This window comes from Zingiber officinale, chromosome 1B (genome assembly GCF_018446385.1).
Source record: "Zingiber officinale cultivar Zhangliang chromosome 1B, Zo_v1.1, whole genome shotgun sequence".
In the NCBI taxonomy this organism is placed as follows: Eukaryota; Viridiplantae; Streptophyta; class Magnoliopsida; order Zingiberales; family Zingiberaceae; genus Zingiber; species Zingiber officinale.
This window is the reverse complement of record NC_055986.1, coordinates 5,132,746-5,276,924: the sequence shown is the minus strand read 5'-3', so window position 1 is coordinate 5,276,924 and position 144,179 is coordinate 5,132,746. Positions and strand designations below refer to the sequence as shown.

General features: G+C 36.4%; 10 protein-coding genes and 2 pseudogenes across 13 annotated transcripts; 8 read left to right on the top strand and 4 right to left on the bottom strand.

Annotated features, from left to right (window-relative positions):
* Window positions 1–6,337: 6,337 nt before the first annotated feature.
* On the top strand, window positions 6,338–7,248 carry LOC122023297 (chaperone protein dnaJ 20, chloroplastic-like). Its single transcript, XM_042581718.1, has one exon. The coding sequence runs from the start codon at window positions 6,406–6,408 to the stop codon at window positions 6,958–6,960; it is 555 nt and encodes a 184-aa protein (XP_042437652.1). The 5' UTR covers window positions 6,338–6,405; the 3' UTR covers window positions 6,961–7,248.
* Window positions 7,249–25,927: 18,679 nt separating this feature from the next.
* LOC122021881 (chaperone protein dnaJ 20, chloroplastic-like) lies at window positions 25,928–26,455 on the top strand. Its single transcript, XM_042580082.1, has one exon. The coding sequence runs from the start codon at window positions 25,928–25,930 to the stop codon at window positions 26,453–26,455; it is 528 nt and encodes a 175-aa protein (XP_042436016.1).
* A 6,520-nt stretch (window positions 26,456–32,975) lies between these two features.
* Window positions 32,976–33,094, top strand: LOC121995235 (annotated as a pseudogene).
* Window position 33,095: 1 nt separating this feature from the next.
* LOC121995219 lies at window positions 33,096–33,209 on the top strand (annotated as a pseudogene).
* A 3,607-nt stretch (window positions 33,210–36,816) lies between these two features.
* LOC122021794 (dnaJ homolog subfamily C member 30, mitochondrial-like) lies at window positions 36,817–37,335 on the top strand. The gene has a single exon (XM_042579986.1). It carries the CDS (start codon window positions 36,817–36,819, stop codon window positions 37,333–37,335), a length of 519 nt encoding a protein of 172 aa, XP_042435920.1.
* A 10,908-nt stretch (window positions 37,336–48,243) lies between these two features.
* On the top strand, window positions 48,244–48,762 carry LOC122021699 (dnaJ homolog subfamily B member 8-like). Its single transcript, XM_042579887.1, has one exon. It carries the CDS (start codon window positions 48,244–48,246, stop codon window positions 48,760–48,762), a length of 519 nt encoding a protein of 172 aa, XP_042435821.1.
* Window positions 48,763–67,785: 19,023 nt separating this feature from the next.
* On the top strand, window positions 67,786–70,998 carry LOC122047907 (protein ETHYLENE-INSENSITIVE 3-like 1a). 2 transcript variants are annotated; one of them, XM_042609447.1, is made up of 2 exons: window positions 67,786–68,107; window positions 68,880–70,998. In XM_042609447.1, the coding sequence occupies exon 2, from the start codon at window positions 68,883–68,885 to the stop codon at window positions 70,653–70,655; it is 1,773 nt and encodes a 590-aa protein (XP_042465381.1). In that variant the 5' UTR covers window positions 67,786–68,107; window positions 68,880–68,882; the 3' UTR covers window positions 70,656–70,998. The 2 variants fall into 2 exon arrangements, with proteins under 2 accessions (XP_042465381.1, XP_042465375.1); XM_042609441.1 differs by having other exon boundaries at window positions 67,787–68,114.
* Window positions 70,999–73,928: 2,930 nt separating this feature from the next.
* LOC122047896 (thioredoxin-like 1-2, chloroplastic) lies at window positions 73,929–75,354 on the bottom strand. Its single transcript, XM_042609431.1, has 4 exons — window positions 75,020–75,354; window positions 74,710–74,886; window positions 74,453–74,617; window positions 73,929–74,345 (listed from the first exon to the last, which is right to left on the bottom strand). The coding sequence occupies exons 1-4, from the start codon at window positions 75,221–75,223 to the stop codon at window positions 74,103–74,105; spliced, it is 789 nt and encodes a 262-aa protein (XP_042465365.1). The 5' UTR covers window positions 75,224–75,354; the 3' UTR covers window positions 73,929–74,102.
* A 6,122-nt stretch (window positions 75,355–81,476) lies between these two features.
* LOC122047888 (NAC domain-containing protein 2-like) lies at window positions 81,477–82,753 on the bottom strand. The gene is made up of 3 exons (XM_042609420.1): window positions 82,506–82,753; window positions 82,128–82,414; window positions 81,477–82,048 (listed from the first exon to the last, which is right to left on the bottom strand). The coding sequence occupies exons 1-3, from the start codon at window positions 82,690–82,692 to the stop codon at window positions 81,677–81,679; spliced, it is 846 nt and encodes a 281-aa protein (XP_042465354.1). The 5' UTR covers window positions 82,693–82,753; the 3' UTR covers window positions 81,477–81,676.
* Window positions 82,754–84,863: 2,110 nt separating this feature from the next.
* Window positions 84,864–86,946, top strand: LOC122022413 (L-ascorbate oxidase homolog). The gene is made up of 3 exons (XM_042580758.1): window positions 84,864–85,240; window positions 85,323–86,438; window positions 86,534–86,946. Exons 1-3 carry the CDS (start codon window positions 84,975–84,977, stop codon window positions 86,829–86,831), a joined length of 1,680 nt encoding a protein of 559 aa, XP_042436692.1. The 5' UTR covers window positions 84,864–84,974; the 3' UTR covers window positions 86,832–86,946.
* A 235-nt stretch (window positions 86,947–87,181) lies between these two features.
* On the bottom strand, window positions 87,182–90,027 carry LOC122047881 (cytochrome P450 714B3-like). The gene is made up of 6 exons (XM_042609407.1): window positions 89,897–90,027; window positions 89,373–89,789; window positions 88,575–88,801; window positions 88,253–88,500; window positions 87,809–88,172; window positions 87,182–87,748 (listed from the first exon to the last, which is right to left on the bottom strand). The coding sequence occupies exons 2-6, from the start codon at window positions 89,674–89,676 to the stop codon at window positions 87,287–87,289; spliced, it is 1,605 nt and encodes a 534-aa protein (XP_042465341.1). The 5' UTR covers window positions 89,677–89,789; window positions 89,897–90,027; the 3' UTR covers window positions 87,182–87,286.
* Window positions 90,028–100,881: 10,854 nt separating this feature from the next.
* LOC122047865 (probable LRR receptor-like serine/threonine-protein kinase At1g06840) lies at window positions 100,882–139,446 on the bottom strand. Of its 3 annotated transcripts, none has more exons than XM_042609383.1 (21): window positions 139,191–139,446; window positions 138,310–138,496; window positions 137,809–137,959; window positions 133,464–133,535; window positions 133,222–133,293; window positions 132,256–132,399; window positions 132,106–132,177; window positions 131,900–131,971; window positions 130,410–130,484; window positions 128,115–128,183; window positions 127,925–127,993; window positions 127,740–127,811; window positions 127,455–127,541; window positions 127,264–127,332; window positions 124,714–125,192; window positions 112,481–112,636; window positions 110,356–110,639; window positions 109,475–109,526; window positions 103,229–103,479; window positions 102,283–102,417; window positions 100,882–101,387 (listed from the first exon to the last, which is right to left on the bottom strand). In XM_042609383.1, exons 2-21 carry the CDS (start codon window positions 138,404–138,406, stop codon window positions 101,043–101,045), a joined length of 2,823 nt encoding a protein of 940 aa, XP_042465317.1. In that variant the 5' UTR covers window positions 138,407–138,496; window positions 139,191–139,446; the 3' UTR covers window positions 100,882–101,042. The 3 variants fall into 3 exon arrangements, with proteins under 3 accessions (XP_042465317.1, XP_042465324.1, XP_042465329.1); XM_042609390.1 differs by having other exon boundaries at window positions 139,201–139,446; XM_042609395.1 differs by having other exon boundaries at window positions 139,102–139,200.
* Window positions 139,447–144,179: the final 4,733 nt, after the last annotated feature.

Genomic DNA, 144,179 nt, shown 5'->3' with positions numbered 1-144,179 from the left:
GTCATCGAGAAAGGCCCCACGATATCCATACCCCATTGGTCGAAAGGGCAGGATACTGTGGAAGTTCTCAGCAACTCTGTAGGTCTGTGCGTCAGGCTCTGGTACTTCTGGCATGATAGACAAGTATTCACCAACCTCTGTGCGTCCTTCTGCAAGGTAGGCCAGAAATAACCAGCCAGCAATACCTTCCGAGCCAGCGTTCTTCCCCCAACGTGATTACCACAGCACCCCGAATGTATCTCTTGCAAGGCCTGGTCCGCTTCCTCCATATTCAGGCACTTGAGTAGAGGTCTGGAGAAAGACTTTTTGTACAGCTGATCCCCAATCATTGCATAAGAGTGGGCTTGCCTCCTGATCATACGCGCTTCCTCGGGATTAGTGGATATGGCTCCTTGCTGAAGAAAGCTCATTATGGGCGCTCTCCAATCAATTACTTCTCCCGCGTTATTCTGTAAATCTATCTGGGCTACAAGGAAGGTCTGCGCTATAGATCGGTCGAGCGTCCATGTACTCAGGGAACTAGCCATTTTAGCCAACTCATCCGCTTTTTCATTTTCAGCTCTAGGAATCTTCGTGACTGCGACCTCCTTGAATTCTCCCTTCATCTTTTCATAAGCCTCCTTATAAACTTGCATCCTCTCGCTATTCACCCCAAATTGCCCGGCTGTCTGCTGCGTTACCAGCTGGGAATCGGAATATATGATGACTCGGCTCGCCCCCACATGCCGAGCTGCTTGCAGGCCTGTTAGTAGATCTTCCTATTCTGCCTCATTGTTGGTGGCTCTGAAATTTAACCGCACGACCAACTGCATGATATCTCCCTGTGGGGATATGAGTAGTGCTCCTACGCCACTCCCCCGATGGGTAGCCGACCCGTCCACGTAGATTTTCCAGACCTCTCTTGAGTCCGCTGGGTATACTTCTGTCAGGAAATCTGCCAGAGCCTGTGCTTTTATTGCGGTTCGAGGCTGATATTGTATGTCATACTCCCCTAGCTCAGTTGCCCACTTGATAAGCCGACCCGCCACTTCCACCTTGGTGAGAGCTCGGCCCATTGTACTATTCGTCAAGACGGTAATGGGGTGCGCCAAGAAATACGGTCGGAGCCGCCGAGCCATGAGAACAAGTCCATAGACCAACTTTTCCAGGGCCGTATACCGAGATTCGGCCCCCTTCAATAGATGACTGAAGAAATACATCGGCCGTTGTACATGATCCTGCTCCTTAACTAGCACAGCCCCCACGGCCTCGGGGGTGGCCGACAAGTAAACCCAAAGGGGCTCTCCCACAACAGGTTTGAACAGTGATGGCAAAGATTCTAGGTACTGCTTCAGTTCTTCAAGGCCTGTGTGCATTCTTCCGTCCATTGAAACTTGGCCGCTTTCCTTAGCACTTTGAAGAAGGGCGCCGCTCTATCTGCAGATTTGGAGATAAATCGGGACAGGGCTGTTATCCTGCCGACCAGCTTCTGCGTCTCCTTCAAATTCTGAGGGATCTGCATGTTCCGAAGTGCTTGCACCTTCTCAGGGTTGGCCTCTATCCCTCGTTCGGTCACCAGATAGCCCAGAAACTTCCCTCCTTTGGCCCCGAATAGACATTTCAAGGGATTCAGCTTCACCCCATATTGCCTCAGAGTCTCACAGGTTTCTTCTACATCTTTTATCAGACTAGACGCCAGAGGGGACTTGATCAGGATGTCATCAACATAAACCTCTACGTTCCGCCCGATCTGAGCCCGAAAGACTTTGTCCATCATCCTTTGGTAGGTAGCTCCAGCGTTCCTGAGTCCGAATGGCATGACGGTATAGCAGAACGTTATGAAGCTTACTTTCTCCTGGTCTTCCTGGGCTAAGGGTATTTGATGATATCCCTGATAAGCGTCCATCATGCATATCCTTTCACAACTAGCCGTTGAGTCTACCACCTGATCGATACGCGGGAGAGGATAACAGTCTTTGGGAGTGGCTTTGTTGAGGTCGCGAAAGTCTATGCACACCCTCCACTTGTTGTTTGTCTTTTTTACCAACACGACGTTAGAGAGCCAAGACGGGAATTGCACCTCTCAGACGTGTCCAGCCTTCAGGAGCTGCTCTACTTCAGCTCGGATGATTCTATTCTGCTCGGCAGGGAAGTTTCTCTTCTTCTGCTTGACTGGCTTAGCCTCGGGTATAATATGCAATTTGTGTTCGGCCACTTCTGGTCTGACCCCGGGCAACTCCTCTGGCGACCAAGCAAAGACGTCTCGGTTGCGGCTCAGACACTGTATCAGCTCCGCTTTAAACTCCGGAGGTAAGTCACTGGCGATGCGAGTGATGCTCTCTGATCTGTCGGGGTGTAGCCGGACCTCCTCCCAAGAGATCGATTCTTCCGTAATAGATAGCGGTTCCTCTTGGATAGCGTGTACTTCCCCATCTTGCGTCCTCCGACTTTTGCGCGCCTCTACTCGGACCATGTCTATATAGCAGTTACGAGACGCTTTCTGCTCCCCCTTGACCTCTCCGACCTGCTCGCCGACCGGGAACTTAATCTTCTGGTGAAAGGTGGAAACGGCAGCCCGGAACTCATGCAGGGCAGGCCTTCCCAGGATAACGTTGTAGAAGGAAGGCGAATCCACCACAATGAAAGTGCTCCTCCGCGTGCGCACCAATGGCTCAGTGCCCATGGAAATGGCCAGCTTGATCTGACCCATGGGCTTGACTTCATTACCTGTAAATCCGTACAAGGAAGTGGTTACAGGTTGTAGCTCAGCGGCGTCGATCTGCATCTCCTCAAACGCAGCCCTGAATAAAATGTTAACCGAGCTCCCGGTATCCACAAAGAGCCGAGCCACTCGGCTATTAGCAATAACGGCCCTGATTATGAGGGCGTCATCGTGGGGCAGCTCTAAACCCTCCAAGTCTTGGGGCCCGAAGCTGAGGACAGGGCCAGATGCCTGTTCGTAGCTGCATCCCACGGCCCCCACATATAGTCGCCGGCTATGTGCTTTACGAGCCCTGCCTGAGTCCCCGTCAGTGGGCCCTCCTGAGATCATACCAATCTCTCGCACAGCCACGTTGCCCCGATTATCAAGTTCTCCGGCGTCTCTTCGGTCTTCGCCGGGGCCTGCTTGGCTAGATGGGCCAGCTAGGTCGGGCCGGGCCTGCCGAGCACGTCCAGCTGCAGCCCGTTCTTCCTCCATTCTCTGTATTTGGGGCGCCAGCGCCGGGGGGGGGCAAGCCTTGCTCCGCAGCTCGCCTGGAATCCCGGGCGAATTGGAAGCAGTTGCTGAGATCGTGTGTCATGGACCGATGATATGTGCAATATGGTGCTCCCCTCGGTCCAGGCCTGGGCGCTTGTATGGCGGCGACTCGCGGAGCTGGTCTGGCTCCCTGGGCGGGCTGGGGGGCAGGCCTGGGTTGAATGCGCTGATAGGGCTGGGGTGGCTGGGGTGCTCTTCTTTCAGGTCGGTTGCCTGGTGCCACCGTCTTCTCGGCTTTCCGCCTAGCGGCCTGCGCTTCTTCCACTTTGATGTAGCACGAAGCTTTCTCTACCATATCGTCAAAACTCCGGGCGGGGTTTTTGATGAGATCCCTGAAGAATTCCCCTTCTCGCAATCTGTGGGAGAAGGCGCTCGTCAGTATCTCAGAGGTGGCAGAGGGGACGTCGTTGGCCACTTGACTGAATCGATTGATGTAGCTTCGCAGGGGTTCAGTTGACTCCTGCTTGAGAGCAAAAAGACAGTGGTCGGTTTTCTGGTACTTACGACTGCTGGCGAAACGGCGTAGGAAGGCTGTTTTGAAGTCCCTGAAGCGGCCGATGGATTCTGGGGGCAATCCATCGAACCACTTTTGCGCCGACCCAGACAGAGTGTGCAGGAAGACTCGGCATTTGACGGCATCGCTATATTGATACAATATAGCCGCGTTCTTGAACTTTCTCAGATGCTCTTCTGGGTCCTTGCCCCCATCATATTCTCTAATGTTTGGGGCTCGGTAACCCCTCGGCAGGCTTTCTTTCAAGATCTAGGCAGAGAAAGGTACCTTATCGTCAGGATCTTCGGGCAGATCTTCAGCCAGGATCACGGCCTTCCCCTTTCCTGAATCCCGAGGCGGGTGTAGAGAGCTTTTCGCCACTGAGGCTGGCGGCTCCTCCTTCTTTGGACTACGCCCGCGAGGTCCGGCCCGATGATAATCGCGACGGGGCTCTCGGAATGAAGCACGTGGAATTTCTTCCGGCTGCTTCCTCTTTGAGCTCCTGTCGGAAGCGGGAGCTAGCTCTTTGGATGTCTCAGGGGCTAGGCGGGGTCGTGAAACTGTGCCTTGTCTTTCGGGCCGTGCCTTCCTAACCTCCTTGAAAAGCTCGTACTCCCCTAATCATAGTTACGTTGATCCTCCGGCTAGAGCTTCACGAGTCCTCCATCTTCACGCTCCGGAACAGTGTTGTGTTCCCACAGACGCGCCAATTTGATCCGTCCGAACAGACAGAGGCCGGTCGCGGTGGACTGGTCGTTGACGGAAAGTCGCGGGCGGTGCAGGCTCCCCACGGGTGGCTGACCGGCTGCAGGACCTGCGCACACTCGGACGATCCCCTCACGTTAGAGACCAAAACCAGGAAAAAGTCCCGGATCAGGCCCTCCGGCGCTCAGTCGGTCCTTTTCCCCGAGCGAAGGAGAAAAGCGATTGCGGAAAAAGTGGCGGGGGTGTGCGGCGTACTGCGTCGAGATTTCTCCTTTATGCCTCCTCTGCTAGAACACGCCTTACAGCCGAGCGTTAGGCGCCGGCTTTGTCCTCTAGTCTGGACACTGTCGGCTGCTATTTGTTGTAAGCATCTTTCATTGGAACCTCCACCTTCGCACTTGGGTTTTGTCCTGTAATGAGGGACATCTGGCAGGCTACTACTGGCTATGAGGGCATCTTTTCGTTTAGAAACCTTCGCCCGCATCGTTGGTATGTAATGATTACCCCGACGGACCATTGAGATTCTCCGCTCCGTATTACTTAGCTCCTCCGATCCATTGTGTCCCCGCCCGCACCTGTGGTTCACATTTCGAGGCCTCGACTTCCAGTTCTGGGCCTCTGCTTAGCTCTGCCGATCTCGACCCGCATCCTGCGCTTTGTACTTCACGGCCCTCAACGCAGTCTGTGCTCGGGCGCCCGATCAGCTCTGCGCTTAGACCCATTGGCCTATACTTCGATTCGGACCTCGCTTAGCTCTGCCGTCTGAGCTTGCATCCTGCGCTTTGTACTTCCGGCCTCAACCGCAGTCTGTGGCTCGGGCTGCCGATCGGCTACTGTCGCTTGAGCCCATTGGCCAATACTTCCGGTTCTTGGCCTCTTGCTTCTGCCGTCTGAGCTTGCATCCTGCGCTTTGTACTTCCTGGCCCTCAACCGCAGTCTGTAGCTCGGGCTACTTGATCGGCTCTGTCGCTTGACCCATTGGCCTATACTTCGATTCGGGCCTCGCTTAGCTCTGCCGTCTGAGCTTGCATCCTGCGCTTTGTACTTCGGCCCTCAACGCGGGTCTATAGCTCGGGCTGCCGATCGGCTGGCCATTGGCCTATACTTCGATTACGGGCCTGCCTTAGCTCTGCCGTCTGAGCTTGCATCCTGCGCTTTGTACTTCCGTTGGCGAAGTCACACGCTCTTGATTACTTCCCTGTCGCTTCCGACCCATTGGCCTATACTTCCAGTTCTTGGCCTCTGCTTAGCTCTGCTGATACCGACTTGCATCCTGCGCTTTGTACTTCCTGGCCCTCAACCGCAGGTCTGTAGCTCGGGCTACTTCTGATCATTTCTGTCGCTTCCGACCCATTGGCCTATACTTCCAGTTCTTGGCCTCTGCTTAGCTCTGCCGATACCGACTTGCATCCTGCGCTTTGTACTTCCTGGCCCTCAACCGCAGGTCTGTAGCTCGGGCTGACTCCGCTCAGCTCCGACGACCCTGACCGGCCTATGTGTTCTGTATTTCCGGGCCCTCTACTGCAGGCCTGTGGATCGAGCTGACTCCTCTCAGCTCTGCCGATCCCAACCCGCTTCTGCCTATGCTGAGCCCTGACTGCCCTGTCAGCCTTCCTTTTTGACCGCCAAGTCGCCATGACTGTTGACCGCCACCTCCTCGTGACTTTTGACCGTCACATAGCCTGGACTTTTCTAATCCTTTCCTCTTGGGGCCCTCCATCACTAACCGTATCAGGATCCAACCGTCACGCACACATGACAGTGACACGTGCACTCGATCGGATAAACTCTTGTTGTCTCTAATTTAATTTAATTTTTTTATTTTTTATTTTCGAATAACAAAGGAGTCATTCTAGAAACCGTGAAGAGCGCATGGTTTTGCCCTTTTCGGTCTTAATTCAATCTCTATAAATCTCCATGCCATCTCTGAACCCCAAATAGCAACAAGATCTAGATTCTCTCAAAGAAAATGGCAGCTTTGGCTCTTTCATGTCCCTCTAACTCCTTGTACAGATCTTCCTTCTCCCCAATCCCTGCCAAATCAACAGTAGCCCCTGCTCCTCGACTCAGGGTCTCGGCCTCCGCCGCCGCCGCCGCTCCGGCGATGGCCACGATGTACGATCTTCTCTCCGTGTCCCGGACCGCCGGGCCCAGCGAGATCCGCACGGCGTACCGACGGGTGGCCCTTCGGTGGCACCCGGACGCGTGCCGCTCCGCCGGGGAGGAGCGCCGCTACGCGGAGCGCTTCATGGAGGCGCGGGAGGCCTACGAGGTGCTCTCCGACCCCGTCCGCCGCCGCGACTACGACCTGGCCCTCTCCGGGGGCCGCTGGGCCTCTGCCGTCGGCGCCGCCACGGTCTTCCGCGAGGGGCGCCCTCGCGGGCGAGGAGGCGACGCGGTGGCGTTTGGGAACTGGGAAACCCAACTGGACGGGCTCCGGCGGCGGTCGGACGTGGCGGATGCCGGCGGGAAGGAGGAGACGTGGGGCGGCCGCGTGCGCCGGGCCCGCAGCGCCGCCGTCTAGTGGATTGAGTCTGTGGCGGCGCGATTGGCGTCAATATATTGGAAGGCTCCGATCGAACGAGTGATTCGAGAATTGATTTGCTGGAGGCGACTCGATCGAAGAATCGACCTACAAATCTACAAAACGATCTTCAAATATTCAACAGATTCAAGACCATGAATCTACCAGTTTTTAGTTCTTTTTGGGTGTAATTTCCATCACCGAACAGATCAATCGATATGTAACTTCGTAATTTCCAGTGATCGAGAGGCTAATGGCCTTACATTAACTGAAGTTTTTTTTTTTTGGCCATAATTAAACTTTTTCGATCTTTTATTGTAGATTTTTGGCCTGAGTTTCATCGCCAAAAATTATCACCACTTTGCAAGGCAGCCAAACCAGACCAAGTGAATAAAAAAGGGAATTTTACAACAACATAAATAAATAAAATTAACAACTATATAAATATGTTAATTAATATATTAAATAAGCAAAGATTATTTTTTCCCCCATCTAAACAAATGTTTAGAAAATAGATTGGACTAGCCAACCGTGTTGTGTTGGGAATTTCAGCTCAATCGGGTCTAGCTACTTCTAATGTTATGGGTGCAGATTAGAATCACGAATCGGGTCAAGTTCATGGTACCTCAACTCTCATTTAACCATGGAGAAGGGCAAACCTTAGTATCTCTTTTTACAAGCCACCTTTTCTTCCTAATTTAACACAAAGAAGGATTAAACTGATCAAGCTTGGTGACTCGGCAGTCCACAAGTGAATGTGATTATATGAAACGTCCTTGTTAGGTGGCTTAGTGGTCCAAGACAACTCGGCCATGAAGGGATACTGGACTTTTGGACCGTTAGTCGTGAGCGTTTTTTAATTTACCTTAGTAGCGGATGAGAAACTTCTGTGGACAGATTGATCATCTCAAATTTAGCATTATCTGACTTTATTAATTAATTTTTTTAGTGATCCATGACAAATACGAATACACGACCATGGTTTAAGCTTGTTAAACTAGGGAAAGAGGTTGCGACTTTTGTTCACGACTTGGAGTGGTAGGATAGGAATAATTGCCCTTGGTCATGGTTCCTCCTTTGGCGTAATACTACCACTATTAAGAAATTAAATGTTTGTAAATCAAAATTAAAACAATTTATTTTTCACATTTCACGTGTATGCATTGAATTCAATTGATACGAAAACAACTAAATTCGATCAAACTATTTTGTTGGTACTTTTGAGATCTATATTTACCCTTTCATTGTCGTGATCTTTTTCCTTAGTCGAGTCTTCCTTAGTGCCACCGTCATCCTCGACTACTTTTAGTTTGTTGGGTTGATAAAGTAAACTTAGCCCCAAATATATTGGCCGAACTAAATTCACACTATTCATTAATTGCACATTTGACAAATTACACTTCCTTTTATTTTTATTTTTTTTTATGGTTGTGATTATTGTTGTTATTGTTGAGACTGCGACATCCAATAAAAAGTTTTTTAAATTTATTATTCTTGTCTGAAAACATGAAGTTAAAAAACTAGAGAGATACAATTCTGTTGATTTACCGTAAAAATTGATTTATTATTTTAATTAGAGTGAAGTTAAAAGACCTCGCTTCTCTATGTAAAAATAAAATTAAATCAGGGAAGAACTCCCTAACGTTGATCGTCTAACGCTCAAATTAGAAACAAAAAAAGAGAAAGTGAAAACATTAAGGATCGAGATCAATCTTGTATGTTTTCATACCTATCATATTCTTTTATACATGTTTTGGTGACTCTTCATATGTCTCTGTTTAATAATATTAATTGTAATGATGTCTCCACATTCAATGATAGATGGAGTGTTCTCTTTTATTTTCTCTTTCCCTTATTAAGTATCCATCTTTTCCTCTCTTATTATATCGGTCCATTACTCTCTTAATTGCATACCCCGAGCCGGACGGGTGGCCCGCTCAACCTACTCTCTGGTCGATCAGGCTGACCAGACGTTGTTTCATTCAAACAGTCGATCGGACATCGATTCCTCCGATCGGCCTACATAGCCCCCTTCGCTCAGGCGACACGGTTGAGCCTATGAGTCCTGACGTTAACCGTTTTAACTTTGACCTCCACCGTGATCGTTGATTCGTGCCAGGTGAGCTCCCTTTATTGCCGCATCATCTATTATACAAATTAATTTGGTTTTAGATTTTCTTAAGAATTGATTGTATTTCTAATTGTTAAAATGTAGGAGGAAACATCAATTATATTAGTAGAAATTATTATCAATTATTTTTGCATTTTGTGGAGAAATTGCAATAACAAAAAGGTGAAGTTGTCGACCTTAGTACCCATCTAGGATGGCTCCACGTATTCTCAAAAGAGTGAATCAACTCTTCTTTGTATGGAAAAGTCAAATATCTATCAAGATATTTTTGTACCGACTAAGAATTGATAGATCTATTATAATAAATACATATGTATACATATATTAGCTACGTCAATGTCAATAGGTAGGGGCACATATTTTGCGGAGAAATTGAATGCGCATTTGGCGGACTTTGTGGAGTACAACTTGACATCTTGTCTTACATATGGAAAATAAGTGTTTAGTACTACGTTGGATTTATATCATAATAATTGTCCTAAAAATAATTTCCATTGTTATTTTATATTTCTTTTTTTTTTTCTCTTTTTCCTTGACCAATAAAATTCATACAGACCACACAATCATAATGAGCAGGATAAGAAATTTCAACGACTTGTATTGTGCTTTTACTAGGATCACGTTTACAACGAAACAGTGCGTTGTCTAATTAATTAATGCTTCAAATAATTTAAATCTGATATAATATCGACAATAAAAACAATTTAATTGCCTAGGCATAACACAAATTTCAATTAATAAAACTGTTAACTTAGTAACCATGGTCTTAAAACGAAACTCTAGTCATAAACAAAGTTTCGATCGACTACTTGAACGTTTTTGTCATGATTTGAGTAGAAAATTAGACTAGTCGAAGAGAAAGTTACAATTTCAAATAATTTGAAATGGTTTCATTGTTAGGACCTTGAGAATTAGAGGAAGGAGTGAATAACTCACTTTGCTTCTTTAAAGTTGATTGGTAGCGGAAAATTTGAAGTAGAACATAATACCATCAATTTTACTTGATATATGTCTCTTTGAGACGATTAATCCAAGGGCCATTTTGAGCTATCTATTTCTACTATTACTTCTACTTCTTGGACCATAACTGATGGTGAAGAAATCTTTTTACAGGGAGATTACAAAATTATATAAATGAAATAGTAAATTTTTTGCTTAACTCTTGTTTGAAGATCTTGCAGATGGAAGCTTGATATTGAGATGAGCAGAGACTCATCATAGAATGGGTTGTACTGGGCTATAGCCCAGTCCTGTTTCCCAGCATTTTTTTATATAAAGATTTTAGCCCTTTTTTTTTTTAAAGGTTTTAGTTTCGGTAAATTAGAGAAAAACATCTCCAAGCAACGTCGCGACGGGCACAATTACGAGTCTCGAATCTCGAATCTCAAGTACTTCTTCAGTTCTTCTCCTCTCTATCTAACCTCTTGAGATCGAGCACAGATCTCTTGGACCACTTTTTTGTGATCCAGAGAATGTATCACTCCTATTTACGGTCATGATCCGCCTGTAAATGGTTGTGATATCGTAAATAGTTGTAATCTCTTCTTGTATTCATCGTCTTCATCAGGCTATAATTTTTGTTCAAAACAAATGATCGGAGGTTAAGATCCTGCCTCCTTGAGATCGCCTCTCTTGTCGCGTCCGTCAACGCAAGCACGATTGAATCGCACGGCCATTACTGCTCGCGTGAGTCGGTGTGACCAACTCGTATGTCCCGCCCCCTGCGCGCGGCTAGCGGCTTGCTCCTACCTGGCTACCTTGCCATCGTGCCACGCAAAGCTTTGGTTGTGACTCGCCACTAGAGGCTCCTGCTTTTCCACGATCATGGCGCATCCACTGCCGTGGCCAAAGCATTGCAAGGTAGGTCTGACAAATCACATATAAACGAATATGTGAAACATTGAGTGGCTGTGGTTTGTTTCATTGTTTTGGTAATCTTAATCTATTAAACAAATATGTAAAACACAGAAACAATGATTGATTTTTTTCTTTCTTTTTTCTTTTTCATTTTTAATCTTTTACCAATATGTGAAACGGTGAGGGGTTTGATTTGAAACAGTGAGCGGTTTGTTTTGAAATACTGAGATATGTGAAACAGTGAGAATGCATGAGATATGTGAAACAATGAGTGATTTGTTTTACCAATAGGAGATATGCTGTCAATTTTTTTTTTAACTGTACTGGGTGGAGAACGGAGATGCTGTGAAATGAAAAAGCTAAGGAAGTTATATTGAAATTATTATTATGTCTTATTATTCATTTAAATTTTTATTTCTTACCCTTATTTTTGTCTCTTGCATTCTATGTTTAAAATTATGAACTGTGTGATCTTAGTTGGGCATCGAGGCTTGTTTACTTTGGATTTTAATCTCAAAAAAGTAAGTTCTTTTTTTTTTTAATTTGTTATTTTCTAGTATGAGTTATGATCAATTATTATTTTAAAGTTGTTTTATCCATAAATTATGTTATTTTTTGGGCTCTCTATTTGTTTTTGAATAAGATTGTAATTTATATCTTATCTCAAGATATTCTCATACAATTCATTATACTTTTGAGCCATTAATTATTATTACTTATTTATTTATATGACTGTTATTTTATTACTTATTTAGGAATATAACTTGAACTATTTTAAAATTAAACATTAGTCTACGGTAAAAAAAAATGAAAGATATCCTCTTTCTTTAAAAAAGAGAAGATCATCAAATTAGTGAAAACACTTCAATTTCTACCCTACAATGCAACATCAATCTAGTAACAGTGTTCCAATTTCTAGTGTCCAAATTCCTACTATTTTCTCTCCTAGTAACTACCATTAGTCATCTTCTACTTGTATTGAACGAAATTCAAGAAAAAAAAAACAGATATGTGAATATCATGTTAATGCACAAGATGAAATAAGGTGTTCATATCTAAAGATGAGCCTTATCAACCAAATATGTTAGAATATTTAGTTACAAAATTTGGAAGTCAAAATCATCGATTTCAGAAAAAATAGTTCTAGAAATTTCATTCGTTGAAGTATTCGTCTTTAACAAATAAGACATATTGCTTTTATTATTTTCTTTTTTTGAATGAAGTTAATTCGTCTAATATCTCGACATTGATCAATGAAGGATTTGACAATTGAAAAAGAATAAATCAAGGAAAAACATGTGCACTTCTTGCCCATATTGATTCTGCAGCCTCTTCGCCTCATACTATGTGCGAGAGAAGACTGAAAATTTGCTGAAACCCTCACAACATATTGATAATGTGATGCATGTTCAATCTCAAGAGGAAAAGGAGAAAAATTTGTTGCATTAAGTACCTTAATTATAATTGTTCACTGGCTATCACTTCAAGGTTGTGCCTTTAGATGTAACGATGAATCTCTATCTTCATCTAATTGTGAAAATTTTCTTGAATTGATAAAAGTTTTTGCAAAAATGAGTACAAAAATTAATGAAGTTATATTTAAGAATGCTCCCAAAAATGCTCTATATATCGCTCCAAAAATTCAGAAAGAGATTTTACATATTATGGCCAATAGAATAAGAAAGAAGGTTCATGAAGAAATTGGAGATAAATGCTCTGTATTCTTGTTGATGAAGCATGAGATATATCTTAACATGAGCAAATGACCATTATCTTGAGGTTTGTGAATAATCATGGGATTTTGATAGAAAGATTTTTTTTACCATGAAAAGTGCTAGTGATACTACCTCATTGAACTTGAAAAAAAAAAATATCAAATGTTCTTGTTCATCATGATCTCCAGGTTAAGAAAATTAGAGGCCAAGGATATGATGACGCTAACAATATGCGTGGTGCATGGAATGAACTTCAGACATTATTTCTCAAAGATTGTCCCTATGCATAATATGTCCATTGTTTTACCCATCGACTACAACTAACATTAGTTTCTGCAACTAAGGATGTCAGTACTATTTGGGAATTCTTTTCTCATTTGGATAATATTATCAATAGTATCACTTCTTCTACTAAGCACATTGTTGAGTTACATGCTGCACAGAGAAATGAATGTTGGGTTCGTCGGGCCGCGAAAATCGCTTTTTCGCGTCGCGGAAACCCCGAGTCACCCAAAGCCGTAGATCCGTGCAAAGATTCGTAAACAAAACTTTTCGAAAAACATTTTCTTGTACGAGTTTGTAAAACCTTTAGATCTACACTAGATAAGGGTTATACCTTCGAAGCGTGCCTTTCGCTTATCCCGCTCGTCCAAGGAGTTGCCGGATCTCTAGACCGTCAAGCGCCGGCCCTCTAGAAGTATCCACACGGACACGTAGGTGGAGAAAACCTCACACAAAGGTGTGCTAGCACCTTGGTGAGATTCGGCCAAGCAAGGAGGAGAGGGAGAGGGAGAGCTTGAGAGGAAGAAGGAAGAAGATGCACCACACTTGAATGAAAATGAATTCACCTCAATTCACAAAGTGGCCGGCCACTTTCTTCACAAGAGTAACTCCCCATTAAATGCAATTAATGTGGAGTTAATAAGAAAATGACTTTGTAACTTCCATGAGGTGGCACACCATGATGATGTGGAACATCATCATTGGTCCACCTAATGCCAACTCACCAATGAGGTGGCAAAAGGTCAAGTCAAAATTGACCTTTGGTCTTCCTTCTCTAGTCAAGTCCAACTTGACCCAATCTCTACCATGGTTGATCTAATCCAACCATTTGATTCGAACCAACTTAATATAATGAATCTAATTCATTAAATTAAATTGATTTAATAAGTCATAATCTAAATTAGACTCATTAAATACATGAATCAACTTGAGTCGAACTCAAGTTAGCCCAATTAGGATTACTCTTAATCCAATTTGATTCATCAAATGAATCTAATCCTCTTGGTTCATCATATGAACCTAATCTCCATCTAATTGTCCTAAGTGTGTGACCCTATAGGTTCTTGTAACGTTGGCAATGCCCTAAACCAATTTAGGAGCATAAGTAATGAGCGGTATCTAGCAACACATCATTACTACCCAAGTTACAAGAATGTCGAGATCCGACATCACCTTGTGACTACTAATTGTGACTCCTCACAATATGTGGCATTGTCCTTCTATCCTAGACATCTAGATTGATCAATGTGAGGCATAGACCGTGTCATCCTCTAATCAATCTAAATCTTGAACTCCAAGTAGACTCACTCGATCAAATGAGCTCAACATCTAATGTTGACTCATTTGGGCATGGTCATGCACTTAGTGGTCTCACTCTATCAAGAATAGCGATGTCGCTCCCGTCATATGGGAGGGATAGATCCCATCTACATCACTCACATCCCTCTGCATAATTCGTTACATACCCAATAATCGCCTTTATAGTCCACCCAGTTACGGGTGACGTTTGACGAAACTAAAGTACATAACTCCTTATGTAGGGATCCATGGTGACTTCAGGTCTAAGGACTAATAGTCATACTAATAGCCACATGAGAAAGTATATGACACTCATATAACGATCCATGATACTTTCTCATGGCGGGTCATTCAGTATACATTCTCCAATGTATACCCATGTGTCAGCTTGATATCTCTATATCCATGACTTGTGAGATCAAGTCATCGAACTGACCTACATGCTAGTCTTATTGCATTAACATTGTCCCTGAATGTTAATACTCGACTAGGAATGATTTAGAGTAGTGTTCCCTATATCATCTCACTATCGATTCAACTAATCGATTGATATAGGTATGAACCCTCTACTCAAGGACGCTATTATACTTAGTCTATTTGGCACTAATACAAATAAGTATAATAACCAAACAAATGCCTTTATTAATATACAAGAATATGATATACATGAGTCCATACAATCATCAAATGATTGGCTCTAGGGCTCTAACTAACAATGAAATTACGTATATGTTGGCAATTGGAGAATGTGATTTTGGAAGTGGGGTCAATCAGATTGCTAATTTGCAACGAGTAGGAAATACTTGTTGGAGTTCTCACTATGACTTTGTAAAAAGTTTGATAGGTAAGTATGCTGCAACTTGTAAAGTTTTTGAAGTTCTTAGTAACCATTCACAAAATGGAAGAGCTAAGGCTTAAGTTCGGGAGATATATAGAAACATGGCAAGCTTTGAATTTGTGTCCATTTTATACTTAATGCATAAAATTCTGAGAACAACAGATACTCTTTGTCAAATTCTTCCAAAAAAATCTCAAAATATTTTGATTGATATTACATTTATCTCTAGTACCAAACTATCTTTCAAGAACTTAGAGAATGTGGGTGGAAAGAATTTCTTTATGAAGTGAAAGTTTTTTGTTCAAGAAATGAAATTGATGTACTTGACCTTGATTGTCCATATAAGATTGATCGTTTCTGTCAACGACCTACAATTGAGTATCATTACCATTTTGATGTATTTAATGCAGTAGTAGATTTCATATTGATGGAGTTAAATACTTGGTTCAATGAGTCATCAGTGGAACTTCTTTCTCTTAGTACAACTTTAGATTATAAAAATTCATTTGACTCAATTAACAATGATGATATTTACAAGCTTGCAATGAAATTTTATCCTGAAGATTTTAGAGATCAAGACATCGTTGCTTTGGAGTATGAATTGGTACATTATAAACTTGATGGGATGAAGAATTTGAAGGTTTATACACTTTTTGAGTTGTGTTAGCAATTAAGTGAGAGTGTACGATCAAAATTTTATGTTATGTTGACTAGATTGATTCATCTTATTTTAACGTTACTTGTTTCTACCGCCACTACTGAGTGAGCCTTTTCAGCAATGAAACATGTGAAGATGTCACTTCGCAATAAAATGGTTGATGACTTTCTTGAAGATTGTTTGATTATATATATATAAAGTTAAGCCCCTCCTAATTCTAATTCCTAGATCCGCCCTTGGAGATGAGTAGAAGAATAGCAATGGAATAGTATTGTATTTTCATGCCTTAAGCCCCTTTTTAAACACTTCAAAATCGGACCGTTTCTCTGCTTTTTGGTCACCATCAATCAATTGGCAAAAACCCTCAATCGATTACTAATCGTCTAACTATTCGTTGAATGGCCACTAACTCCAAATCAACGGTTGAGATTTTCTCATTTTGAATCCCAATTGATTGGTGAGAATATTCAATTGATTTGACAAGCTTAATCCATTGATTAATTGATTCGGTAGTCTTCTTTCCTCATGAAAGAAAGCCTGCCCACCAATCGATTGGGCAATCAATTTGCAACTTTTTGTGAGCTCGAAGAAAGCCTGCCAATCGATTGCCCAATCGATATGGCAATTGTCTGTGCTCTTGAAGAAAGCAGCAGAAAGCTTGCTAATTGATTACACCAATTGATTAGCCAATGCCTAATCGATTTGGGAAGTTACTGTGCACTCAGAATTGATTACCAATATAGAATTTTGGATTTACACAAACTTTATGTCATTTTCAACTATTAACATATCATCAATATATAATGTTAAGATGACTAATTTTCCTTTTTTCCTTTCTTAGGTAAACATAATGATCCTCATTGATTATTTTGAAACCATAAAATAAAATGACTTTATTAAATCTTATGTTCCATTGTCTTGACACTTGTTTTAGCCTATATAGAGACTTTTTAAGTCTACATACTTTATTCTCTTGGCTTTCAGCAATATAACCCTCTAACTGTATTATATAGATTTTCTCGTCAAAATTACTATTATGGAGAGACATTTTTACATCCATCCAATGTAATTCCAAGTCAAACTATACTATTATAGCTACAATGACATGTATTGAGATAAATTTCATAACAGGGGAAAATGTCTCTTCAAAATTAATACCCTCCATTTGGGTATATTCTTTTGTAACTAGAAGAGCTTTGTATCAATTAATCATCCACTTTCCTCTTAATTTTGAGAATTCATTTATTCTAAATAGCCCTTCGGCCTAGAGGATGATCGACTAAATCCTAAACTCAATTCTTTCTCATAGATTACATTTCCTCATCCAGTGCAATTTTCTATTTTTCTCTAGCTGAGTATCTCAATGCTTCCTCAATCATTCGAGGTTCCTCATCATCAACTGGGAAAATTATTAATGCCTTATTCTTAATGTCAAACATTCTCTGAGGAAGACTAGAATGCAAGATAAGAGAAGTCCAAGAAGATCGAGTATCAGATTCTTGGCAAAATGTGAGAACTCAAGCAGATCGGATGATAGGGTAGATGTGTTGGGATATGCCCGATGCGGGTGCGTGCTAGAACATGTTTCGTAAACATGCGCAATAGAAAATAAAATAATAATAATTCCTAATTATTACATCACACACACCACATGCATACAAGGATACAACATGCCGAAAATGATCGTATAATTAAAATTTTACAAGAAGTAAATTTATGCTAGGTATATCTTATGGATGACCTATAACGAGAAGGGCATCAACCGTAGCGATGATGTTGAACCTCGCCTTTATTCGTATCCATGCTGAGTTCCTCAAGATAACTCCTTAAGTACAAGCCTCTCCTTCGAAAGTTACTAGCCATGAGCAAAGAAGAGGGATCAAGAGAAAAAAAAAGATAAGCACACAAAGGAGAGTTTTTCTCCCTTGTAGTGGTCACGACAACAAGGAGGGGAGCCTCCTTGTTGTTGGTGGTGGGAAAGTGAGGAGAGGGAGAGGAGAGGTAGATTTGGTTTCCCAAAACCTAATCAACCAAATAATGAAAATTGTATATAATTCTCTCTCAATTACATCTATATATAATCTTCTTTAATGAGTTGGATTAGAAAGTCTAAATCTAGCTCATTATCCCTTAACAAAAAAATTAGCCCATTAATCCCTTGGTTTGGTTCACAACTAAATCAAGTTGGTTTATAACTAATTCATTATTAAACCAAATATGATCCAACTCTACTATAAGAGATATAGTCCATCCGCGCTTCCATTATGACAAATATTTCCATATTTACCTTATGTATTGTACAACCAAATATTTATCTCTTGACCTAAGAATCATATTCTTTAACTTGTTTTACGTCTTTTAAAGACTCGTTAGTGTTGGTACAACAAGGCCAGCAAGAGGGGAGGGGTGAATTGCCTGCAATTCAAAGATACCCTCCTTAAACTTTTCAACTCTAAAATAATAGCAACAATAATAATAAGAAAATAAAATAAAGAAAAGCAGGAAGACTTAGCGAGTTGACTTGGTTACAACCAAGAAGGTTGTTAATCCAAGGCGGTTAAAAGAGCGCACTAAGAAAGTCTCATTCTCTGAAGGCAGAGAAGCCTTTTACACATTTGAAGCTCAGATAGTTGCTTAATATAGAGTTGATTCAAGAGATGATTGAAGCTTCTGGACCAAGACTATATTTATCCCCTACGCACGGATCGCGGTTTGACCGCGATCTGGATTAAATTCGGGTCTGGGCGCCCGGAAGGGTTCTGGGCGTCCCGGACTGTTCCGAGCGCTCGGAATGGTTTCGGGCGCCCAGACCCATAAAGTCAACTCCAGTTGACTTTTTTGTCAGGGACCTCTGCTCCGGTTCAGCTCACCTCGGTCCGGGTCTTCTACTCCGGCTCCGCTCGTTTGGGTGATCTCGACCATCCGGAATAGGGCTCACCCGAACCCAACTTCCGTCCTTTTCCTCGAGGAGGCTTCCGTCCGGCTTCTCATCCCTCAAACATTGCGCGCGTTCTTCTCGTCCACCGGTGTACTCTTCCGTAGCTTTTTCGTCCTTCGGACGCACTGAGCCCGTCATCTCCCTTCCCATGTCGTCCTTCTCGCTAGCTGCATCTTCCGCTCGACTTCCTGCGCTCTTAAGCTCCTGCACACTTAGACACAGAGATCAAATAACAAGCAGGATCTAACATAACTTGGTTGATCACATCAAAATAATCACGGGGTCCAACAGTTAGTGCGTGTGACCCAATAGGTTCCTGATTTATTTTGATCGTCCATAATTAACTACTTAATTATAGAACGATCATGAGTGACACCTAGTAGTACATCATGATCCCCAATTAGTCGAAAAATCATAGTTGATCTTAGAACTAATTCTAAACCCCTTCAACAGTTATAGTGAATCGTACCTTGTTCCTTTCACTCGTCTTGTACCCACTTGGTTTAGGGCATGGTCTGTGTGTTTGTCCCCACTAAACTGACTACATCACACCTAGTCCAGGTAATACTTCCTTGTTCTACGGATTTAAATTACTCGTACATGTGTACAAGAGTCTCACACTCTTAACATGTGATGCTTTGGCCAAATATTTTAATAATCCAAACGAGTGGTCATAGGGTATACGTCTCCTCACAAGGAGCGATGAATCCTCCGTGGGCTATCCAAACATCTTCAGACATTTTGACTTATATCCAATCATCCCGGGTCCACGCTTCAATGAGGTGCTTACTTAAGATGTCAAAGTATAAGTCTCCATGACCAAGATGATTTGTATATCTCAAGTCGAAGGAAACTTGCACTCGTGCTGCAATAAGAACTTCACAGACATATCCATATATATAGATAACCATATGAAGTCTTACAGCGAGTCACTCTAATTAACTAGTTATCATAATTAACATCCAAATTTAACTCTCGACATCCCAATATCTCCAATCAGTGAGAAAATAGCTGCTTGGCAAACCAAGGAGTATAACCCGTGCTAGTCTTACAAAATTGATGATGTTCAAATGCATCAATTCGATGACTAGGGAAATTTCAATATGTTCATAATTGCACATGTAGAGATAATCACTAGTTATGATCCAATCACAAATTCTCTCATGCGAATTATATTGCGAATATTCAGTAAATAAGTTTAAGATAATCAAGCATATAATATATACTCAAATAGTGAATCTATATTTAATAAGAATTGTAAGGCAATTGCTTTAAAATATCCCTCAAAATCTAACAAGATGAAGGCATAGAGATGATGAAGCTTCGGGCACAAAGTCCAGGGAACAGGAAGTTCATTAGGCTCAGGTAATTGGTTTCAATTGGTACATTAAACAGAATATGTGCTTGGGGGTTTAGGGATTGAAAAATCCTATTTTAGGGTTTACCAATCAATTGGTGACCTAAAACCTAAATCTCAAATTCTGGGCTTTGCATCACCAATCGATTAACACAATAGATATGAGAGAAACTGAGTACATCTTAGCAGTAAAGATTATTAAAGATTGAACAAAAAGGATTTTGGGTTTGTCTCAAAAGATTTATATCACTAAAATGCTACAACACTTCAATATATTATTCTGAGTAAAAGTATATATCTCAAGACTCTTGAAAAAATAACTGACATGATGAAAAAAGCTATATGCTAGTGTCATTGGTAATTTAATATACAATATGTTGTATACACATCCTGATATAAGTTATGTTGTTGGCTTAGTTAGCAGTTTCCAGTCAAATCCAGTATCGAGACACTGGAAAGTGATGAAAAGGATATTTTGATATCTCAAAGTGACAATAAATTATTGTCTTTGTTTTCAAAGATCTAAGATGAGCCTGAAGGGCTACACAAATGCAGATCAGGCAGGGGACCTTGATAATAGAAAATCCACATCTAGCTATATCTTATTGTTGAATGGTGGCGCTATCTCATGAAATAGTAAAAAACAGGCTTGTGTAGTATTGTCGATAATGAAAGCTAAGTATATGGCTTGTGTAGTGGCTATGCAAGAAGTTATCTGGTTAAAAAAGTTTCCTAAAATATTTAAAAATTACTGAGGATAATGAGAGTATTGTTACAGTGTACTGTGACAATCAAGCTGCTATAGTTTTTTCTAAAGATCTCAAATATCATAGCAAAAGTAAGCATATAAAAATTAAATATAATTTTATAAGGAATATTGTTGACAAGAAAAAGATAATTCTTAAGTATATCCCTACACATGCTATGCTTGTAGATCTTTTTACTAATCCATTGACTAAAGAATCATTTCAAGGACATGTGAAATCTTTAGGACTTCATAAAATGTAACACATTGTAAAGATAATTAGATATATGAAATATCATGATCTATTCAATGTAAATATCTTTGTTACATTTGGATAAAGTCTCGATGAATATATTGGTAGGTTGAGATTGACCCACTCACATGGACAATCATCTCTATTTTGTTAAGTACAAATAAAGGTAAGACTATTACTTATGGGACAACTAATAAAGCTGTGCATGGAGACATACCTAAAACTTGGGATCGTCTTAATTGATGATCGGAGTAAATGTGCCCATCATTTGCAAAATCTGTTGAATGCCAGATTTGAATTCATGAGTTGAATTCAGGATTAGATATTGAGAATGTCTAGATCAAAAATTTTATAATATTGAAATTGAGAAAAACATACACTCTTTATTAGTAAAGAGGAAAACATCATAGCATATGATTTTTATCACATGTGCTATAGCGACAATAAGGATAGTAAGAGAATGAATTCCTACTTCTTTATTATATGAGATATCCTTGAGATTATAAGTTAATCTCAATTTTTCCCTAAGTGATTATTTAGTTGTCTACTTAATGTTCTAATCAGTATTTGCTACTTTAGCATGTATCCTATTGACTATAGATGATTCGGTCTATGTAGCATAACTAGAAAGGGATTAATTAGAAAAAATAGATTATAACTAAAGATAAAGATTAAAATAAATTTACATCTTTGACATTTATTCATTGGTCGACCAATTATATTTTTTTGTTGAGTACATAAAATATGATTGTGAATAATTGTATTGATTGGAGATATTGAGCATATTCTCAACATAATAGTTATTACAAGGAATTAGAGATATTCATATTGATATAAATAATTTAATCTAGGGTAAATGTAAAATATTGATATCTCCAATTTATATTGATGAGCAGTTATGCAAAGTGTGATAACTTTCTTATCTTCAATTACTCAATATGCTTGTTGTCACATGAACTATTTTTCTTCAAGTATGAAATAAATGGTCTTATATATTTTTGTGACCTGATTCTTATTTGTCTTTGTGATTTAACTTGGATAAGTGGGAGATATTGGAGATAACTCTCACGTCTTCATGTTGTGTAGGCGTGGCAACCACCCACATTTGCATGTTGTGCATATGCATGTGGTTGTGGTTTGCTTTAAAGGTGCATCCAAGTTGAAGATAAGGAGAGAGGTGCTGTGAAAAGTTTTTTTTCCAAAGGCTGCGTGTCTTGTGAAGACCTCTTCGGAAGAGAAATATCCATTGCGAAGGGGAATTTGATTTGTAGAACTTTGTAGGGCGGTTCGATCTATAATAATTCTTCCAACAACAAGTTCAAAGAAAAGGATTTGCAAAATTCGGTGTAAGTATTTACTGTTTACAGTTTTTCCAATTATTCATGCATTCAATCAACAATTCTCTTTGTATCCTAGACCACCGGGCCCAACGAAATCCGCACGACATACTGACAAGTGGCCCTTCGGTGGCACTCAGACATATACCACTCCGCTGAGGAGGAGCCCCGCTACGCAGAGCACTTCATGGAGGCACGAGATGTTAGGAGATTGTTGGTGCAATCATCCTCGGGTTAAGGTTGACTAATTTGACTAAGCTTGAGTAGATTCAAGTTTGAGTTTCGAAGTTTGAACAATATATGAGAAGATGTCAAGTAGGTTAAGGTTGATCAAATACTTAAAAATGTGTGAGAGAAAAGTCAAGTAGGTCATGAAGGATTGGATACTTGACTGGGAAAAGTCTTAATTGAAGGTTTGGCAAAGGAAAGCTCTAACTAGAGGTTAAGCGAAGAAAAGTACTAACTAGAGATTAGGCAAGGCAAAGTCCTAACTCGAGGTTAAGCAAAAGAAAATCTAAGTGTGTCAAGGAGGATCGCACGTTGGCAAAGGTAGCCTTAATTGCAGTTAGGCAAGAAAAGCCCTAACTGAGGATAGGTAGGGTGGAAACCTTCCGGGTAACTAGTCCTACATAGAGGTTAGACAAAAGAAAAATCCAAGTGGGTCAAGGAAGACTACATTTGGTGATCAGAAGTCCAATGAAAGTTGGTAAAGAGAAAGCCCAAGTGGGTAAAAGTTGACCAGACACTTGGCGGTTGAAAGCCCAATAGGAAGTTGACATGAAACGAAGAAGTTTTAACATAGCAAAGTTTCGAATGTCATATCTTTTGACTCGAATATCGGAACGAGATGATCTCGGATGTGAAACGAAACTCATTTAGAGCTCTACACTTTTTACTACTTAGCAATTAATTGGGTAATCAATTGGGCAATGGATTAGGTTATCAATTGGTTCGTAAAGAACATTACAGAAGATGTGTTAATTGATTGGATAATCGATTAAGATCAATCCAATCGATTGGGAGCTAGTTTTTCATGAAGCACATTATTTTGAATTGATTGGAAAGGTTCTCAATCTATTGAGATATTTGCAAAGAGGTCAATCGATCAGGTGATCGATTGGGAGAAAATGCGAGCGAATAGTGGATTTATGAATCAATCGGGTGATCGATTAAAGTTGTTTAATCGATTAGGTAATCAATTGGGAAGAGCATAAAAGAGCTGTTATGAGGTTTGAATGGACGGATATGACGTGGCAATCGATTGGGAATAAGACCAATAGATTGGGAACCCTAATTAATGGGATAAAAGGTGTTTTCGTGAAGGATTCGATAGCTCTTCTTCTTCGCCATTCTCCATTGGTTTCTTGAGTGATTGGAGACAAAGTGTTACTATATTTTCCACCACTAAGAGGCAAATCTAAGCAAAAAGAAAGCAAGCTAAACAAGAGTTCATTATTTTAAATCGTGTTTGATTTTCTTTGTAATTTGCTTGTGCTTTTTCTTGTTATATTTCTTGTATTGTGCTTGTACGAGGCTTCATCGTCTCCGAGAATGAGGTTTTCATAATGTACTATGAGTAAGGGGAGTGCACCCTTGAATTAGTCATCTCAAGGAGGTAGATATCAAATAAAATTAAGGGTGTTAGCATTGCTTCAAGTTTCCGTTACAACAATTCAATAAGACGAAGCGATTGGAGCTAATCACCCTCCTCTAGCTAGCTCCTGGAGTGTCCTAACATGGGAGGTCTACGAGTTGCTCTCCAACCCGGTCCACCGCCACAACTATACGACCTTGCCCTCTCCGGCGGCCGCTAGGCCTCCGTCGTCGGTGTTGCCCCGGCCTCCCGCGAGGGGTGCCCTCGCCAGCGAGGAGGCGCCACGGTGATGTTTGGGAACTGGGAAACACAGCTGGATGGGTCCAATGGCGGTCGACCATGGTGGATGCCGGCAGGAAGGAGGAGACGTGGGCGGCCATGTGCACCGGGCCCGCAATGCCGCCATCTAGTGGATTGAGTCTCTGGCGGTCGGATTGGCATCAATTGGAACTTGAAAGGCTCCGTTCAAACGATTGGCATCGATTTGCCGGAGGTGACTGGATCGAAGAGTCAGCCTACAAACCTACAAAAAAAGGTCTTCAAATGTCCAATAGATTCAAATTCAAGACCATGAATCTTTCGGTTTTTGGTTCTTTCTACGTGTAATTTCCATCGCCAAACAGATCAATCGATATGTAACTTTTGTGAAACCAGTGATCGATCGGCCTTTGGCCTTCCATTAGCTGATTTTTTTTTTTTTTTTGGATATAATGAAAAAATTATCACCGCTTTGTAAGGCAGCAAGCCAGACCGAAGTGAAAAAAAGAAGGAAATTTTACACACACACACAAAAATGTAAATAAAGTCGATCAAAATATTTTGTTGATACTTTTGAGATCTAGATTTATCCTTTCATTGTCGCAATCTTTTTCCCTAGTCGAGTCTTCCTTAGTGCCACCGTCATCCTCGACTACTTTTAATTTATTGGGATGATGAAGTAAACTTAGCTACAAATACATTGGGCGAACTGTTTTCACACAATTAATTAATAACACATCTTTTAAATTTATTGTGGTGGTGATTATTGTTGTTGTCGTTGTTAAGATTGACCTCCAATAAAAGTATTTTAAATCAATTATACAAATTAATTTGGTTTTACATTTCCTTAAGAATTGATTGTATTCCCACTTGCCAAACTGTGGAAGGATGAGAATTGATGGTATTCCCACTTGCGTAGAAGGAAATTTGGTGGAAATTATTATCTGTTTTTTTTTTTTTTTTGCATTTTTATGGAGAAAATTTTAATGCGTTTTTAGTTGACTTTGATTTTCCAGAAAAAAAGTGTTCCGTACAACGTTGAATTTTTTAAAATAATAATTACACAAAAAATAATTTCCGTTGTTATTTTATATTTCTTTTTCTTTTGTCTCTTTCTTTGTTCTATAGAATTCATCCAGACCACACGATCATAATTGGCAGGATATGAAATTTCAACGACTTTGTATCGTTTGAAAATGATAGAATATAACGTTTTAGTTTACTTCATATTGTTTATCTTTTAATTGATAAGTACATGTGATGACTTTATAAGATTATTGACAAATAATAAGATACAACTAAATTATAAAAAGATATAAGAAAGCGGGTTATTATTTTCAATATACAAGTATTATACTAAACCTTGAACTAAGTTATAAAACATAAATAAAAAATCAAAATCATTAAGATTATATTTAGCTTATTGATGAATTAATCAGTCATCTACTTATTTAAAATCAATCAGCAATTAATTAGTGGGACTAGAAGTGTTTTAATTACTATTATCGATTTAATTTTTATTTTAATAAGTTAGGTGTCTTTTAATTCGGTTGTCTATTAAATAAATTGAGTATAATTTATGTATCTTTGCCCTCTTTATGATCTCGGAAACTCTATAAATCTCCAACCACCTTCCTAGCAATCCACTTCATCTACTCAATTCAATTGTTTCCTTTTTATTCAATAGAGAAGTAATTAATTAATAATGTTTGCTCTCTCTTCTCCCATCTCCCCCACCTCCATCACCACCACTACAAGAACAAGAGCCCCACGGTTCAGGCTCAAGGCCACCCCCATCGCCGCCGCCTTCGCCGCACCTCCCTCCACTATGTATGAACTTCTCTCTATCCCCCACACCGCCGGACCCGAAGAGATCCGCCCCGCCTACCGCCGCCAAGCCCTCCGCTGGCACCCAGACGCCTGCCGCTCCGCCGCCGACCAGGGCCGCTACGCCGAGCGCTTCATGCAGGCGCACGAGGCCTACGAGGTGCTCTCAGACTCCACTCGCCGCCGCAACTACGACCTCTCCCTCTCCGGCGACCGCTGGGCCGCTGCTGTCGGCGCCGCCCCCGCCTTCCGCGAGGGCCGCCATCAGAGGCGTGAGGGAGGCGTGACGGCGTTCGGGAACTGGGACGCACAGCTCGAAGGGCTCTTCCGGCGGTCCGCCGTGACGGAGGCCGGCGGGGAGGATACGTGGGGCGGCCGGGTGCGCCGGGCGCGACAAGCCATTTAACGGTTTGGGTTTCTTGGATCGATTGGAGATTTGGACGGATGTGATTGAGTGATTTAAGATCATGATCGTGTTTTTGTAAATGTAGAATCGAGATGTACGCGATGCCGAAGGATGTATATATAATAAATATTAGCTTTTCAGACCATAAAAACGAAGTATTCTCAGGGACAACAAAATACGTAATATAGATATATATTATTTATAGGAAATACAATATTATGTTCATTTCCAATAACAAGATTTTTTTTATTAGAAATAAAAAAAAATAACTATAAATTACCGAACCGCATATCTAAATTTCATGAAAATTCAAATCACGTGTATCCAATACATATTTTACCTCTTCGAATCAATTTCTATACTGCATCAATCAATTGTGACATAATTTTTTTTTTAAACGATTAAAAATATTTTCTAGGATAAAAAATTTATTATTTTTATTACGATGTATCGAATTCATATTTAAAAATATAGATATAATTAAAAAAATTAAACAAACACATAAGACTTTTATTTCGTGTCATTTCAAACTTTCTAAATAATCAATTTTAATTAAAAGCTCGAAATGGAAATCAAATTTTCTTAAAAATTGATCTTTTCCCGTCCTCTTCAAGACAAGAGACGTGCTTCACTAAGCTTCTGATTAAGTATTCGATTAACATAACATAAATACTGATTAATTATAATTAGTTATTAATCCAAGCTTGTAAAAAATTATTATTTTTAATCTTATTGGACCTACTAAACACGCAAGGTTGCTTTGTGCATGATATACAGATCCATGCTTGCAGTCCCATTTCCTTCCTAGTTTGACATAAACGAAGGATTGGATCGATCAAACTTGATGACTAGGCAGTTCACAAGTGAATGTGATTATATTAGACGGCCTTGTTAGGTACGTAGCTTACTGGTCTAGGACAAACACAATCACGGTTTAAACTTGTTAACGGCCCTTGGGAGATGTTCGATCAAACTATAGAAAAGAGTACTCTTGGTGATGGCCCTTATTCATGGTTACGTTGTTCCTCTTTTGTGTGAGACTGCCACTACTAAGAAAGATTAGCAACAAAAAAAAATTGTTTATAAAAAAAGGGAGTGAGAGAGATGCACAATCAAAATCAAAATAATTTATTTTTCACGTTTCACATGTATATCCTTGAATACAATTGATACTATAGTTTTTTATTGAACCATATAAATAAGAATTACCAAATCACTTAGGGTAATTTTAAAATTACTAAATTAGGTATCTATTTCTGAATTTATCCTTATCAATCGACTGATATTTTAAAACAATCTAATTAATTTGACTATGTGACGAAACATTAAAATGTTAATCAAATTAGTTCACTTATTTTTTAAACCAGTTAACTAATTTATTTTTTTTAATCAAAATCAATTTTAGATAAAATTGGTTTATAGATTAAATGATATCGGATTGATATAAAACTAGTTCATATGTATTTGTTTATTTCTCCTGATTATATTCATGTCCTTAAACGTTAATTTGATGTTTAACTAGTTTTACCTAAAATCGGCTGATTAATCAAATGATCTGACATGAAACTAGTTCCTATATGTTTCTCTATCTCTCTTGATTATATACATGCCCTCAAATATTAATTTGACTCAATATATTGAGAGCAGTGATTTTTTAAACACGAATATATTTGAAAATTTTAATTTGTGTTCAAAAGATCTAGTTGATAGACCAAACGACCTCGGATTGATATGAAACTAGATTCTATGTGTTCGACTAGTTCTCCTAATTATATTCATGCCATCAAACCTCAATTTGATACAATATCTTGAGAGCAATGCTTTTTTGAATACGAATTAAATTTTTTAAATATATTCATGTTTAAAAAATTATCGATTTCAATAATTAGGTCAAATTAAAGTTTAAAGAGATAGATATAATCAGAAGATATAGATGAACATATAAGAACTATCAGTCCAAAATCAACTGATGGATCAAATGACTTCGAATTGACATGAAACAAGTTTCTATATATTCGTCTACCTCTCCTGATTATATCTATACCCTCAAACTTAAATTTGACCAAATATATTGAAAGTGATAATTTTTTAAATATGAATATATTTGAAAATTTTAATTCGTGTTCAAAAAATCATTGCTCTTAATATATTAGGTCAAATTAAAATTTGAGGGCATGAATATAATCAAGAGAACTAGCCAAACATATAGGATCTTGTTTCATGTCAATCCGAGGTCGTTTGGGCCATCAGCCGATTTGGGGCAAAATCGGTTACTTGATCAAACGACATCGGATTAACATGAGACTAGTTGTTGTGTGTTCGTCTACCTCTTCTTATTATATTTGTATCCTTAAACATCAATGTAAGTCAATATATTGAGAGCAATAATTTTCTGAACATAAAAATATTTAAAAATTTAAATTTAAAAAATCTGGCTGATGGACCAAATGATCTCTAATTGACATGAAACTAAATTCTATGAGTTTGGCGAGTTCTCCTAATTATATCTATGCCCTTAAACATTAATTTAACATAATATATTGAAAGCAATAATTTTTTGAATATGAATTAAATTTTTTAAACATATTCAAAAAAATTATTACTCTCAATATATTAAGTCAAATTGATATTTGAGGGGATTAATATAATCAGGAGAACTAGTTGAACACATAGAATGTAGTTTTATGTTAATCCGATGTTGTTTGGTTCATCAACCAATTTTGCCTAAAATCGGTTGATGGACTAAATGATCTCGGATTGACATAAAACTAATATCTATGTGTTTGTCTTCCTTTCTTGATTATATCTGTGCCCTTAAACCTTAATGTAACTCAATATATTGAGAGCAATAATTTTTTGAATATGAATTAAATTTTTAAATATGTTCATATTAAAAAAATCATTGATCTCAATATATTAGGCTAAATTGATATTTGAAGGTATGAATATAATTAGGAGAACGAGTCGAAGATATAAAATCTAGTTTTATGTCAATATGAGGTTATTTGGTCCATCAGTCGATTTTAGGTAAAATTGGTTAATGGATCGAACGATCTCGAATTGACATGAAACTAATTTCTATGTATTCGTCTACCTCTCTTTATTATATCTATGCTCTTATACTTCAATTTGACTCAATATATTAAGAGCAATGATTTTTTGAATATGAATATATTTAAAAATTTTAATTCTTATTTAAAAATCATAGCTCTAGATATATTGGGTTAAATTGAAGTTGGAGGGTAAGGATATAATCAGGAGAACTAGTTGAACATAAGATCTAGTTTAATATTAATCCGAGGTAGTTTGGTCCATTAGTCAAATTTTTTTAACACAAATTAAAATTTTCAAACATACTCATGTTCAAAAAATCATTGCTCTAAATATATTGAGTCAAATTGACGTTTGAGATTATAGATATAATCAGGAGAGGTAGAGAAACACACAGGAACAAGCTTCATATCAATATGAGGTCATTTAGGCAATCAACCGGTTTTAAGCAAAACCAGCTGAGGTATCATAGTCAAGTTGACGTTTTAGGTATGAATATAATCAGTAGAGATAGATAAATACATACGAACTAGTTTCATGTCAATATAAAATTATTTGTTATATCAACTGATTTTATTTAAAATTAATTTTGATTTAAAAAAAGTAAATCATTCGTAAAATCAGTTGATTAATTTGATTAAAATTTTAACGTTTCGATAAAGAACCAAATCGATTCAACTGATTAAAATATCGATTTATAAGGATAAATTAAAAATAGATACATGATTTAGTAATTTAAAAATTAAACTATATATTTTGATAATTTTAAAAATTTATCTATATCATTTGATAAAAAAAATTGAATAAAATAATTATAAAAGTCAATCAAAATATTTTTTTTAATACTTTTGAGATTTGTATTTATCTTTCATTGTCACAATCTTTTTCCTTAATCAAGTCTTCCTCGGTGTCATCATATCCTCGACTACTTTTAGTTTATTAGTTTGATGAAATAAACTTAGCCACAAATATATTGGAGGAATTAATTTCCCATAATTCATTTATTATGCATTTGACAAATTACACATCCTTTTCCTATTTTTAAATCGGTTATATTTTACTTTTTTCTTCTTGTTGTTGTTATTATTGTTGTTGTTATTGTTATTGTCGTTGAGATTGAAATAAATTTTCAAAAATTTAAATTTATTATACAAATTAATTTGATTTTAGATTTCCTTAATAATTGAGTGTATTCCCATTTGCCAAACTGTAAAAGGAAATATCAATTTGGCAACTTGGCAACTACTTTTGTTGCGCGTGGAAAAAAAAAAGTGTTCCGTACAACGTTGGATTTATCGTAATAATAATTGCACTAAAAATAATTTCCATTGTTTTTTCATATTTCTTTTTTTTTTTTGTCTCTTTTCTTTGACCAAGAGAATTCATCCAGACCACACAATCATAATTATCACGATAAGAAATATTGCAACGACTTGTATTGTACATTTATTACTAGCACATATTCAACTAAACATTTCGTTGTCTAATTAATTAAAGGTTCAAATAATATATAGACAATAAAAACAACTTAATTGCCTATGGATAAGTTTTATTAACTCATAACCTCAATAAGTAAACTGTAAACTCAGTAACCATGTGAAAGTTTTATTAATCATGGTCTTAAAAGGATTTTCAAGCCTTAAACAAAGTCTTCGATTGACTGCTTGAATGTCTCTGTCATAATTTGAGTAGCAAATTAGACTAGTCGAAGAGAAAGTTACAAACACCTTCAAATAATTTTAAATGGTTTCCATATATTTGAAAAACTTTTTTCATAAATTTCAATCGAAGTTTGCTTTCACGAGTAACGAGTGCTAATTTCAAGCACAAATGATTAAGAATGATAAAAAATTGGCAAGTGGCTTATGACCTTAAAATGGGTTGAAAATGATAGAATATAACGTTTTAGTTTACTTTCTATTGTCACAATTCAAATTGATTAAACTTTTTAGGAAGTACAAATCACACATGGATGACTTTATAAGTAGGACTTCTTCTATATTTTTTGGATAAATTTATTCAACTAAATTGGAAGATCTACTAGGATGTAAATAAATGGATAGCTATACTAATGATTGTTTATCTCATATATTAATCAACAATAATTAACTTATGTGATTCAGAATTTAACACTCATTAATTTTTAAAGAGTAACATGTGTAAGAAGGCCTACACTATATTTCATTTGAAAATTAGAGCTGAATTAATAAAAGACGAGATATTTTAAGAAAGTTAGATAGAAATGTTTACAAGTTAACACAATATATGGAGATATATATGCTAATGATGAATGAATTTTGTTACATGTATAGTAGTGATATCACTTTCCTTGGTATTGAAAAAGTGTAATTAAGAAAGAATTGTATTACGTATTGAACTAGGCATCTTGGACGTCCAACAACCCCTTGTTGTTAAATTTACAGAAAATGAGAAATATAGACATTATAGACAAATAAAAAGATAAAACTAAATTATAAAAAGAAATAAGAAAGTTAGTTATTTGTTTAAATATACAAGTATTATACTAAACCTTGAACGAAGCTAAAATATCAATAAAAAAATCAAAATCATTAAGATTATATTTAGCTTGATGAATTAATCACCCATCTACTTATTTGATTGTATTTGATGATTACTCATTTTCAATTTTATCTCTACTAATTATACTTTGTTTTGAATCAAATAGTGTTTGTAATACTTGAGTTAACTTGATCAGTACTACTAACTTTATCTAAAATCAATCAATATTAATTAGTGGTCCTAGAAGTCTTATAAATTGCAAAGATGATGGGACCATTATTCCTTTTATCTATTTATTTTTTTCTTTTTTAATTATTATTTAATTTAAAAGGCACCCTAATATATATATAGAGAGGGGCTTGTTATCCTAGTTATCTTATGGTGCTCACCTTGTGAGCTCCATAGGTATTTTTTAAATTTATTTTGCTTAAATATTATAACTTAAATCTTAAACTTTAAAAGATAATATAAATAGTGCACAAAAGATGAGCACTATAAGATAAGTTGAGTAAAAAAATCTTTTATATATATCTTACTATTTTATTAAGAATATTCCTCTTTACTAACTTTGGTGAAACCAAAATGAAATTACATTAATATCTTTTTTTCACATAAAAAATAATTTCAAGATTTATTAATAATTTCTACAAATACATCAATCAAGGATATAAAATTCAAGACTCAGTTGTTGTGTATTATTAAAAAAATTTCTCATTAATTAATTAGTGATCTAAAGTTCGAAACTCAATTGTGGTGTATTATTGAATTTTTTTCATTAATCAATTAGGAATCTAGAGTTCGAAACTCAGCTGTGACATATTATTAAGAATTTTTCTCATTAATCAATTAGAAATCTAAAGTTCTCTTTAGTCCCACATCTTAGAATTGACAATACTACGAGTAAAGAAACTTCTATAAATATCTTGGGCTGACGATATTAGAAAGCATACTTTTTTTTTAGTTTTTTAGCTAAGATCATGTATGATATTAAATTAATTTTTTATAAAGGAGAGTCTGTTACAGCGTTACCCTAGCATTGCACTATTGCATGGGTCTAGCGCACTCTTACCCAATTTATGGGCGACCTTTTAGATAAGATTAAGTATAGTATTTGTTCTTATCAGTTTAATATCTGATATAAAAAATTAAATTAATTTTTATGAAAGAGACTCCGCTACCTGCACACATATTACACACTCAATCAGGGGTATAGCTTTGATGGAGTAGTTACCTCACCTTAATTTATTGTAAGTACCTCTAGAGGTGTATAAAATTATAAAAATATTAGAGTTTTGACATATTAAAAAAATAAAAGTAGGGTAATACTAAAAAATTAAAACTATTTTCTATATGACAATTCTTCTTCCCTCAAATCTCTCCCTGCATTGTCTCACCTGGGATAAGAGGTTTCTTCGCCTTTATCAAAGGAGATACTTTTAGTAGAGTTTTGCAACCCCCTTGAATTAACAACCACCAGATTGTAACCAAGTAAAAAATCCTAGTCTCTTACTTAGTTCTTTTAAAGTTGTTATTTATTATGTCATATTTGGTTAACTAATATTATATCCCTGCTAAAACTAGCTCGAGATTATTCTAATTTATTTTCAAGGCAATTTACTTTCCCTTTTGCGAGTCCAACAACACTAACAATGACTATTCAAGATTTATATGGGTAAAATTTTTAAAAACTAAAAATGAAACCTTTGAAACTTTCAACAATTTCTATAAATTAATAGAAAATGAAAAAGATATAAAAATTAAAAAGAATAAGAGGTGATCATTGGGGGGGATTTGAAAATCATAGGTTTACCGAATTTTACCAAACTAATGGATATCACCATGAATTTTCATGTCTTAAAACCCCTCAACAAAATGGACTAGTGGAAAGAAAAAATAGGACATTACAAGAAGACACTAGAACCATAGTTTGCAAAATCGCGATCCGGATCGTAGGATCGTACGATCCTACGATCCTAAGACCCAAAATCGATCCAGGATCGTGCAGAATCGAGTTTTGCAGCAGGATCGGTAGGATCGGTAGGATCGGAACAGGATCGGTAGGATCGTAACAGAATCGGAGCAGAATCGGAGCAGGATCGGTGGAAGCTTTGAGAGGTCATAACTTTTGACTCGGATTGAACCACGGGGCCTATAATATATCAAATCAAAGCTCGTTCAGAGATCTTTAATAAATTTCAAAGTTTATCCTTAACCACCCTATTTCAAACCCAAAAAATATTATTTAAATCCTTTTCGGATGCCTAGAAGATTTTATTTTTTATTATTATATTTTTTCATCTTGTTAGGGTTTTAAATTATTTAAACATATATTTAATTATTTTTGAGTTAGCTTTTTATCAATAATATTCTGTCATTTTCCCCCCAAAATGATGAATTTTCGGATGTCTATTGTCTAGTATTGTGTGACATCAACCAATCTTTAGAAGATTATTTTCGACGTTCATATTTGAATCAAAGGATCTAATAACTTTTGTTATGTACGTTAGGTGCTTTATTGGCCTTTAAATTGGATCATCTTATAAACCAAGGAAATATTTTTGACGTTGAATGTGTTATTATTATTGTGTTAATAGAAATTTTATATTCTTTCATTTTATGATATGAAAATATAAATATTATTACTATGTGAGAATAGTAGTTAAATTACTAATTAATTTAAATTTGTACATGTAGTAATGTAATCTAAGGTGTTGAGTGTAAATGATTGCATATATATGTAAAATTAGTTATCTATTTATATGTAAATGAGTTTTTTAAGTATTTTTTCTAATTATTAATCATGTATGATAAGATTTTAAGGGGTTTTGGTAGGATCGTACGATTCTACGATCCGATCCTGACCGATCCGATCCTGACCCTAAATCGATTCTACGTAGGATCGCGATTCTACAAACTATGACTAGAACCATATTGAATGGATATAACTTAAGTAATCAATTTTGGGCAGAAGCAATAAACACTACATATTATATTCAAAATAGAATTTTACTCAATAAATTTTATAATAAAACCCCTTATGAAATATATTATTATAAAATACCGAACTTAAGTTATTTAAAAGTATTTGGGTGTAAAGTACACATATTAAACACTGAAAATTATTTAAGTAAATTTACATCCAAATCAACAACTAGTATTTTCCTAGAGTATTCCACAACTAGTAGGGCCTATAGAGTCTACAATAGAGTCCCCTCGAGGTGGTGCGATGGCTAAGGTATGGGGTCTTGCCATATCAGATATTGGGATCGAAACTTGCCATGTTCGAGCATGCCCTCCCCCATGCCTTGACCACTTGCACTAATGGCCAATAGTCACTCGTGATTTACCTCATCCGTGTTGGCCTAGGGATGGGTTGGCGAAGGCGCTGGGGCCGAGCGAATCACCTTTTGCCACATATAAAGTCTACAATAAAAGTACTCTACGTTGAAGAAATAACCAATTTAATCTTTGATGAAAAAAATAATCAACCTAACAATATTAACCATGAACAAAGTGTTACAAATTTGAAAGATGATGAACCTAGACCTCAATCTACCATAAGTGAAACAGAAGAACTAATTATTAATCTTGAAATAAGAACAACTAGATTAAGATCTAATCACTCAGCAGATCAAATTAAATTTTAGATGATTCAACTCTAGGAGTCAGAACTCAATCATCATACAGAAATCTAAGTCAAATAGCTCTAATATCTAAAATTGAACCTAAATCAATAGAAGAAGTCTTACCTGACCTTGATTAGATTATAACAATATAAGAAGAACTAGCACAATTTTACAGAAATTAAGTATGAGACTTAGTACTAAATAAGATAATAAATCAATTATTGACATAAAATCGATATTTAGGAATAAATTAGATGATGAAAAAAAAAATTGTTATATATGAAACCTGATTGACCGAACTAATTTCACACTATTCATTAATTACACATTTGACAAATTATACATTTTTTTAATTTGGTGTGGTGGTGATTATTGTTGTTGTTATTGTTGAGATGGACCTCCAATAAAAAAAAATTTTAAATCAATTATACAAATTAATTTGGTTTTACATTTCCTCAAGAATTGATTGTATTCCCACTTGCCCAACCGTAGAAGGAAATTAACATCAATTAGTGGAAATTATTATCCTTTTTGTTGCATTTTTATGGAGAAAAATTTAATGCGCTTTTAGTTGACTTTGATTTTTTAGAATACAACTTGGCAGCTACTTTAGTTGCGCGTGGAACAAAACGCGTACCGTACAACGTTGGATTTATCAAAATAATAATTGCACTAAAAATAATTTCCATTGTTATTTTATATTTTCCCAATAGAATTCATCCAGACGACACGATCATAATTGGCTGGATATGAAATTTCAACGACTTTGTATTGTACATTTATAACACATATATAATCTCTATTAGTAAATTGTTACGACTTACGTGGAAGTTTTATTAACCACGACCTTGAAACGAAACTCAAGCCATAAACAAAGTCTTCAGTTGACTATTTGGACATCTTTATCTTGATTTAAGTGGCAATTTCGAAGAGAAACTTACAACTTCAAATAATTTGAATTTAATTTTTATTTTAATAATTTAGGTGTCTTTTTAATTCGATCGTCTATTAATATTAAATAAATTTAGAGTATAATTTATGTATCTTCGCCCTCTTTATGATATCAGAAACTCTATAAATCTCCAACCACCTTCCTAGCAATTCACTTCATCTGCTCAATTCAATTGTTTCCTTTTTCTTCAATAGAGAAGCAATTAATTAATAATGTTTGCTCTCTCTTCTCCCATCTCTCCCATCTCCATCACCACCACTACAAGAACAAGAGCCCCTCGGTTCAGGCTCAAGGCCACTCCCATCGCCGCCGCCGCCTTCGCCGCACCTCCCTCCACTATGTATGAACTTCTCTCTATCCCCCACACCGCCGGACCCGAAGAGATCCGCGCCGCCTACCGCCGCCAAGCCCTCCGCTGGCACCCAGACGCCTGCCGCTCCGCCGCCGACCAGGGCCACTACGCCGAGCGCTTCATGCAGGCGCACGAGGCCTACGAGGTGCTCTCAGACTCCACTCTCCGCCGCAACTACGACCTCTCCCTCTCCGGGGACCGCTGGGCCGCTGCTGTCGGTGCCGCCCCCGCCTTCCGCGAGGGCCGTGATCGGAGGCGCAAGGGAATCGTGACGGAGTTCGGGAACTGGGACGCGCAGCTCGAAGGGCTCTTCCGGCGGTCCGCTGTGACGGAGGCCGGCAGGGAGGATACGTGGGGCGGCCGCGTGCGCCGGGCGTGACAAACCGTTTAACGGTTTGGGTTTCTCGGATCGATTGGAGATTTGGACGGCTGTGATTGAGTGATTTAAGATCATGATCGTGTTTTTGTAAATGTAGAATCGAGATGTACGCGATGCCGAAGGATGTATATATAATAAATATTAGCTTTTTCACAGAGACAACAAAATACGTAATATAGATATATATTATTTATAGGAAATACAATATTATGTTCATTTCCAATAACAAGATTATTTTTATTAGAAATAAAAAAAAACTACAAATTATCGAACCACGTATCGAAATTTTTAGAATATCTAAATCACATACCTAATATCTATTTTGTCCCTAATTTTTTTTAATAATTAAAATATTTCTATGATAAAATATTGTTCTCAATATGATATATCGAATTGATATTTGATAATATACATATAATTAAGAGAATTAGATGAGACTTTAATTTCTATCCTCAACTGTTCAATGTTAATTTGACCTATTATTGTAAGAACAATGATTTTCTTAATACAAATAAAATTTTCTTAATCATACAAACAAAATTAACATATAATTGGTTGCTATGCTGTAGATTCATGCTCATCCCAGCTTGAGGTATCTTCAATATATTGGAGGTATCTTCGTCAATTGTTTTTTTTTTATAGAGTTGGCGTCAGGATCAAATCCAGCTATCTCAATTCAATTTTTAAAAATTAATATTTTCTAAATTTTAAAGACAAAATCTAATTAACTTAATCCAAATCTAAAATAAATAAAAATATACCTAAAAAAACAAATTGAATTGAGGCGCCTAGGTTATTTTACTAAGGCGCCTCCAATTGAATTGGAGGCGCCTCGAGTTGGGTCATGCACAAATCCATCGCGACGGTCCACAATATGACAATTCTTTATTTTTATTAGAGAAAAAAAATTCTTGGTTTTCTTATTAAAAAATTGATCTTTTACCGTCCTCTTCAAGAGTAGAGACGCGGTTCACTAAGCTTCTGATTAAGTATTCATTTATCATGACATAAATACTGATTAATTATAATTAATTTTTAATCCAAGCTGGTAGACAATTATTATCTTTATTCTTATTAGACCTACTAAACGCACAAGGTTGCTTTGTGCATGATATATATATAGAACCATCCTTGCAGTCCCTAGTTTGACACATACGAAGGATTGGATCAATCAAACTTGATGACTAGTTAGTTCACGAGTGAATGTGGTTATATTAGACGGCCTTGTTAGGTACGTAGCTTACTGGTCTAGGACAAAGACAATCACGGTTCAAACTTGTTAATGACCCTTGGGAGATGTTCGACCAAACTACGAAAAGAGGTTGCTACTCTTGGTAGTGACTCGAAGTAAGTTGCAGGACGGACAAAGATATAAGTTGAGAAAATAATGGCCCTTGGTCATGGTTGTTCCTCTTGTTGTGTGAGACTGCCACTAATAAGGAAGATTAGCAAACACATAAATTTTGTATAAAAAGGGGAGTGAAAGAGATGCAAAATCAAAATCAAAATAATTTATTTTCCGCCTTTCACATGTGTATCTTTGAATTCAATTGAGACTAAAAACAACTATAAAGTCAATCAAACAATCTTTTTGGTACTTTTGAGATTTATATTTATCCTTTCATTGTCACAAACTTTTGCCATAATCAAGTCTTCCTTGGTGCCATCATTTTAATTTTCCACAATTCATTAATTATGCATTTGAAAAATTACACATCCTTGTCCTATTTTCAAATAGGTTATATTTTACTTTTTCGTCTTGTTTTTGTTATTGCGTTGTTGTTGAGATTGACATCCAATAAAAAAAATATTTTAAATTTATTATACAAATTAATTTGATTTTAGATTTCCTTAATAATTGAGTGTATTCCCATTTGCCAAACTGTAAAAGGAAATATCAATTTGGCAACTTGGCAACTACCTTTGTTGCGTGTGGAACAAAAGTGTTCCGTACAACGTTGGATTTATCGTAATAATAATTGCACTAAAAATAATTTTCATTGTTTTTTCATATTTCTTGTTTTCCCTCTTTTCATTGACCAAGTGAATTCATCCAGACCACACAATCATAATTATCCAATAAGAAATTTCAACAACTTGTATTGTTCATGTATTAATATCACATTTTCAACTAAACATTTCGTTGTCTAATTAATTAAGGGTTCAAATAATATATAGACATTAAAAATAACTTCATTACCTATGAATAAGTTATATTAAACAAAAAGAGATCCTCTAGACCATAAATATTGAATCAACCTCTGATTCAATATTTATATTAGTGGAAGATAATAATCCCTATCTATTTAACAGATAGAGATCATTGTCTCCCATCTATCCACCTGTCCTGATCCAAAATAGACGGTCCAGAGAATCCTATTCCTTATTAAGCTCATAACCTTAATTAGTAAACTGTAAACTCAGTAACCATGTGAAAGTTTTATTAATCAGTCTTTAAGGATACTCAAGCCTTAAACAAAGGCTTCTATTGACTTCTTGAATGTCTCTGTCATAATTTGGGTAGCAAATTAGACTAGTCTGAAGAGAAAGTTACAACTTCAAATAATTTTAAATGGTTTCCATATGTTTGAAAAACTTTTTTCATAAATTTTAATAGAAGTTTGCTTTCACGAGTAACTAGTGCTAATTTCAAGCACAATGACTAAGAATGATCAAAAATTGGCAACTGACTTATGACCTTAAAATGGTTTGAAAATGATAGAATATAACGTTTTAGTTTACTTTCTATTGTCACAATTCAAATTGATTAAACTTTCTTTTTAGGAAGTACAAGTGGCACATGAATGACTTTAAATAAGTAGGTCTTCTTCTATATTTTTTGGATAAATTTATTCAACTAAATTGGAAGATCTACTAGGATGTAAATAAATGGATAGATATACTAATGAATATTGATTATCTCATATATTAATCAACAATAATTAACTTATGTGATTCAGAATTTAACACTCAATACTTTTTAAAGAAAAAAAAGATAATTTCAGTTAGTATTATTGATTATCTCTGGATGACCGGTCTGGTCTTACGGAAGTTTTTCATCGGTCACCAGAGTAAATCGGGAAGCGCACGTGACAGCCAACTCAAAAACTCAGTATCCTTTAATTATACCTCTTATTTGAAAAAAAAAAATTTCTTATAAATACATCGTATCTGAGGTTTGAACTCTCGTTAATTTTTAAAGAGTAACATGTGTAAGAAGGCTTGCACTATATTTCATTTGAAAATTAGAGCTGAATTAATAAAAGACAAGAAGATATTTTAAGAAAGTTAGATAGAAATGTTGACAAGTTAACACAGTATATGGAGATATGCTAATGATGAATGAATTTTGTTACATGTATAGTAGTGATATCACTTTCCTTGGCATTGAAAAAGTGTAAAAAAGAAAGAATCGTATTAGGTATTGAACTAGGCATCTTGGGCGTCCAACAAACCCTTTAGTCAAATTTACAGAAAATGAGAAATATAGACATTATAGACAAATAAAAAGATAAAACTAAATTCTAAAAAGCAATAATTGAAAGTGAGTTATTTGTTTCAATATACAAGTATTATACTAAACCTTGAACGAAGCTAAAATATCAATAAAAAATCAAAGTCATTAAGATTTTATTTAGCTCGATGAATTAGTCACCCATCTACTTATTTGATTATATTGGATGATTACTCATTTTCAATTTTTCTCTACTAATTATACTTTGATTTGAATCAAATAGTGTTTGTAATACTTGAGTTACATTGATCAGTACTACTAACTTTATTTAAAATCAATCAATATTAATTAGTGGTCCTAGAAGTCTTATAAATTGCAAAGATGATGGGACCATTATTCCTCTGATCTATTTATTTTTTATTTTTTATTATTATTTAATTTAAAAGATGCCATAATATATATAGAAAGAGGGGCTTGTTATCCTAGTTACCCACCTTGAGAGCTCCATAGGTATTTCTTTTTTTAAATTTATTTAGCTTAAATATTATAACTTTAATCCTAAATTCTTAAAAAATATATATAAATGGTGCACACAAGATGAGTACCATAAAGTAAATTGAGTAAAAAAAAATCTTTTATATATATTTTATAATTTTATTAAGAATATGTCCCTTTAGTAACAACTTTGGTGAAACCCAAAATAAAATTATATTAATGTCTTTTTTTTTTCTTTTCATAATGAAAAAAAATCAAGATTTATTAGTAATTTCCACAAATGCATTAATTAGGGATCTAAAGTTCATGACTCAACTGTAGTTTCTCATTAATCAACATGACAAGTTTTATTCGTGCAAAGATAAAACTTTATCTTCACTAACGGTCACTAGAAGGCGCCTTTAATAACTTGGAAGGCTCCTTCGCACTATTCATCGAAGGCGCCTTCCATGGCTTAGAAAGTGTCTTCCATAAGGCAGATCACCTCCTTAGCTAATCTCTTCGCGTGGGTGATACGGTTTTACCGGAGTTGAGTTCACCTGAACTCAACTCTGATCTTCTCTTCGAGCAGCCTTCCTCCCTGGCTTCTCATCCCTCGGACTGTCGCGTACGTCTTTCTTGTTCGCTGGTGTACTCTTCTGCAGCACATCGTCTTTCAGATGCACCGAGCCCGTTGACTCCCTTCCTATGCCATCCTTTTCGCTAGTTGCATCTTCCGCTTGACTTCTTATGTTCCTAAGTTCCTGCACACTTAGACACAAGGATCAAATACATAGGACCTAACTTAACTTGGTTGACTACATCAAAACTATCACAGGGTACTTACAATCTCTCCCTTTTTGATGTGCATCGACCCAGGTTAAAGTTAGGGTTTAATAAGAAGTAATAACATGATTATGTAAACAAGTTGCAATTCAATGAAATAACTAAGTTAAGATTTTTGTAATGATGAGTACAAAAATTCCTAACTCCCCCTTAATTTACATATTTCTCCCCCTTTGATCACATCAAAAAAATAGAAAAATACACTAATAGTTAAAATATTTGAAAAACATGTCGAGGAGTACATAACAACGATTATCAGTAAGTTAAAACAAGTTTTAAAAAAATATTCTACTTTTACTAATTAATCTTCTGTTTGACAAAAATAAAGTTAAAAATTATTTATCAGTTTTGAAAAATCTTGAAAAGTTTTGTTAAACTCAACTAGACAATGTTAGATTAATATAAAAAATCACACGAAGAAATACTTTTTATTTGAACAAAAATAAATTATTTCATTACATAAACTAATTTTTAAAAATAAATATTTAAAAATTTCAATATTTTTCTAACTCTAAAAATTCTACTATTTTTCCTGGTTGTGTAAATTTATATTTTCTTGAATTTTTAATAATAATAATTATCTTTTTAGAAAATAATTTATAATAATTCAAACATTATTCGAAAAAATTTGAAAATATTTATAATGATAGAGAATATCATGTTTCATCACAGAAAAATAAAAGTTATCAAAAAGTCTTCACAAAAATATTTTGACTATTCATAGTATCATTTTCGTTAATAAATTCATAAGAAATAACTCAACAATAAAAAAAATTGAAAAAAAATTATTTGTAGATTAAATCATTAGATAGCATAAGAAAATTTTCAATATGAAAATATAAATAGAAAAATTTTAAAAAAAAATATTTTTCTACTTAGAGACAATTTCTATCCTAATATTAATTTTAATCTAAAAGAGATTTTGGAACCAATAAAGGTTTCTGCCTACTGGATTTATTAAAAATTTTGGAAATACATAGTTTCTAAAGATTTTCCTAATTTATCCTTGGTGATTTCTTATGTACTAGCTGATTTTACCATAATTTCTAAATTTAAAATCATTTGAACATGCATGGTCATTTTTCAATTTTTCGATTTGTATTTTTAATTTTTAATTTTTTATTTTTAAATTATCATACATTTCTAAGAGGCATAAATTGGCTAAAGTTATTTTTATCTTAACATTTTATTTTTCCTAGTTGTACTATATTCTTTGAGAGCATTTTAATAAGATTGAAAGACTGCTTGGGAAATAGTGTACGTATCTCACTTACCTCGTGTTGTAATGCTCCCCCTTCATCGCTACTTTCTTCTAAGAATCTTCCCCCTTCATCAATGCTCATTTCTGAGCTGCTTTCCTCTTCTCTTTGATGGTATGCCAATAGGGCTAGTCCGACGTTTCATCCCACGTCGCCTTCAAGGTTTTGAGCTTCGATTGTATTGGCCTTTTCCCTTGTTTTTCAATTTAAGGCAGTCGTTCTTGATGTGCTCTTCTTCATTACAGTTGTAACACCAGACCTTCCTTTTGCTCTAAGATTGTTTCTTAGCCTATGTCTTAAATGTATTATATTTAATAAATTTATTAAATTTTCTTACCATTAGGGTCGTTTCGTCTTCATCGATTGATGCTTCGGAGTCTAAATCTTCCTTCTTGGCTTTCAATGCAAGATTGTTGTTCGACTTTTCGATTTCTTTAGGATCTGCACATCGCGTTACGTGAAGTTCAAAAGTAGAAAATAAATTATCTAGTGTACTTACCTCGAAATTCTTAGAGATGTAGTATGCATCTACTAAGGATGATCATTCTGGAGTCCTCAGAAAAGCGTTGAGCATGTACCAGATTGAATCTCGGTTCGTTACTGATTCTTCGAAATTATTGAGTTGAGTGATGAGTTCTTTGATTCGTGCTTGAAGTTGCGCTACCTTTTTTCCATTGTTCATCTAAAGGTTCGTTAGCTAGATTCGGAGGATGCCCCGCTTTGTCAACTTTGCTTTCGAAGTACCTTCATGGAGTTTTAGGAATTTCTCCTATAGCTCTTTGGCAGAGTCATAGCTGCCGATTCGATTGACCTCCTGGGGCGAAGAATGCTCAGTAGATGTAACTCTGATTTACCGTTCGTCATGAAGTCAACATGTTATTTCTTTGTCCATAAGTACTCTTCTTTTTCAACTCCATGTTGGTCCTTGGGGGCTACAAAACCATATTTCATAATTAAAATAATTTCAAAGTCCATTTTAAAAAACACCTCCATCCGATATTTTCATTGCGCGAGTCTCCCTCGAATTTCAATGGATGAATGCTTTTACCGACCATCATTTTGTTGCTTCAGTGGTGATCAATCCTTTTTGAAGCGTTCTGGCTCTGATACCACTTGTGATACAACGGGGCCAACAAGAGGGGGTGAATTACCTTCAAAATAAAATTAACCCTTTCTCATATTTTGGACTTGATTAGTAGCACAATTACAGTAACAATAATAAAATTGAACTAAATAATTTAAAAGAAAAACGTAAGAAGGTTAGAAATTAACTTGGTTATAACCTAAATGATTGTTAATCCAAGACAGTTGAAGGCACTAGAAGATCTCCTTTATTGCAGGCGGAGAAGCCTCTTACAGACATTGACAGCTCAAGAAATAGACTAGGAAAGAGTACAAAAGTTATAGTTCAAGTTGTTTTTTATTTCCTAACTCTAGGGGTCTTTTTATAGCCCCTGAAAAATTCTACCCAAGGCTGGAAGACACCTTCAATAGGCTGAAAGGCGCCTCCAACGTGGCAAGTTTTATCCGTGCGAAGATAAAACTTTTGTTGGGACTGAAATGTATCTAGAGGGGGGTGAATAGCTCGTCGCGATCTCATGCTCGTCGTTGCTTGCTTCTTGTGGTGAAATGCAGTGAAAAATACAAAGAAACAACACTCAACGCTAATACTAGGGATTTACTTGGTATCCACCTCAAGAAGAGGTGACTAATCCAAGGATCACACACTCACGCACCCTCCACTATGTAAACACTCCTTTTCGGTAACTACCGAAGGCGGAGAAACCCTACAATACTCTCAATACAACAAGAAACAAAGAGAAGCAAATACAAGGGAAAGCTTGCACGGTTTGCATAATAAACCCTAACCCTAACTTCTTCTTTTTGCTGTAGATTCGCCTCTTGACTTGGAAATGCCTCCAAGAACTTTCAAGATCTGGCGCGAGAGTGACTATGTAGAAGCTCTGTGGTCGTTGGAGAAGAAAGCCGAGAGTTCTACCGAGAGAAACGCTCGCCAACAGCTAAATACGACACCAACGGTCGAATCTCAATCGATTGGATTGCTCCCAATCGATTGGGGAGGCTTTGGATCGATCGGTTGATCGATCTAGAGTGCCTCTGTGCTCCTGGGAATTGCCTGGATCGATCGATTGATCGATCTAGGGCTTATCGCGCAAAATCGCAGCTCCCAATCGATCAGACGATCGATTAGAGGCTCTGAATCGATCAGCCGATCGATCCAGAGCTGTTCTGTGCCATCGCGCGCTTCTCCCAATCGATCGATTGGGAGGAGACTTGTCGCGGGGACTCACCCAATCGATCAGCCGATCGATTGGCCCAATCGATCGGCTGATCGATCCAACTCATGGTTTTTGCCCAAAACTAAGTCTAAAGTCCCCTAAACCAACATCCGGTCAACCATGACTTGTTGGTACATCATGCCTAGCATCCGGTCACCCTCGACCTACTAGGACTCCCTCACCAAGTGTCCAGTCAATCTCTTTGACCCACTTGGACTTCTCTCCTCGTACCAAGTGTCCGGTCATCCTTGATCCACTTGGACTTATCTCCACCAGATGTTCTATCAACCTTGATTCACCTGGATTTCTCGTGCCTGGCTTTACTCACCAGGACTTCCTTTCTGCCTAGCTTCACTCACTAGGACTTTTCATCTGCCTGGCTTCACTGACCAGAACTTTCCTTCTGCCTAGCTTCACTCACTATGACTTCTCATCTGCCTGACTTCACTCACCAGGACTTTCCTTCTGCCTAGCTTCACTCACTAGGACTTCCCATCTGTCTGGCTTCACTCACCAGGACTTTCCTTCTGCCTAGCTTCACTCACTAGGACTTCCCTTCTGTCTGGCTTCACTCACCAGGACTTTCATTCTGCCTAGCTTCATTCACTAGGACTTTCCATTTGCCTGACTTCACTCACTAGGACTTTCCAATCAAGTATCCAGTCAACCTTGACCTACTTGACTCTCCTTCACATCTGAACTGGTCAACCTTGACCAAACAGGGAATTGTACCAACAATCTTCCCACATGAACAATTGCACCTGCAATCTCCATGTATTTTCAAACATCGAAACTCAAACATCAAGACTCGAGCTTGAACCAATTCAAGCTTAATCAACCAAGTCAACCTTGACCTAGGGAATATTGCACCAACAACTTTATCTTCACTAATGATCACTGGAAGGCGCCTTCGCACTATTCATCGAAGGTACCTTGCATAAGGTAGATTAGCTCCTTAGCTAATCTCTCTGCGTGGGTGATGCTTCGACTTTACCGGACCCAAACCCAACTCCAATCTTCTCCTCAAGCAGCCTACCTCCCCAGCTTCTCGTCCCTCGGACCGCCACGCGTGTCCATCTCGTGCGATGATGTATTCTTCCGCAACACCTCATCCTTCGAATGCACCGAGCCCGTCGACTCCCTTCCTATGACATCTTTCTCGCTCGCTGCATCTTCTGCTCGACTTCTTGTGTTTCTTAACTCCTGGACACTTAAACATAAGGATCAAATACACATGACCTAATTTAACTTGGTTGACCACATCAAAACTACTACGGGATACTTATAATTATTATGTCAACATTTACAAACATTGGGTGAACAAACAACATACAATATTTTTGATAATTTTTACCTAAAACTAAAGGTCTACACAAACACATGCCAACCAAGGTTGCACGGTCGACTGGCCAAGGCTGCATAGGCAGCTAGCCTCCTAGCCAAGGATGCACACATGCCTAGCCGCCTAGCCAGGGCGACACGTGCACCATACCGCCTAGCTAAGGTTGCACGGACAATCACCCGCCCACAGATGCATGACCATCTGAATAGACCTGAGATCAAGGTCGGGCTTGAGCTCACAGTCGACCAAGGCTGAGAAGCAAGGGTCAAGGATGTGGTCATTGTCGCAAGCACAAGGCACAACCGGCCTCATGAGCATAGCACAAGGTTGATTGACACTGGTCAACACGAGCACACGGTGTAGTTGGCCTCGCGAGCACTACTCTAGGTCGGCAATCTGGCACGAGCATAGGGCGCACAGGCCTCATGAGCACAACACAAGGTCGGCCTCACGAGCATAGCACAAGGTCGACCGCGTGAGCATAGCATGAGGTCGACCTCCCCGAGTATAGGCCACAACTAGCCTAGTGAGCACAACGCGAGACTGCGACCAACCTCGTGAGCATAGCATGAGGCTGTGATGACCTGGCGAGCATAGTGCTAGGCTGCGACCGACCTCGCGAGCACACGACCTCAATGAGAGCCTGCGGTCTCACCGAGGTCAAAGGGGAGAGGAAAGAGGAGTGAAGAGTGGAGTGCTTTACCTCGCGCCGGAGATCACTCATGTAAGATGCCTGGTATCGGAGGAGATGAGATTTAAAGAGGATAAAGCGATTGGGAGAAATTGACTGGATCCATAATTTTATCCCAAATTAGTGAAGGATCCCAAAGTGATTTTTTAAAAATAAAATTAATACTAGGTGCTCATGACCTAGCAAAGATAAATATGTAGGGTAATAAAATTATATATATTATAATCTAAGTATTTGAGTTTGTCCCAACTAATTTTAAAGTAGACATATCTTTATTTTTAATAGCCTATTAAATAAAATTCAGAGCAAGCTTAGGGATCATCTCACTCTGTGTGAACACCTTCCCTCAAAGCAAACTTAGGGACCATCTCACTCTGTGTGAACACCTTCCCTCAAAACAAACTTAGGGGCAATCTCACTCTTTGTGAACAGCTTTCCTTCTTGCTCGGAAACTCTATAAATCTCCACCCACCTCCCTAGCAATTCATTTCATCAACTCAATTCAATTGTTTCCTTTTTTTTCAATAGGGAAGCAATTAATAATGTTTGCTATCTCTTCTCCCATCTCTCCCATCTCCATCACCACCACTACAAGAACAAGAGCCCCTCGGTTCAGGCTCAAGGCCACCCCCATCACCGCCGCCTTCGCCGCACCTCCCTCCACTATGTATGAACTTCTCTCTATCCCCCACACCGCCGGACCCGAAGAGATCCGCGCCGCCTACCGCCGCCAAGCCCTCCGCTGGCACCCCGACGCCTGCCGCTCCTCCGCCGACCAGGGCCGCTACGCCGAGCGCTTCATGCAGGCGCACGAGGCCTACGAGGTGCTCTCAGACTCCACTCGCCGCCGAAACTACGACCTCTCACTCTCCGGCGACCGCTGGGCCGCTGCCGTCGGCGCCGCCCCCGCCTTCGGCGAGGGCCGAACTCGGAGGCGCGAGGGAGGCGTGACGGCGTTCGGGAACTGGGACGCGCAGCTCGAAGGGCTCTTCCGGCGGTCCGCCGTGACGGAGGCCGGCGGGGAGGATACGTGGGGCGGCCGCGTGCGCCGGGCTGCGTAACGGTTTGGGTTTCGGGGACGATTGTACGGCTGCGATTGAGTGATTTAAGATCAAAATCGTGTTTTTATAAATGTACGATTGAGATCTACGCGATGCCAGATTATGTATGTATAATAAATATTAGCCATAAAAAGAATTATTCACAGACAACAAAAATACGTAATATAAATATTATTTATAGTAAATAATATTGTGTTTATTTCTAAAAACAATACTTTTTAATTAGAAATAAAAAAAAATACTGCTGATCAAAATTCTAATAGTTTAAATTTTCATATATATAATTTTAAGAAAATATAATAAGATTTAAAATAGATTCTTCAGAACTTAGATGACATGAAATCTAAGTTAAGAAATATCGAATAAAACAATTGGTTTATTAAAAAAACCCAAATATTTTAGTGATTTTCTTCTTATTAAATTGATCTTTTGCAGGCTCTTCGAAGAGAAGAGATGTGCTTCACTAATTAAGCTTCTGATTAAGAATTCGATTGCTATAACATAAATACTGATTAATTATAATTAGTTCTTAATCCAAGTTTGCAGACAATTATTATTTCATCTAATTTTATTGGACCTTTTAACACATACAAGGTTGCTTTGTGAAGTACTATAGAACCATCTCATGATATTAGATTTTTTTTCTATTTTTTTTCAGCTTAATAGGAGTTTAAAGTTAAGTAATTAGCTACACAAATACAAATATTATCTCTTCCAATCTAAAGTAGTCTTCTTACATTTAACTAACATTTTATATGCGTCTTTTGATAAAATAATATAATATAGTTTGACTTTCTATATAATAATTTATATAGTCCGTCTTTTGGAAAAATAATATAATATGGTCTGATTTTTATAAATAGTATATTTATATAGTCGTTGACTAATTATATTTTTATATATATTCTTTTCTTCTTCTTATGTCATCTTGAAATTCCTCAAATAAAAAAAATTACATAAAAATCACTTTTTGTTATATACAATTGACAGTTAAACTAATATAGATTGTTAGGGTGAGTGGTCGAATAGAATGTTTTATAATCAATCATTCCTAAAATTAATTAATATAAATTAATTACCTAACATAAATTGAATACTTACTATTAATTGAAAAAAAACTATTTCAAGAATATGAGAAAAGTCCTTGAATAATTGAAGACCCTGAATAATTGGACACAAATATACACAATTGTTGGGTGGGCAGTCCAAATCAAGCTATTAAAATATACAAATTTAATTAATAAAAGGTAAAAAAATGTTGTGTTTTTCGACCAAACTTTAAAGGCATGGACAGATCACTGAGAAATAAGTTCGATAAGGAAAGCACACCATTGTTGACAAAATGCATGAGAACAATAATGAAAGTTGTACGTAAATTTGAAGGTGATAGAAATTATGTAATTAGCTAGCATTGACGTGTAAGTAACGACTGACATGATGTCCCAATTTACATGTAAATAAGACCTATATGAAAGCATCAAATTGAGTTTGATACATATGTTGAAGATAAATTAGGGATTGAATTTAATTTTTAAAAGTAACCATAAACCCCAAAAACTATACTAATGTTTTTAATTTTATTTGGGGATGAGCAATGAGTTAATAATTGAACCGACCAAATTGATTAAATCAAAATAAAAGAAACCAAATTTTTTTTTTTTTTTTTGACAAACTGAACCAATCAAGTTTCTCTACGAAAATTGAACAGATAAAAAATTAATTGTTTCTGTCAAAAATTGAAATATTTGAATTTTCAAATAGCCAACTCCACCAATAGATCATTAGCCGAATAATCAAGTTTAGCAATCAATTGTTAGTCAAATAATCAATTGATCAACTGCTCTTCGAGCCTGAGCAAAGCATGTGAGTCATGAATTTGGAAGTTTAAACTCAGTTTAAACATAATAGTCTATTACTATATATTTATCAATCGAGCTATATCACTTGATTGTTAATAATATAGCTAATATGTTTGATTTAATATGTTTAATTGAATTTCAATTTTTAAAATCGAAACTGAATTGATATTGTTTTATTAAAAAAATGAACGTCTGAGTTCGATGGATTAATTGAAGTTGATTGACGTTTTAATCACCTTTAGTTTTAATCAATGAGTAGAATGTTATTATGTCTGCATTTACTTTTAACGTGATTCTAATGGCTTCTTTCTTATACGCTACTATGGAGAGATATTAAAACATATTTTATAACAGCAGTTAACACTGGGGAAGGTAATTTCAGAGAGGATATGGAGGAAATTTTTATACTCTAAATGGATATTCAGGTATAGGTATAGATATAATGATAAATATGATAAAATCTTATCCATATCTTATCCGATATCCGATATATTGATAGATATATAAGAATAAGTATAAATATAAATATAAATATAATAAATAGAAATATAAACGAAAGATATGAAATCATATTTAAATCCTACCTATTATTATTATTACTAGTTGACACAATCAGTAATATGTGTTTTATCGACCATTGTTATAAAATATGTTTTTTGCCATTTAAGTTTTATCTTTAGGGTTGATTGTATTGGGAGTAATGGACTGAGAGTAACTTGATTTGGTACTACAATCTATTATAATTTTTGGTGGCATAGGAGGTATGCTTTAATTTTTTATTGGTTGAAATCTAAGTATTTATTCTAAGCTACCAAACTATTGTTAATAATCTTGTTCTTATTACTAATTTATTATTGTATTGTACCTCTCTTTGTTTTTTTCCTTTCCTTTTTCCTTGCTGATGGGCTACAGGGCCTTTATTTGCAATATCAGCCTTTTTCAATTGGAGATAATATAAAGGTATTTAGTTATATTTTAATATTTACTATTTAATTTTGGTTTTCATCTATAACATTTATTAATTTTTATTGATAGGGTCATAGTTATTTTAGAATGGGAACATGATGCATCAAATAAATCCTAGAAACCACATTAATATTTTTAATGTCGGTTAGACTGACTAATCTATTAATAATCGAACCAATCGAATAGAATGAATCGAAATCAAATGAATTAAATTATTTTTTGACAAATCGAATTGATCGAATTTTTCTATAAAAATTAAATAAACTGAACAAACTGAACTGATAAAAAAATTAATTACTTCAATCGAAAATTAAAATAATTAAATTTTCAAACAGTCAAGTCCAACGAATAGTAGATGATCAACTGCTCTTTGGGCACGAGTTATGAGCGAGAGTCATGGATTAAGAATTTTAAACTTAGTTTGAATATAATATAACAGTAGATTACTATATATTTATCAGTCGATTGCTAAATCAATTGATTACTAATAGTATTGCTAAATCAATTGATTACTAATAGTATAGCAATCGATTGATTTATTCAACTTAATCTGTTGAATAGAATTTGAATTTTAAAATAGAGGTCGAACTAATTAAATCGAATTAATTAATATTTTTTATATAACAAAATAAACTTCAACTGAAATTTTAAATTCTATCTGTTTAATCGATTAATTTAATTTTACTGACCTTCTCTAATAAATGAACATAATTTTTGTCATCCAAGACTAGTCATGAGATTGCTATATCATCAACAATTAATAATATAGCAATTAATTAGTACATTTGATTTAATCTGTTTAATTAAATTTAAATTTTTAAAATCTAAACTGAATGGACATCTGAATTAAGAGAGCCGAACTTTCAAATTCAATTGGTTCAACTGATTAATTTAAGTTAACTGACGTTTTACTCACCTTTAGTTCTAATCAATGATTATAATTTTATTATGTTTGCATTTGCTTTTAAAGACATTCCAATGGCTTTTCTTATGCTACTATGTAGAGATATTATAACATATTTTATAAACAGCGGTTGACACAATTAGTACTATATCTACCATTGTTATAAAATATATTATGTAGATCAAGTTATGCTTTTTGCCATTTGATTTCTTTACTAATGGAAAACTATTTTTTTTCTCAAAAGTCTTGATGGAGCTTCATGAAGACAAACTTATAAATTGTCATCTTTAAGCTTTATTGTACTAGGAGTAATGGACTTGGAGAGGAACTTGATTTTGTCACTACAATATATTATAAATTTTGGTGGCATAGGAGATATGCTTTAATTTTTTTATTGGATGAAATCTCAGTATTTATTCTAAGCTATCAAACTATTGTTAATAATATTGATCTTATTGCTAAATTTATTATTGTATGGTACTTTTCTTTTTTTTTTCTTTTTTTTTTCCTTTTTACCTTTTTCTTGCTGGTGTGACTACAAGACCTTTATTTACAATTTGCAAAGTCTTTTTCAATTGGAGAGAACATAAAGGTATTTAATCCTAAAAATCATATTAATATTTTTAATGTCGTTTAGGATGACCAATTTATTAATAATTGAAATCCAACAAATTAAATTGATTTTTGACAAATTAAATTGATTTTTGACAAATCGAATTGATTGAACTTTGCTATGAAAACTGAATAAATTGAACTAATAAAGAAATTAATTACTTTAATCAAAAACTAAAATAATTAAATTTTTAAAGAGTCAACACAGTGGGTGATCAACTGCTCTTCTGGCACAAGTGATGGGCTTAGACATAAATTAAGAATTTTAAACTCAGTTTGAATATAACAGTAAATTACTATGTATTTATTAGTCGGCTACTAAATCAATTGACTACTAATAATATAGCAATCGATTGATTTATTCAATTTAATCTGTTTAATAGAATTTGAATTTTTAAAATTAAGATAGAATCAATTAAATTAAATTAATTAATATTTTTATATAAAAATAAACTTCCAAATTAACTGAATTAAAATTTTAAATTCTATTAATTTAATTTATTAATTTAGTTTTACCGACCTTGTTTTCTGAGTAGTTCTAATAAATGAACATAATTTTATTATGTCTACATTTAAAGATATTTCAATAAAGATATTCCAATCTTTCTCAAGCTACGACTCTCCGAGACTATGGTATTATGGTAAGATATTAAGGTTATCATTTAGAAACCGATGATTCGATTCCTTGCTATGACGTATTTGTAGAAATTTTTCTTTTAAATAAGACGGGCGATTAAATAATACTAGACTTCTGAGTTGACCGTTGCGCGCACTGACTTATTTTAATGGCTAGTAGATAAAATTTATAGGGCTAAATCGGTCATCTAAGGTTAGTGATAAGACTACCTGAGTTTATTAATTTTTTTAATTTTTTTTTTATTATACAGAGGTGTTTTAATTGTGTCGGCCACTGTTAAATTTCATTTCATAATCATGGGATAGTTGTGCTTTCTGTAATTTGGTATCTTTAGATATGGAAAATCAATTCTTTCTCAAAAAGGGCTTTGATGGGGCTTCATGAAGACAAGCTAATGACATTTGATAAACTGTCATGTTTAAGCTTGATTGTACTGGGAGTAATAGGACTTGATTTACCACTATGATATATTATAACTTTTGGTGTCACAGGAGGTATGCTTTAATTTTTTTGTTGGATCAAATCTCATTATTTATTATAAGTTACCAAGCTACGGATAATATTCATAATGTCCTTGTTGCCGATATTTTATTGTACCTTTCTTTTTTGTTACCGGTGTGAGTACAACTTTTGCTGCTAGAGACGTCTTTAGCAATTTCCTCAACAACCTTTATGTGAAATTTGCAAAGCCTATTGCTATGGAAGAGAATATAAAGATATTTAATCATATACATGTCTTTGTTGAAGACAAATATTGTGTTATGTTACAATAGTATAATAATTTTAGTTGTATTTAAATATGTTAGGATACTTTGAGAGCTAGAGAAGGATGATTAACTAATTCCATCACTTTATTGGTAATTTATTATAGTGAAAATTTCGAAGTAATCGGTAATATTCGGATTTATTTGATATCAACCTTCTTGAAGTGACTAATCTAAGGATCCACACAGTGCACACACTCCACTAAAAAAAAACACTCCTTGGAAATAATCCAAAGGTAGAGAAACTTCATACAAGCTCGAATACAAGAAATGTAAACAAGAAACGTAAACTAGATTACAAAAAAATTGAAACGACTTTACAACATGAATATTTACTTAGCTTTCTTTCTTCTTGCTTGGAATAACTTCTTGGTAGTGGAAAATGCAGCAACACTTGTTCTCCCAAACACCTAAGAACCGACAACCCAGATATATGTAAGTGTTGCCTTCAAACCTTTGTGAAAACCCTTTTCTAGGGTTTACTCGACGCCTCTAATCGATTAGGTTTTTCCCTAATTGATTGTCATGTCATCCGACCGTTCAAGGACTTGCAGAAAGGTTCTTTTTTTGAACCCTAATTAATTGGTGAGTCATCTCAGTCGATTCAGAAAGCCTTAATTGATTCCCCAAACTCTCTGTTCTCTTATGAAAGACCTTAATCGATTAGCCTAATCGATTAAGAAATCTTAATCGATTGCCTCAATCGATTCCTTCTCTCGCAATGAAAACACTACCTAATCAATTCGCAGTGGCTGGATCGATTGGGTCAATCAATTCAACCCTTGTTTTTGTGAATTCCTCTTTTCCAAACTCTTGGCCTAATCAATTGCTCTAATCGATTAAAAGGTGATGAATCGATTACCCAATCAATTCCAGCACATTCTGTGCTCTCGCAAAAATAACCTCAATCAATTCTCCAATCGATTAACACAACCAAATCAATTGCTCTAATCGATTGGCTTAGGACTAATTGATTGCTCAATTGATTACTCAATCCTAACTTGCTTAATCCAAGTCTAGGGTTCTCTTGTTCAACATCTAGTCAACCATAACCTGTTGAGACTTCCTCACCAAATTTCCGGTCAACCTTTGCTCCACTTGAACTTTCCATCTCGTGCTAACTTTTCGTTAGACTTTTGATCACTAAGTGTGATTCTCCTTGACCCACTTGGATTTTCCTCTTACCTAACTACAGTTACGACCTTTCTCTTGTTAATGTGTGGCCCTCTTAGACCCACTTGGACTTTCATTTCTACGTGCGGTCTTCCTTAACCCACCTGGGCTTTTCCTTTGACAATGTACAGTTATCCTTGACCAACTTGGACTTTTATTTTGTCAACATATGGTCCTCCTTGACCCACTTGGGTTTTCATTTACCTAACTATAGTTAGGACTTTCCTAATCAAGTATCAGATCCTCCATGACTTACTTAACTTCTCTCACATATTGTCTAAACATCAAAACTTAAGCTTGAATCCACTCGAGCTTAATCAAACTGATCAGCCTTGACCCAAGAATGATTGAACCAATAATCTCCCTTTTTTATATTTGATAATATGTTTAAGTTAGACTAACCCATATTTGCCCAACTCCATTCTTCATCTCATGCCAAAGCATGAATGTGAGTTTCTAACTTAACCCTACATTTTCTCCCCCTTTGACACACATAAAAAACTCTTCACCTTAAGAGTCAATTTTGTCAAAGGAACTCAATTAAAGTCGTATACCTTCCATTGCATCCTATGCTCACCCGTGAGTATATATCATATGCTCACCCTAAAACATTCATTCATTCTAATGAAGATTTCCAATCTTCCATTGTCTCTAATGCTCAACCTTAAGCATTTATTACAATAAAGGTTCTCGACCTTCTAAAAAAAAGTAAATCATGCTTTTAAGGAGAAACTCCCTCTCAAAATATGATCCAAATTTCTATCATTGCACTAACAATGATTTTGAGTTCATCAACCTTTAGGAAATCCAAAATTGAAGCTATGAGGTTGAAAAATTCAACGTTGAATCTAACCTCCTCCTAAACTTCACATTAGTCCCCTTTAACCATTCCTTTTTTATTTTTATCAAGAAAATTACCCTTAAATACTTATCAAAGCACTTTGGAGGGTTAGAAATGGTTAACTCGACTAAACATAGTGATGTGACGATAAAGAGGAGCCCACCTAGTAAGGTCAACGACCACGGTGAAAGTCAAAGTCAAAATAGTCAACGTTAGGGTCAGAGGCTTAACCGCGTCACCCGACCGAGAGGGGGCTACATAGGCCGATCGGAGGAATCGCTGTCCGGTCGACCGTCTGGATGAAGCAATGTATGGTCAGCCCGATCGACAGGAGAGCGGGTCAAGCGGGTCACTCGTCCGACTCGGGGTATGCCATTGACAGTGTAATGAATCGATATAATAAAAGAGGAAAAGATGGATACTTAATAAGGGGAAGAGAAAACGAAAGAGAACACTCCATCTATCATTAAATGCGGAGAAGCCAAGATAAAAATGTCTTCTGTTTACAATTAATATCATTAAATAAAGGCATATGAAAGGTCACTAAGACAGGTATAAAAGAGTATGATAAGTATGAAGAAAGGTAAGAATTCATCTCTGTCCCTATTATTTTCGATTTCTCTCCTTCTGTTTCTAACTTGAGCGTCGGAGGGTCAATGTCAGGGATCCCCTTCCTTGGTTTAGTTTATTTAGCAGATAGGAGCGAGGTGTTCATCCAGTCAGCGGAACTTCCACATCCCCGGCTTTCCAGCTTCACGCCTTTGGATAGGAACATGTAGCTTAATGGATTGAAATCAGACTATTTAAACTAAGAACAGTATTCTTAATCGATTGATTTTAGCTATTAATCGATTACAGTCTCTCTGAATCGATTGAAGCTAGGATTCAATCGATTACGCCCATGTTAATTGATTAATAATTGATTCCATGATTTTCTATGCTCATGGAAAAACATTCTAATCGATTGAACCATGCTTAATTGATTACTATTTTTGAATTTTTTTATTTCAATTTTAGACCATAATTCAGAAATCCCTAAATAATTCTATGATTTTCTAAAAAATATGAAATTTTATGTAAACATTATTTATATCATATACTATAATGAAAAAAATAGTTTTTTTTATGAAAATAACCCTCATTTTCAAAAATTGATACAAAATTAGAAACCATTGAAAACTTCAATGTTCACTCTACTTTGTATCTAACTAATCAATGGGGATTCCTATTAAAAAGTAGATTTCACTAAGGTTTTCTAAAATGATTTTAAAATGGTTTTCAAAACTAAATTTTCAACCATGATTTTTGGCCTAGATGCACGTGACTTGTATATTATCTTTCCCCATAATTGGACTTCACATGATCTATGTTTTGATGATACTAAAACTCCAAAAAGATGCACTAAATCAACATCTTAAGTTTGATTCATCTTTCTAACATCTCACTTGTATCTAATGTATCTCAATACATAAACAAGTCAACTTTATGATTTTTGTGATATTTAGATTAGATTTTCCCTAACTAAGGGATCATACATATCTAACTAGATAATTTAACTTTGATCATCCAACCTAGGATGTCAATTGATGTTATTGCCCTTAATTATAAGGAATTAAAATTTATGCATGAAAATGATCATGACATACATTAAAATGTATATTTCTAAAAAAAAAATATCATATCTAAATGATGCATGTATTATATATAGCATGACATATGATATTTTTATAAAAATATGAATGCAAAAGCAATAATGTCATGACATATAATACGATATATAATCATAACAATTTTAGAATAAAGAAAATACCTAGACTATCTATCTAAGCATTACTAACAAATCGGTAGGTTTAAAAATAAATCTAATTTTTTCCTTTTCTCCCAAGAAAATATCAAAATCCCAACTTGACATTTCTTTGACTTCTATTCTATTTATGCCAATTTAATTAAGCCCAAATCTTTAAATTTTGGCACATTTTACTCTTTTAAGAGTAAAATAACTTTTCATTTTCAAGATATTATAATATCTTAAAAATGTCCTAAAGTGTCAACTTCATCATGGTTGAGTTAACTACTCTTCCAATTTAAGTTGGTACACTTTAAACACATCTAGAATGTAAAGAACATACTCTTAGAAACTCAAAATTTATTTGTGCTCCTTGGGTATTCTAGGTATTCATTAGAGATATTTTTTCCTTGATACCTTCCTAATGATCTTCCTAGACTTCTTAGAAATCTTGGTCACACTAGTCTCCTTAAGGTCAACTATAGGGATAACATCCCTTATAACCTTGGCTTGACTCCTAAACCAAGAATTAGTTTCGTAACTTTATGGAACTCTATGATAAGAGACCACCATTATTAGGACACTCCGGTGAGCTAGAGGGGGTGATTAGCTCCAATCGCTTCGTCGGTGATTTATTGCAACGGAAAACTAGAAGTAAACGCTAACACCCTTGATTTTGTAAGTACCCTGTGTTGGTTTTGATGTGGTCAACCAAGTTAAGTTAGGCTCTGCATATTTGATGTCTTGCGTCTAAGTGTGCATGGACTTAGGAACGTAAGAATTCGAGCGAAAGACGTAGTGGATGAGAAGGATGGCATAGGAATCGAGTCGACGGGCTCGGTGCATCCGAGGGACGAGAAGCTACAGAAGAGTATGCCAGTGGAGCGAGAAGGATACGCGCGGTGGTTCCGAGGAATGAGAAGCCAGAGCAAAAGACTGCTCGAGGGAAAAAGGCCAAAGTTGGATTCAGGTGAGGTCAACTTTGGATGGCCAGGAAATCACCCAAGCGACCGAAGCAAAAAATCAGACAAAGTCAACATAGAGTTAACTTTCTCTGGTAGCCTGGACCATATCCAGGTGCCCGGAGTCCGGGCACTCGGACTAATTTAGTGTCGAAAGGGCGCCTCGACAAGTGGATTAACTTTGGGTCTACATCAGCAGCGATCCAGGTGCTCGGAGCAGGTCCGAGCCCTCAGGAGTAGATAAATTCTTATCACTTCATCATTGCATGGCCATTGTGTGAAGATAGAAATTATAGGCTCGTGTCAATTTCCCAAAGTTTGAAATTTTCTAAATCTTATAAGCAATGTTAGAAATCTTTTACAATGATAACGGAGGGCACATTTAGACTCCTGGGCACTGCAGAAACCTACATGAGTTGGAATGAGCTAACTCAAAGCTCTCTAAGTTCATCAATAGATTTTGACTAAAACTCAATGATGGATCTAGATTAATTGGATTTCTGAAATTTTATAATGAGATGGAAGTGCGGAGTGTGTAGAAGATAAATATAGTGAGAAATCTTGATTCTGAGTTTCTTACATGAAGTTATAGGGTTTTGCCAATTTGTACAAAGACTCTTAGGTATTGTAGAAACCTACATGATGTTGGTGCTAGAAGCATCAACTAATCAAACCTGTGTTTTGATATTGACAAATATTCAAGTTAAGGATTGTTTGATGTAACAAGGTTACCTGAGTGTACAAAAAAGTCCTAGTTGAGGCTAGGTAAAGAAGTTCTGGTCAAATGGATTCAGCTTGAAGTCCTGGTCGAGTGGACTGAGCAGAATTCTTGGCAAATCGAGGACAATGGGCAGAAGCCTTGGGGGTCGCGGAGACCAAGCAAACATTTAGGATGATCGAGGATCAAACGTCTAGCTGGAAGTCCTCAGGTCAAAGATTGAATGCTAAGTAAAAATTTAAATAGGTATGGAGGATTGGGTGTTTGGCAAAAAGGTAAACTCTCTTGAGAGGAGTAGGTGATGACGCGTTCCTTGTTAAGGGAATAGTAGGCGTTGGTTCAACCTAGAATTTTAGTGAAATCTAAAGTCAAAATTGGATAGTCCTGAAACTGCCCAAATCATTATATTATATCTATTTTTCTAACATCGTGATGCAAGAAATTGAAGCTGTAAGTTGGCGGGAAAAGGGACTTCTAGGCACCCGAAGTTCAGACCCCCTCAGAGGGTCCAAGCGCCCGGGTGAGTCAGCATCCAATTACGCAAGCATATGAGTTGGTACACTCCTGCTGACACACATTAGAGTCTAGGTGCCTGAGAGTGGTCCAGGCGCTCGGATCAAGATAAACTTTGGCAGATAGAGTTTCACAGGGGGGGGCACTCGGGGACCAGTCCAAGCACTCGAATGAACCTATAAAAAGAGCCTTCAACAACAGCTTTAGTACATCATTCTCTATGACTTCCGTGGTTGCGTGCTGCTCTGAAAAGCTCTCCATAACGCCGAAATATTCCTCCGATGACAACACTCAAGTGTATATCCTTTGCAAGTTATCGATATAATTGTTCGTTAATTTTCATTTCATTATTTGTCATCAATGGTTTTTGTAATTGACGAATCTTTAGTGAATTGTCCAACGAAAGTACTTAACGAGTGTGGGTCTTGGACTAGCAATCGTTGGGTGTGAACTAAGTAAAAATAAAGTGTTAGTATTGCTTTCTTTGCCCTTATCTTAATTCTATTTCCGCTGCATTTTCTCAATCGTTTTACAAAAAAGTAAAAAAAGTGGCTCATGTTATTCACCCCCTCCCCCCCCCCCCCTCTAGCGTACTTTTCAATTCTACAATTAGTATCAGAGCAGAGTCGCTTTAAATTAATGAAACCACCATAAGAGCATTTCATTTCTTTTTTTGGTTTTGCATTTTATTTTTTTTTGTCATTAGTCAAAAGTAGTGTAATAATCTTTTCTAACAAATATGTCATTATTTTTTTTATTTTTTTCTCAAAATTGGTGCAATACTACTCGAGCAATATTTTTTTGAATACATTATTCTCTTCCCACGCTACTAATCCAAGACCAAGTCTTGGTATATTTTTCATGTTTTTGTCATACAAGATATTTTAATAGCCTATCAAGAAGAGAACAGTACCGTACGATCGCCTCTTTTCTTCGACGAAGACTATGGTTATTGGAAAGGTCAAATGGAGTTCCATGTCAAGACCCAAGTGGAGATTTGGATCGTGATCCAAATAGAATTCACACTTCCCATTGAAGACGAATTACCCATCGCCTATGACAAGTGGGATACACCAACAAGAAAGCAAATCGAGGCTGATGCTAAAGCCACTCAGACCTTACAATGCAGCTTGACCAAAGAGGAGATGAATCGAGTTGGATCATTCAACAGCACAAAGGATCTTTGGCAAAAATTTATCAAGTTTCATGAAGGAACCTCTGACGCTAAGATATGTAAGAAAGATTTATTTTTGAATAAATTATATAACAACAAAATGTAGAATGGAGAATCGGTGAGTCAATCCAAGATTTGCTTAACGGACTCCACTTGATCGGACGGAAAGTAGAGAACCGCGATATTATAAGGTATACTCTAATTAAACACTTTTCTAAGGAATAATTTGTAGGCATCTATGATAGATGCTTACAAAGTTTTTAAGAATCTTTCATTAATTAGATTAGATTAGATGAACTATTTTTTGAATTTGAACTTCATAAATGAACTAATGCTACTCTAGCCGAGAAATTAAGATATTGCGTTGCTTGCAAGAAAACTCACAAATAAGAAGTTGAAGCCCAAGTAACTCACAAATAAGAAGTTGAAGCCCAAGTAACTCACAAATAAGAAGTTGAAGCCCAAGTACCAACCCAAACCCGAATCTGAAGACAAATCTGATTATGAAGATGACGAGAAGCTCACCTCCAAACTAGTCAACCTAGTTTGGAAAATGCTAAAGAAGAAGAGGATGATCTAATCAAAGGACAACCAAACAGGTATGAATCAAACCATGAAGCCCAAGTTTGAAGTGACATGTTACGAGTGTTATAAGAAAGGACACTTCAAGTCGGAGTGCCCGAACATTAAGCAAAGAAGAAGGAAGACATTGAAAGCAACATGGTTAGAGTCTTCGGGCAAAAAGTATGAGGAAGAACAAGCAAGTTTTCTGGTACTACTTGTGCAAGAACTGGTGGCCAAGACCGAATCCAAGTCCAAAACTGGATTCGACTCCAAAGCTGAGTCCGAGAGAAGCCACGGATCCGTATCTATTTCAAACGATCCAAACAATGAGGTATACTCTCTTTCAGTCGAAAGATTGCATATGTTAATTAATTATTTGACGTGAAAATTAGCTAAATTGAATGTTCGATTCAAGTCACTCCAAAAGGAGGTAATAGCACTTAAGAAGAAAATTATCCCAAGTTCTTTGACTGAGCAAGTTCAAAGTGAAACTTCAACTCAAGTTTAACAATTTGAGGAAGAAAATTTCACATTAAAAACTTAAGTCAAAGAACTAAGGATTCATTGGAAGGATTTACTTTGGGCTCCAAAAATCTTGATATGATTCTTGAAAAATAAAGAGAGGTATACAATCGATCTGAACTAGGATAGAAGACTAAGTCTCGTTTCAAATCTTACTTGTCAATTAATAATCGAAATAGAAACCAAGTCCAAGCATGAGTCCCTAAATCAAACTTGACTAATTAAGTTGGACCAAATTAATATTGGATCCCCAAGGGTCAAATTCATTACCTAGATAGACCTTATCGAGTTATCTCGGTTACGATCTAGGAGGAATCAATAAAAAAACTATTTTTATTAATAAATAAACTTGCATGCTTGTTTGATTTACCGCTTTATTATTTTATTTTATTTTTTGTTTAACTTAGAATAGTTAGATAAGGACTTAGGCTTGATTGAGATTTGCTTAACCTAGTACCAAGGTGGGACGAGATGATAGTATGTTAGAAAAGCTTGGTCTAGGAGTCAAGTAGGGTAAGATGTACCCTATTTGGTCTATTTAGCTAAGTGAAACTAACTGAAACTATTTCGTCATATCCTAAATTAGTTAGACTAAGATTTTTTTAATAGAAAATTTAAATATATATTTTCTTTAAAAAAAAAATATAAATTCGCTACCTTAACGACCCTCTAGTGTCAGCCCTATAGATATGGAGGGAGGTAAATATGGTATACAGGTATTAAACAAAAGGTGGAGTAAATCCCAAGTCATTAGTTTCTGAGAATCGACTTCTGACTATTACGTCAGATATGTCATACACCCACCATTTACACTATGCCCTGGGGGCTACATTTTCTTAGAAAAGATTTGTCTAGAAATAGTCGTTGCTCCGATACAAAAGAAAGTTCCTATGTCTCACCACAGTTTGGAAGCTAATTTTTAAAATGTGTACTTAACTAATTGACGGTTAAACTTGAATCTAACTCAAATGATAATCAATTCTTAGATTTTAAATTAAATTAATAAATATAAAATTAATAACTAACTCATAAAATCTATAAGATCCATTGTTTGAAAATCTAGAAAAGTGTAAGATGAATTTAGGTTAAATTGAGTATTAGGTCAAAAATTAAACTCAACTAAAATTAAACTCAATTAAAATTAAACTTAACTCAAATTAATCAAACTCAAATTAATTAAACTTAACTTAAATTAAACTCAACTTAAATTAAACTTAACTTAAATCAAACTCAAATTAAATCTATCTTCTACCCACTCTACACTTTCATCTCATTATAAAATTTTAGAAATCCAAGTCATTTAGATCCATCAATGGATTTCAGTTAAAACTCATTAATGAACTTAGAGAGCTCTGATCTGGCTCATTCCAACTCATGTAGATTTCTGCAGTGCCTAGGAATCCAAATGTGTCCTCCGTTATCATCATAAAGGATTTTCAGTATTACTCAAAAGGTTTAAAAAGTTTAAGACTTGGTGTAAATTGGCATGGACGTATAACTTTAAGTTAGAGACTTAGGATCAAGATTTTTCACTATATTTACCTTCTACACATTATGCATTTTCATCTCATTATAAAATTTCAGAAATCCAAGTCGTCTAGGTCCATCAATAGATTTTGATCGAAATTTATTGATAAACCTAAAGAGTTCTAATCGGGCTCATTCCAACTTCAATGCATTTATTAGGTAAGAATGAGTCTAAATAATCTCTCTTTTATTGTTTTAAAGTCCTCCCAATAGTATTCAAAATAATTTGAAACTTTTAGAATACTGTGGTACTAATTTCTGATGACCAGTACCAAAGTGATTTTTTTATTATTTTTATTAATAAAATTAATGCTTGCTATTATTTTTATTTTTTACTCTTTTATAATTACATATTAAAAATTGAAGATACTTAAAAACACAAAAAAAATATTTTTAATGGTTTATTAACCTTCTTTTTATATTTTTTATTAAAATTTTAAAATTAAAAATAAAAATATAATAAATAAATAAATTTAGAGGACTATTTACTAAAGTTTAAATGGTGTTTAAATTAATTTAATTTAATTTAGAATGAAGATAAGTGGTATGTAAAGAGAGAAAAAACAGTTGCCTGCGTGAAAAGGGGTAAAATTGTAATTGGAATGTCTTTTTTGGGAATAATGAAACATTGGCACGCTTTTTAGAAATTCTGAAACTTCACGTGAGCCTTTGGGAATTTGATGTACTATTTTCGTTCAATTATATCAACGGTAATTTTTGTTGGCTAAAATTTGATCATCTAGAATTTTTTATCCTCTAATTAGAATGTATATAATTAATGTACACATATGATATTACTAAAATACCCATGTGTACACTTACATGTATTGATTCTAGTTGATCAGATTCTGATCATTTAGCATTATCCTTATATCAAACCCGGAGTGAACAATCAAGGAGTGAACAATCAATCAGTAGTTGAATCGTTTAAATATTTTTTTTACATAATTAAATTGAATTGATAAAATATTAATTAAATGTAAAAAATTGAAATAACTAAACTTTCTGTTAAACCATGACTCAAGAGGGAAGGGAATTTATGAATTACGGAATTACTGATTTTAAACTCGATTTCCGATTTAGATATAGCCAAATTCAGTTTAATTAATTTAATCATATTCAGATTTTAAAATTAAGACCGAACAGATTTAGCTGAAATAACTAATATTTTAAGGGAAAATATGAATTTCCTAATTAATTGAATCAAACTTTTAATTTTAGTAGGTTCATTCAATTTAACCAACCATTTACCGTTCCTATTGAATAGAATTAACCGAAGGTATTTTTTTTTTTATTTTTAGCTTCTTCTTTTTTAATGAAAATTTTGAGCTATTTTGCCTTCTTATTGCTGGTGGAAATAGATTTACCGGTTGAAGTTAAAACCTAGCGATATCATTTTTTTTTTGGCCGCTCATGTGATCAATGTTACTGACTGCATCAAAAGGAACTCTATCAAGATTGTTTTTTGTTTCTGCTTTATAGCATGCAAGATTGTTGGGCATGGAGAAGAATGGGCAAATGCATGAATATTTTTAAGTAAGTGGATGTTTCCGAAGCATTTGATATTAGTAAATATTAATTCTTGTATGCAACGGGTGTGGTTAAAAGAATCAATTGTGATAAAAAGACGAATACGCTCGCCCCAGCGCCCTCCAACCCGTCTCAGGGTCAACACGGATGGTTAAAAGAATCAAGCAATATCAGCAAATGGAGTAAGTCGTACATATCTTCCTGCATTTGTAAATGCACTCTGCACTCTGCAGTGTCCCAGAAACAAAAGATTTTTAAGGGATTTAGGTTTGACTTAGAATACAATGAAATAATCAAAGTCTTCCATACAATCCACAGTTTGGTTATATTACAGTTGATAGCTTTTAGGTGTCTTCCATGCAATCCACCTGCCAACTTTCCTAGATTGTTCTCATAGGATTTATGAGGTTTATTCAGTCTTCCAAAAGCCAAATTGAGAAACAAAAACCTAACCGAATTGTCAAAATTTAGTTTATCAGTTTGAAAAGATAAAACTATTTCATATTTTGGTGGATTTAGAATTGGGATGATGGAACCAAACTTATGTAGGTTACTCTTTATCTGGACAGAACCAAACAATTGATCGGGTTCAATTCGTAAGTTTATCTTCTTCACTTCAGTTTCATGAGGATTGAACTTGGACACATTGGATTTGGCGTCCACTAGATTCTTTTTACTTTTAAACAACGCAATGAGAAATAAAATATTTTTCTTTAAAAAAAAAATTCCTCAAGTCTTGGTATTACCTCAAAGTTCATCCAAATCTCGAAGTTTTTGTTTTCTTATATAGCTTGAAAGGATAAAGATTCAAGGACATGATCATAAAGTGAGGAGCATGTGATTTTTTCCTTTTTTTTTTTGTGTAATTGGTATATGATCATGGTAGGGTATGGCTTTTGATTTTATCCCTTCACCTTTACCAATCATTACAAGTCATATTGTAGGCATCCAAGGCTCTCATTTATTGGGTTCCCTTTCCTCAACCACTTAAACCTCCTCCCCTCTCTTGTCGTATCTTTATTATCACATGGAGATCTCTATTCTCGCTTTCCTTCTCTTCTTTCTCGTGGCTATATCGTATTGTCACTCTCCTTTTAAGTTCCTAATTACTCATGAATCACCTTCACTAGCTCTTCTACAAATCCTCTTCTTGCTCCATTTATTGCGGCGGCTTCTTTTCTCTCTTTACAAATTAGTATGTATACACTTACGTTTCACATAGAGACCCTTAAAACTAATATTTTAAAATTTTAAGCTAATTAATTATACTTAATTTGTCCAAAATCGGATCTAGAATTTGTATTTTTTTTTCTTAAAAAAAACAATACACATAAAAAGTATCAAAGAGCACCTCACTCAACGTGAGTTAGGTAGGGGTCTTGTTTCAAATAGTAGCAAAAGAAAGGAAAAGAAAAAAAACATTATCTTAATAAATTAAATATTTTTTCTTAAATTATTTAAGCATATGTATCTATCAAGCCAGTTGGAGTCCACCTCATCTGATTTTTACAAAAACCCATCAATAATTAATTATCACATACAAGTTAAATTAGCACCAAAGTTGTGCACGTTTTCATCTCCTGGAATAAATAAATAATTATTTAATTTTATCATTTTGTTTTTTATGCTTGATTATATCAAAAACATACATGCTTCTCTGATTCACTCTTCTTTGATTCATTTATTTACTGATGATACGAGGATTAATTATTATTTTTATGATAGTATTGTTTTTTTAGGACATGAAATCTACAAAATAAATATTATATTTATTACCGTAGCACGCTCTATTTTTTTTTTTCATAAATGTTGATATGGAAAATCTTTTTTTTTTAAAAAAAAATCATCTAAACGCATGCGGTGATTTTATATTACCAATGGGTAAAGGAGTAATTGCAACCGTCACGTGCTCGGGAGCATCCCGGCAGTCCGTATGGCCATGGCGAATAATAACTGAGACCGGGGAAAGCAACAGAGTCATGGGGGCAAGGAGGAGAGGAGGCAGAGTTGACTGTGGATAGGACCACCACCTTCGCTCCCCCTTCCTTTTATTTTTTTTCTCGATTCTTGTTTTATTAATCATTCCTTTAACTTTTCTCGCCGGTCTCAATCTCCCTCCCCCTCCACTTTGCGAGCCCCATCATCCATTATCTTTTGCGGTGATACTTCGCTGATTATTCTGCTTCTCTCACCTTCTCCAGCACTCCGCTCCTTGAATCCCCGCTGAAGCAGAGGAATCGTCGGCGAGTCGCGAGGAGGCGGCGCTTACTGCGCTTGTGCACGCCGGCGGAAGGTAAAAGGTGCGATTTTTGCCCTAAAGGTTCCTCTTTTTTTTTATTTTGCTGAACGTTACTGTGCTCAGTGTGGATCTATGGGATTTTTCCCTTGGTTTCCGCGCTTTGGCTCCGGGATGTCTTTTTGAGCTTTTGGCGGCGCCGTCTGAGATGTGTTTGCTTGCTAAATGCTTATAGCGCGTAGAGAGAGAGTGAGAGGCCTTTTCGCTGCCGTAAGGTGAAAAAAGTTTCGATTTTTCTGGGGTTTTGGTGAGACTACTGTTACAGGAAAGAATCCGCCTTCAACACACTCGGTTTTAAAGATTTTTCACGCGTTGCGGAAGCGTGTGCAGTTTGATTAGGCTAAAGAAGATCTGGTTACTTTATAGGGAGATAATAAGATGATGACTTTTTGCGACTGGATCTGCTCACTTCGTCTAGGAATTTGTCCCATTTAACAACTGGAGCTTATAGTTTTTGTTCTATTCATTCAAATCCTCGTTCTTTCCTGTTTGAAAAGCTTAATTAAGATCTGGTCTCGTTAGCTGCCAAAAAAAAAATATTAATGTTTGATGCTTTCTTTGTTCTCTGGAGATTTATTTATTTTAGATTCCATAATTGGGCAAACAGCCTGTATCTGGTGCTTCAGTTTGATTAATCTAAAATAGCATTAAGTGTTGCTTCTTTTAAGATTTTGATTTGGATTAATCTGGTTTTGGTTATGCTTGTTTAGTCTTCCTTTTCTTCATACATTAGTTTTCTATTACTGAGGTGGATCTGTTGCTTCTGTAGATTATGGGAGGCTTATTAGTTGAAGAAATGGCCTATCCTTGTGGCCCAAATTATGCACAAATTTTCCCCTCCAATAACGAGAAGAGCATCAGTTATGGTAGCTTCCTTCAGCCTTTGATGGGCGATTGCATGATTGGAGAAGGAGACCTCGTTGAGAATCCACCAGAAAAATTTGCTGAGGCTGGTGATGAAGAGAGTGATGAGGATTTAGACATAGAAGAGCTTGAGCGGCGTATGTGGAGGGACCGTATGCGGTTAAAGCGCTTAAAGGAGCAGCAATATAGCAAAACCAAGGATCTTGGTGATGCGGCTAAGCAATTCCAGTCCCAAGAACAGGCTCGTCGGAAGAAGATGTCTCGGGCACAGGATGGAATTCTCAAGTACATGCTGAAAATGATGGAGGTTTGCAAGGCTCAGGGCTTTGTTTATGGAATAATTCCTGAGAAAGGCAAGCCAGTCAGTGGTGCTTCTGATAATCTGAGGGGTTGGTGGAAAGAAAAGGTCAGATTCGATCGCAACGGACCAGCTGCTATAGACAAGTACCAGATCGAGAATGGGGTTCCTGTGTCCGGCAGTGATTCGAACTCTGGAGCCGTCGGCACTCATTCGTTGCAGGAACTTCAAGACACAACATTGGGTTCTCTCCTGTCGGCTCTAATGCAGCACTGTGATCCACCACAGCGGCGGTTTCCTCTTGAAAAAGGAATCCCACCGCCGTGGTGGCCGACTGGGAGGGAGGAATGGTGGGCTCAGTTAGGCATTCCAAATGAACAAGGGCCACCCCCTTACAAGAAGCCGCATGATCTTAAAAAGGCTTGGAAGGTTAGTGTCTTGACCGCGGTGATCAAGCACATGTCTCCGGATATTGAGAAGATCCGCAGGCTTGTTAGGCAGTCCAAATGCCTGCAAGACAAGATGACCGCTAAGGAGAGTGCGACATGGCTTGTAGTCCTTAAGAAGGAAGAGGAAACATATATCAAGCTGCATCCAGATGCTCGTACACCCCCATCAGCAGGGGTTGGTATTGCCGGAGCATTCTCCTTCAACGAATGCGGCAGTGAGTATGATGTGGAAGGTGTTGGAGAAGGCAAAAGTGACTCTTTCAAACTAGGAGTCAGTGCAGCTAATGCAAACTTTGTTAAACCTGTTCCGATGAAGGAAGAAACTGAAATGGAGTTATTCCAGAAGAGAACTTCTGTGGAGCATGAGCTTGATGTGAACCAGAGGATCTACACTTGCGAAAATGTGGTATGCCCACACAACAATGTCTGCCATGGATTTCTCGATAGAAATTCTAGAAATACTCACCAATACTTCTGTAAGTATCAAAACACTCTTCCTCCTGGCGTTGGGATGACAAACAACAGCCTTCAGGCAATTGAGAACAAACCTCAGCCAAATCCTTTTGCAATTGTATCGAGTGAGAATCCAATTGACATATCTGACTTGGGTATTCCTACTGATGGTCAAAAATCAATCGATGAATTGATGAACTTCTATGAAACCAATATTACTGGTAGCAAGAACTTGAACTTGGGAGGTTACATTCATCCTCGGCATAAAATGGAATACAGCTTATTTGAACAGGGTCCAGGAATTGGTGCAGAACTTTTTGAAGAAGTTGGTAGCTTGGTGGAGCAAACTCAGTATGTGGAGGAAAGCATAGTGCAGTTTCAGCAGGAACTAAATGTGCCTGGAATCGGTTACTCTGGTGCTATGCTTAGGGGCATGGAGGATTCCTTGCAAAAGCAAGATCAATTCAATTGGTTCTGTTAAAATAAATGTAGGAACCTAGTCAGACAATAAATGATATGATCATCACTACCGAAGCCCGAGTATGAAGAACCTTTGAAGTTTGCTTAAGGTCATCTCCCTGTATTTAGATATATGTATCTTTCCTTGTAATATGCTGAACAAAATGTTAGATTGTCGAGTATGCTATGCTCCCATGGAGTTTCTTGTAAGAAACCTCACGGTGAAGCATTCCTTAAGACTCCATTAGGACTATAATTAATGGTGTTTGTATCTGCTTTTGCCTAATACTGATTGGTAGTTTAATAGGCTTTGTATCTGCTATCTAGTGTTTGAATATATAGTTCTATTTCTGTTTGAATGCAAAGTGAAGTGCCATAAACTAGTGATCTCAGATCATGATGTGAACACAGCACATAAATTTGCTATGAAATTGACTTGCGCTGTAGATTCTGAGAATTTAACAAGCTCAAGATGAATAAATCAGGTCTGAGAAGTTTTTAGATTAGAGATTTTTTTTGGTTGGATTTGGGTTGATATGAATTTAAGTTTTATTGAATGTTTTTAAGATTAAATTAAATTTATTTTAAAAATTAAGATATTTTTATGTATATAAATATTAATATGATAATGAAGAAGTATTGAAAGAATTTTATGAAAAATAGTTTAATTAATTAGAATTTAAAATTTTTAAATTTTTTATAAAAATAAATTTCAATCCGATCCCGTTCATTCGAATTGACCTCGTTCTAAGCTCAACAATTTCCTTTTCTTGAGATGTGACTTTGCATCCTATTTTGACTTTAAGTTGCTTGAAAACTTCAATCTCTCTTGTACTTTGTCCATAGACGTATATGATTCATACTCTCTGCCGAAAGGCTAAAATTTCTTTCACTTTCTAACACTTGATGCATTGAAGAATCAAGATGGGGTTGAAATGGACTCCCAGAACACGGTGAGATGGTCAGTCGTAAGGTGGGATAAATCCAGTCACCAGGGTTCAATTTTGTGCATTTTCAGATGCATACGGTGCTCGAACAACCAATGATATTGGACTATTATGTTATGGACCATCATGTTTCTTAGATTTGCGTCTACCACAAGATTAATCGAATGATAAAATTTAGATACTTAGGATATATATAAAAAAAAATGCTGAAATGACCGTATTAGAATCAACAACATTTTCATGGTTTAAAAGTATTCTAATTGGGTCCGGAATAAGATCAACTCTAACGCATATCTTTTTACACAATTTTAATATAAAAAGAATTTTAAATACTCTTCAAAGTAAAATTAAAATTTGCACCATTTTAATGCAAGTGAAGAGATGGTGCTGCACTGTTTTACCAAAATGATGCAAGTACTTTTTTTTTTAATATAATATATTATAATATTAAATTTATATTTAAAATATTCTTAAATATTATAAATTAATATTATTTAATTTGAATTTATTATGTAAATTTTTTATATTATAAATTTATATTAGTTATTACTTAAATAAATAATATTTAAAAATTAATTATTATGTACCATAAAATTATTGATTTTAATAGTAATTATTATCGTAATTAAAATATTTAATAAATTAATATGTATGTTGAATAATAAATTATAAGATGGAAAAATAGAATATTCTAAGGAATATTTCTTTTAGGGTAGGAAATGGTGTGTATTGGTTGGAGTTGAAAAATTATTTGGTGCTAAAGTGACACCAAATTGGTGTTGAAAATGACATCAAAATGAATTTTGTGATTGGAGATGGTCTAATGGTTAGCAGTGGTAGTGGTAGAGTGCATTTTTAATTTCCCCAACATTTAATGATGGCAAGCGTTAAACTTGGATATACGATGCTAATGGTATTTTTAGGGATGACAATGGGTAGGATTTAGATAGATTTTATATTTTTTATATCTATCTTTATTTATTATATTTATAATTATTTTCATACTTATTAGGTATTTAACTTTTATACTCATTTTCATACTATCGGAGTTTCGAGTATTTATATCCTACCCATCATCATATTACTCCTTACCATTCTCGTTTTTTTTAAAAAAAAATTATTTCAATGTACTTGTCAGCTCTTCCTCGTCTCACGTTCCTTCGGGTGAACATTTCTCATAAAAAAAAAAATGAGATACGTGTTAATAATCGAATAAAGAGACAAATTAAGTCTTTTTCTTCTAACACGAAAATCGGGCTAAAGTTATATATATATACTTGTCATAGGTGAGGTATGCATGAGAATGGTAGAAATTGAGCAATCACAATGTCGTGAGTCACTGGTTCAATTCCCGTCTGGTTCATGTACGGAGGGAAGAGGGAGAGTAAGCTTCCTCTCTTCCAAACTCAAATGAATATCTGAGTCAATCATCAGCAGCGTGCCCCGTAGTGTAATGAGCAGAAGTAGGTGCCTCGGAGTGAGCTTTCTTATCGGGTATCGGATAAGATGTGGATAGAATTTAATTATATTCATCTTCATATCTATATACCAATATCCAAATATCCATTTATTATAATCGAGTATAAAAATTTTCTCCATATCCTCCTCTCATTGGATCAGATATCGATTACCTATAAGATTAGGATAAAATTATCATTCCTTTATATTCTAATTGGTCAGGTGGACAATTATTGAAGGATTTTTTTCTCTATTGTGGGGGTACAATTTGTAACAGGGAAAAATATATTTAATAAATTATGTTTTATGCTAATTTGTCTAAATCAATTCCCTGTTATCTTTTTTAATAAAATCACGCCTCCGTCAGCATTTTGATTTCAAAATCAGATAGATTTGAAACAATTTTTTTATTTCACACTTCATTTGCAAATCAGCTTTGAGCCAACGTTAAAGTATATATATTTTATTTAATAATATACACTAAAAATCGATATATCTGTACTTCGTTATTTAATAAATACGCGAAAAAAACCTGACCAGGGCTGTAGAGTAAATACGCGAAAAAAATCTGACCAGGGCTGTGGAGTTGAGATCCTCTGTCCCGAAAATAACATCTCCCCATGTCCCCTTATCAATCAGACGGTCATAATATCATCATGATATGCATTGCATACTTGAGATATGATTTAACTCATCCGATCAACAAAGAAACACAAGGACACTTCATTTTCGGGACAGAAGATCTCAACTCAAGGCTAACCTTCTCGTCCACCGACACGCGGCAGTGACGCAGAGAGGAGTAGATCTATGTTCGGCTGGATCTTATCTATAGCAATTGGATCTACAATTTCGTGGTATATAACATTTTGGCAATTGGCAGAAGATCACGGTAGACGTTTGAAGGGCTCTCAACGGAGGAAGAATAGCCCTCCTTACGGATTACACACGTCTGCAGGCCTCTGAAACCAAAAAAAAACACCCAGCCTGCACAAATACCTAACTTTAAGAACACCATCTATTTACAAGGAGAGTGTAATGGATCATGAGATAGGCACACAACAGCCTCATCTCGCAGCCATAGCCAAAGTCTTGTTCTCAGTTTCCCGAGTGAGTAGAGGCACAGGGAGAGTTGCCGGAGCTATCTCTGCAATTTCTTTAGGGAGAAGAACAGGTTTCTTAGGGTAGTCAAAGGTGAGATCTCTGTTTGCCGCCAAAGCCAAGAGTTCTTCCTCCTCCAACCCCCTGGCTGGCCCAAGGCTACACCTGTCTGTGGTGTGCTTGGACAAAGCATCTTTGAACTTCTTGATCTGTTTTAAACCAGGAAAAAAGGTGGTTTACAACATGCCATCGGCCGCCATATTCATCCACAACAACAGGAAGGAAGGAAGGAAAGGTTTCATTGCTAGGCTCTTACAGTTGCATTGGTGCAGCTGAAGCTACAGAGGCGGCCTTGCGCTCCTCTGTAGAATCTAAAGAAGGGGAGTACATGGACGTGCAAACTGTAGCACATGGACTTGTGTTGCTCGTAGTTTATTTGGAAGAATAAGACATCAGGATTCAACTCGGCGATCTGACAAATCTGCAAACAAACAAGATGATCGATGAGAAATTCAAGTGAATGATTACTCTCTGGTAAAAAAATTGGGAATTTCTTTAGATGAAATGGAATACCTTTGGATGGAGGGCTCTACAGCCTCCACAACCAGGAGAAAAGAAATCCACGACAACAAGCTGATCGCCGGCGTTCAGTAAAGAACAGGAGAGATCCTCGGCCGACTCGATCTCCTTCATGTTGGGTTGGAGCCCCTTCTCCCACCATTTCATGGCCTTCTTGAAAGAAAGAGTCATCTGCAACCCAGGAAAAAGACCCTCTTTTACTTCAGAAGGGGGAAACAAGAACAATCTCCACCAAAATCGCCAAAGGCGATAACTTTATGCAAGAAAAGCACAAAAAATGGAAGATTTGGCCGGATTTGATCACCTTTGCAGAGCCGCCAGAACCGAGGTGCCCCTTCAAGGGCATCCCTCTTGGCGGCCCGGCGACCAGCCTCCCTCTATGGAACACGCCGTCCAATCTAAGAGAAGAAGATCGGCGGCGCAGGCCCGCAGGCGGAAGTCGAGAAGAACGGATGCCGCAATGCGAAAGAAGGTCCCTTTGAACCGACGAAGCTGCCGCCGCCGCCATGGCACCAAAGATCGTATCTTCTCCGCTTCCCCTTCGAGATCAAATCACTGCGGCTCCGCCGACGGGAGGGATTGGATAAAGAAGGAGAGGAGAGAAGGAGAGATGAGGAACGAGGAGACACAAAAGCGCATCTTTATCACGCTCCGCTAGAAATAGGATAACAGTTCCACTCCGTTTTTTAACGGCCGTTTAGTTGACTTCAGAACCGTTTTAGATCTTGACCGTCCATCTCGTCGATATCTTATGCGGATCGCGCTCTGGTAGCCACGTGGTTGTTAAAGACTGAGGCACGCTTACACTCGGCGTCCACTAGATTTTTTGGATAAGAAGCAAACCGAGGAGAAGATTGGACTGCGTGAATTTTCTACCCAACTCGAGACCAAGATTCTCATTGGAGGACGGCTGTACGCACTCAGACTGGGTGGACAATATGGGACTCATAGAATGGCCTCATATTTTTTAATATTGTTGATACGATAAGTATGTGACGGATAAATTCTTATCCAATAAATTTGCTAAATATAAACATTATCCGTACGCCAAACTGTGACACAACATTAATCCGAAGTTATTGACATGTTTTGACATAATTAATTTAATAAACTAAAAAAAATTGCCAACGATAAGTTAAGTGCACAAGCTACATTAACCCATGAAAGTTTTCGGTGAATGAATAACTTAACCAAATGATTAAAAATGAATTGCACGTTGGTATGTTTGGTTCCATCTTTAAACGATAGAATTATTGATAACTGCTAAATGAATTGATTGATGAAGAATCTATAATAGTTTTGACTAAAATGATTACATTAACTTGAATTTTAAAATCTGCTCAACTTTTGGTCTATCTTATGTCATCTAGAGTCGGGGTGGATTTATATTAGGACCGGAGAGGCACGGCCTCCCCTAGTTTTTTTAATAATATTAATGCTATCTATTGATATTTTTCAAAAAAATATCAAAATATGTATATTGTTTGATACCTTCGAAAATAAATATGTATAGTTGATTTCATCGTACATGTTTTTAACACCCAACACGAATAGAATCCTTTGGATAACTAAATTTTAACTTTTTTTTCCTCCTTCTATAACTCACGTTTCAACTCAATTACATTATGCATCTTTGAAGGTTGAGAGGAGACTATTATTATATAGTATATTTAATAATTATTTTTATTATTTAATATGCGACTCCAAAACCTACCATCTTAGATTCACCCTGTCAAAAATGTTTGTAAGTATCAGTGAAGCCGACTAAAGAGGGGTAAATAACTCTGCAAATCATATTAACGCTTTCTTTTGCTTTCTTTCTTTAGCAAAAATGAACAAGTTAGTTGAACAATAAAAATATAAATTGAAAAAAAATAAGAAGTAACAAATTTTACTTAGTTACAACCAGAGAGATTATTAATCCAAAGCAGATGAACGCACACTATCAAGCTCATTTGTTGAAGGCGAGGTAGCCTCTTACAGCATTTAAGAACAGAAAAAAAACTACAAAGTGTTGAAATAAAAGTACAATGTTCGCGGTCGAGTCTTGTCTTGTATGAAGAGGATCATGACTCTATTTATAGTTCACTAGTCAAAATATAGTCGTTGATGGCGTGGCGGGTTCTGGGCACCTATACTAGGTCCAAGCGCCTCCATTGTGGCACATTATCCGCTCCGCAACGACTCCACAACGGCTTTGTGATAAGTCTCTTATCCATGCCTAGGTGCCTGAACTGATCCAAGCACCTAGAGTATTGCTAACGTAGACTCAAATTCTATCTCCACTGTAATGTCTCCGAAAGGGCGCCTTTGCTGACCCAAGCTGGTCTAGGCACCCAAACTGGTCTGGGCACTTGGAGTCCGGGCACCTAGAGTCCAGGCGTCTGGATAAGTCAACTTTGTGTTGACTTGTCCAGTCGCTTGGGTGATTCTCCGAACATCCAGAGTTGAGCTCACATGAATCCAACTCCTACCTTCTCCTCGAGCAGACTTGTTCCTCGGCTTCTCGCCCCTCGAAAGTGTTGCGCGCTTTCTTCTAGTCCATCGATGTACTCTTTCACAACTTCTCATCCCTCGAATGTATCGAGCTCATCAACTCACTTCCCGTGTCATTCTTCTCGTCCACTACATCTTCTACTCAACTTCTTGTATTCTTAAATCCCTACACACTTAGACATAAAAGCATCAAATAACGCAGATCCTAACTTGACTTTATTGATTACATCAAAACCAACCTGAGGTACTTACAATTTTTTCCTTTTTGACATACATCAACCCAAGTTAAATTATGGTTAAACCAAATAATAAAATAGGTAATATTGCAATTATATAAGTAAAGAATTAAATCAATTCAATATCTCCTTCTAAACTGAACTCTATTTTTCTCCCTTTTGATCATATAAAAAAAACATGTAAGGGAAAAATAAAAAAATAATCAGAAAAAATATTAAAAAAAATCTAGGGGTTTTGAATAAAATTGTCAATAAACTACTTTTTATCAAAATTAATTCTTAAAAAGGCACTAATTTTATCAATTAATTCTCTATTTTGAAAAAATAAATAAAAAATTATTTTTATATTTTAAAAAATCCAACAGATTTTTATCAAAGTCAAACTGAGTAGTTAGATTGGATAAAAATTTTTACCTACAGAATATTTATAATATAACAGTAATAAATATTTTTAAACCGATAGCATTATTTTTAAAATTAATTATTAAAAAGTTTTGAAGTCCTAAAAATGTTGCTGATTTTTATCATCATACAAAATACAACAATAACTTCCTAAAAAATCAGATTTTTAAAAATTAATCTATGAAATAATTAAATTTTAAAATATATTTTTTTTTATCAAAAAATCATAAAAAATTAGATAATTGTCAAAAAAAACTCTAAAAGTTTTTAATTCTAACAGAAAACATAACTCATGATCTCAAAAAAATTATATTTTAAAAAAATAAATTTTCTAAATATATTTAATCATCAAAACTCATTTTTCTAAAGAAAAATTTTAAAAATAAATATAACGATCAGAGAATTTTGAAAAACTTTGTATGAGTAGACAATGTCTTTATTTTGCATAGAAAAAAATTCAACCTAAAACATTAACAAAAGACCTGTGAAATAATTAATTTAATAAATAAAGTTAAAAATTAAAGTGAATTAAATTTAAAGTATGCATAAAAAATTAATCTATTCAGATTAAGCGTGATTTAAAAACCAAAATAAATTCCTTACTACTAGATTTATCAAATATTTTATAGGAATAAATTTTCTATTTACTTTTATAATTTGGTCCCTATAGTTCTTGATACATCAATTAAATCCACTATAATATTTGAAATTTAGATTTTGTGAAAAATTTGAACATGTAGAATTTTTAAGACATTTTATTTGTTCTTTTAATTTTGCATTCTCATTTTTTATTTTATCAAATTCTTCTAGTGGATATACTTTAGCTAGGATAATTTTTAAATTCATATTGTCTTTTTTCAATTTAATATTCTTAGCTTTAAACCTATACAAAGATTTAGACATTAACTTAATATCTGAATATATCTAATTAGGAGGTAAAAGACATACCTCACTTACCATATCTGATCTAAAGTTGGATTTTCTCCCTTCATTGTTGCTAACATATGGCGTAGCTCCCCCTTCATCGATGTTTTCTTCTGTGGTTGTTTTGTCATTTGATTCTTGGTGACTAGTCATCAATGCTAGTCCTATGTATTCTTCTTTTTTCGGACTCGGATGATGATGTTTCATCCCACGTGGCTTTGAGATTTTTGTGTTTGTATTTGTTTGACCCTTTGTTTTTCAATCTTGGACAATTGTCCTTTACATATCCTTTTTCATCACAGTTGTAGCATCTAATCTTTCTTTGACCTCTTAAATTTTTCTTGGCAACTCATTAAACTTGTTAAATCTAAAAAACATTTTAAACTTCCTTACCATATATACTTCTTGATCCTCGTAGAGTGAGGAGTCGACTTCTTGCTCGATCTTCTTAGCTTTGAAAGCTAGGTTCTGAGTTGGGTCCTTTTTATTTCTTAGACCTGCACATCGAGTTTCATGTAATTTTATAGTTGAAAATAGACATTCTAAGGTACTACCTCAAGATCCTTAGAAATATAGAAATAATCTACTATAGATGTCCAATCCGGAGTTCTTGGGAATGCATTGAGAGCATATTGAAGAGAATGTCGATTTGTTACAATCTCTCCGAGGTTGGTGATTCTGGTGATTAGTTCTTTGAGTCTGACGTGTAGCTGAGTAACTGTTTCCCCTTCTTCAAGTCGGAGGTCACTGAGCTGGTTTTGGAGCATATTTCTTTTTGCGAGTTTGACCGCCGAGGTTCCTTCATATAACTCCAGGAACTTCTGCCAAAATTCTTTGGCTTATTTATAAGCGTTGACCCGGTTAACTTCTTGTGGCGATAGTCCGTTCAACAGATGGAACTGAGAAAACACCCAATTGTTATTACGGGCAAACAACTTAGCAAAAAATGCACAACGGATTGAAGATTTGGGGAATGAAGATGTAGGAAAATATTTTTTCGAATATTTGTATCTTTTTTTAAGTCCATTCGGAACGGTCTCATGGCTAGCGCATAAAGTGTTGACAACTTGAAGTCATATGCTAGTTACTATTCCAAGATCTAACAGTCAACTTACCTCCTCCTCCAAGGATGAGCTTAATCACCTTAATTTTGCCAATTTAGACTCTCCTTATAAAATAATTTGCTATCTATTAATCCGTCCAACTCAGACGGCTGAAGAATATATATGTTTTATTAATCATCGATTGAGAAAAATGATTTAAATAATAAAATATTAATTCATTCACTTGACTAAATTTTATCCCAGTTCAGTCAAAGAATTTAACATACATAAATCATACTTTTCCTAACCAGTTCAGTCAAAGTATTTAACACGCATAAATCATAATTCACGCACGAATCAACTTGATGAGTAAATCTAATCCGGGAACAAAATTCGTACACAACAGTCTCCTTCCTTCACCCTTCACATTTGTAACCATCTGTTTTTTGCCAAACCTTTTTATATCTAAAGTTTATGTTCTGTGACATTAAATTATTATTTTTTCCTTTAATTGTCTTTTCACTTAAATAAACTTTATTTAAGTATACGTATAGGCTGAAAAAAAAACATTATCTTTTAGAAAATAAATACCTTTCTTATAAATATAAAAGCAAAGTATCATTTTTAAATAAATTACCTTATTATTATTTATTATATATAAGTTATATAAATAAACGAATTGGAAAAATAAAGAGGATTTTATTATGAATAGCACTTTAGTTTCATATTGAAAATTTTATTTTATGATATATATATATTGAGAATATGAAAAAATACATTGGGAGAGAGTCTCTTTCATGTATAGGTACATAAAGGGATGTAAATATAAAGCCTGAATTATATTGAACCATGTTGACTCGTGTGCTCGGACAAGTTGGAGTAAAATTTATCCAAGTAGAACAACTAATATTTTGCTATGTAAATCTTTTTACTGCTTGTGTAACAGATGCATTAAAGTAAGATTAATACAAAAGTAAAACGACTGAGCGAAACGTTAACACTGCCGTTGAGGCTGCGATCATAGGTTTATACATACAGAAAAGTACCATAAACTCTCCACCTGTATTCCCTCTTCATCTGTCGTGCAACTCTTACTCGGCGGAGTGCCTGTAATAGCAATTGAGTACCACTCAATTCGTGTATCATAGGAAACAGACGACCCGAGTAAACTTCGAAGCACTACCGGAGGTGGGACAAATCTGTTTCAAGGAAACTACGTCAATCGCAAACCTCGGTCAGCTCGCCCGGTCTCTTTGTCCCCCCGATCGACATCTTCGTCTGCCCGGTCGACCTCTTCACTCAGTCAACACTTGCTCGCTCGGCCTGCCTGTTCTCCCAACCGGCCTCTCACGACCTGTCTGTTAGCCCGACCGACCTCTCGCTCGGTCTGTCTACTCGCTCGACCAACCTCTCATCCGGTCGGCTCTCTGTCTGGCCAAACTTGCTCGACTTTACTGTCATCAGTCAATCTACTACTTATCCGCCCGACCATTAAATCCGCTCGAATTTTACTATTTGAACTCGAAGCTCGATCACTCAATAATTAACATAAACTTATCTTTATTGATAGTCTGAAATTATCAATTCAACCATTAATAGAAACTAATCTTTATTGTTAGTCTGAAATTATCAATTCATATCATTTCAACGTATAAGTGAATTTAATTCAATTTATTTAAATTCAATTAATATCTTGTAAATTTTTTATCCAACATATTTTGGTCAATAAACTATATAAAAAATAAGTTAAAAAAGAACATTCCTTTCCCCAGTGAAATACTACTGAATTCGCCGAGAAAGGTTTCTTCAGGTCCGCTAATCTATCAAAGAACAGAGGGCCACTCTGTTCTTCCGCCGATCTCAAAATGAAGGCATACTCGATTTAAAATATGGAGAAAACACCGACGGGAAGTAATCATCTTGGCTCGACACATCGATTGATTCGATTTCGGCGAACGGACTCTGCAAATCGTCGAGGTTGAAGTCTGTGAACCAGTCGCTCTCTTCCTTGTGCTTCTCGTCGTTCATTGTCTGATTGGGATAGAATCCACCTCGTTGGATTAGCTCGTCGAAATCGGCAGGATATCCTTCGTGGTCGATGTCGGATTCCGGCGTACGTAAGCTGTCGGCGATGGTCTCCGGCGACTCCACCGCCTCTGTTTTCACTGGCGTCTTCTTCTTCTCCCAGCTGTTCTTCTTGTTGTATAACCGGCACAGCACCCAGTCGTCCAACTGCAACCAATTTTCGATTTCTAAGCAAGAAATCGAATCAAAATCTGCTTTTTAAAGACGAAATTGTCATCGAACTTACTCTCAGGGTGCCTTTCTTGTTCGTCGCCGAGCGATTTGGGTTCGCGAGCCGGTACTCGTGCATGATCCAATCTGTCTTGACGCCTCTCGGCGGCTTGCCGTGGTAGAACACCAGCGCCTTCTTGATCGCGGCAGGCCGGCCGGTGTCCGGCACGACCACCGGCTTATCGGCGCCAGTCGCTTTCCAGTACCCGCTCCCGGCCGCCCGATTCGGCCGCAACCCGTTAGGGTACTTTCGGTCCCTCGGCGTGAAGAAGTACCACTCCCGCTGCCCGAACAACGCCTTCTCTGCTCATCCAATCACCACCATGATCAACACCAACCAATTCGGCGATCCAAATCGAAGAATTCAGCATCAAAATCGAGTTTTCCCAATTACCTGGAAGGTCCCACGGGTCGTACTTGTAGAGGTCGACCTCGGCGATGATCGGAACCGGCAGGCGCTGGCACGCCGCCTTCCGGCAGAGGTAGTGCTCGACGAGCTCTTCGTCGGTGGGGTGGAAGCGGAACCCCGGCGGAAGGTTGAGCTCCGCCTCCGCGTCTCTCCTCCTGTCAACAACTCCCATTTGATCGCTTGTAATCTCACACCTTCAACTGAAAGCAGCTGAGAAGAGGGCGAATATAAAGAAGCATCGGCGACGCGACAACTAGAATACGAACAAATCCAGTGGTGGCGTCTGGAACGTGGAAGTAGAGGTCCGACTACAGGACACGCGGTGGGGCGTCACTCGTCAGGAGGCTTCGACGAGGAAGGTGAAAGCGGAGGGAGGTGGTCGCTAGACCGGTCTCCTTGGAGACCGCGGTCGGATTCTGTGGACGTGTCACTATCGGATGACGTCACTGAGTACATAATCCTGGATGGTCCAATCGCAACACGTGGGCATCTGTCATCCGGAAGATTCCCGTCGTCCTGGCTCTCTAGAAGCCTCTCGGGGCGAACGCGGGCTCATTTGGCTTGGTCTATGTCGACCTGTTCGATATAAATTACTGAATCATTTGTGGGAAAATTTTAAAAATATTTAAATTTGGTAAAATTATCAAATAAATTACCTCGTTCCATTTTTACCCCTCCGAATGCAAACATCTTTGTGACGATGAACAACAACTTTAATAACTTTAATCGGTTGTACATTATATAATTAATTTAAAAAAAAAATTAAAAAATTATGATAACAAATTTACTACTCTAAATATATTATATCAAAATAATATTTAAGATCATAAATATAATCAAAATAATTAGACGTACATATAAGACTTTGTTCCATATTATTTTAATATTTCTAGATCCATCAGTCGATTTATGTAAAAATTGACTGATTGATTTAGAGAGTTCGGAATAATATAAAATAAAATCGTTTAGTTTTTCTAATTATATTCATATCATCGAACATCAATATGATACATAGTATTGTGAATCATAATTTTTTGAACATGAAATAAATTTTTTAAAGACATTTATGTTTAAAAAATTATTATTCTTAATATGACGTATGAAAATAATATTAAGGGTATGGATATAATTAGAAGAACTAGACAAACATAAAGATATATATTTTAAATTTTCTAAGTCCATTGATCAATTTTAATCAAAATTGATTGATAAATTTAGAAAACTTAAAATAATATGAAATAAAATCTTATATACACGGTCTAATTCTCTTGATTATACCCCATACTCAAATATTAATTAAATACATATGATTTTAAACATAAATGAGATTTTTTTTAATGTTGACGTGGCCATCAACAATAACTCTATATATATATATATATATATGATTAAAAAATAACTGATATATCGAATTGATATATCTATAAGTATTGATATATTCAGAATAAGGAGACGAATACAGAAAATTTAATTTAATGTCGTTATGAGCTTAAGTCCATCAGTTAATTTTAATTAGTTTAGACAGATAAAAATTGATTAATGATTCTAAAAAATTTAGAATGCCTTATATATTTGTCTATTTCTTTTAACTATATTTATATTTTTAAAATCATTTTTATACGTCATATTTAGACTAATAATTTTATTATCATAAATTAAAATTTTCGGATATATGCATATTTAAAAAAATAAATATATTATGCCAAATTGATATTTGATAACATGAATTTAATTAAGAGTACTAGATGAACACATAAAATCTGTTTTATATCATTCCGATCTCTTTAAATCCATTAACAGATTTTTATTAAAATCAACTTATAGACCGAATTAAAAATGATATGAAATTAGATTATATATATTTATCTCATTGTTCTAATTATATCTATGCTTTCAAATATTAATTTAACATATTATACTAGAGGAATAAGTTTTTGAAATATAAATTAAATTTTATAATCAATTGTCATGGGTAGCAATTAATTGATTCCTCAAATTGATTATTAGAGTGTGGAATCGATTCTTAGGATAAAAAGGAGCGGGGTAAGTGATTGATAATTTTTAAATCAGGATACATCACGATATTTAGGAAACTTTGTTCAGTAATTTGCTGAACATATTTTCCATTAATAAATTAAATATACAGTTCGGATCATGTGATCATTGATCTGACGGCTGAAATTGCCACAATCAATCGTAAGCGAGAAGAGGTCAACTCTGCCTATTACATTTCTATATTTAAACAATTTCAGATCAAGCACCGGAAGACGATAACGAGTCCGAGCGCGAAGCTCGGAAAAACGAGCGTACCGGAGCTCTCCTTTGAACGCGAACGGTCGCTCTTCCTCGTCGTCCTCCAAATTCGCTTTTTCCCTACCCCTCGCTTCACCTATAAACACATCCCTTCCTTCTTGTTCTCTTCGAACAGCACAGCGCGCTCACAGTACAACAAACATGAAGATGTCGTCGCCGGCGGCCACCGCACTCCTAGTTGCTTGTATTTGTCTTCTCGGCCTCTTCTCCCCGGCGGTGCGCGCCGAGGACCCTTATCTATTCTTCACATGGAAGGTCAGTTACGGCACCATGTCTCCTCTCGGCGTCCCACAGCAGGTCATCCTCATCAACGACCAGTTCCCAGGCCCCAACATCAATTCCACCACCAACAACAACATCGTCATCAACGTCTTCAATAACCTCGACGAGCCCCTCCTCTTCACATGGTCGATTTGATAGTTTAACTCTGTTTCTAATTCATTATGATAGATCGATGTATTCATTAGTTTGTTTTGTTCGATGGATCAGGAATGGCATCCAGCACAGGAAGAATTCATGGCAAGATGGCATGCCGGGCACCAACTGTCCCATCCTTCCCGGCACAAACTACACCTATCACTATCAGATGAAGGACCAAATCGGGAGCTTCTTCTACTTTCCGTCCACCGGCATGCAGCGTGCCGTCGGCGGCTTCGGCGGCATCCGCGTCAACAGCCGCCTTCTCATCCCCGTACCCTTCGATGACCCCGCCGACGACTACACCGTCCTCATCGGCGACTGGTACACCAAGAGCCACAAGGCGCTGGCCAACACGCTCGACGCCGGCCAGAACATCGGCAACCCCAACGGCGTCCTCATCAACGGTAAGACCGGAAAGGACTCCTCCGGCAAGGATGACCCACCGCTGTTCATCATGGAGGCCGGCAAGACGTACCGGTACCGCATGTGCAACGTGGGGCTCAAGCTGGCGCTCAACTTCCGGATCCAGGGCCATGTCATGAAGCTGGTGGAGATGGACGGGTCGCACACGGTGCAGAACGTGTACGAGTCCCTCGACATTCACGTCGGCCAGTGCCTCTCTGTTCTCGTCACCGCCGATCAGCCCCCTCGCGACTACTACATGGCCACCTCCGCCCGCTTCACCAAGTACTCCAGAAACGCCACCGGCATCATCCGTTACGCCGGCTCCTCCACCCCACCGTCACAGGATCTGCCGCCGGCACCCGTCGGATGGGCCTGGTCTCTCAATCAGTGGCGCTCCTTCCGGTGGAACCTCACCGCCAGCGCCGCCCGTCCCAACCCCCAGGGATCCTACCACTACGGCGGCATCAACATCACGCGCACCATCAAGCTCCTCAGCAACGTCGGGCTCGTCGACGGCAAGCGCCGCTACGCCCTCAACGGCGTGTCGCACGAGAACCCCGCCACTCCCCTCAAGCTCGCCCAGTACTTCGGCATCGCCGATAAGGTGTTCCAGTACAACATCATCTCCGACGATCCGGCGCCGGAGACGACCAACTCCATCAAGGTCGCGCCCAACGTCGTCAATTGCACTTTCAGAGACTACATTGAGATCATCCTCGAGAATCCGGAGAGGAGCATTCAGTGCTACCATTTGGACGGCTACTCCTTCTTCCCCCTCGGGTAATTGACTAAATCATCAATAAATCTCTGCAAAATTTGATATATATTTTTTTTCAGTTCTAATTACTCTGTTTTCTTTTGGTGCTCTGCCACAGGATGGGACACGGGAAGTGGTCGCCGTCGAGCCGGGATACATACAACCTTCTTGACACGGTGAGCCGGCACACCATTCAGGTGTACCCGAGGTCATGGACGGCGATCGGCCTCACGTTCGACAACTCCGGGATGTGGAACATTCGGTCAGAAATGTGGGAGAGGCACTACCTCGGCCAGCAGCTCTACTTCAGCGTGCTGTGTTCGGCGAGGTCGCTGAGGGATGAGTACAGCCTGCCGGCAACCCAGATGCTCTGCGGTGAAGTGGTCGGCTTGCCCACGCCGCCACCTTATACCTAATCGCGACGTCACTAAAGTGCGGCGCGCATGCATGATTGATAAAATATGGAAGACGAAGCAAGGGATTCTAAAGGGAGACCAGAGTGTAGGATACTTGCCGTGAACCATGATGCATGCCACCTTGATGATTTTCATTTCTTTTCAATTTGCTTTTAATATAATTAATTATTCTTTGTTTTTGAGTCAATTGTTTCATGTAATTCTTTGATGCAATATTTGAACATTTAATGCGGAAATAAAACTTGATCCAAGCATATATATACATGATCAATTAATTCATCATTCAGTATGTTATTAGAACTAATTATAATATTTTAATTTATTAATAATAAACATATATGAGTAAAGGATGCTGAAAAGCATAATTAAGTATTTTCACCGAAGTAAAAAATATAATAATTATGACACTAATCATTATTGCTAATCCAGGGTTTGTACCTTAATTCATATTCAAATTAGCTGGTAATCGAGTCGGCTTGCACTTGCTTGACCAGCAGCTTCACTCCGTGCTCCGGCTCCACGATCAGCCTCATGCAAGGCGAATGGCAGTACGCCGGCGAGAGGTCGAAGTCGAACCGGAGCAGGAGAAGCGAGAGGACGACCTTGAGCTCGGCCATGGCGAAGTTTTGACCGAGGCAGGTGCGCGGCCCAGCGCCGAAGGGAAGGTAGGTGTGCGGGGGGCGGCAGCCGGCGGCGGCAGTGATGGAGGAGGAGCCGCGGGCGAAGCGGTCGGGGTCGAAGCGGTGGGGGTCGGGGCCCCAGATGGAGGCGTCATGGTGGAGAACGGTGACGGGCACGTAGATGTTGACGCCGGCCGGAATGAGGAGGCCGGCGAGGTCCACGTCCCTGAGCGCCTCCCGGGCCACGAACGCGCCGGGAGGGTACAGTCTCAGCGTCTCCTGGATCACCATCGTCAACTGCAATTCAATTAATTTAATGTCAAACAGTGATTGGTCTGGCAATATTAATTTACTTACGATCTTCATCTTCTGAAGCGCATTCGAGTCCGGCGATCGGCCGCCGCAGACCTCCACTGCCTCGGCGCGAGCCCGAGCCTGCCACTCCGGGTGCAGCGCCAGAAGCATCAGACACCAACTGGCCGCCACCGCGGTCGTCTCGTGCCCGGCGAAGTATATGTTCTTGCAGTTGTCCACCACGAACCTATCGGAGCACTCCAGGCTCCCGCTCGCACTGCGCAGGATGGCCTGAAGAAGGTTCCTCTGAGTCGGCTGTTCTCCGCCGCTCTCCTCCTTGTCCTCCTCCTTCGCCGCTCTCAAGATCAGAGCGTTCACCTCCCTGTTCAGCCTCTGCACCTCACGCGCTCGCTTCGTCGGAATGCATCTGTCAGATTAATTCTCTCTCACATCGCTCCACCGATATCGGAATCAAGTAACCTCGAAATCTAAAGATCAAACAGACACCTTAAGCCAGTGATTTCGGCAAAGAAATTCGGTCTTGCGACGGCGTTTTGCAGGGCTCTTAGTTTCTCAAAGATCTCCTTCCCTTTCGCGTAATTGCTCCCAAAACATGTCCTTGAGATCGCATCTGCAGAGTAGCGTCTCAAATGCTCGTCGATCTTTATTTCTGCGGTTCCTCCTGCGAGCTCAACTGTCTCTCTCCATGACGTCAGCAATGGAGTTGCAGAGTCCACCATCAAATCCACCATCCCCTGTTGTGGCCAGACAGTATAAATGAATACATCATGAACGAGAAAAGAACTGATTCAGAAATAGATATATGTACCTTGACTTTGTCGGAGAAGAACTCCGGAGCAATGATCTTTCTTTGGTGAGACCAAGACTCGCCATTGGATTTGAGAATGCCTTGGCCGAACAGAGGCTCGTGGGTCTTCTTCAAGTAACTGGCCTTGCCCAAATCTGAGGAAGAACAGAGGCTGATCTCCTTCACCACGTCAGGGTGACTCACATGTAACGCGACCACATTGCCCATCGAATATAAAAACACCGGGCCTGCATGGTTATTCAATTTCACATCAATAGTTTTGTTTTTTCTTGAATTAAATACCTACATATCCTTTTCAATGTATCCCCAAGAATCTCTCTCTCTTCTTCCTTCCTCATCCCCTTTCTACAAATAAAACCACATAGATGTCGGGGCATAAATCTCTTACCTCATCTCATCTACCACTTGCTCTATTGGCTATCATGATTTATCTCCCTTGTGATGGTTTTGTATTGAGTGCGGCGGGAACACGGGGACGAGCAATTTAGCCTTTCTACAAACAAACTCCTCCAATCACGTATTGATCGACACCGAAGACAGAAAGAAATTAAGGCAGCTAAGCCATCATATGTGGTCCTATTTTTGAACTACGTACGATCGGCTTCTTCCACAAAGAAGAAACCTAATTGGATATGAGAATCTAACAAAATGCCTCTCTCACTATTTGTAAGATCTTCTCTCTCTCTCCACATCATCGGCTTCTCTCTAGCTCCGTTCTTGGCCAAACACGCTATGCATGCACAAACAGTACTCTGCAGTTGCTGAAGAGAATGACAGAATAAAGTAATCACTTCATACCGTAAATTTTCCTCCAGTGTTCGAAGTAAGGAAACACCAGAGGAGTATAGTCATGCTCGATTTCAGTAGTTTCTTCCCCTCCTCGGCCTCTCCTCCGTTTCATCTCCGCGACGAGCCTCTTCATCTCGAGCGAGTTCCCGAAGGGGAACGAAGGAGGCGGCCCAGCCACGCCCTGCTGCCTCAGCCTCCGGCGGACGGTCTGCGGTCGGAACCAGGACCTGTAGTAGAAGTAGAAGGCTAAGCTGCAAGCTCCGGCCATGCACAGGGCGAGCAAGAACTGCAGTACTGGATCGCTGATCTCCATGATCTTAATTGCCGCCTGATATTTTCTTCTTCACTCAACGGGATGATGAAGATGAAGATGAAGATGAAGATGATGATAATGATAAGCTGGACTATGTATAGAGATTGTAGTTTCTGCATGAGAACAGGAAAAGGAGGAGTCCGTCCATGTTAGATCATAGGACAAGGGGCTTATGAACGTCCCTTACAATATGAACGTCGATTAATGGAAAAGGTCCGACCTTAAAAACATGGATTCGGATAATAATTGTAAAGCAATATTGTAGCTGTTCCACTTTTTGTCATCTCTTCCGGCACTTGGTGGCGATGGACCACAGCGGCAGGACCATTTTTCTAGTACCATACGCGCGAGGACTCCTGCAGTGGGAGGCCTTTGTCTGCCGATTTGGTCAGAATGAGCAGACTAAGCTCTGATTAAGACTCGTTTTGTCAGGACGCAGGGGGGAATCTTGTGGGGGATCATGCTGTACCCATTAGCCATCTAATGAGACGAGCAAGTAGCACTTGGAGAGCAGAGAGACATAAATGGAGAGGAGCAGTACAGTGGAAGGGCTCTTCCATCAAACACTTGGTCTGCATTACAGATCACTCATTGTCCAACACTCGGGCACATGCGTTATTTACCTTCCTCAGCCATTGCTTTGCAGCTTGGAGTTGTCAGTGTCACAAACAGTTCGCGTTTAACCTTGCTCTCGACCAGAGTACACAAATTTTTCTTGTTGCTTTTGGTTCTCTGCCAAAAAAGCTGACTTGGGTGTTCGAATACGCCAAGCATGGTTCAAGCTCTTGCTACTCCAACATGTGCCCTGCATTTACTTTTAACTTGGCATGTATGAGTGTTTGATGATCGATGATACCACATTGATTGAAGTATCACAGATTGTGTTTGGAGATTACTAGTCTAATCTTTTCAACTAAGTCCCTTGATTTAAACAACAACAACAACAAATCAATTACAATTCAAAATTTATTTTAATATTCCTTAAACTTTTAAAGTGGTCTCTGATGCTTTCTATCTATTTCTCATGTCATTTCACTCAAATGAAAAGATCTTTTGTTTAAAATTTTATGTTCTGAATCATTTTAAAAGGAACCTTTCCTATCCTAGCACAATTGCTGCTCCTGTGGCATCCTTTCGGTGGATTGTATCATTGTTTTTCTTTTGTCATTGGCTTTGTGATTCTGATAGCAAGTCAACCATAGATGACTATTACAAACAGTGGTTCTACAACCGTAGCTGCCGTCGTGTGATAATTACACAGCATTTTGTTATAATGCTCCAAGTTATATCTAGTGGTGAATAAAAATTCGATAAAATCAAATTAATCGAATCGAACCGGCCGAATTTAAGAATTCGGTTCGATTAATTCAATTTTCAATTTTTTTAAAAAATTTGGTTCTATTTTCGATGAATTCGATTTGATTTCAATTTTAAATTTTGTAATTCGACTAAATCGAATAAATCCATTAAACGGAAGAAAAATATTTATTAATTTATTTTTATTTAAAAATATAATAAATAAAATAAAATCTTTTTTTTATAATTAAAATCAAATAAAGTTTTAAAATTCGATTAATTCGATAAAAACTGAATTAACCGATCTTTTATTGGTTTGGTCTGTTCGATTTTTGTAGAGAATTCGATCGATTCGATTGGTTGAAAAAAATCGATTTATTCGATTTTTGATCTATTCGATTCGATCGATTCGATTTTAACCGAATGCTCTGCCCTGACTCATATCCTTCAAAAATTGCACCTCCTTCGAAAATATTTTAGCTATTTTAATCCTGAAAAAAGGCTATTATCTCTATTCATTGATCCTACGATATTAGATCATTTATTCCCCATTTAAAATAATTAGCTATTTCCTGTAAAGAGCGAGCTATTCTGCCTATTTTGTTTATCATAAAGTGTGAATTAAATGCCCTCATTTCATTTATATGGAAAACAATTTACCCTTCATTCTTGTTATGGTCAAGACTTAAATACATGAATCAGAAATATTAATGATGTATTATACATCCAGTAAGCTAAGTGGCTATGCACATATATTTCTATACCAAGTTTCAAGAACATCTATTAACTACATCTCATATACTCACCAATTTGCCATCCTTTCCTTGTCAATGCACATCTTCTGGAGACCTTGTACAAATTCCTTTAATTGCTCATAATAAAGAGCTAGACAATACTATAAATATATAAGTAGGATCAATTCCCAAACCTGTAGAACATTGGAAGATGGTGTCTGTAAGGTAAGTTATACCTGAAACAATAACTTGTAGCTTAATCCTATCTCATGTTTTCCAGTATCCTTGTCTTGTAGCTTAATCTTCATCTAAATATTCATAATTTATGATGATTGGATTTCATTTTGATTGAAGGAGAAGGAAGCATGCTTTGGCTATTGAATCAGGGCAGAGAAGAAGTGCAAGGTTGATGGCCCTTGAAGAGCAAAAGAATGAAAAGATGGTGCATGCAATGGCATCAATGGATGCATTTTTACATCCTCCCTTTGATGAACATAATTCAAGAAAGAGAGGAAGAAAGAAGAATGACACAGAAGAAGATTATGAGGTTTTTTTTTCCTATTAGTTTATCCTGAAAAGAATAACAATTTTCTTATCCACATCTTGGCAACTTTTGAAAAAGAAGGAAAAAAAAAACAAGCATGTAAATGAAGTGGCTTTCATTTTGCAGGAAAAATTTGCACAAGAAGCTGATTTAAGCAACAATGGTAATTCCTTAAGCAGCGCATCTGCGATCCAAAGGCAGAATGACCAAATTATCGAGTACATTCTCGACATGCTGGAATTGTGAGTCAAACTAACACAAGATTATATTCTGATGAACATCTCGGCACTGTTAGCACTTTTTTAGGTTTGCATTCATTTACTGATAATTTGGTTTTGCTATCTATTTTTTTTTTCTGCAGAAAAGATAGGAAAGAATTGTTCTCCATGCCTGATGAGTTCCAGGTCTTTCATCTCTGAATTTAACTCCATTTATTTGGTTGTCGATTAATAGGGTTCTCTGTGCAGACTACTGATTACTCAGAGAGGGTGAGCAAGCCTGGTGATTTTGCAACACTTAGGCAAAAACACAGAGATGGGATGTACATGACTTTGGAGCAATTTGAGGTTGGTCTTGGAAACTTTTAATTCATTGTCTCCTACAAGACTGAGCATTCGGTTAAAATCGAATCGACCGAACCGAATAAATCAAAAATCGAATAAATTGATATTTTTTTTAACCAATCGAACCGATTGAATTCTCTATAAAAATCGAACCGACCAAACCGATAAAAGATCGGTTAATTCGGAATTAACCGAATTTTAAAACTTTATTTGATTTTAATTAAAAAAAAGAAGAGATTTTATTTTATTTATTATATTTTTAAATAAAAATAAATTAATAAATATTTTTATTTGGTTTAATCGATTTAATCGAATTATAAAATTTAAAATCGAAACCGAACCGAATTCATCAAAAACCGAACCGAATTTTTAAAAAAAAATTGAAAACCGAATTAACCGAACCGAATTCTTAAATTCGGTCAGTTCGGTTTGGTTAATTTGGTTTTATCGAATTTTTACTCACCCCTAGTCTCCTAGCAATCCATCCAAGATTTTATGAGTCTACTTGAGTTCAATTCAACTGAATAATATTTCCATTTTTTGTTGATTAATCCACTGCAGACTGATGTCTATGTAGTATTCAACAAGGCAATCACTTCAAACTCGCCAGATTCTATACCGTATAGAGAGGTAACAAAACCTATATTATCTTTCTTCATACATGTCCGACAACAACAACAATCACCACCAAAAAGGGTGGGTCAGATTGTCTCGTGAAATAATTAATACCGGTATTGGTTTTCCAGGCAATGTGCTTGCAAGAGCATGCAAAGCAGGTGTTCCAATCTCTCAGAAACAATCGCACATATGCTGAACTGGAACTTTCAACCTGGCACCAAAAATACTTCCCAAGCAAGAGGAGGGCCACGAGAAACGAACGCAACATTATTTCAAACCCAGGTTCTGATCCACAATCACGATCCAGCTCTGTTGCTGTCATCAAACCAACTGATTCTGCTGCATCCAATACCGCATCAGATAGCAGAAAACAAATTATGAATTGTAATCAAGGGGTTTCAATCTGTCCTCAATCAAGACCTACTCCGAGATCTAGCAACAAAAAAGGTACATTATAGTTTTACACTTTCACAGAAAATGGAGAAATATAACTAGTAAATCTAAGCATTTACTGCTTTAACTAATCCATACCTTCCACCAAATATTCTAAACAGAGTCCTCATATTGTTCTAAGACAAACACGGAGCAAAAGAGAAGCACATTTAAACGTCCAGGACATGCTTCAGGTGAATCAACAGTTTCAATAGCCTTTGAGCAGCCAAAACAGCTTGCTTATGTAAGTCTCCACATCCACCAACAAATTTATTATTTTTTTTCCTCATTCTTCATGAAGTATCTGTCTCATGGCACAAAAATTTGCAGACCAAAGTTGTACCAAGTTACCGAGAGAGCTTGCTCCACTACTTGAGCAACACAAGCCCAGAAGGAAAGATGATGGCTGCAAAACTGAAATTGTTGAGTTATATTAAGCATGTCAACACACAGTCATTGGCTTCAAGCTCCACCAACTGCAATTTCAATGGTGGATTCGCTGGGAATTCCAGTGCACCAAGGTTCAGCAAGAATGCAACAGAATTTCCAAGTTTAGCTGGCATGGATTCGTCTTCTTCCTGCCATGGTGGTGCTGCTGCTGATGGTGAAGTACTGAAAAACCTTTCCTGTGAATTACAGACTGATGAGCTTCTCAGGGTGTTTTCTGAGATAGGTAAACCACAGTTCCTGGAAAGAGATAAAAATACTGAACCAAATAGCAAGGAAAAAGAAGGCTTTACCTTACCTTCAAAGGTAGGAGAGTTACAAAGTAAACCTGCTGCCGCAAGTGACCCTAGTAGCAGTAGAAGAGTAAGCTTGTTGGCCGGCATAGCTCAGCAGCAGTTCTCAGAGCAGGAGCAGCACAAATGCTCTAATCCCCATTATGGCTTGTCTTTCTGGAAGTCAAAGCTTAATGAGTCAAATCATGAAGCCTGTCCAAGATCATTGAGTAAATCTGGATCAACTTCAGGAGCTATGGGATTTAGTCAGTATGCAAACTCTGGCAGCAATCCATTCAAGCCAAACAATCCGAGCTTGTTTAGCAGAAGAAAGAACAACTGATCAATTGATCATATCGATGATACAAAAGCAGAAAGTGGGCAACGAGTGATAACATTTGAACTTGTGAATAAAAGAACAGTTAAAAGATCTGCTTTACCTAAAGTTGATATGTCATTCGCTAAAATACATCTATGAGGATTTTGCAGTTGTGAATGACTATAATCTAGAATATCATGCACAAACACCTTATCACGAATATTGTCATGTATGCATAGAAATTAAAGACATCATGCAAGCCTGCAACTAATTACAACCCTCTTTACCAAATATTTGAGGTAATGTTGTTAATGGGCATACCTGGCAAATACAGCTATGTGGCCGATCCAGCATCCGAAATCTGCTCAGTGCGAGCAGCAGCCGGTACCTCGCTTCGGTGGGTACGCCACCATCAGAAACCAAATCAAAGCCAGAAAATTGCCAGGAAGGTACTCGAGGAATACATGAAAAATAGTTTTACATGTGTTGACGGGGTGGCTCACATCTAAATGAAGGTCAATGTGAGGGGCATCATGAAAGAAAAATCTATTAAAATTTTTTGTAATAGAATTCTATTACAATTTTTTATAATAAAATTTAGTTAAATTTTTCAAAACATAATTTTATTATGGTTTTACTGGATCTAGGGTTTAGACACTATTTATAGGGATCATTGTAAACCTATTATATCATAAGAATCATTGAATATGATTCTCTTGTGTAAAAAAAATTCTAATAAAGCTTCGGCCATTTTATAGAGTAGGCACATCGCTGAACCACAGTAACTCTTCTTCTTCTTCCTCCTCTTCTTCTTCTTCCTCGTGTTTGCTCTTTCTTATGTGTCTTTGTCTCGTTATTCCGCGCGATCTCTTTCTCTCTTCCTTTTCTTCCGTATTAAAGGTTGAGAGATGTTGCGACCCCCCCTCTAAGCGCAACAATTGGTATCAGAGCTACAGATTTTGACGGATTTCTTCAACATGTTGGAGACGTCTTTTGCGAAGTTTGATATGGTGAAGTTTAACGAAAGTGGGAATTTTGGATTATGGCAGAGAAGGATCAAACACTTATTAGTGCATCAAGGCATGATGAAGATGCTAGGAGAAAGGAAACCAGAAAGCATGGAAAGATCGGATGAGACAAACTTTAGGCGATGGCAGTGGCAACAATCAGGTTTTATCTTACGGATGATGTGATGTACCATGTCATGGATAAAGAGTCACCAGTGATAGTTTAGCAAAAGATGGAAAGTCGATACATGTCAAAGTAATTGACAAATAAGTTGTATCTTAAATAGAAATTATTCAAGCTAAAGATGATAGAGGGAATCAATCTGAGCCAGTACATCAACATATTCAACCAAATTGTGAGCGATTTGAAGCGAATTGATGTGAAGATTGAAGATGAAGACAAGGCATTGATGTTGCTAAATTCTCTACCTTCATCTCCTGCGTACGAGAATTTGGTTACTACTTTAATATGAAGTAAAGAAACTATTAAATTGGAGGAGATCACAGGTGCATTGTTAGGTTTTCATCAAAGAAAGAAAACAAGCGATGAAGTTTCTCAGGGAGAAGGACTTGTGGTGAATAGAAACCAAGAGCGCGATAGGAGCAAAACTCGGTATAGATCGGGCAACAACAACAAGGCCAGTTTTAAGTTGAGAAGAAAGAAGGTGATCACATGCTACAAGTGTGAAGGCAAAGGTCATATGAAGGGAGATTGTCCATAAATAAAAAAACTGTAGGATCGATGGCATGTGAAAGGGGGTGAATCACGTGTATTTAAAAACTTTTCTTTTGTTTTGAAATCGAGTACGCAGTGGAATTAAAAATAAACTAAGATGAGAAAAGAAAAAAAGGCATGATCGGTTTACTTGATTCGGAGCTTTCGGCGACTCCTACTCCAAGATCCAGATCCCTCGGATATATCAATTTGTAATCCACTAAATTCTCTACCAATAAACTCCCGGTAGAGTAATCGAATACAAGAGTAGAGGAATAGAAAAGTGTAACAACCCTACTCTCTTCTTTTGCAAATATAAGAGATATGCAATAAATGAAATCATTACCAACACTTAGAAGAATGGAATTGGATTGAGCTCGTGTGTTAATGTTGGTCTACCGACAGCGGTTGGACGTCGTAGATTTATAGCACGACAGTAGCACAGTGAAGTTGGAGTAGCATAACAATCGTATGAGCTTGTATATAAGTTGTCTACAAGTGGCTGACCGAACTTTACTTTTAAAGAGTGTTGAGAGCGTCTCCAACCTCATCCAAGGTATCGTCAACCTTATTTGAGGTGCCTCTAACCTCAAATATGATCTCGTAAAGTTTAGCTTCTTATCGGCTCTGAAGTCCTAGGTCTTTATTTGCGCGAGGGCGCCTCTGAGCGATCTGAGGTGCCTCTAATGCTCTCTGAGGGGCCTCTAATAGTCTCCGAGGCACCTTCAATGCGCTCCAAGGCACCTTCCAACAACAAACCTCTATTCTCAAAGTTTCTCTGGGCACCTCCGCCCTATCCAGGGCGCCTTCATTCGAGCTCCGAAGCACCTCCCCGCAGCTTTGAGGCATCTCAAACACTGTTCATCCGAGTCTGATTTTTGCACTTTAACCTTGAAAAAAGACATTAATACACAAAACAAAATATAATCTGCAAAATAGAGTTAGCATAGTTAAATAAATTAATTATTAATTAAATCTTGTCTTCCCCAGATCACGATCTAGTCAAGATCTCAGTTTAGACGTCCAAAATGGCTTTAAGCTAGATCACGCCTATAGTCCCACCGAGACTCGTCCTCACTATATCATTCTCCTCCAATAACTCACCTTCACTTACCATTTGCAGTCACTTGACTTGCCAGATATCGAGTCACAACTTGACCTATCTGGACTTTATGCTAGTTATCAGGTCCTTAAACCTAATTAAGCTTCAGCCTGGTGTCAAGTCCTCTAGATCCATCAATTCCTGCACACTTGGTAAAAATATTAAATCACACAGAATCTAACCTTGCAAAAAGACGTTAATACATAAAACAAAATATAACTTGCAAAACAGAGTTAGCATAGTTAAATAAAATGATTATTAATTAAATCTTGTCTTCCCAAGATTATGATCTAGTCAATATCTCAATTTAGACATCCAAAATGGCTCTAAGCCGGACCACGCCTATAGTCCTACCGAGACTCGTTCTCACTATACCACTCTCCTCTAGTAACTTACCTTCACTTACCTTTTGCAGTCACTTGACTTGCCAGATATTGAGTCACAACTTGACATATCTAGGCTTTATGCAAGTTATCAGGTCCTTAAACCTAATTAGGCTTCAGCCTGGTATCAACTCCTCTAGATTCGTCAATTCCTGCACACTTGGTAAAAATATCAAATCACACAGAATCTATCTTTAACCATTTATCGCTCATCAAAACCAAAGTTCAATTATTAGTGTCAGCTGCACTAACAAAAACATATTGCAGAAAACAAAGACAGTTTGGTAAAGTCTGCAAAGTTAATTGAAAAAGAAAATTCAGAGAGCGATGATGCAAATATGTTATCAGTTATGTTAAGCTAACATATGCATGGATCTTAGATTGCATGTTCATATCGCATGACTTCAAATAAGGAGTGATTTGATACCTATTGGGTAGTGGATTTTGGTTCAATGTTAATGGAAAATGATTTGTCCTACAAAGTCATCGATATAGGGAACATCAGAAGCTAGAGACTAATGACTTTGATGATTTTAGCTCAGAGGACATAGAGCAATCCACTATAGCTGGTGACAGAATGAGACGTATCATAAAGTCACCCACCATATACAGATTCGAAGACTTGGTATTTATGCACTTATCCGCTATCCTATATCTTTTCAAGAGGTAGTACATAGCTCTGAGAATGACAAGTGGATGGGTGCTATGACAAAGAAGATGGAGTTGCTGCATGAGAACCAAACGTGGGATCTAGTTGAACTTCTTAAGGAAAACGAACTATAGAGTGCAAGTGGGTTGTTGCGAAGAAGATGAAAGTGTTGACAAATTGAAAAGGCTACTGGGTAAGGAATTTGACATGAAAGATTTGGGAGAGACCAAGAAGATTCTTGGGATGAAGATTCACCGGGATAGAACTATAGAGAGATTATGATTGTCTCAATGTAACTATGTAGAGAAGGTGTTATATAGGTTCAACATAAAGAATGCATAGTCAATAAGCACAACTCTGACGTACCATTTCAAGCTATCCAATACACAATGCCCAAAGGCGGATTAGGAGATCCATAGATATCAAAGGTTCCTTATGCTAGTGTAGTTGATTGTCTGATGTATGTCATGGTTTGCACGAGACCATATTTGACATAAGCAGTTAATATGGTGAGCAAGTTTCTCTCAAATCCTAGTTGACCACTTTGGAATGCAGTAAAGTGGATTTTTATATACTTGAGAAATACAACTGATTATGATATCATATTCAATATATAACCGGCAGATTGTTTAGTTGTTGGGTACATAGATGTAGACTATGCAGGAGATTTAGGTGACAAGAGATTTACTACAGGATATGGTAGAAGGATCTATTCGTTGGAAGTCTATGATACAATCTATTGTTGCATTGTCTACTACGTAGTCGGAGTATATGACAACAGTTGAAACAACAAAGAAAGCTTTATGACTTACAGGATTAGTCTGAAAACTGAACGTTCAACAAGGTAGAGTCAAGTTGTTATATGATAGTCAAAGTATTATCTATTTCGCGAAGAATCATGTGTATCATATAAGAACCAAGCACATTAACGTGAGGTTTCATAAGATTAGAGGGTTGATTGCTTCCGAGGAAATTCAACTTGAAAAGGTTCACACTATAAATAATGCTACAGACATGTTGATAAATTCAATGACCGCAGAAAAGTTCAAGCATTGCTTGAACTTGATTCATATCTTTAGATGCTAAAGGAAGGAATCGCAGACCTAGAGATTAAGTGAAATTTTGCTCAGATACTTGTGTTCTTCGAACGGGTAAATATTCGTCAAAATAGAAATTGTTGACAAGTGACTTATATCTAAATGAAGGTCAATGCAAGGGACGTCATGGAAAAAAATCTGTTAAAATTTTTTCGTAATAAAATTCTATTACAATTTTTTATAATAGAATTCAATTATGATTTTTTATAACATAATTCTGTTACGATTTTACCGAATTTAAAATTTAGACACTATTTATAAGGATCATTGTAAACTTATTGTATCATGAGAATCATTAGATGCGATTCTCTTATGTAAAGAGAAATATAATAAATCTTCAATCATTTTGAGGAGTAAGCACGCTGCCAAACTATGATAATTCTTCTTTTTTCTCTTCCTCATATTTGCTCTTTCTTGTGTGTCTTTGTCTTGTTGCACCGGACAATCTCTTTCTCTCTTCCTCTCCTTCCACACAGTGAAATTAAATTTTCTTAATTAGCTATAAATAGATACATTAACTTTATTTTCCTATTATATTAGCATTCATTTTACTTTTAATTTTATCTAAATAGATAAATAATACAAACCTTTTTTGTGCTTATTTTAAATCAACCTGATACTTCATGAGTTTTCAATATACGAGGACATGATCATGAGTTACACATTAATTTCATAGTTTGATTGTTTATGATGACAAAAGGTGAATACGCTCACCCCCAATGTCCCTGTCAACTTATCCCAAGACCAACACGGAGGAGGTAAATCACGGATGACTACTAGCCTTTGGAATTGTGACCAGCACATAAAGGAGATATTTACCTCGACTTTATCGAGAATCGAACCCCAGACCTCATGATGACAACACCTCATGCGCTAACTACTAGATCCATACGAGGGGACCATAGTTTGATTGTTTATGCAATTATACGAGGACTTTATCATGAGTTACATTTTACATTTGCGACAGTCAAGCTCCTATAGTCAAGCAAGCACAAGTCACAAGCCACAAAATTATACACATGAAATCTACAGGTAATTCAAGCTAGCACAAGTCACAAAAATATACAGAGAATTTAGTTTGAAGAAGAAACTGTGGTTTCTTTACGAACAAACACTCTTGCAGACCAAAGGCACAATGACAATCTACACAAAATAGGGCATAGAACATAGACAACACAATGATACATATCAGCGAGGAGCAATGGTGGGGATGGCACCACTGATAAGGTTGCTTCCTGAGACATCAGATGACAAATAAGAATTCCTAGTATCCAAGGACGATGATGGTGGTACCGACTGCCCGATGGACTCTGTAGCAATTGATTCTGGCATTGTCGGATCAGCTTCAGGTGTCAGTCGCCATATTGCCTCGAGCTCCATCATCACCTCAGCCATGGAAGGCCTTGCATCTGTCTCATCTAGGACGCATCTGAGTGCCAATGATGCAAACTTTTCAATGCAATCAGATGGGCACGAACCCATTCGAGGGTCGACCATTTTAAAAATCATGCCAGATTGATGTGCCACTGTCACCTGGTTAAGGAACACAGAGAAAACACTGTAAGAAAAAAAGCTGGTTTAACATTGCAACAAAGAAAATGGAACGTTGGTTTTCCAAATAGAAATTAACAAGTATTTGAAATAAAAGTGAATAAACGAGGATTGACATTTTTCACATACTTATACATATAATTTGATAGAAAAATAAATTAAGGGTGTAATTAGGAGGGAATTTAAACGTAATACCCTAATTCAATTTTACTCAAGTCCAGCATGCCACTAAAGTTACGTTCATAAATCTAAGTCATGCTGGTGTGAGAGAACGTGTTGAGGGTGTTGAAGCAAGGTATCATAATTTCATGTTAAGTGAGGTGGTCCATAATGTGTTTAGATTTAACTAATATCCTCCAAAGTGGCTACATATTATGGGACAGAACTCCTTTTGCTTCAACAGTGTCATTGTCTAAATGATTCCTAATGTTTTTGTATCATTTGATGATGTCATTGTCAAAATGATGCCCAGTGTTTTTGTATCATTTGATGATGTCATTGTCAAAATGATGCCCAGTGTGACAATTTATTCTAACAAATTTAGTATTTTGAGAAGGTTTTAAACTATAGATTTATGCTTTAACAGTCTCCTCAATCCTCATGGTAAGTTACTCAAAGCTTCAATCCAACAAAACAGTAAGTTAAAGCCGAAGACACAAGGCCATTGCTTAAAAAGGCCCATGATGATAGACCAAAAAGGTAATAGGTGAGAATAGCTTTGGATTCAAGACTGGGGCGGGTTTAACATAAAATTCTAACATGATGCTTTCTCCGGATGTAATCAGTAAATTTAGCATACCATCATGAATAATGATAAGAAACAAACAAAGACATTTGAGAGAAAAAAAAAAAATCATGCGAGATAGTAAGCTATTACCTCTCGGACTATGTTTTTGCCATGAGAAATTGGTTGCAACCCTGTCAATATCTCTAAGAACACTACTCCAAGACTGTATACATCGCTTTTATCGGTCAACTTATGGGTCAGAAAATATTCTGGGTCAAGATAACCCTACAAGGACATTTTGGGTCAAGAAAATTTCTACAAGAAAAACATATGATGTAATATCAGTTACCACGCAGCTAACAACGTCAACGTACACAATATCCAAGGTGAAAAACAATTACTGCATTATGCATTTATTCCAAATTCAATCAAATAGTTTTTGCTTTACATAGAGGCACTTCTAGCAGCACTATAGCTTGATGCACTGTCACTCTTTTTCCTGACCTTGAGTAGAAAAACCTTATTTGAGGATCTGCCGAAAGTAATTTTCAAATTTAAACTTTAATACTACAATTTTTTTGCTTCAGTTACTAATATCAGCTCCTAACTGTAGTAAGAAAGGAAGATCATGATAGTTCTTTTTTCTGTTAGCACGGGTTTATAATACTAAGGTCCCTTCTGATATCAACAAAACATATTGCATCAACTAGGTAGACAATTATGTAAACATGAATATATCAAAATCTATGCCAGTAATAAAACACCAAAAAAAATGTTTTTATCTGACAAATAATGCTCACAATCTCAGAATTGGATCCTCAAAAAGATTAATCTATCTTTTGCAATGTGTTATATGCATCTTTTACATGTAGCTAAGTAGAACAGCCTTAAAAAATGGTTATAATTTAGACATGACTTCTATGAATTTTATCTAAAAATGTGCTAATTTGCTAAATTGATTCATAAAAGTCATCATATACTTCTGGATTTGAAGTGTGTTCGACAACTTTCCTACAGGGATAGAAAGTAATATCAATGTTCCAAGAAAATATATACAAAAAACGAAAAGAAGTTGAAAAAATTACACTATACTCACCGGTGTGCCCTTCACCACAGTGGACACGTGACCAGGTGCAGTACCTTCAGTCTCTGGGATTGGTGCAAGCCGTGATAATCCAAAATCAGCAACTTTTGCAGTAAACCTGGAGTCCAACAGGATGTTGCTGGCTTTTATATCTCGATGGAAGATAGGAGGATCAGCTTCAGTATGCAGATACAGTATGCCCCTTGCGGCACCCAATGCAATGCGTAACCTCATAAGAAAGCTTAAAGGCTCTTTAGATTTAGCTGTTACATAATACCAGTAAACAATTACGTTTTAGAAAATCCTGTTGACATAAAACTATGTTAAATTACTAAATAAAAGGAAACTTGCATTGTGAAGTGCACATTATAAGTTAGAATATAGATTCTCCCTTAGTATGCAAAATTGCAAAGTGAAAGTTATCTGCTAGAACTTTCAAGAATGATGCCACAAGGTTCAGTAAATCTATAGGTATTGACAAATAACACAATAAACAAACACAAATAGTGAAGGAATTCCTAAATTTAACATAACATTATTTTGAACTACCACGATGTGACATTAGTTAACATTGTGCTTCATTATAACACCAAAAAAACCACAAATACATGGTAAATACTGTTGGTGCAATCGACCTAGGTTTGATTGGTACGATCATGGTTTTAATGTATGTGTCAAAGAGTTTAAGTTAGACTTTCATATGTATTTGATGTGTGTTTGAGTCATGCAAGACTTGGTAAAACACATGAGGAACTTGGTGCGCCCAAGTTTGGGAAGCTCATCCAAGGGCTCGGATCTTGAGTCGGTGAAGGATGGTGTGGAAGACATCCGAGGGACCGCCGGACGAGGAGCGGAGTGAAGCTGAAGGAAACGGACTTCAAGACAACGTGAAGGATGGCACGGAGAGGAGCCGTGGGCTCAGGTGCATCTGAGGGACGAAGGCCGAGGAAGAGGACTTCAAGGGCGACTCCGAAGAGGATGAGTATGAGTGTGTAGCGGGGACCAGTCGACTGATGGAAGTTGATGGAAGTTGCAGTCGACTGGTCCAGTCGACTATGTAGTCGACTGGAGCGAACAGAAGTATTATGTTCGCTCAGCCAGCATTGACCAGTCGACTGGTAAGTGACCGTTTGGCAAAAATCCTAATTCTACCAAGTAGCCTTCGGGTGTGTTGTTGCATTCTGTTCGCTGCATTGACCAATCGACTGGTACTTTTACCAGTCGACTGGTAAGTGACCGTTTGGCAAAAATCCTGATTCTGCCAAGTAGCCCTCGGGTGTGTCGTTGCATTCTGTTCGCTCAGCCAGCATTGACCAGTCGACTGCTAAGTGACCGTTTGGCAAAAACCCTGATTTTGCCAAGTATCCCTCGGGTGTCTCCAACGGTTGCACCAGTCAACTGATGCCGAGATGAGTTGATATGATGATCAACTCTCTCCTCTTATTTATAGGTAGCTTTGGGGCATGAAGGAGGTGACTGATACTTGTTGAACAACTCCTTAGTCATTGCTCAAAGCTTCCAAAGCCTATTCTCTTCCTCCCAAACCTAAACTTCATCTTGTAAAGAGGAAGAAATCTTTTGTGAGAGGTTTGCTCCACCGAAAAGGAGAAAGCTCTAGCTGGAGATTGCCGGGGACTGATCCACCGAAGGATCAAGGGTTCGTCCACCTCAAGGACATGCCGTGGAGAAGGAGCAAGCAATCTCCGAACTACGTAAAGGAATCATGTTAGCGTTTGTGTTCTTACTTATTGCTTTCATTGTTTTAGTTTCATTTCGTCTTGCGCAAACTAACCGTGTAGAGAAAAAAGTGAATTGGGCCAACCCCCCTTCTAGACAGCCACTAATCCCCTACAAGTGATATCAGAGCGAGGACGCCTTCAACGGACTAATCGCTGAGAAGAGCACTTCATCAAAATGGCCGGTTCAAGCATCTATCCACCCAAATTCGAAGGAAACTTCTCTTGGTGGAAGAAGAGAATGGAGGTATTCTTCGAAACCGATTCTGATATTATGCTAATCATAGAAAATGATTTTGAGATGCCTAGGGATCAAAATAATGAGTCAATCGAGAAAGTAAGATGGAGCAAGAAGCAAAGGGAAGAGCATGTAGCAAACTCAAGAGCAATGCACCATCTCTTAAATGTTCTTCCTCAACAAGAAGTAACTTGGATTGGGAACTACACAAGTGCCAAGGATTTGTGGGAAAAGCTCATAGAGCTTCATGAAGGCACATCGGAGGCAAAGTTAGCAAGAGGAGACTTTCTTTGAACTCAACTCAACAACATCAAACTTGAAAAAGGAGAAAAGGTATCTTCACTTCATGCTAAAATTAAAGAAATTTTAAGCGGACTAACAAGTGTATGTGAGAAACTCTCCAACCGGGACATTATGATGAAAGCTATCAATGCTTTCCCAAGAACCTCGACATGGAGCTCAATTGTAGACACGTTCTACATTTCAAAGGATCTAGAGAAATCTTCTCTAGATGAATTCTTCTCAACAATGGAGCTCCATGAGACTCGGATTGAAGGATTATATGGAGAAGCCAATAGATCAAAAGGAGTAGCCCTTGTGGCAAACAAGGGAAAGGGGAAGAAGAAGAAATCTCCATCTCTACCATCATCCGACTCCGAAGAATCAAGCGCCTCGATGGATAGCGATCAAGAGGCATATATGGTAAGGAAGATGAGAAAAGCTTTTAAAACTTTTTCTACTAACAAGTCCCATGCTAGGAAAATTCAAGAAGCAAGAGTAGAACTAGGAAGGTCATTTGCTACAATTGCTAAGGAGGGCACATGAGAGATGAATGCCCCCTCTTAAAGAAGAAAAGAAGAAAAGAAGAAGGAAGAGAAGAAGAAGTCAAAAGAAAAAGGGAAGAAGGTCAAAAACCTAAAAGCAACATGAGATGACCCATCTTCATCGGAGGAAGAAGAACACCATGTGTCCCATTTTGCTCTAATGGGAATTGATGATGTAGCCTCCACCTCATCCGAAAATGAAGAAGGAAAGAACTCAAGTGAAGATGAAGAAGGGAGCTCAAGTGAAGGGGGAGGTCAAACTATGGATTTAGACTTCTCGGTAAGTGAGGTACATAATCTTCCTCTCCATGTTTTAATTAAAATTATTTCAAGCACAAATGATGATTTGTTTAAGGCAAAAAGAAAGAATAAATCTTTGAAAAATGATATTTACATGCTTAAGGAAAAATTAGAATCCATGTCTATTAAGGATAATGATATGCATGCTTCTTCTACAAATTCAAATGATTCATGTTTAGAAGAAGAAAATAAGGCCTTAAGGGAAAAGGTAGAACACCTCATCAAAGCCCTTAGAAAATTTGAAATTGACTCAAATACCCTAAACATGATTATTCGGAGCCAAAGGGCAAGTTTCAACAAAAAGGGTTTAAGGTATAAGCAATGAAAAATCCTACCATTGTTTACTTGCTAGGGGACAATCCAAAACAAAGACCATAGATAGGAAATGGATCCCCAAGGAGTATTTGGTCAACCCAATTAAGAAGAACCTTTATTGGGTACCAAAATCAATTCTCAAGGGTTAGAAGATTTTAGGTCAAATCAACCATGGAAGTCATAGTTCCAATGTCTTATGGTTGACTTGAAACCTTAAGGGGGAGCACTTAGCCTTGATAGAAATTCGTGATAAAGAGGGCTCAGTAGAGGTTACCTTTATTTCGTCTCACAATGACTTACATTATTTTCTAAACATAAATGTGAGATGATAGAATGATATTCATAATTCACTTATGCTTATGGCATTTTGATGAGTTATGAAATGTATCAAATTTTTAGTAATCATAGACCAACTATGGGGAAAGCAAATGTTTAATTAATGGACATTTTGCCCATAGATCATAGTTGGACATTTCAAACGTTTTGAAAATAATTCTATGTTTTATTTACAGTAAATAGTTATTTTGAAACATATGAATTCAAAACTAGGGTTTAATTTGATACAAACTTGCATGTTTTCGAGATTTTTGAGATTTGGTCAAAATTTCAAAAACACTTTGACTTTTCATGAAAACATATTTTTCCTCTAAAATTCAAATTGGCTTCATGCCAGTCGACTGCAACAGTTATCAGTCGACTGGTAGCTGTTTTCCAACCCTTTCAGAAGCCGATTTTGGGTATTTTAAAGTTAACATTGATACCATAGTGTACTTGGAAGTTAGGTGCAATCTGTTTGATGGTGTCAAAGGGGGAGAAATGGGAAGGTTTAAGTTAGAAACTTTTATTTCTCTAAACTTGAAAATTGGGTGATAAAGCATATGTTAAGGGGGAGTTTGGTTTTATGCTTCATGTTTATACTATGCTTGTAATTTTCAAGTTGTTATTTGTGCCTAACTTAAACATATTGCCACACATCAAAAAGGGGGAGATTGTTGGTGCAATCGACCTAGGTTTGATCGGTACGATCATAGTTTTGATGTTTGTGTCAAAGAATTTAAGTTAGGCTTTCATATGTATTTGATGTGTGTTTGAGTCATGCAGGACTTGGTGAAACACATGAGGAACTTGGAGCGGCCAAGTTTGGGAAGCTCATCCAAGGGCTCGAATCCTTGAGTCGGTGAATGATGGTGTGGAAGACATCTGAGGGATCGCCAGACGAGGAGCAACGGAGTGAAGCCGAAGGAAGTGGACTTCAAGGCAACGTGAAGGATGACACGGAGAGGAGCCATGGGCTCGAGTGCATCTGAAGGACGAAGGCCAAGGAAGAGGGCTTCAAGGGCAACTCCGAAGAGGATGAGTGTGAGTGTGTAATGGGACCAGTCGACTGATTGAAGTTGCAGTCAATTGGTCCAGTCGACTATACAATCGACTGGGAGAAAACAGAAGCATTCTGTTCGCTCAGCCAGCAGCAACCAGTCGACTGGTAAGTAACCGTTGGCGACCGTTGGCAGAAACCCTGATTCTGCCAAGTAGCCGTTGGGTGTGTGTTGCACCAGTCGACTGATGAAAGTGCCAGTCGACTGGTGTCAAGATGGAGTTGATATGATGATCAACTCTCTCCTCTTATTTATAGGTAGCTTTAGGGCATGAAGGAGGTGACTAATACTTGTTAAACAACTCCTTAGTCATTGCTCAAAGCTTCCAAAGCCTTTTCTCTTCCTCCCAAACATAAACTTCATCTTGTAAAGAGGAAGAGATCTTTTGTGAGAGGTTTGCTACATCGAGAAGGAGAAAGCTCTAGCCGGAGATTGCCGGAGACTGATCCACCGAAGGATCAAGGGTTCGCCCACCTCAAGGACACGCCGTGGAGTAGGAGCAAGCAATCTCCGAATCACGTAAAGGAATCGTGTTAGTGTTCTTACTTATTACTTTCATTGTTTTAGTTTCATTTCGTCTTGCGCAAACTAACCGTGTAGAGAAGAAAGTGAATTGGGGGTGACCTAGCTATCCAAACCCCCCTTCTAGCCGGCCACCGATCCCCTACAAATACAACTCCTGTTCTAGCAAAACACTTTATGATAAAGTGGTATGTGGAACCTTCCGTGCTGCTGATGAATGCTATCTTATATAAGAACTTTTCACATGATTTGGTGTGCCAACTGCCAAGTGAACAAAATGACAATAGGTTTACTAGGGAAATCTACAACCATAATCTGGACCTAGGAAAGATCTGTCTTATCGTGTGTGAGGACAAATTGCCAAATTCACAATAAAGATGCACACGTCATTCATTGCCTTTCTATTTTTGGAGGCTGGTATAGAATCATGGATGAACACTAAATATAGGGGAACAAAAAAGGTTAGTGAATTAAATATGCTAAAAGAGCAACTAGGCCCAATATTATCAAATTTCTAATAGAAAATTTGTTTAAAGCATTCTGACAGGCAAGCTGCTTAAAAAGAAACCATAAGAACAAGTGGGGAACTTTTGTCCACGGGCTAGTGACTTAACACCTGAGGTACTGCTTAGAGCAGAAGGAGACTAGATATTGAGTACTACTCTATAAGAAGGATTCACTTTTGAGCCTTAATAACTTTGTTCAAAAAGGCTAGCTACAGTCCATTTTTTACAAAGAAAAAAAAAGTGAAGCACAGAATTCTGTGGAATCTCCTTCATCAGTATAGTAAGGTTGAATGAGGTACACAAATAGGTTGAATGAGGTACACATATTTGTGACCTACAAGATGGTCTGGACTAGTTTCTTAAATGGTAAGGAATAAACATGTTTGAATCGAAATTACTGCAAAAGCTGAGTAGCACCATTCCAGACAGATATTTACTTACCAGAGAGGTGATCGCGTAGAGTACCATTGGGCATGAACTCATACACTAGCATCTGCATGACAAAGACATACTAAATTAATGTTTTCAACAAATTATTAACACAACATGCAAATACTCAACAAGACCTGTGTACTTGGAATTCATATGAGAATCACATAACTTTGCAAATATTAATATTGCTCTACAAGATAAACCCTGTCATTGATTACTGGTTCATCTAAAACCATCCCAAGTACACTAGAATTTCAAAGTATGGTCCCAGACATGACCATTGTCAAATAAGTCGTACTAGTAAAAGGGATGGTGAAATTCAAGATTTTAAAGTTCAAACGTCTTGCATTTGGCTGACCATGAAAGCAGTTTCATTTATGAAAGCAGCGAAGGGCAAAGAACCCACCGAATCTTATTGATATACACAAAATCGATGTTAATTTTGCAAAGATTTTGAATAGCAGTGAAGGAGCATTCCATCATGATTACTTCTAATCATATTTTACAAAGTTCAAGAAGAAGAAGAATGAATGGAATTTAAACCATGATAATAATGTGCATGATTCTTCTTTAATGCCATTGATATTTTAAAATAATTAATGAAGATGAAACAAACCATACTTGTCCACTTAACCTAAATGCCAAAGCTACTATCCTACTTAAGAAGTGTATAACTATCTTCCCCGTTTATGAGATTTATTATTAAGTTCTAGGTAGCTAGCTTCTGATTAATGGCAATCAGAAACGAAAGATTTGTACAGGAAGTGCATCAAATGTATGTAATATAACCATAGGGTTCATTAACTCAAATATTAACTATATCAACAAGTTCATGATGTAATGCCTTTTAGGAACAAACAAATTAAAGTACTTTATCTACAAAATCAAACCTGTTCATCTTCTTCGTCACAATAACCAATCAAAGATACCAAGTTTCTGTGATGCAATCTTGAGAGTAACTCTATCTCTGTGAAGAATTCTTTTGAACCCTGTAGAGAATCTTGTTGTGCGCGTTTTATGGCTACAACAGTTCCATCAGCTAAAATGCCTCTGTAGACTTTTCCATATCCACCTTGTCCAACTTGAGTTGAAATATCGAACTTGTTTGTAGCTAGTTCCATTTCCTCAAAGCTAAAACCTTTTACTCCGGTTACCTTTATTGGAAGCCTTGACACTGTTGAAACAATGAAGTTAGGACATCAACATAATAAACATTGTTGCAAGTCAGTATTGGTCCTATCATAATACCCATGACATAAGTAAAAATGATTAACTGAGGAATTGTACAAAATGCAATTGGGGATATATCACCATAAGTACAAAAACCAAACAAAAGGCATAGAAACTTGCAGAGACTATAAAATCTCTTTCTCAACACAAATCATAAATCAAACGTCATGAAACACGCTAGGCCTATATTCAAATTCATGGCACTTCTATGACGTGTTAAAGTTGAGTGTCTAACCAATGTTGAGCTATTAGGACAGAGACTAATACTAATTTATATAATACTCTCCCTGATGTGTAACAGTGTAAGAAAGCAGACTGAACTGAACCAAATCCAATGTATGGATTAATTCAACTCACAGATATGTTTATTTTTTAATGCAAACGTAGATGTGATTTGTAGACAAGTTATGCTCTAATATTATGTCAAAGTTGGCAAGTGACCAGTCTAGACTTTTGTACTTTGGACATGAAGTAATAATTGGAATTCGAAACAATACGTATAAACATCCATTTGCAACAAACCAAGTTCAAGTTTGTTCTAGTCTTGAATTTTATGCGCATGCATAATGTATTTGCACAAATATGCAAACTAGTAACCCCGTCACAGGAGAATAAAACTTGGCTTCTTCCATATTATAGCCCCTTAAAGGAAAAGAAATCATGTATCAATTTCCCAAATGGTAACTTCCAAAGAAATCCATAATTCTACCTATGTGGCTGATAAATCTGCAGCAACAAATACATATTTTCCCTATAGAATTCGACAAAATAATAAATTATTTGATTTCCCCTCTAAAGTATCCAGCTTTGCTAAAATCACAGTCCACTCTATAAAACCTAAATTATTTTCCAAATTAACTTGTCATGACTGGACAGTACCGATGATATACCATAGCTCAGAACTAGCAATCAGGGACTGAGTATGATGAATAAGTTGAATGCCTAAGATATTATCAAACACTAATAAATTGAATCTATTACAACCAACAAGGAAACTGAAGTTAACTTTGAGCTCCAAATAAGTTGACTTTAGTGCAATTGTGTTTTGAAGTGTCAAATTGTTTGACACTCTAGGAGGGAGATACATAATTTCACATTTCAATGGTGATTATCCAAAAACAAAAGGAAAGTGAAAAAGTTTTGATCTGTCTTTTGCATGGCTTCTTAGTTCTATACTCATTTGTAGCCTAGCTCAATTCAGCATTGATTGACCAATTTGTCAATAATACTGGATCTGATATGATTAATGCATTGCTTTAGAAAGAAAATTAACAACACTTTCAGTTGTAATCATTGTTCTTGACATATATCTAAAACTAATATTGGAATTGCCATATCATAAGGCTTCAAACGAAATAATATCTTCATTTATAAAAAAGAAAGAAAAAAATCATACTAGTGAAACATTGCAACAATATTAAATTTTGCAATTTTGTTATGAAAATAGAATTTCATTGTAGGCAAAGATTATTAAGCAACTACTATTACATTTAGAGCAGCAAGGAAAAGCTAATCAGACGGTGTTATCTCCATAGGAGTTCTTTAAATTCAAAAGCTCAAACAAACATAAGCAGTAGACAAATATCACAAATGCTTCATACAGATATTTCAATAAATCCAATCAACTGATTTTGTAGGAAAATAATTTGGTTCTTTTTATATCTCTTTCTAATTTAAGAACTGTTCATAAAGCATACTTATCCACCAAAATTCATCTGATCACTAAATTCAATAGTGAATGGGAAGGCAACCGTTATACACTTCCAAATGTGTTTAAGAACTTACAAGACCGTTTCTTGGCAGTTCTCTGATATTTTGAGTGCCTTCTCATTATGAGAATTGTAATAATGGCAGAGAGAATAGATGCACCAGCAACTGCCCCTAATACAATGCCAACCACTGCACCTGTGCTCAAACTAGATGCTGAAGGCGTTGGTATTGCTACAACAGACAAGACAAGTAACAATCTTTAGCTTCTATTCAAACACAAATGATTGATACAATATTAGAACAATAATGAAAGAAAATACAAAATTATTGGCTTTGATTACAAATGGAAAACTATCTACAGTGCATGAACTGTCTATTTAAGCTAAGATATATAAGCATGCAACCCTTGGGAGCGTGGGGGTACTTGATATAGCCCTTTCAACTCCAAAATCTCCACTGTAGTTCCTAATTCAAAATACATGGCAATTAAGTCCACAAAATTGGGCCAACATAGAAACTTTAAAATACAGATGATAATTGTGTTAAATTTTTTCCTTTATCAAAACAAAAAATTTCTTTTCATTTAATTTTGTTTCACTGATATAAAACTATCACCTCGGATTATTAGGACTAAAGTGGATACATTGGGGTTCCATGGCAATATTGTGATTTACCCTTCTATTTAATGCAATAAGCAAGCAACTTTTATGCTTCAAACTTCTACATTACAATGTGGCTAAATAATCGGCAATCAACTAGATAATTGCAGAAGGATTTCATTCACTAGAAAAATTTCCCCCAACGTTTACAAAACAAGAATGCACAAACAATGTTAAACTAACAAGGCAATTTGTCCTTCAATTAACTTGTGGATTAACCAAGGTTTAAAATTTCGGCCCGTGTCGAGGTTTCGGTCCCAAATCAGAATGATACAATTCCGATATCGTATCGTGCCGAGCCGATACGGTTTCAGTATTTTTTTATTTATATATAGTAATTATTAGATAAATATGTTTATTGTGTATAATTATAAATAAGTTGTATATTGAATTTATATAAATTCTCCGTTATTGAACAACTTAATATTATTAGAAAAAATAATTAAATATAATTTTTTAAAAGAAAATTATTTATCAATAACTCGAATTAAAATTGATACATCATAATATATTACCTTACTAATAAGTGGCATGAATCAGATGGAAGCATTAGTTCTTATAACATTTTATTTAAGTGAACTCTATAGTTCTCTAACGTCCAGATTAAATAATCATAATTATATAAATTAATACAAAGATGTTATTTTATATATAATAATTATATAAATTAATTATTTATTCATTTAATTAATTATTAATTTAAATAATATATATTTAAAATAGTAAAAAAAATAGAATATCAATTAAACATTAAAATAGTAAAAAAAATATAAAATAATTTTTAAAAATATCAGAATATAAATTTGCTTTTTTTAGATTTTTTTAAAACTTTTTAGAATTTTTTAAATTTTCAAATTTAAAAAGCAAAAATAATTTCAGAATATTAATTAATAAAATTTATTTTAAAATTTTAAATATATTTTTTATATTTTATTGTGATAATTGAATTAGGGTTTATGAAAGACTCTACAAAATATTACACTTAGGAATTGTTTAAATTATTTAAATCACAATATTAATTTTGAATAGGGACTCGTACACGACAACTTTGCCCCACGGCGTCCTACAACGCCGGAGGAGTCCTGCGACGCCTCTGACGCACTTAGGAATTGTTTAAATTATTTAAATCTCAATATTAATTTTGCACAGTGACTCGCATGCAATGCCTCCGCCCAGTGGCGCCCATGTTGCCTCCGCCCCACGGCGTCGGCAACCCCCCGCAACACCATAGGATAATCATAATTATATAAATTAATACAAAGATGTTATTTTATATATAATAATTATATAAATTAACTATTTATTCATTTAATTAATTATTAATTTAAATAATAAATATTTAAAATAGTAAAAAAAATAGAATATCAATTAAACATTAAAATAGTAAAAAAATAATTTTAAAAAATATCAGAATATAAATTAGTTTTCTTTTTAGAATTTTAAAAAAAATTTAAATAAAATTTAAAAAGTAAAAAACAATTTCAGAATATTAATTAATAAAATTTATTATTAATTTTAAAATTTTAAATATATTTTTTATATTTTATTGTGATAATTGAATTAGGGTTTATGAAAGATTCTACGAAATATCAGGAATTGTTTAAATTATTTAAATCTCAATATTAATTCTGAATAGGGACTCATACGCGACGCCTCCACCCCGCGGTGCCTCGCGACGCCTCCGGAGCATTTAAGAATTGTTTAAATTATTTAAATCTCAATATTAACTTGGAAAAGTGGTAGTAAAGTTAGCGATGAGAAACAAAATTTAGCCTAAGGATAGACTTTAAGGATAGGGATGGCAATGAGTCAATTTTAGGTGGGATTCTATATCCTCCGTCCCCATATCCATCGAGTATAAGATATCCGATGGGTATACTCATACCCATTAAAGGATCGGATATCTTCTATACTTAGAATTTTTTTTCTTTCTATCCAACTATTATCATTCAACAAAAACATATTACAAAAACATATTAATTAATATTGTATTAATATATATATATATATAATTAAAAAAATAGATTAAACATCTATATAGCCTCCTCCTAATATCAACAAAAATAGTTAATGAATTTTGAAAAAAGAAAATTTTCTTTAATATATGTATATATATATATTTTAATCAGGTATTCACGTCGGATATCGGGTATTGATAGTTCCTCCATACTCTCCTCCATTAAGGTCAGATATCGAATCCTCCATCGGGTTCGGGTGAAATTATCATCCCTATTTAAGAAATCATAAGTGTGAATTTACATAAAAAATAATATTCAATATTAGTTACCATATTATCTGTATATATTATTTAATATATTTGTCAATTAGCTAATAGTCAATTAGCCTAATTATAGTTTCCTAAGATAGATTCTTTGTTTATATATAAATATGTCTTACTCTTCAATAAAAATTATCAATTCTTTTTATCTCAAATAACATGGCATCAGAGTAACTTTGAAATTAGGGATTCAAAATTAGGGTTCCATCTCCGCCTTTTCTACCTCTCACATACTTTCATCTCCTCGGTGTGTCACTACCTCACCGTCGCCCACGCGCAAACACCTCCATCGATCGGCCACGACCTTCTCGTCGGCACACTTTCCTTCTCTCCTCTGTCCACGCACGAAGTCCACACCGATAGCTACTACACCTCCCCTTCCCCGGCGCACAACGCACGCGTGATGGACCCAGCAGCCGCACCGAGGTCCCCTTCCTTCTATGATGCAAATTTCGGCCACCGAGCAGTCACTGCCTCAGCCCAATCCCCGACGACCGTCGTTGCTGCTCTCCCAATACGCATCATCAGAAGCATCGTCGGCATCACCCAATATGAACCGCCAACGATCCTTGCTGCCAGCGATCCTTAATGCGAGTAACACCTAAGCGTACATGTGTCTGTGTTGGAGTGTATACTAAAAGCCTAGCTTTTGTAAACATATATTTTTGAAATAAAAGAATCACATTGGTCAAATATCTATATTTATTTGTTGAATATAGTTGTTCAATTAATTTATAAAATAGATAACATGGTGTGTGGTGTCACACAAAGAAGATCATGTTATCAACTCTTTATAAATTTTAAACAATTGCTCACGACTAAGATGGAAAGGAACAAACCATTGGTATAGTCGTAGTGTAATTAGGTATTAGTTTATCTTGACTAATAAATTATACTAGTATACTCTAAGTGTATTGAGAAGGACCATTTTAGGTAAGTTCTTTTTATACTGACTTAATAAAAGAACTAGACCTTAGTTATTATGGAAGTGTATACTCTTAATCCTAATATAATAATAAGCATATATATTTAGTATCTATTTCTTTAACTTATCAAAGGGTGAGATTTAGCTTGATAAATCAATAGGCCCGATAAGTTGAGAAATGATATTACTTATAGTGTGTGTTGTTGATTATAGAAGGAAATTGTGTCCTAGTAATCTAGGTTGAGAATACCCCCAAGAGGAGCTCATAAGGATTGTCATGTTAAACACTGCAGGTGGACTTAGTCCGATATGACAATGAAGTTGAGTGGTACTACTCTTGGAGCTAGATATTAATTAAATGAGTTGTCAGTAACTTACTTAATTAGTGGACATTCGTTATCTTAAACATAGGGAGACTAACACACTCATGATAAGAAGGAGCCCGTAAATGTAATTTGGGATTGGTGCGGTAGTGCAACAATAACTCTCTAGTGGAATGAGTTATTGTTGATGAACTTGAGTTGTGTGTTCGGGGCGAACACGGGATACTCAAGCTCATCGGAAGGTCAAAACCAATTTCTCCTCTAGGTCCCTGTCGTAGCTTCATTAGTGTCTTATAAACCACTCATTAAAAGTCCTTCTTGGTGTCCAAGAAAGGAGGTCGACCCATTGCTTGGTGACCAAGAAATGGCTGACCACCATCTCCTTAAGAGGACCAGCCCTCTTGCTTGGTGACCAAGCAAGTAGGGGCCGGCCAAAATAAATTCAAATAGGAGGGGTGTTTTGAATTTTTAAAATCTTCTCTTTGTAGAAAACTATAAGTTTTAAAAGAGAGATGTTAATTTTTAAAACTTTCCTTATTTGAATTAGGCCACATGGTTTAATAGAGAATTTTAAAAGTTTTAAAACTTTCCTTTTTTAATCATCCTCATGGTTTTAGAAAAAAGGAAGAGAAGTTTTAAAAATTAAAATTTTCTATTCATGTTTAAAAAAGAAATTTTTGAAGAGAAGTTTTAAATTTTAAAAACATGGTTTTAATTTTTAAAACTTTCCTTTTTAACATCCACTTTAGGAAAGAGAGCTCGTAAAATTTTATAAGAGGTTTTCTTCTTTTATAAAATTTTATAAAAAAATATTTCCTTCCTCTTTAAGGGGGTCGGCCACCCTTGCTTGGTGCCCAAGCAAGGGGGCCGGCCAAATAAAAATAAAAATAAAATCATCATCCAATGATTTGGTGATTGATTCAATCAAGAGGAAAGAAAAGGGAAAAGGAAAAACTAGAGGAAGATTTTAATTTTTGTAAAAATTCTTCCCTTATTTGCCTTGGGCAAGTAATATAAAAGAAGGGGTGAGGAGGCCTCATGAGATACAACTCTTATTCTCTTGCTTGGTGGTTCTCTTAGTGTGGCCGACCCTCTCTCTTCTCCCTTTCCCTTTGCTCTCTTTTCTTTTGTGGTGGTGGTGGCCGAAAATTAGAAGGAGAAGAAAGCTTTGGGTGGTGTTCATCTTGGAGGATCGTCGCCCACACGACGTCCAAGACGAGGCGAGGAATACGGCAGAAGATCTCGAGGTCAATAGCTTGCAAAGAAAAGGTATAATTAGCAGTTGTTTTCCGCATCATGCCAGTTATTTTTCTTTGTATGAATCCCAAACACAAGATGCATTAGATCTAGTTTTTCGAATTAGTAATTCGTGTTTGTGTTTTTCTTTGTTTTTCGAATTTGTAATTCGATTGTTCTTTTTGGTTAAACCTAGAGTTATATAAGGAAATTAAATATTAGCTTTCCTTAAAAGGCTTTGTCTAGGTGGTGGTGGACACTCCCATACCCAAGAAGGTCATGTGCCTCGTCATGCAGTCCTGGAAGCTAATTTTGAAAATTAATATTTAATTGAATTTATAATGTAGGTGGATTTGGTTCAATAATGTTAAGTTCCGCTAGCGATCCAAGTCTAAACCATTAAGAACAGATAAGTTAAATTTAGAATCAATAATGTTAAATTCCGTTTGTGATTCCCAATTTAACTTTTAAAGAACACAATAGGTTATTTAGGAAAAGTTCGACACTTGTACAAAATTTTTGTACGGTGGAATCGGTACGATCTTCCTAGGACTAACCAACCGTCTGTACTTGTTGGTTTGGATTTTCTTTTGGATTCTTCTCTTATTTGACTTCCTTTGGGATAAAGTCTTATGACTGAAAATAAGTCTTTTATTGTGACGAATGTGGTGCCTATGATGTCTAAAATCAAGGACTATAAGCTAAATGGTTCGAACTATTTGGATTGGAATAAGACTATTCATCTTTATCTACGAAGTAGTGACAAAGATGGTCATTTCACTGATGACCTCCTCAGGATGATTCGAAGCAGACATGGCTTAAAGAGGATACTCACCTGTTCCTTCATCTTCTGAATTGTATTGATAGTGAGGTAATTGGTTTGATCAATCACTATGAATTTGTTAAAGAACTAATAGATTACTTGGAATTTCTGTACTCTGGAAAAAAAAAATCTCCTGCATGTATGAGGTTTGCAAAGCATTCTACCATGTGGGGAAAAAAGATAACTCTCTAATCAATTATTTTATGGTATTCAAGAAGACATATGAGGAGATTAATATGTTAATACCCTTTAGTCCTAATGTAAAGGTTCAACAATGCCAATGACAACAAATGACTATCATGAGCTTCCTCGCTGGCCTATCTCCCGACTTTGAGTCTACTAAGTCAGGGGTTCTCTCTAGTTCTAAGGTCTCCTCTTTATAAGATATATTTAGTCATGTTCTCCGTACAGAAAATACTACACCCGTTCCACTTAGTGGTGCTTTGGTGAGTCGCAATACTAACTATGTGCCTAAAAGATCAACTAGTCATAGTGGAAGGAGGTGGCTCACAGGACTTTGAAACTCGATTGTCGAATTCGGATGATATTATGTGCAACTGCTGTCGTAAGCTAGGTCATACGAACTTTGAGTGTAGAAAGCTTCAGTATAAAAATCAACAAAAACACTTGGCCTATATTGCATCCACTAATGATGCCTTTAATAAATTGGTCCTTATCTCTACAGATGAATTTGCCAAGTTCTCAAAATATTAGGAATTACTCAAGTCTTCGTCTCTCTCTGTCACTGCTATTGCTGATTCAAGTAAACAAAATACGTCTTTTTTCCTCATCCTCAAAATGGGTCATTCATTTTGATGTCATGGATCATATGACAGGTAATTCTAGTCTCTTTTCTACTTTTTCAATCCAAAGCTAATACTCCTACTGTTACTTTAGCTTATGGGTCTCCATCTTGTGTTCGTGAGTCTGACACTATCAATCCTGCCCCTTTGCTTCCTCTGTCCTCTATTTTATATTTACCTAATTTATCCTTTAATTTGCTCTCTCTCAATCAATTAACTCATAATCTTAATTGTTGCATCTTATTTTTTCCTAATCATTGTTTATTTCAAGATCTTTTGGCGAAGAAGATTATTGGTAAAGGACATGAGTCTAGAGTTCTCTATATTCTTGACACACCACTCCTAATTTTTTTTTGCTTAATCGAGTGCCACATCTCCTTTCGAGGCTCATTGTAGGTTGGGGCATCCATCTCTCCCTTTGCTCAAAAAGCTTTGTCCACAATATGATAAGGTGTTTTCATTAGATTGTAAGTTGTATCAGTTTGCAAAATATCACCATCTTAGTTAGAGTCCTAGAGTAAATAAACATGTCACTATTCCTTTGGAATTAGTTAATTATGATATTTGGGGTCCTTGTTCTATTTTGTCTAAACCTGATTTTAAGTATTTTGTTACTTTTGTGAATGATTTTTCTCGTATAACTTGATTATATTTAATGAAAAATCGTTCTGAGTTATTTTCTCTGTTTTGTGCCTTTTGTGCTGAAATTAAAACTCAGTTCAATGCGTCCATCCATACTTTGCAAAGTGATAATGTCAAGAAATATACATCCAAGTTATTCCAATCTTCTATGCGTCAAAATGGTCTACTTCATGAAACCTCCTGTGTTGATAATCCACCCCAAAATGGTGTGGTTGAACCTAACAACAGACATCTTCTTGAAACTGCAGGAGCCCTTTTATTTCAAATCAATGTTCTCAAACCATTTTGAGTTGATGTAGTTTCTAGAGCATGTTTTCTCATTAACCGCATGTCATCCTCTATTATTCATAGTGAGATCCCTTGCAAAATCTTTTTTTCCCAATAAGTCATTTCCTATTAACCCTAGGATATTTAGTAACACTTATTTTATTCAGGATGTTTGTCCGCGTGCTACTAAATTGATATATTTGAGAGGTGTCCTAAAGGCAATCACCTTAGATGTTGTATTATTTATATGATAAATAAAATTCATTATTTAAGTGTGCATTCTATACGTATGTGATTCGATCTTAAACTCAATTAATGAAGTTCACAATATACATGAGAGAAATTGTGATTGGATCATAATTAAGAGATATCTCATCATGTGTAATTATGTATATATTGAAATCTTCCCTATTCGATGAATTGATAAACTGGACATCGTCAATTCATGAGACTAGTATATGTTATACTCTTTAGTTTAACCAAGCAGCTGATCACTGGCTAGCAGGAAACGTTGGGATGTTGAGAGTTAACATGTCGATGCTAATTAGGAGAACTAGTTCATCGGATGTGACCAACTATGAAATTTTATGTGATTCTTTATATGTTAATGAAGATCTCATTGCAGTTAGACTTGAGGTATTTAGGTCATCTTGTTATACTTTGTCATCTTAGCAAAACATCTCCTAGGAGGTATAGGTATGGGATGATTGGGTATAAGTTAAGTGGCGTTTGGTACGTGGGTATGGTAATGGGGAATTGATTCATTCACAAACCTTGTATTTGGTTGATGAGAATGGGCATTAGATTTTGGAATAAAACCTAAAAACTTAGATATTGATAAAACTCACCTCCTTCCTTGGGTTTCACCATATCCAAAAACGTGAATATCATCTAAATTATTTTGAACAAAAATACTCTTAATATATTTGTTCAATTTTTCTTTCATATCTCCTTTTCTCTCTCATCACACTTTCTCTCTCATCATACTTTCTCTTTTATCATACTTTCTCTACCCTTTTCTCTCTCATCACACATTCTCTCTCATCACACATTCTCTCCCATCACACACTTTCTCTCTCCTCAATTCCTCCAATCAAACTTTCTCTCTCATCACACTTTCTCTTTCATCATACTTCTCTCTCATCATACTCTCTCTCCTAATTTTCTCTCATCACACTTTCCCTCTCTGCATTCTCTCCCATCACACTTTCTCTCTCTTCATTCTCTCTCATCACACGTTCTCTATCTTTTTCTATCTCATATTTTTCTTTCACATTCAACTTTATCTCATGTCTAATTTTCTCTTATTTGCCTCTAAAGGTAATAAGGAAATTTTGCTTCATTCCGATAAAAAATATTCAACTAATCAAACATTATCTTTAAGAGTGATATTCATGCTCATACTCATTCTCATTCCACAATACTATCATTCTCATTTCAATTCCTAGGAAAGAACCAAACGCCACCTTAATATGTCCGAAGATATTTGAATAGCCCATAAAAGATTCTTTAGCTAAAACAAACATGTCAAGAAGATGGTTTTCTTGGACGTATGTTTTTGAATAACTATAATTCATATTGAACTATTACTTGAACTAGGTGTGACGTAGTCAGCATAATGGGGAATGACCATGTCTTGAACCAAAATTGGTTTGGTTTTAAACCAAGTTGGTTTGATTTTGAACCAAGCTTATTGCTAATAGATCAAGTTGGCTTATAAGGTATGGGTTTGATCTTGTATATCAAACCCTTATGAAGGTGTATAAAAACTATCGGAAAAAAAAAGACAGTCCGATGCACGAAGCTCCCGCTATGCAGCCCGGTGTATCAAACCCTTTTTTTAATTATTATATATAAATAAAAAAAATACCGAACCATATCGGCACAACACGATACGATACCGAAACCGTATCGTTCCGGTCTAGAACCGAAACTTCGGCACAAGTCGAGATTTTAAACCTTGGAATTACACTCATCTAGATATTGCATATTCGGTTAGTGTTGCCAATCAGTTTATCTCATCTCTAACCGTTCATCATTAGGTAGCATTAGAGTAAATTTTGTGTTACTTGAAGGGAGCACTCGAACGGGGTATAGTATATGCAAATCATGAACACACTCATATTGAATGCTTTTCAGATACAGATTAGGCAGGTTCCAAAATAGATAGAAGATCTACTTCAGATTATTGTATCTTTGTTGGAGGAAATTTAAATTTCATGGAAGAGTAAGAAGCAAAACCTTGTGTCACGATTGAGTGCAGTCAGAATATAGGGCTATGGCATAGTCTGTGTGTGAGATAATATGGATATATCAACTCTTGACTGAAGTAGGACTTCAGTACCTACAAAACTGTGGTGTGATAACTAAGTTGCTCTTCATATTGCATCGAATCCTATGTTTTATAAGCAAACTAAGCACATTGAAATTGATTGTCATTTTGTTTGTGAGAAAATTCAACAAAACTTGATTTCTACATGATATGTGAAGATTAGAGAACAATTAGGGGGCATCTTCACAAAATCTTTAAATGGGGTTTGGATTTATTATCTTTGTAATAAGTTAGGTATGATTATTATTTATGCTCTGACTTGAGGGGAGTATTATTTATATATATTAGTTACCATAATATCTGCATATATTAATTAATATAACTATCAATTAGCCTAATTATAGTTTCCTAAGATTGATTTCTAGTTTGTATATAAACATGTCTCACCCTTAAATAAAGATTATCAGTTCTTTTTATCTCAAATAACAACTATCAAACTATTCGGTGCATCTTTCATCTAAATGTTATGTGAATTTACAGGTACAAGGAAAAAGATTTTTTTTATTTCATCACACTTATCGGTTGTTAGGCACAAACATTAAGTTTCAATATGTACTAAATCATCTAAAAGTACCAACACAATGCCTTATAGGAGATTGAAACAACTGTTGTTTGTGATAAACAAGAATGCCTATGATGTGATCATCAACTCCTTTTCAACAACAAAAATTACATGGGGAGATAAAATGCGTTGTTACTAAAGACTAAAGTTACCTATTAAGAACTGGCAACTTCTTACGTCCAAGTATTATTGGGTGAATGTCTTTGTTCTCCTTTTTCACCTTTTCCAAAAATAAAGAATAAGAAACAGATGACTTCATATTGTATATCCTGTAACTTAGTTTCCTAAGAATTGTCATAAATGAGGCAAAAAAAATTGTTGTATTTTATTAGTTAAATTTGTTTTGATGATCACTTGGACCAAAAGTTTAGGCTATTAGCTCTCCACTGTGTGCAGGGATCCAGGACAAACTATATTTCGTGCTAGGTGATTTTAAATGTTGTGAATTGTCACATTTCCAATGCAATAACTTTCGGAGTATGAAAAGAGAGAAGCCTATAAAACATTAATCTAAAACTTCTATAGCTAAAATATTCTAAGAGTAGGTCTACACTGTGAATCTGCAAACTCTGAAACTTGCTAACCCACATCACTCCCCAATGGTAAACTGATTTCAGTTCCAATTTACCAGGAGATATCTAGTAGGATTTGCTTATTTTGTTCTTTTCTTTAGACATCCATATCTGTCCTCTGGGAAGCCATCTGATCTTGTTAACTTTTTGTATGACCCTTCCACGTAAGGTATATTTTCACCATCAAGTCATCAAGCCATGTTTGTCTCAAATATTAGAGTTGGTTACATGAATCTTATCCCTATTGAACTTTATTCAAGGCTATAAGAGTAAAATTGAAATTAATTAAACCATTTTTCAATACATTGACTAAAATTTTCTAGTCTCCCTTTACCACCTCTTACACCCTTTTGAATATGTCTGCTCCTTCTCAACTTATTTTATCTCATTTTATCATATATTAGAGTAACACCTAGTTGCTCTCTAATATCAATATCTTTATTTTAGCCTTTGCATTCTAGTGAATCAACATATCTTAAAATTCCATCTCTACTACATGCTTTTTGAATTAGGTATATGATATAGCTAACTAAGATGTTTAAGAGTGGTTGATTGCCCACTCCACAACTTCCCTCCTAAAGAAAACTCTGGTACACTAAACAACTTTTGGACTAAGAATGACATCATGATGCAAGTGAAAACCAAAATTCTGAAAAAACAACCAAAACATTGATGGGTACTGCTCCAAAATTCTAATTTGGATATATCCTAGCTTCACAATTTGTAAACCATAAGTTACTTTCTGATGAAATAGAGCATTACAACTTGCTACTTTGCATCCAATCAATAATATGAATTTACTAAAGTTAGAAGCATATAGTTAGAATATGAATTCTTTATCTAATAAAACCAACAATATAGTAAAAAGTGCCTGCTCATGATATACCATATCCATAGTATCCCATGTTGAAGTTAAGTAGTTCATATGGTCCAAAAATATCAGAATCTGGAATAAGCCACCCGGTAAACATGCTTCTGATTCGCAGAACCTCACTTGTATTAAAGATAGTAATTCTGTCAGGAAATAACGTCAATTGCATCCTGAATCTTGGGCCTTCTTCCCGAACAACAGAGTCAATGTGAAGTTGATTTATGGATAAGACTAGACCATTAGTTAAGTAGACCTCAAAATCAACATAGTATGGTTGGAAATTTGAGAATCCTGGACTCTTGAGTCGATATTCAACATGAAATGGGATAGCACAAAAACATGGAATATCAGCTGATGGATTATATTCATAATTCTCAGGACATGAATTACAACTCAGTGCCACAGTTGAACTTTCATTGAACGGTATACTTTGAAGCTGACAGAATTGGCCTATCTGGAGTTGATTTTCATTACATACAGGATTTCCATGTAACCTGAATTAAATAAGAGATTAAACATTAGCATTATAGCAACTAATAAAAAAATCTTAATAATAACTTTCACACTAAATAACCCATTTTTTTCAAATTCATATTATTCAAGAACTATGAAAATCGATGCATCATAAAGGCATGAATGTGGCACCAAGATTACAATGTTAGAATAAAATTCTAGCTATTGGGTGCTGAAAATTGCATTCGTGTAAAAAAATCTAACATGCAAAGCATAAATATCATTGTTACATATGGACTCTAGTTTAGTTATATTTAAGCAAGAATGCAAGATACACCCTCCACCACTCAGAGTCACTTTCTTCTTTAGGGTGAGATTAGGAATTCCTTTCTTTTGCTACTTTAACCCTCAGCTTCTCTCTCTTTTTGCAATTTTCTTTTCTCTGATTTTTTGATGACTACTTAAGAGTCATCAACTTCCTCTCGATTATATCTCATGTGGCTTCATCCACTCTCATTGCATCTGATCCTACAAACCCAAAACCTTCCAATACTCAATGCTACACCTTTATCTTATCCTAATGTTTTGGCATGATGCTAATGGTGGTCATAGTTTTTTCCTCGTGGCATTCATTTTGGTCACATGAACGAGGTTATGAAGGATGGAGGAATGGAGAAGCAAATATTCTCATCACCCGAGGGCTTGTTGGACGATTATCAAATACTCCAAATGTGGGGTTCGCTTATGAAGTTCAAAATGTTGTTGATTATCTTGCAAGTCATGGGGTTCGAACATTACCTAGAAGAAGATATGATAGAAGGGAATTAATGGGGCAGAATTGGATTATTGTACCATCAACGGTTACAGTTCCATTACAACCCACTGAGGTAACTACTAATAATTTAATTGATGGAAGAATTTCCTTTCATTTTAATAACTACCAGGCAGTAAGAACACCCACACCACCAAGATATAACTCAAGAGATAATGAGGAGGAAAATGATGAAGAAGAACAAATGTATACAGTTGCAGTATTAACACTAGATGAAGATGAAGATGAAGATGAAGAGGAGGTGTTCTACATCAAAAAGATAAGCAGTACAGCAAAAACACCAAGGCGATCCTCCTAGGCTCTTTTGTGAGATTTAGAAAAAATCTCCACTGCTCAACTACTCACCTTTTGTGTCAACTCTACTACAACTATCTTTCTTATCATTTCTGCAGCAAAATATTAATTTTTATTTAGTCCAGAACAAGCTAGTGTTGTTAGCCCTATTGACACCATCAACAGTAGGTGCTAACTGGTAAGATTTTCCCAACCGTGCACATGAAGTTCAGGTATACTATAATCATGCCCCCTACTTTCCAAATAACAAAATCATGTACATTTATGTCTGTCTCTCCACACCCAAATACCCTTGGTTCGCTATTTTACCTCAAAAATGAGTTTTGGGTTTTTGCACTAAATTCTAGAATATAGAGAAATCAAAATGTATACTGCAATAATAATTAAGGGTATAGTATAAAGCAAAATGAGTTGCGGAACTATAAAATTACAAATTTGATACGAATTAAGGGTATAGTCTCACATGGAACTGGAGGAACAGTTGGATCATCTTTTCCACTAGGACAACCATAAACAGATTCTATGCACTTTTATGTATACTAACTAGGTTCTTTGCATATGGCCGGGCATAGTTGATGTAAAAAGAACTAAGGTTTCCTTCCCTATCACCTGAACTATTGTCATTCAGCCAACACAGAGCTGTATCAAAAGAAGATCTGCTTCTTCTTTCATTTCCTCTTCCAACTAATCGGTGACAACTGGCACCGACTCATACAGATACATTGATCAATAAAGGAAACACTACAAAAACCTCAGTTAAGAATGATTATAAACCTTAAATAGTAGTATTTGTTCTCCCAATGTCTTTTTGTTCATTCTATACTATGATATGATATGGCATACAATGATGCAAAGAAAATTGCAATGAAAAGTATTATTAAACTCTAAAACACTCGTGTGTTTATCATTGAACAATTTTGAACCATCCAAATTATTTGTAAATGGTATTACAATGACCAAAGTAGATAAACCAGAAAAAAACTTACAAAATTGTTACATTTGCAGGAGGGCGAAGAGTATCTGAAATGTTCGTGAGATTATTAAACTGAAAATCCCTGCAAAATAAGACAGGAAGGATCAGCCAAAGATAAAAAACTTTTAACCTATTATAGTAATCAAATCATTGAATTCCAAAAAAGAAACTTAGAACCGTTAACAAAGATAAACCAGATCTTACAAAATTAGACTTCTATTTCCAGTAAGATTTATATTCCTCCAAATGGTGGATGGAACAGAACCACTCAAAGAATTATTCTCAAGAAGCCTGCAAAATAAGATCAAGAAAATAATATAGTGTCTGCCAGCACACCAACACAATGGTAGCTTAAGCTTGCTGTTAAGAACCATAAAGTAATGAATATTGATGAATTAAAAATATGCCACTAAGCCAAAATCATAGGAACAAAATTTACTAACCAAACTCTTTTTGACATGGAATAAAAATATAAAATCTCAATCTTACAGTCTTTGAAGATTAGGAAGACCTGAGAAGTTCAATGGAATTGATCCACTAAGATGATTGTGTGACAGGTCACTGTATCAGAAACACAACAGTATGACTGTGTCATAGACACTAAAGAGTTGAAAACAAACTAACTTCAATTGAACAAAATTGAGATCAATAATTAAACAAAGAATTCTCCATACATGGTGGTTATATTGCCAGAAAGTCTATTAGTTGGAATAGTTCCATTAAGCTTGTTCCAGCTAAGATCTCTGAGAAATAAACAGCACAACTTTGTATGATTTAATTAGCAAATAAATGTACAAAAAACTTCTTAGAATTCAGAGATGACAATGCCATTAGCAAGTGACAAAGGCAGATATAAAAACTTACAGATAACCAAGTCCCGGTATTGTGCTGAAATCAGGTATAGGTCCTTGTAAGCTACAGTTCCTAAGACTCCTAATTTCCATTGTGAAATGAAACAAAGCTAAAATGTTAGATGAGGTGAAAATGTTAAACAGAAAATAAGTAGTTATATTTCCAATTTTTTTAATATTAATATACAAAAACAACTGATGTGAGCTGTATGCTATTGTGCATCAAGAGTTTTTTCTGTAAGGACTAAAAAAATTGTAGTCCGGTGCACGAAACTCCGGCCAATAGTATCCCAAGGAAGGGTCTATTGTACGCAATCTTCCCTGCTTTGCAAGAGGTTCTTTCATAAACTCGAACCCGTGACCTCCAAGTCACACGACAACAACTTTACAGTTGCGCCAAGGCTCCCTTCAGTTTTTCTTATAAGGACTAAGGACTAAAAATGGCAATGGCAAGTTATATATCACAATCTCAACAAAAAATGCCATAGACTAAACAATAGGATCAAAACTAGATAGATAGATAGATAGATAGGCAGATAGATTCGATGGCCAAATAGAGAGACACACACTTGCTGATGAAAAATCAAGTTTAGCACATGTCTCTACAAATGTATTTGTCCTTGTAAAAGTTGAAAGCTTTGAAGTAAGTTATTCTAGTTAATACAATCCACTATCAGCATAAATTTTTTATTTGTCACCCATACTATTGCAAGTAAACATAAAACAACTTCGATTTTCATAATAATGGGTAGTTTATGTATCTAACATATTTAAATTATTTATAAAGATGAATTTATGATAATTGATAACAATAGTAACCCAAACTTGAAATAGGCACCAAACTTTCTTTTTATCTTTTTGGAAAAAAATTTTTCCCACATACTTTCATCCATTTTCAACAGTAACAAATCAAAGAAGTACCAACTGAAGTGCCCACATCATCTCCAGCCTCCACCATATCAATGTAATTATCCTAATCGACTACCATGTTAGCAGTTCTGTCCATAATTTAAGCTAAAGTGGATATGATATAGATGATAAGCTAGGAAACTAATACTCGCTGATGAGAAAATATAATGGATGGACCAAAATTGGAGTATAGTGATTTATTTGAAAGCTAGCCATGATAGTTTAATTCGCACATGTAAATAACCCCAATATTTACTCTCAGCATTAACTCCAACTGACCTTTTCTGTATGCATGAAGATATTTTATGTACTAGCAAACTGTAAATGTATGAAGTATTAGTAAACTGAGTTAAATGGAAAAGATGTAAATAAATTAAATAATATATGTTACAGTTTAATGGAAAATAAAAAATTGCCAAATTATAGTCAGACATATTTTGATGGCCCTTTGTTACTCCAATTAAGAGATTCTAAATTGGAGTAACTTCTAAGTTTTTTAGTCACATCAGAAAAACTGCTAGCGGATGGGAATTGATTTTTATCAAAAAGGAAAACATGCAACGAATGAAGCTTGCCAAACTGGAGTTCCTGTTAACATGACTGAGGATAAAAAATTTCTATTGCCAATGTAAATGATTCCAAATGGACTCTCTTTGTGAAAAAAGATGATATGATAAACTTGAAGATCTATTGAATGTCTGAAATGTGAGGCACACAATATTATAGAGCATAAACATAGAGCTTCTTCACGTGTCAAAAGAAGATTTTCTGGTGATTCTAGAGTCATTTTAATTTTTAGGGAGAAAAGAATATTTCTGACTCACTTGAATTTCACATAGAGAATTTCTCTTAAAAATGAACCTCAAAAAAAATACCCTGGAAATGTACGTTGTCATTCTTAGTTTCAGCTAGCAGGTTACAAGTTCCCCTTTTAGAATCAGCCCCTTTATCTAAGAAGGCCACCAAGATTAGTAAACAAACAAACTATAGCTTGTTTAGTTTAGGTATAGTCAGGCAATTGGTTTCTTGAAATTATGGTTATGTAGGTAAGCCTTCACCTTCAGAAAGGTTAAAAACCCAAGCAAGCTTATTTGTAAAGTTTATAGGTTGTACCCAGTCTCTGGTGTTTGATAGATTTCCAGAAATTTTCTTAATTTTTTAAGGATTGTGAAGAACAAAACAAGAAATATATGTAAATTTACTACATCAAATACAAAAACTTCTAAATTTTTCAGGAGACTCTTGGAAATGTATCCCATTAAATGATTCTCTCAACAGAAAAAAGAGCTTACTGAATTAAGGGCCAAATTCCCTTCTCACAAAATAATGCAGATTGTTAAATAAAATCTTGAAAATGCTTTCAAACTTGCATTAAAAAGAAAGGGGGAAAAACACTTACAACTTTAAGAGCTTAGACATGTTGGTGTATGAAGCTGGAATTGATGTCCCGTTGAAGTTATTATTATCCAGCTGACTGAGTCAAAAGAAAACAAATAAAGAGATTGCTTAAGAGATACTCAAATATTGTGTTATATAATATTGAAAATCATAATGAAGAAAGGTGTAAAATGTAAATAAGAATGCTGCTTGGTGTTGTTTGATACTAGTGTGCAAATTGATGGATAAAAGACTTGTAAAAGGTAACATACTGGCATAGAAAAATTATCAAATGGAATGCAATAAAAGCAGGTACAAGTTCTAAGAGTGTTCTCAACATACTGTTTCCAGAAGGATTGATCTCTCTGAAGTATTTCATTATACACATACTAGCACAGAAACTGAGTAAAATAAACAGAATCAACTAGTAGTGGATAAGAAAATACAGATCTACAGATAGAAAATACAAATTCAACTAGTTGGATAAGAGCTTATCAAATAGCGAAAAAATAATTCTTTATGATAGTGTCTTTGGATTTATTGCCTAAGGAGCCCCATTTGGAAGGAACTTTTTCTGGGTTTGGGTTATATGATGTAATTATACTGTATAGTTAATTATATGTAATTAAATTGTGCAAAGAGACTAACCCTATTAACTGACTAGTTGAGAGCAGTACCACATTCTTATTTGACTTCTCTTCTGCTTATAGGTGGCTACCTACATATGTAAGTAAGATAAAGCTAGCAAAAAATAGAAAGAATTGTTGGCCCTTAGCTCAAAGATACTCATCTTTCCAGTCTAGCTCAACGATCAGCTCTTTAGATGTTTACCATCAAAAAGCATGTTCTCTCTTTTTTCTCTTTTGAATTAGTGAATGATTCTTCAATTCATATTCAAGGATGGAGCTATATGACACAAGAGCCCACCTCTGGATTTGCTAATGCATCATGTTGAAGATAGTGCAACACCTAATAAAGAAGTAAAATTCATCATGTAAGCTAGGTTCCATTCAGTTCTCTCTCTTTCATGTCTACAGTGGGACACTCGCTATAGTCAGTAAAGTGACGTAAACGGGAATCCCTACGACACAGCAGTAAGCCAACAAGAAAGACATAGCAACCACAAGCATTTCACGTTCTATGTGAAGAGGAAGTAAAGAGTAGCAAACTTGTTGAAGGTGAGAGATCAGGATTGATTGGCATAAATTGAAGATTGACATTTGTAATTATACTTCCATTGCAATTTGTAATCTTTCAAATTACATTTTTCTTTTCACAGACCAGGGAAAAGGGGTGACAAGTGGCAATAGCAATCACTATAAGAGAATTTTTCTAATTCAAGTCTAGGTGGTTTACATGTACATTTTAGTAAAACCCACTATACTTTCATCTGCTGAAGTACAACAAGATACAGTTTGTGGAGTGCAATTGCATAGAGAGAAAGATTAAGAAATGCCTAAAAAGCAAGCAAACTATGTCATTGTCCATTAATGCAAGTGCAATACTACTTACAGGATAAGCAGATTAGGAAGCCTAGAAAACTCTGGAGGAAGATGTCCTGTGAGATTGTTGTTGTCCAGCAAACTGCAATAAACTTCATTAGTGATGAGATGGAACATAGAAAATTATGAAAAAGGCATACACTCACGTAAATATGCCAAATTGGAAATTATTGTAAAAATTTAAACTAATAATAGACAACATTTACTGGAACTTACAAATGTACGAGGTTTGGTAAAATTGCCAATTCTGCAGGAATTTGTCCACTTATTGAGTTGTTGTTCATATGGCTGAGGGAGATTAATCCGACATTAAGTGAAAGTACATTGCTAATGCAAATCAAATGGATAACATAATTTCCAACTCACAAATGTTTGGTTTTATTCAAGTTTGCAAACGATCTTGGTATTTCTCCTGATATAAAATTCTGATCTATTTGTATCCTATCTAGGTTCGGCAGGTAACCAATCGTTTCAGGTAATGAACCAGATAATTTGTTACCATTCAAGAGCCTGCAGGAACAGAATAAATATGATATAAGATATCTTTAAATATCATATTAAAAATGTCAGGCCAGGGCAGGTAAGACAAAATTTGGTCATAATAAAGATTATAATGAGGCTCAAAGAATATAAAAAAAAAATTAAGAAAACCAAAAAAGTTACCTCACCTTGACATATATCCACAAATAAGTGACTTTAGTTGTTAATTATGCCAAGATCTCGGAAAATGCAAATTTTATTGAATGACCGTCAACTCAAGTCATTTTTACTTTATGTGAATGCATACACAATCAAGATAATGCCAATATAAAATCAGCATCAACTTTAAACTGGTCAGACTGCACTTCAGGAAAATTGTTTTTCAAAAAAAACAAAAGATACAGCTATAGAAACACCACCTTCATCCAACACACAAATTGAGTTAATTACTGAAGTAAATCCAACCCAATAGGTAATCAGATTAAAACACAAACAAATGTAGTTATGCCCTATGCCTACTCCTTACTTTGGTCATTAATATGCTTCAGTAACTCTGATAGATATTCTCTTTCGCTAGAAAACTAACCAATAGTATCGAGTGCAGATATATATCATGTAATTAAATTGATCCTATGAAAATGGGACTAAAAATATATACATCGCCATATGTAATCCCATATATTAATAACAAGGAATGAGAAGTAATTCACACTGACCCAATGAGACAAGTTAAAAGAAAAATTACAAAGATTAAATTTGAAATTCCTTGAAGCATCCTTTTGGAGAAGAAAACAAATTAGAACTCAGAAACATAACATAGTTATTATGTGTTTTGCTAGCTACTTGACTTACAGAAGTCTCAATGAAGTGATATTGCCAACTTCCGTAGGAATACTGCCACTTATGTTGTTCCACATAAAATCCCTATACAGATAAATAGAAGATTTAGCAAGCACCACACTGTACAGCTTTCTTCAAGATAAAAACATATTGGCAATCCAGCATGAGTGCATGCAAATTATTCGCCGCATATTTGGAGCCTACAAGAACAATAAATATCTCTTTCTTAACATATAAGTTTAGTGTTGACTCACAATATTTCCATACGTGACAGAGCTCCAAGCTCAGGAGATAAGGTTCCAGACAGATTCATTCTAAGAAGCTGCCTGTAAGAGAAACAATTTGGTTAGAAAAGTCAAGTGATCACCTTCAGCATCTCAAACGCTTATTGTTAGGAATTAATAGTTATGTGATTATGAGTACGTAAACATGGTGTTGCACCAATATTTAGTAAATATGTGTTACAAGTATGAGAGTAATAATTATAATACATTGTGTCTCTCTTAAATTGGTATTTAGGCAGCTACAATTAGTGTTAATTTATTTTTCAATCCCCTTAAGAGAGACCACGAGATTGGTTTGACGAGGCTGCCTTCCCTTCCCAATCCAACTTCACACTTCTCCCTTCACCGTTCTTTTTCTCATGTGTTCTCTTCCAGCAACAAGCTTAGACACCATATTACAATTTATTAGCTAATCACTTATGTCAAACACTTGAGTTGGTGGAAAACGGACCAATTTATATTCATAAATTGGACCATTGCACTTGTCCATGTTAAACTAATTGGTGTGGAGCATTCTAGCTTCAATAGAGATCCAGCCATTACACATTTTGGAAGATAGAAGGACAAGCACAAGGTACACTATTTAATACTTTTACTTGCTCCTCTCCTAGAAGCCCTTTTATAGCATGGCATCCTTCTCTCTACAATCACCATCGCCGGCCTCAAAGACATTGACATTGAAAAGTGCTACCTACATTATCACCCTTCTCCAGCCTTCATACTGCAATCAACAGACAGCAAAAGCCTTCTACATCAGCTTTTCATTGATGCACCTAAAACAAAGCCTAACACAATTGTCGGGTCATTCATGAGTGTCATGATCAATTAAACTTCGATATCAACCTACGCACATGAACCACAAATTCACATGTCACCCAGTTGCATGAGCTTCTACAAGAGTTCAATGAATTTGGATAATTCAAATAGATTTTTTTAAAAAAGGTTGGATCATTCTAAAAAAATCCTAGGTTTTGAACCAACACAAGTCCAAGTGGGGCTTTTTTTCAACAAACGTTGATTACAATTGCTGAAGCTAAGAGGCTCCTCACTCATTACTCTCGCACAGACAAGTGTGGTAGTCAACTAGATTGATCTCTTTCTTGACACTTAGAGCTTTTTGGGTATATGCTTAGCCAATTAACTTTATCAGAACAAAGAGGTCTAGAGTATGGATCCTAAAGCTTGAGCTTATAGGGTAAGTGGTAAGTCAATCTCGCCTTTGATTGGACTAAACGCAAACTTGCCCAAGCCGCCGCAAGCTCATGGATAAACTGTCATTAGTTATGGCCAAGCTGCCTCCGGACACAACTAACAAATCTTCGGATGAACAACGGCGAGAAGGTTGCGCAACTCCAAGCGAGGATCAAAGAGCTGATAACGCAACTGACAAATCTCGGCGAAACCGTAACAAACCGAGATTCCATCGGGTATGCACTAAACGCCTTCCCAAGGACTCTAGAGTGGGCGTCCTTAGTAGATGCTTACTACATCTCTAAGGACTTTGAGGTAAGTAGTCTAGAAAGTTTATTTTCTACCTTCGAACTTCACGAGACTCGACTTGCAGAGCCTAAACAAGTAGAAAAGACGAACCTCAACATTGCCCTACAAGCCGAAAAGGATGATCCCGACTCCGAAGCGTCGATCGACGAAACTGAAGCTGCTCTTCTGGTAAGAAAATTAAATAAGTTCGTTAAAACTAATAAGTTTAAATCGCAGTCGAAGAAACATCAACGGAACAGAAGAACGGTCCGATGCTACAACTGCGACGAGGAAGGGCACATCAAGGATGACTGCCCCAAGTTGAAGAAAAGGCACAAGGAGAAGCCTCAAAGACCGACGTCCTCTACACATAAGAGTCTGAAGGCCACTTGGGATGATTCTTCATCCTCCGAATCAGAAGCCGAAGCCTTCTCAAGATTAGCACTGATGGCCAACCATCTCTTCGAAGATGACTCAAGCTCATAGATGAGCATAGATGAAGGGGGAGGAACATCAGAAGAAGAAGAAAGCTGCGACAAAGGAGGAGCATCACCGCTTAAGGTAAGTAAGGTACGTGATCTCACTCCTACTCAGTCATTTCAATTTATCAAATTGCTTATGAAAGATCTAGCAAAATTAGAAAAAGAAAATGCTGAATTAAAATTGAACTTAGCAAAAGCATGCCCACTAGAAATGTATGATAATTTAAATTTAGAAAATGAAAAATTAAAAATTGAAATTGAGAAATTAAAAAATAATGCATGCTTAAATAACTTTCTAAAATCAAAACTAAGGATGTATGGAAAATTAAATTGGTACATTAAAAAACATCAGGGACAACTTAGGAAAGTTCCCAGAAATTATGTACCCCCTAAATTTTTGAATAACCAAGTAGGAAGGAATCTATACTGGATTCCAAAATCTTTGTTAGATTAAAACTTTATAAGTTAGAGCTTACAGCGAGTAAATTAAACAATGAATTTCTTTATGAAGCTTTGTTTAAGGAAGTGGTTGTTGCTCCAATAACCAAGAAGGCCTAGAACCTCGCCACAACCTGGAAGTCAAAATATCGAAATAAAATGTTTAATTAACTTTTTGATAAAAGCATTAAAATTAGAATTATATAATGCTTTGAAAATTTTTTAAACATTTCCTTGGAAATTCTTCAAAAATATTTTTCATAAAATTTTGACTTAGAATTATTTTTTTTCGACACAAAATTTTTTTTTATAAAACTTAAAAAAATTTTTTCTCAAAAAAATCCCCCCCCCCCCCCCCCCCCCCGGCATTTTTGCTGTGATCAAAGGGGGAGAGTTAGTAACAAGTATAGGGGGAGTTAGGAAAATTGAAATTTTTTCTATTTTATGTTGCAAATTTTATTATTGTAATTTTTTTTTGCTTAAAATGTTAATTTAGCAATTTTCTTAAAATTACTATTTGGTTGTTTTTACCCTAACTTGAATTTGGGTTGATGCACATCAAAAAGGGGGAGATTGTTGGACTCCATGGTTGTTTTGATGTGATCAACCAAGTTTAGGTTAGGTCCTGTTTGTCTGATCCCTGTGTCTAAATGTGCAGGAGCTTAGGAGCACAGGAAGTCGAGCGGAAGACGCAGCTAGCGAGAAGGACGGCATGGGAAGGGAGCCTACGGGCTCGATGCGCCTGAAGGACGAGAGAGCTGCAGAAGAGTACACCGGTGGGCGAGAAGAACGTGCACGGCGTTCGAGGGACGTCAAGCCAGGACGGAAGACTGCTCGAGGAGAAGGCCTAGAATTAGGTTCGGGTGAGCCCTATTCCGGTTGGCCGCCATCACCCAAGTGAGCAGAACCAGAGCAAGTCAACCGGGACGTTGAATTGGCAAGTGTTCGGTCGACCGAACGCCCTTATCGGTCGACCGAACCCCTATCATCAGAAAGCCCGCTGTTCGTGACACGTCAGAAGCCACGACAAGCAGCCAGCCATTGGTGAAGTGATCGGTCGACCGAACGTTCTGATCGGTCGACCGAACCGAAGATAATCAGAGACTTGGTCGAGCGATTTGATCGGGTCAGATCGAGTAGAGACCGTTGGCTGATCGGTCGACCAAACCTAAGCTCGATCCACAGAGCCTGCATCCAGACGGAAAGCTAGGAAAGTTCATCAGGTTCGGTCGACCGAACCTAGGGATCGGTCGACCGATCCCTCTAGAGTCAAAGCCTGATCCCGAAGATCAGGTGATCTGGATGAGTGTTGGAACCCCTATATAAAGGGGTCTCGAACAGCTACTCGAAATCAACTCTGTACTTTCATTCTTAGCAATTTCTGTACTCTCAAAGTGTAAAAGGCTTCTCCGCCTTTAGAGAAAGAGACGTTTCTAGTGCGCTTTCCAATCGCCTTGGATTAACAACCGTCTCGGTTGTAACCAAGTCAAATAGCTGAGTCGTCTCTATTTTTGTTTCTGTTACTTAATTTAAATACTCTTGTTGCTTTTATTTTGAATTAAAGTTCTTTGAGGAGGGTATACTCTTTGATTGCAGGCAATTCACCCCCCTCTTACCGGCCCGCTGCACCAATAGTATGTGTAACAAATTGAAAATAATTTGTGCTCCAAATCAAGAGGGGATATTAGAGTTAGATATATGAATGATAGTAAGTTAGTATATACAGATTTTTACTCTCACAATAGAATATTTAGTCGGTAAGAATTATGTTCACAGCAATATATGACTAGTGGCATAATGGTTCTTTCAATACAGTACAGTTACATCCGTTGTTAATTCAGACTACCGAAAATGTAATTTAACTATAATAGTCTAAAAAGGAAGGATTTTAACAAAGGGAAAATCTGCAATCATACAGTTCTAGGACGTGTAGATATTCATTATCTAATGTAGAATTATGACATATGACCCCTGTCCAATTTGATATGCATGGATCTCCATCATTCCAATTGTCAAGATGTCCCAGAGGATCAATCAAATTGCTCTTGATAGCTCCCAAAGCACTAACTGTGATAAAATAAGTAAGAAAAAAATATGAAAATCATATAAGGACTGGAGAATAATTTCATTGCCAAGAACAAATAACACATCATAGAATGAAGCATCTTAAATGGAAGAATAAAAGCTAATTATAACCAGAATTGTTTTGATTGCTAGTCCAGTTTCTCTCTCGCGTTCATCAGTAAGGAATACTTTCAGGTTAAACAAAAAAAATGTATCCACTATAGTATCTTACACAGCAGTTCACCATATCCATATTATGGAACTACAAGCTAAAATCACTGAGGTACCGAAATAGACTCTATTTACTTAAGGAAATGAGAGTAAAGATGCAGAAAGCCAAGAGATGGATTTACCTTCTGATGGATCTGTTGTCTGTGCTTCTGCATACAGCATGTACTTAAAATACAGAGTAGACAATATAATCCCATAAAAGAGAAGTTTAGCTGACATCTCAATGGCAATTCTTTATAGAATCTTCAAATTCCCAAGACGTCAGTTATTTTTTGCTAATCTCGCACCAAAAGGGCATCGTATATAATTCTGGCAGATAACAAGCAGTTGTTATTTGCATACTCAAGTCAGTAAGAAACAATATTCAGACCAAGAAAAAGATAAAAACTTTATTATCATTAAAAAAATCTATTATTTAACATTAGTTTCCTGCTTGCATAAGAAAAACTGTTGTGCCTCAGATTCTGAACATAGAACTTAAAGATTGGTTAAAGCGATGAAAAAATTATAAGGAGTTTTAGCATCACAAACAACGTGTGAATGGATTATATTCACAATCCACCCCCAAATAGACTGAGTATCAAGAATCACTTGATGTTTGGTTGGCTCACGCCTTAACTACCATCACTTGACCAATCATAACAGAAACGGAAATGAAATGAAAATAATAAAAAAAATTCATCAAGGGCTGAGAAATCATGGTTAGTTGTCTTGAGAGAGAGAGAAGCCTATAAACGCTCAAAAAAAACAGATGGCAATAATAATAATAATAATTAACAGAGATACATTTACAAATTCAGACACTTCCAGACATCCACAGAAAACAATGATGCTCAAATCGGCATACATACAAAGAAAAAAGAAAAAAAAATAAACAAACAAAAGGAAACTCGAGAACACGCAGTCAGAACAACCTTCGACATGTTATAACGGACCACTGTTTCCCTAGTAACATCTCAAAACCGAGAAGGAAGAAACGAACAAGAGATGGCTCAAAAATTACCAAACCGCACCACAAATAGGAGGAGAAACGGAGATCGCGCGGAGGCGAAAGCAGTAGGAAAGAAGGCGGAGAGTGTGCGCGATACGCCGTCGGACCAGGTCGAAGAGGGCAGCGAGAAAGTGGTTGTGCGGCAACATCTTCCTTCCTCCATCGTATTAAATTTCTTCCTATCACAACGCCGCTCGCTGTCGATCGAGAGATCGAGGTTGACTTCCCTGGCTGAGGGGGGTGAAAAGTGGGGGAAAGAAGATACCGAAGATGACGGCAGCGAAAAAAAAATAAAATAAATCCAGTGGGTTTTTAAAAAATAAATAAGCAGGGATTTAGATTGCGAAATTACCAAAAAGGGTTCGGTCGTCGTGTAATCCTGACCGTCCAGGGAACGGGTGGGTATGATAATTAAGAGCAAGCTTGAATTAATATAGGAATTAAACAAAGATATGCATTACGAGTGTTATTTGTTAAATGGGTGGTTGCAACTTTCAAAAATAATTAAAATAATTAGAATTTAAATTTTATTAGATATAAATATTTTTAAAATTGACTTTAATAACCATCAAATTTTTATAAAACTCCAACTTAAAATAATGAAAAGGGCATTCTTGCTATTTCAGCGCTTTAAAATTTTGGGTGTTGACTGCGTTTTAGTATTCCGAAATCGCTTGGCCAGAAACTTGACTTGGACATTGCAACGTGGTTTTGACTTTGTTCTTCCTTGTGTTCATAAAATACCTATTTATAAGGTTATTTATATCACATCGATCGAGGGAAAATTCATAGAGAAAGTTGAAATTAATTTTGTAGATTTTATATTGAAATTATTTTTCTACTAAACACAAGTGATTTGGAGGGTCAAGAGCATTGGGAAGGTATATTTAGACACGTTGAATTTCGATATGAAGATTTAACGTCCTATTAATCTGTTCCTAAATTAATACGGAGACAAAAAGAGCATAGAAAAAGATATACTTGGACACATTGAATTTTGATTTAAAACATCATGTGACAATATTTTATACCTCAACCATTTACCTTTACGAGGTAATTTCTATTATTATAGATAATAAAATCTTTCTATAATATATATATATATAAAATCAATTATCAATAAACTGTTACACTAATTGGAAATGATGAATAATTTTTGAAAAAAAAAACGATATTTATACCAAATTAGTCTCACTTAAATCTACACACAACATTTATATCTCTTTTGTATAGTATAATTAACTTATTTGTTCATGATTAAGAGCATCCGTTTATAATATCTTTAAATTTTAAAATAAATTATCCATTTTATTAAATTTAAATAATTATTTTTTACAATCCACTTTATTAAGTGGGGCGATGTGGATGCTCAAAGATAATTAAGTGGGGCCTTAATTTTGATTGCCCATTAACTCAGGTAGAGAAAAGTAGTTGAGGTGGCTACTGATTAAGTACATGACAAGGAAAACCACATTAATTAATGTCGCATTAAACACAGATTATAATTAGATCAATAATTTAATTAGCAGCAGCCATGCTGAGATGTTGATCGGTGAACAGTAGTGAGCTATTAATCATAAGCTCATAATTCAACCATAAAGTACTTAGTATGTCTATCAAATGTGAAATTATTTAATAAAGTCAAATTTCCATCAAATATGAGAAATATTTATGTTTATGGATGATTTAGGTAAGGGGTGTTAGAATGGGTCAATTCAACAGTAGGTGAGAAACGTTTTGTGTTTTTTCCCTTTTCCTACCCAAAAATTAAGGCTCCGGCTCACTTTCAATGGCCCGAACCGGCTCAAAGATTGGAATAGTCCAACGACAAAGATTAACTCAATTAACAAAGTTTCCCAATCCCGACGCTCAGGTAAATCTTTGACGGATTGAATAAAATATATTAAAAAGGCGAAAGTATCTACGTGACGCAGCAGATGCCCATAGATTCTTCGCAAATCTTTCCCGTCAGATATCAGCTATTCCATCTAGAAATGTCAGCAGCTTGATCGACACAGATCTCCCTTTTTTTTGTTTTTTCTTCGTTGACTTTAACCTCGTGCTTTCTACTTTTGACTATTTTCCGCTCCGTAATTCTTGTTCTCTTACATCCAACTCCACAAATAATAAAAATATATTTTCCTTGACACTCAAGTAATCTTTGTTCGATTCAAAAAAAAAATATATCAGGAAAAAAACAAAAGAAAGAGTATTAACGTGATGCAGCAGATGATCAAAGATTGATCGCCAAATCTTCCACGTCAGAAATCAGCTTTTCCAGCTGATGCAGACGCCACCACTGTCAGTGGCGTGGCCGGTATTATAGGAAGGACGATTGTTGACCCGGAGACATGATTTTAAAAACTTTCAAATATCACAATTCAAAAATCTAAAATTTAAATTTAAAAACTAAAATTTAAATTTAAATTAGAAAATTTTGAACGTAGCCATTGACTCTGATTTAACGATCTGTTCATTTTTTAAATTTATCAATAACTCAAAATCAAAAAATTATATATAATTTTATTTCCTTATAATATTAGTATTTCACTATATTCCTTCTGATCTAAATAATTATCTATGATGAAAAAAAAAAAGAAAAAATTTAAAAAAGAAATGAGTGAAAAGATGACGGTGTCATACGGCATAGCAAGGTTATACATTGGAAGAGAGAAAAATAAAATAAAAGAAATTTTTTTTAAAAAAATATCTTAATTCATTTTAAATCGATCGAATCTGTTTAAATCTTAAACTTAGTTCGATCATAATTTAATCAAATCAACTTCAAATCAATTCCAATTTAAACTAATATAATTTTTATCTCTGCACCTACCCATTGGATTTATTTCAGACCCGATCCAATTTTAAGTTAACGACCTCACTTTGTGTTCTACCATTTAATTCATCCATTTATTATTATAATTTTATTTTTAAAAATCAATACTTAACATTCGAAATCATAATGTTTACTCATAAAAGTGGTATCAATAGATAGCTTAGATCGTGAATTTTCTAAATATACAATCAATTTTAATTTTCTAACAAGTAACAGTGATGAATGGACTGGTCAAAATGACTAGGATGGCTTCTTAGTTTTTTTTTTTTTTTTTTTTATGTTAGGGGTGCAGTCGCACCCCATTCTACTCTCGTGGCTATGCCACCGACCACTGTCGTTATCAAATCATGTTATCAACAGCTTGATCAACACAAACACCTCTAATACGACAATTTATTTTAGCCTTGTCCTGCGAGATAATGATTATACTGAGTTATCAATCAAAGTAAAAATAGATCAAGTATGATCCAAAAATAATATAATATAGTTTAGATAAGACTCAAGTTCAATCAAATCGACTCAAATATCGACATCTATCCTGGCTTAGCCCAAGGTCCCGATGTCATCTCTCAATCTCAGCTTCCAATCCCAACATCTATCTTTATTTAGCCCTAGATCCTAGCACTATCTTTTAGTCTCGGCTCTCGGTCCCGACATTAGCCTCAAGTCCCAGTACCTTCTCTTAGTCTTGGCTCCCAATGTCAACTTCTCTATCTTAGTCCTAGTCATCTACATCCTTTCTCAACATCGGACCTTGTCATCTTCACAGTCTCGGCTCCAGTCACCTATACTCTCTCTTAGCATTTAATCTCGACGTCTTCTCAATCTTGGTCTTAGATCCTAACTTTGTCTATTTTCAAAGTCACACTTAAGACGGGCCCCTACATGAGCTCGCTGACGATGACTGAACATGGCATTCTAAGAATTGGGAAGCGATTACTAGTTTGTCAGATCTAGTATTCTAGATGTCCCTTACTGGCACGTGGTGCTGGATGAACAAGGAGTCAATCAACGCGTTGTTGGATCTAATCTCCTCATCAACTCGTATAATGATGATATTTTGATCGATGTGAATATGCTTAAATTTTCTAACAACTATAGATACACTCATGAATAGTCGTGATTTACCTCCTCCGTGTTGGCCCTGGGACGGGTTGGCGGGGGCGCTGGGGGCGAGCGTATTCGCCTTTTGTCACCATGAATAATCGAGTTGATATTGATTGCCACCATGAATAGTCGAGTTGGGAGTCCCCTCGGGACGGTCTAGTAGCTAGCACATGAGGTGTTGCCACCATGAGGTATTGTCACGCCCCAGGTAGTCTCTGTCAGAAGAAATTTCAGTAGCATATCCCCTGTACGGGTGACAATATGAAACTTCCTACAATGCCCTCAGGGCCACATATACCTCGGTCAATACGGTCGGAACAATAACAATATATATTAAGAAAGCACCCACGCGGTTTAATAGTAAAAACCAAACATAAGCAACGATAAGGAAAACATCTCAAATATCCTACTCAACTACACTCATAAAACTCAAATCTGATATCCTACTAAACTACACCCATAAAACTTAAATCATCAGCATACATCCAAACGAAAACCCATCGATAATAAGGGATCATACAAGATCCAAGTGCCAAAAGGTACAAGTCTGGAAAATCGACCACAGCCCAATCAAGCAAACCTAGGGCTCTGATCTTCCCCTTGATCGAAGATCGATTCGTGCAGGGGTGGCGATTTAGAGAGGGCACGACTGGTGGAACTCCAGATGAGGGGATTGGAGGTTCGGCGGGTTGGGCAACGCCGAGGTGTGAGATCGGCTGCTGTTGTGGGAGAAAGGGGAGTGGCGTCAGAGTGCGTCGGGCGAAGAGAATGAAAGACTCGGGCACTCCGGTGATGGTCGGCGCAGGCCTCATAGCGGCAACGGAAGACAGATCTAGGGCACAAGTGGACGACGGCTTTGACGCTGCTCGGCGTCGAGAGAAGGAGAGGAAGAGGAAGGGGAGGAGACGAAGAAAGAAGAAGATGTAAATCCTCGGTCACGACTTAAATCGCGAGGAAGAAGAAATCATCGCGTGCGATGCCGGTTAGGAAAGGAGCGGTTAGGGAGAAGATCGGGAAGAGGCTTAGCGCGAGGAGGTTAGGGCACGGACCGACGGTGG

Bases quoted from the DNA above. Each gene is read 5' to 3' on its own strand.
- LOC122023297 (XM_042581718.1), top strand. From the start codon at position 6,406: ATGGCAGCTTTGGCTCTTTCATGTCCCTCTAACTCCTTGTACAGATCT.
- LOC122021881 (XM_042580082.1), top strand. From the start codon at position 25,928: ATGTTTGCTCTCTCTTCTCCCATCTCCCCCACCTCCATCACCACCACT.
- LOC122021794 (XM_042579986.1), top strand. From the start codon at position 36,817: ATGTTTGCTCTCTCTTCTCCCATCTCTCCCATCTCCATCACCACCACT.
- LOC122021699 (XM_042579887.1), top strand. From the start codon at position 48,244: ATGTTTGCTATCTCTTCTCCCATCTCTCCCATCTCCATCACCACCACT.
- LOC122047907 (XM_042609447.1), top strand. From the start codon at position 68,883: ATGGGAGGCTTATTAGTTGAAGAAATGGCCTATCCTTGTGGCCCAAAT.
- LOC122047896 (XM_042609431.1), bottom strand. From the start codon at position 75,223: ATGGCGGCGGCGGCAGCTTCGTCGGTTCAAAGGGACCTTCTTTCGCAT. The intron at 74,887-75,019 runs GTGATCAAATCC...CCTGGGTTGCAG, and splicing joins GTTCTGGCGGCTCTGCAAAG to ATGACTCTTTCTTTCAAGAA. The intron at 74,346-74,452 runs GTAAGAGCCTAG...GGTTTAAAACAG, and splicing joins TCAGCTGCACCAATGCAACT to ATCAAGAAGTTCAAAGATGC.
- LOC122047888 (XM_042609420.1), bottom strand. From the start codon at position 82,692: ATGGGAGTTGTTGACAGGAGGAGAGACGCGGAGGCGGAGCTCAACCTT. The intron at 82,415-82,505 runs GTAATTGGGAAA...TTGGATGAGCAG, and splicing joins CGACCCGTGGGACCTTCCAG to AGAAGGCGTTGTTCGGGCAG. The intron at 82,049-82,127 runs GTAAGTTCGATG...AATTGGTTGCAG, and splicing joins ACAAGAAAGGCACCCTGAGA to TTGGACGACTGGGTGCTGTG.
- LOC122022413 (XM_042580758.1), top strand. From the start codon at position 84,975: ATGAAGATGTCGTCGCCGGCGGCCACCGCACTCCTAGTTGCTTGTATT. The intron at 85,241-85,322 runs GTCGATTTGATA...TCGATGGATCAG, and splicing joins GAGCCCCTCCTCTTCACATG to GAATGGCATCCAGCACAGGA. The intron at 86,439-86,533 runs GTAATTGACTAA...GCTCTGCCACAG, and splicing joins TACTCCTTCTTCCCCCTCGG to GATGGGACACGGGAAGTGGT.
- LOC122047881 (XM_042609407.1), bottom strand. From the start codon at position 89,676: ATGGAGATCAGCGATCCAGTACTGCAGTTCTTGCTCGCCCTGTGCATG. The intron at 88,501-88,574 runs GTACATATATCT...TGGCCACAACAG, and splicing joins TCTTCTCCGACAAAGTCAAG to GGGATGGTGGATTTGATGGT. The intron at 87,749-87,808 runs GTAAGTAAATTA...ATTGAATTGCAG, and splicing joins CGCTTCAGAAGATGAAGATC to TTGACGATGGTGATCCAGGA.
- LOC122047865 (XM_042609383.1), bottom strand. From the start codon at position 138,406: ATGTCAGCTAAACTTCTCTTTTATGGGATTATATTGTCTACTCTGTAT. The intron at 133,294-133,463 runs GTGAGTCAACAC...TTATCTGTATAG, and splicing joins CTGTCACGTATGGAAATATT to GGATTTTATGTGGAACAACA. The intron at 132,400-133,221 runs GTAAGTCAAGTA...CTGTTCCTGCAG, and splicing joins ATCACTTCATTGAGACTTCT to GCTCTTGAATGGTAACAAAT.